The sequence below is a fragment of the Alosa alosa genome, chromosome 15 (assembly GCF_017589495.1).
Source record: "Alosa alosa isolate M-15738 ecotype Scorff River chromosome 15, AALO_Geno_1.1, whole genome shotgun sequence".
Lineage (NCBI taxonomy): Eukaryota > Metazoa > Chordata > Actinopteri > Clupeiformes > Clupeidae > Alosa > Alosa alosa.
The window spans coordinates 16,982,469-17,125,388 of record NC_063203.1 but is presented as its reverse complement, the minus strand read 5'-3'; the positions used below and the strand labels follow the sequence as shown (position 1 = coordinate 17,125,388).

Sequence of the window (142,920 nt, the reverse complement as noted above, 5' to 3'; positions counted from 1 at the left end):
AATTATTAAGGCAACAAATTAACCGTAGCTATCGACAGCTGATTGTGTAACAAATATTAGCATGCTAACATGATTGATACCAAGAGGTTATTATATTTGCATACATTTATGGATTTAGCAGACACTTTTATTCAGAGTGACTTACATTTGGCCATTGCAACCAGAGCAACTCGGGGTTTAAGTGCCTTGCTCAAGGGCACAACAGCGGGAATTGAACTGACAACTTTTCTGGCTACTACATGCTAGCCCACTAAGCCCAGGTCCTTAACCACTACGCTACCCTACCATCATCCCTATTAGCTTCCTGTACAAATCTCTGTGCATTTACCTCCAACTGGAGGGTAGCATCTTTGTCAATGCTGTTTGGTTCCCATGCTAGCAGGCTGACAGCATGCGGCACTGTCAGTAGAGAACTTCCTTGGGTGGGGGGTATATTTAGCTCAGTATACTGAATATTTTACACCATTCGCTATTGTTGCTATGGCAATGTGCATGTAGCGTGGGGAAAAGAAGCTTTTTGAAAGCCATTTCCCAGTGTCTGCATTATAGGATGGTGTTGATGATGCATGTATTCCTATGCACACCTATACCCCCCCCCACACACACACACACACACACACACACACATACACTCCTATCAGACAGACTCTGAGCTGTTGACTGTGCAAGGTGCTTCAATCATCATTGATAATTGCAGAGGACTAAGGAGAAAGGAGAGTAAGTCACACAAGACCAAATTTTAATGCACACGCATAATTGCATTATAGGTCTTCACTATGGTGTAATTGAGAATGAAATCAAATGGTGAAGGCTGAAAAATGAGTTGCACACAATGGCAAAACCTCCCCCAGAGGTGTTGGTCTGTGAGTGTGGCAGTGTAAGTGAATCATCCGTACAGCTTATCCATGTTCCTTCATGGGAGAACTCAGCCATGCTTCCTTTTGTCTAATATCAGAATATTTCTCTCTTTCTACCCCCTTCTCTCTTATATGTCTCACCTTTCTCTCTCTCTCTCTCTCTCCTCTCACACTGCTTTCCCGTATTCCTTTTTGTTCCTCTCAAGCATGCCTCTTCCTCTAAACAACACACACACCAAACAAAACAAACAAAACAAAAAAAAAGCACCACCACCCCCTTCTCAAGATCGCAGGGGTTGCCATGGTAATGGTAACAACGCTCTGGTTGGGGCTGACTGTGATGTGGCGTGGCGTGGTGTGATGTGGCGTGGGGTGGTGCGGTGGACTGAGAGGCTGGGTGCCTGTCTCCCTCGATGCGTTTAAAATCAGGAGGGCTGGAGGGGTGGTGAGGCAGACTCAGTCTTCTGGAGTCTGTTTAATATTCATTCTGCCTCTTTGCTTTGTGCAGCAAACCGGCATGATCTCTTGCTTGTGTACTTGGAGGACAGAACCTCTCCTTCTACCCTTTTCTCTCACGCTCACTTTTATCTCTGCATTTCTCTCTGCATTTCTCTCTCTCTCTCTCTCTCTCTATTTGTTTCTGTCTTTCCCTCCCTCCCCTTGTTTTTCTCTGTGAGTCCAGCATGTTCAGCATTCAGTCTGTGTCTGTTATTCTCCTACTTCCACTCTCTCTTTATCTTCCTCTCTGTGCTAATTCCTTATAATGAGTCTCTGGACAGTGTCTTATGTGCCTTACAAACAGTGTGTGTGTGTGTGTGTGTGTGTGTGTGTGTGTGTGTGTGTGTGTGTGTGTGTGTATGTGAGTGTGTGTGTGTGTGTGTGTGCGTTTGTGTTTATGTGTATGCGCGTGTACGTGCGTGTATGCCACTCTGAGTTGTGAGAATTTCAGACCTGTGACCTGTTCTCTCTGGAGTCCTCGTAGTTAGACCTATGACAGGCAGGTTAGGCCATTCACTGTTCAGCCTGGATCCTGCATGTGACATGAGAAATGATTTAACTCTGAGAGTGCTTAACTATGAATCAGAGGCCTTCTGACTAACTATAAATTGTGTTTGTGTGTGTGTGTGTGTGTGGGTGCATGTGTTTGTTTGACTGACTGTGTGTGTGTATGTGTGTGTGTGACTGTGTGTGTGTGTGTGTGTGTGTGCGTGTGTGTGTGTGTGTGTGTGTGTGTGTGTGTGTGTGTGTGTGTGCGTGTGTATTTTTGTGTGTACATGTGAACACACTCTCTGCTCTACTAGACCCCTTCCAGACAGTGATTCTGCTTGCGGAATACCAATGCACTCCACACCCTCCAGCATCCTAGCATGCACGTCGCTATTGGTTTCCTTCTCTTTTAACCAGACTGTTTATAGCTCTCCACAGGAAACTAACAAGGATACAAGGAAGTTTATTGTCACATGCATATAGTTACTGGATGTAAGAAATGCAGTGAAATTATGTCTGGTGTCAGCCTACTTGTGCATTTTAAAAAGTGCAGTAGAAGAGGGTTTAGTAGATTAAGTAGCAAGGGCTGCATAAGAAAGGTGGGGGAGGATTGGAATTGGGGGGGGGGGCACCAACAAGGAGCACCCAAGAGCAACAGGGGCAAGGAAAAACTCCCTTACTAAGGAAGAAACCTTGGGCAGATCCACGGCTCAAGGGGCTAACCCAACTGCCAGGGGTCTTGGTGTGTGTGTTGGGGGGATGACAAGGGAGATGGGATAGTGTGCTGTATATGTGGGGAGAGGGCAGTGTGTAATATGTGTGTTGGAGAAGCTTGTGTAGAAGTGACTGAAGTGGTGTGGATAGTGTGGAGTGTGGATAGATAGAAGTGGACTGAAGTACAGGTGCTGGATATTGGGAATACAATGAGAACCCAAAGAGATATCCTGTATCTAAAGCTCTGTATCTAAATACCCCAGTTTAATGACCACTCGGGTCTTTAATTGTGTATCATCATCCACCATTAAACTGGGAGCTTTAGATACAGTGTGCGGATATCTCTTCTTGTGTTCTGTGTTGGAGAAGCTTCCTCATGAGACAATGTGCTGTGTATTGGGGGCAGTGTGCTGTAAGTATGTTGGGGATGTGTGTTGGAGAAGCTTCCTGATGAAATAATGTGCTGTGTATGTAGGGGGGGGGCAGTGTACTGCAAGTATGGTGAAGGGACTTACTATTGCAAGCAGAGTATGTGAGTGATGACAGTGAAGATGTGTGTGTGGATGGGAGGGGAGTGGAGCAGTGACTGTATGTGTGTGTGTGTGTGTAGTGTGTGTGTGGGTAGGTGGAGGCAGTGTGCTGCAAGTATGTAGAGGATGTGTGTTGGAGAAGATCCTGAAGACAATGTGCTGTGTATGTAGGGGGGGGGGGGCAGTGTGCAGCAAGTATGTAGAGGAGGCTTACTGTAGCAAGCAAGATGATAACATAAATAACATGATCCCACTCTCACTGTTTATGCACCTTCTTTACATGTTCATTGTTACCAACTTATAATAGTCATTGGTTTTTCAGAGACAACTGCAAAATGTATTGATTGTTGTGGTTGGAACTTCGTTATTGCACCAACAGCCTACCATAGCCTACAGCTGTATTTGAAACAGTTCATATTATAATTCATATTATAACAGTTCATATTATAATTCAATTCATATTATAATTGTCTTATTACATTCTATTAATATAACTGAGTAAAATAGCTGCACACTTAGACTCTGGTCATATAATTGTGTTTACATTTGTAAGGCTACGACATTACATTTTCACTGAATATGCTAATTTCAAACCAGACCTTAAGCTATCTAGCATGCCCAGCCCCATTCATCTGCATTCAGTGTAGCTTCACAGAAGAAAATACTAGTAAACAACAGGCATACAAACCAGGTAACTGTCCACTTTACCTCGGGGGTTTATTGAGAAAGAAGGGCATGATGTTCACCCATTGTACACAAAGGCTTTTAAGATAATTGTATTCTTTTTCCTGCCACACATAATTTATGCAGGTGCACTTCATTGCCAGTGCCATCCCCAGGCATGGAGCTATGTCACTGCTCACCACTGTGTGTCAGGACAAACACGCATGTCTTGTTCCAAGGCCTGACTGACTCAGCCATCTTTAAGCAACAAAAGGCTGAGTCACTACACACTAGGACAAAAGTACTAGCCATGCTAGCTGGAAAGGTAATGCAATAGTGAGTGTGTCTATCCAAGGATCCAAATTCAAATCCAAATTAGGCTTGGGTTAGCATTAGCCGCTAACATATTATAGCACTGTCAGGCTTGTGTGAGCATTAGCTGCTAGCACAAGGCTTTATAAGGCTTGTGTTAGCATGATTATCATAAACCAGACTCATCACTGGCTAAGCAAACAGAGACTAGTGTGAATTGGCAAGGTGAGGGAAGTCTCTCATCCTCACCATTCCTCCTTTTGGTTGCATGTCTGCACTCACTGCCCCGGGCGTCATAAGCCTCCGATGAATAATTGGCTTAGAACAGTCCTCAGGGGAGTGCCATGAAAAACCTGTCAGGGTCCATCTGGAAGGTCTGTACGTCCTCCTCTCTCCCAGTGCTCTGGATGAGTAGTATACTTTCCATCCCCTAAGCCCCCAGCGCCCTCTCACTATTGACCCTGCTATCTCTGACTCAGTCAATGAAACCACTGGCTGTGTCAATGGCTACCGAACAGCTAATGCCTGTATCTTTTGCTCACTCTCTCCTTGCATGGGGTAGTGTTTCATGAAGCACTGTGAAGGGTAATAATCCCTCCTGGTCTTCCCTTGCTTGAGCAGTGCCTTGATCCTGAATCTGCTGTCTATATGTTTGTCCTTTCTGCACCTAAACCTCAGCATATTTATATCGACTAAGCAAGCACTGTAGGAGGCAGTCAAAGCTTGCACATTTTAGAGGTAGCGCATATTTTTCTGCTGCTTTGGTAATGTGTACTCACACTTTCTGTGAAGCAAATCTTCTCTATCAGAATCCTTCTAAGGTTTGAAAAATATTTGCCTCCAACAGCTAATTCCATAAGGTTCCATTGGTTCCATACTGGAACTTGTAAGAGGAACCTTCAAGCATTCCTTTAATGGGCACACAGCTAAATGCATGCCAACACATGCATGCTGTGTCCACAGGGGCCTGCTGTGACGGAGCCGTACACCTGAGACCCCGTCCAGTGGGTGGCAGTAGTCTGTGATTTAAGCATGAGACGTGTGTAGAAGGGCAACAGCGATGTAACTGTAGAGTGGCACAGTTGTGCCCGTCGGGAACGAGATGATTGGCTGCACATGATGTAAGCGCTTGTGTAATGGTGGATAATGTGACCAGGTCAGGCCTGCGCAAAAAGGCACCCCGCAGGATCATTTACAGCCTTTGTTCTCCAGAGACCAGGTCAATACGAGCAGTTAGGTTAGCGAGGTCTGGAGGGCTGGAAAGTGAGTGTGTGTGTGTGTGTGTGTGTGTGTGTGTGTGTGTGTGTGTGTGTGTGTGTGTGTGTGTGTGTGTGCTTTGAAGTGTGTATGTAAAGTGTGTGTGTGTGTGTGTGTGCAAACGCATGTTTGTGTGTCACCCACACATCAGAGGACACTCAGTCCAGAACGCTTGATAGCGCACATCTACTCTGTTCTAGGCCGTAGGCTCCTGTCTCTCAGAGTCCATGTTTAGTACAGCTGGGTATAGGACTAGGGTTGCCACCTGTCCAGGATTTTCCTGATTGTCCAGGATTTTCATGGTCTGTCCAGGAAAATAAAAATAAAAATCCTGGACACTGAATGTCCCGGATTTTTGTACATGATGTGCAAAATGTGTATTTCAGTTTAATTGAAGCGTGCCTACGTCCATAAACGTATGCATTGCCTTATTGGCTCTACAAAAATGACGTAGCATAACATGGGTGGTGGTGGTGGGGGAGACGACCGTGGAGGTTCATTAGAAATGGTAAGGTGGAGACGGAGAGTGTGTGGGACAAGGAGAGACAGAGAAAGGAAAGTTTATTCCACATAAGCAAAAAAGCAGAACTTAATTATGTATTCCCCCTTTTTTCTCTCAATACTGCCCCCAGGTGTCCACAACTAAAAACTGTTGAAAATATAACAAAATAATAAAGGTCTGCTATTAAATAAAGCAATTAACTAAACAAATAACTAGAAATTGTCATTCTTACTAATTTTAGCTATACAATTGTCGCTTAGAATGACCGGTTTTATCTTGGGTTAGATGTCTTGAAAAGGCCGTTGCTTACAAACAAAAAGGTCGATTGGATGGTCAAAATGTCCAGGATTTTTGTCAGACACAGGTGGCAACCCTATATAGGACAGCTTAGAGGGGGCAACAAAGAGGGAGGCAAATACTTGCTTTCAAAGGACCCAGGAAATAAATATTCATAGTAATGCAGAAAAATAACTGCCTGAGGTAATTGTGTAAAAGTGTTTTCTGTTGCTGACTACAGTATGGAAAGTGTGATCATCCCATACGTCTGCTGTACATGAACTGTATACATCCGCAGAGGGAAGTAAAAAGTGTGTGTGTGTGTGTGTGCATGTATGTATGTATGTGTGTGTGTGTGTGTGTGTGTGTGTGTGTTTGACTGTCCGTGGCACAGTAATCAGTGTCTCTCGGTGATTCCTGCAGGAGTGTGCAGTGTATTATTGGGTAGTGGGGGTAATTCTTCAAGCCTATTTGCAGTGACATAATGGGATTACCCACTGCTGTCATGTAAACACAGGGCGTGGCCAAGTAGACATTTTCAGGCTTGTGGGGCAAGTCCACATTAACACTCTAAGACACTGTGCCTCTCTCTCTCGCTCGCTCTCGTTTAGATAATGTGTTTGTCATGTTCCTACGTCTATCCCCTCCAAGAATCAACATGGCGCACGCATAGCTTTTAGTTCTCGAATCATGTGAGTTCACATCACAAGGGGGACTCCGAGCCGTCTGGTTGTCGATACGATTCGAATGCTGTCGCGTCAGGGTCTGTCACGTCTGTCCAAATGAGTGTCATCAAATCGCCGCGTCCCTCCCGACGGCCGGCGGCCATGGACCCCGAGTTCACAGAGCAGCGGCGGAGGCGGCGGAGGCGTTTGAGTGGGGGCATGCTGATGAGTGACCTGCTGGTCCTCCAGTCCATGGGAGAGCACCCTACGCAGCCTGCCCCGCACCCACACTTCATGGCCTGGGACTTGCTCTTTCGCCAGTCCAGTATGACGCACCTGTATTCGTAAGTACCAGATTAGCAGACAGCGGAAGGCCCCGGGAGTTGTGGTGTCGTGCCGTGTGGTTATTTGTTGGGGGGGGGGGGTTGTGCGTGCGTGCGTGCGTGGGTGTCATTTTTACCGCAGGCACACTGAACAGTTTGTTGTGTCCCTTGAGATTGACATGGACGCTGGTAAATGGTTGATCTGATTGTTGGGCGATAGGGGGATTATTTATCTGAGCTTGACCTGTTCAGTCCAGTGGACAAGATGCAGAGTAAAACACTTACAGCTGAGATGGAACATGGCTGGATAAAAACACTGCATTTTTTCAACATATGTTAGATCTGCTACAGCAAGGGTGTTTCGTGTGAGTGTGGGGACAATAACAATGTTTGCATGACTCCACATATTTGTCTAGAAGTCACTTAATCATATGTTGCATTTGGTGAGAAGCCCCAAATGATGGTTCCTCACAGGCTCGTGTGGTTGCCATGGTTTCTCTACGAATGCCATCGACCCTGAGCTGGCGCTGTGCTGTTTGACTTTCTGGCAACGTGCGGAAGTAGTTTCAGCCACCATTTTGACAGATGCCAGTCTGTTGTGGATCTAATGCGCATGATGTAGTAAGCCAAAGGTGTGTAGAACGTAGAGAAGCAGAGAACACCATGGAATAGCAGTCTTCTGTGTCTCATGGAGATGATCCAAAGCAGAGAAGCAAAAATAAAAACCTGTCCCCTATGAATTTAGCCCCCCCACACACATGCACACACACACACACACACACACACACACACACACACACACACACCTTGAGGTGTTAGTTGATCTGAGAGTACCATGTTATTAAAATGAAACCTGTTCATTAATAGCCATTTTTTTCTTTTTTTTCCTTTCTTACCTTCTCATCTGCCTTGATCTCTCTGCTCCCTTCTGCTCTCTTCTCTCCTTCACTCGCTCTCTTTCTTTCTCTCTCTCTCTCTCTCTCTCTCTCTCTCCAGCACTGCCAGTAACTCAAACCGGAGCACGCCCGCCTGCTCACCCGTCCTGCGCAAACGCTCCCGTTCGCCGACGCCCCAGGGCCTGGAGGTGGACGCCGCCATGGTGGAGAAGGGTTCGGACCAGTCTTCGGACAAATCTCCGTCCACCCCGGAGCAGCTGGTGCAGCGCACCTGCTCTGTGCAGACGGCTCGCAGCAGTGGCAAGAACTCCAAGGTGAGCCCTCGCCAAGCGGACTCTAGACCCCCCAGCACCCCATTCTCCAGACCATCAACATCACCCCCCCCCCCCCCACCCCCGTCTGATGCTGAACTTCAGTTTCTTCTCCCCCAAGTTACCCCTCCCACCACACCATACCCCTCCTCCTCCCCCTTACTATCCACTGGCTGCCTGGTTCCTCTCTCCTCCTACCCCCCTACCTCTTGCTGACCATACAACAGCAGGCACCCACACCCCCCTCCTTCTACCCCATACCAGTCACCCTATCAGAGTATGCATTGAGTTGTTGGGAGAACTCACTCAGACGAGCCAGGTAGCCCAGGACCTGTTCAAGCCAGACGGAGCACCACAGGTTTACTGCCTCAGGGTACCAGTAACTGATTGCTGGACTTATAGGGAAGTATGTTCATTCATAGGTGTGTATTATATTGAAACTTTAACTTTGTGACTTGTTAAATGATTGTATGCAGTGTGTCAGCATTAGTAATGGTGACTTCTTACACTATGCAGTACATTAACAGTAGGCTAGGCTAAGCTGCTACAAGGCTAGAGAATCCATTTTTGGACGTCTCATTTTTTGTTATAATAAATAATGTCCTTATTACATGCATGGCATACAGGCATGTACAATACCCAAACTATGTAGGGCATTGCTTTCAAAAGCTGAAAGGTGCAGTGTTGCTCTAATAGACCCTTTCAACAATAAAAACAAAAACAATGCTTGAACGTTCTATTTGGGCCCCAATCTACTTCCTCTGCATTAAGAGAACATATGGAATGTTAAAAAGGAAGTCTTGTGGGGCCAACTATGATGCTGATAATGGAACTCTCTTGAAGGGGTCCATAGCCCTTTCAGACAGTAACTCACATTTAGTGTGGATCTTCCTGCCAGCGGTCAGTTCGATTTTTATAGTGACCCTCACACCACCACACTCCATCCTCACAGGCACACACAGGGCTCACCAAGCCAAGAAATCCTCATCAACGACACGTTCGATTAGACAAGCCCGGAAAGAGAGAGAGGGATCGTGTGTCTGTTTGTGGGGGGGTCAGGCAGAGCAGGGGTGGACACTGGCCGACAGCTTTATTTAGCCAGTGATATGTGCTTGGCTGTAACAGCACCCTAACTGACGACTTTGTGTCCTAGTAATGAATAAATAACAAAAAACAAAACAGAAATAATACTTCTATTAGATACTTCTATTAGATTTAATACTACATTTTTGAAGAAAGTGATTTAGGAATCTTCCAGGGTAGTAGGTGTTTCACTATACATAAAATAATATTTTCCATGTTAATACAATATTGAACTTCTTTATTTCCAAGTATTCTATGATGGTCAGTCCTTTAATGAATAAGCCATTTTATGTTGTTACGGTAGTATACATGTATGCATACTTTCTTTCTTTAGCTCTTCAGATGGGTCCACCTATTGGGGAGAGCTTAGAAGGAGCTGAGCCAAAGCTAAATTAACGCTAATGTCTGTATAGCAATTAGGGACCAGTACAGGAGACTGACATTATGTTGACATTTACAGTATGTGTCTCGATGTGTATGTGTGTGTTTATTTGTGTCTGTGTGTGTGTGTGTGTGTGTGTGTGTGTGTGTGTGTGTGTGTGTGTGTGTGTGTGTACATGTGTTAATGTGCATCATGTTTATGTTTAAGGACCCCCACACAGTCTATGAAGTATTTTCCCTATAGACTCAAGGGTGCTCTCCAGGGAGTTAGAATTAAGGTCAAGAGCTTCTAATGAGGTTCCACGATCTGGACCGAGGCAGGCAGGGAGGGGGAAGAACAGTAGACCAATCACCACTGCTGAGACCAGCTATCACCTCTCTAGAAGTATAGCAGTCATGAACAGGGTTAACTTCATATTTCTATAACCTGTTTTTGTAGGAACAACACACACACTTTCTCTTTTTCTCTTGATCTCTCTCTCTCTCTCTCTCTCTTTCTTTTGCTGTCTTCCATTCATGGTTTTTCTTTCTTTTTTTTACCTTTTCTCTCTCCTTCATTCTCCTTCCTCCATGCCATTTATGTTCCCTTAAACTCTCCATTTGAAGTGCTTGTCCATCACCTGTTGCTTTGTGGTCATTGTCTCTCTCTATCTGTCTCTCTCTCTCTCCCTGTCTCTCTGCTAGTGCCTATACTGGCACACAGTGCTTTCGCTGATGTCATGTTTAAAATGTCTCTTGACCTGAAACTGACGTTTGGTTTTGTTCTTTTTAGCTGTTTCTCGTTTCTTGGCATTTTATGTTTTATTCTGGTTTTTTTTGTTTGTTTTATTTTTCTTTTCTTTCTTTGTTCTTCTCCTGGTGCATGCTAGTCTCACAAGCGACTTTCCAAAGTAAGCATTTCTCTTTTCTGTTTCTTCACGCACAGCACTCGCCCTCTCCCCCCCCCCCCTCCCCCCTTCCGTGACTTTTGTCTTGTGAGCTGTTACGTGACTCCTCCTTCTGCCCTGTGCCCTTTGCTATCCTTGACCCCTGACCTTTGACCTTGAAGCCCAGCATCCATTTCGTTGACGCCTTTTTTTGTGCCCTTGCACTGCCTGTTCCCTGATCCCAATCATCTACCTACAAACACAAACAAACACACCAACACAAGACTGATTGATTCATAGACCTGCGTATAGTGTAATCACATAAACATACATAAACACCCAAATAATCATAAACACACACACACACACAAACACACACGCACACACATACATACAAAACTTGTAATGTGCATATATATATATACATCTATCTCTGTGCTTGCTTCTTGAACTGTATGTCACTCTGGGTCTGCCTCTCCCCCTTCTAGTCTGTGTGCCTGTTGCCCCTACAGCCCTGCAGCCTGGAAACTAGCCTTCTACTGTGTCACAGATTCTTTGTGTGCGACAGCAGTGGTGGCAGACCTCCGTCTCTGAGGCCGTCTCACGCGCCAGGCCTGCGCCACACGCTGTCGTCCACAGCCCATGCCCAGAGCTGTGCCAGTGGCGCCCATGCTAGCTAAAGACACTGATAAAGCCCAGTTTCCACGGTTCAGGCCTCTGTGTCGCTGCCAGAATAAAGAAGTACCATAACAGTGTGTGCCGGAGGGCCCTGTATCCACATGAACTTGTCACACACACACACAAACATACACACACACACACACATACACACACACACACAAGTGTAGGGCGCAATGAGGAGCTGAGAGGAGAGTGTGTAGTTAGCCTGCTTGTCGCTCTCCTCCTCGTCTTCCTGCTCCTGCTCCTGCTCTGCCCCACGGTGCTAGCAGCTGTGACCGCAGGGGCCGGTGGAGCTTTAGCGGAGGGATTAGTGGAGCTAGCAAGGCAGGCCAGGCGGCCATGGCGAGGCCAGGGCGGGACAGCCTGCCCGGTGAGCGCCTGCCGGGGCCCTGGGTCACCACAGCGAGGAGCGGGCATGACATCACCGCTCCCTGCCCTGCCTGCCCCACAGCGCTTCTGCCAAGTACTCCTCAGGAGGACGCACAGGAAGTACAGGCAACTCGAGGGGACAAGAAGCTAACAACACATTGTGTGCTCCCTTTCACTGTTCCTCCCCTGTCTCTTTCTTCCTGCTTTATTTTACCCTCTCTCATTCTCTCTCAACTAACCTTGTTATTCACATTCAGTCCTGCTCCTGTGCACCTTTTCTCATCCTCCCTCTTTTTTCTCTCTCTATTTGTATTACTCATCTAGTCTCACCCATCTGGTCTCACCTATCTAGTCTCACCCATCTTGTCTTACTCATCTCTCACCCATCTTGTCTCACCTATCTAGTCTCATCCATCTTGTCTTACTCATCTAGTCTCACCCATCTTGTCTCACCTATCTAGTCTCACCCATCTTGTCTTACTCATCTCTCACCCATCTTGTCTCACCTATCTAGTCTCACCCATCTTGTCTTACTCATCTCTCACCCATCTTGTCTCACCTATCTAGTCTCATCCATCTTGTCTTACTCATCTAGTCTCACCCATTTGGTCTCACCTATCTAGTCTCACCCATCTTGTCTTACTCATCTCTCACCCATCTTGTCTCACCTATCTAGTCTCACCCATCTTGTCTTACTCATCTAGTCTCACCCATCTTGTCTCACCTATCTAGTCTCACCCATCTTGTCTCACCCATCTAGTCTCACCCATCTTGTCTCACTTATCTAGTCTCACCCATCTTGTCTCACTTATCTAGTCTCACCCATCTAGTCTTACCCATCTAGTCTCACCCACCTAATCTCACACATCTAGTCTCACCCATCTAATCTCACACATCTAGTCTTACCCATCTCCTTTGCAGCAGATTGATGTGCTACATCTTGACATGCCACTCTAAGCTTGGTATCCAGTTCTGCTGCAGTGCAGAGGTTGCCTAGTTGTGGTGAGGCCAACAGAGATGTTGTGGTCCCTGCACTAACTTCCTTCCTCTTGCCCTCCCTCTCCCTCTCAATGCTTTCCCAACCTGTTTGCATCTGGGCACAGAGAGACATCTACACAGACATGAACATTAAAAGAAACACAAAGGCTACACACACACACATCCATGCACTTCTATGAGCATCCTCACACATGCGTGCGCACACACGCACACACACACACACACACACACACACACAGAGAGAGAGAGAGAGACACACACGCAAACACACACACAGAAAAAATCTTTTCCAAACTCACTGCCCTTGAGAAAGGCTGGCTCCTAATAGAACACTATCCATGTGAGATTCCCATCTGCCGAAGCTGTTTGATGTACATCAGCTCATCTGTCTGTCTTCCTGTGTTCTTCCTCTGTGGCTTCTTGTCTGACTGGACTTGTAACACTCCATTATCTTTTGTTTTAATTTGTTTTCCAGTATGACAGGCTAAACCTCATCAAAGTAAGCACTTCATTTCATTTTTAGTTTCACCCCCTTGACCTCACACGCCCCCTCTGTTCCTGGTAGCCATAGCGGTGTCAGTACTGAGTGTGTTGTTGCTGTTGCTACAGTGGCCCTCTTTACTCTTTACTTGCTGTCCCCAGCCTTGTTGCCCACCCCCGCCCCTCTCCCCTTGTCAGAAAGTGATAGATTTCAGTCAGACACATTTGTCATGCAGCCTCTAGTATAGAAGTCTATACAGTCAAATGTCAATGAATCAATATGGTGACAGAGGATATGACGTCCAGAAGCATGTTTAATGTGTTGGAGTGACAGAGGTGTCAGTGGGGACTCAATCACATGTATGACACAGATGGCACACACACACACACACACACACACACATACACATACCGTTGTTTTGCTCAAGGGACAAACATGCAGTACTTTTGGTGACTGAAACTAGAACTCTTTTGCTTTCTATTAAAAATCTTTGTGGTAGCTGAAGTACCAATGATGATCCAGTTGTGTGGGTACCTACTCAAGTACCGTAAATGGCTCTTAGGGTGAGGCAGGGCAGGGCTGACAGAAATAGTGATGGTTGCATCATATGGAATATACGCAGACATACATATTTGCTGATGCTGCTGCACATGATAATATATAGAATTATTTTTTTTTGGTTATGCTATATATTTGTAACTTAATTAAGTTAATTAATTGTAACAGAATTTCTTTAAACGATGTAACTGCAAAAACATCACCACTTATTATGATGCTAACTAGCATCACTACCATTCTGAAAATGCATGTCTTTCAGTAACTCTGAGTGTATTACACTGCCAACAGTGAAATGGTTACATACTACACAGTGTAGCTACATTTAGCTCCAAGATAGTCATTTTAGGTCATAATTTCTACAGACGACCTTAAAACAGTTCTAGTTGTAAAGTGGGTTTAATGAACCAGAGCTCGTTCTCCAGTTAATGTTGGTTCCCCTGTGGTCCAGGTCATGTTTAAAATATCTACAGAAAGACTAGAGTTGCTGTGTGTGTGTGTGTGTGTGTGTGTGCTTGATCTTATTCAGAAGAGTAAGCCAGAGGGAATTCAGGACAGGACACATCTAATCTGTCAAAGAAATCCTACTTCTGTAGCTTCTCAGCTCTCTCTCTCTTTCTCAGTTCACTCTTTCTCCCTCCCTCTCTCTCTCTCTCTCTCCCCCCCTCAGTATGTATATATACTCCTGATCCTGTGAGGGAAATTTGGTCTCTGCATTTATCCCAATCCTTGAATTAGTGAAACACACTCAGCGAACACACAGTGAGGTGAAGCACACACTAATCCCAGCGCAGTGAGCTACCTGCAACAACAGCAGCGCTCGGGGAGCAGTGAGGGGTTAGGTGCCTTGCTCAAGGGCACTTCAGCCATGCCTACTGGTCGGGGTTCGAACCAGCAACCCTCCGGTTACAAGTCCGAAGCACTAACCAGTAGGCCACGGCTGCTATTTCTCTCCTTCTCTTCATCAATATATCTACCCGTCGCTCCATGTCAAAGTCTCATTTATTTTACCATCAAATAAGTGCACACATATCCTATTTCTCTCCTCTTGTTTCCACGGTCACTTACTCAGTCACACACACACATACACACACACACACTCACACATAGCCAGCCTGTTACAGCATTTCTTCTAGGTACTGTACACTTGAATAGTAAGCCCTGTCTCGCGCCCCTGTCAGCTCCAGATCAGATTAGCCTCCATTAAAGCTGTCACTCCCCCAAAGCCTTCCCAAAGACGGGGCCAGTGTGCCTGCACTCGCCTCCTCCACCACCTCCTCCATCACCTCCTCCTTCTCCTCCGCCTCCTCCTCCACCTCCTCCTCTGGCCCTAGCTCTCTCCGTCACTCACCACCAGTGCCATGTGGGACTTATCCCCCGCACTGCTAGCCTCCATGTTTTATGTGCAGGCTCAACAGGCGGGCCTGTGCCCTGTGGCTGTGGCTGATAATACCAACTCCTCAGTGAGAGTTGGTGGCTGGTGCTTGCCCTTTGTGTGCAGAGAGATATCAAGTCTGAAGGCGCCAGCAGGGGCAGTGAAGGATTCTGGTCTAATCACGTTGTGACATTAGATGGGAACTTGGGGTTTGGAAAATGTGAAGATTCACTCTCAGGTGAATGGAATGTGTAAATTAAGAGTGGTAGGGAAACCCTGGTGATAAGGAGACTGATTGTGTGGAATTTGTATTTAAGGGAAGGAGACAGTGTGATCAGTTGGATAGACATCAACACAGCCATCTGTGTTTTAAAAATAGCCGTGTCTTTTGAAACATGCTGGATATGGTGTCTCCATTGTAGAGCTTTATCATTGTGCTGCCCTCTGCTGTCAGCAAATGTAATTGTTTAAGTCATGGCGGCTGCAGGGATGACAGAGCAAAATCCATCATGAAGTCATCAGTGGCTCCACACGACTCTTTTTTGGGACATGATTGAAAAAGAAATAATAAAAAGCAGAAATTAGATCAAATGCAGAAATACACACTCATAAAACAACACACACATAATAGAAATAGCATACATACAAATGCATCACTTGTACTGACCTAGAAAAAGTGGGTATGGAGATATTTTAAATCCATCCTATCCTGGATTAAGGGGAATCACTTGTAGTGAAGGTAGAGTGAGTAGTGCTCTCCTTCTGGGCTGAAATTAGACACCCCATGTCAGAACCCACCCCCACCCCACCCCCACACACACACACACCCTCTAAAAATACTACTGCGGATTAGAGTGGTGTTCCAGCTAGCCATGTGGTGTGGGAAGCTGACGTGGAGATGTGTGGGGGGCTGTGCCTGGTTTCTCTGAAGTGAAGTAACTTACCTCTCTGCTCTCTCCTGTCTGTCTGTCTGTCTGTCTGTCCTCCTGCCTGCCTGCCTGCTGCACCCCGCAGAAGAGCCAGAGCTGGTACAACGTAAGTCACATATTCTTATATTCTTCTATCTGAGTGTGCTGAGTGTGTGTGTGTGTGTGTGTGTGTGTGTGTGTGTGTGTGTGTGTGTGTGTGTGTGTGTGTGTGTGTGTGTGTGTGTGTGTGTGTGTGATTGTGTGTGTTCATTTTCCATTAGTTACCACTGAGTGTCAGCACTGTGACATCCTCACAGATGCCTTGTGGCAGATGGACAGTCCTTGTGCTGTCCTGTTGTTTCAATGTCAAGGCCACTGTGGACATTCTCCAGTCTAGCTAGTGACTGATTAATAGTTCCTAAAAGAAGCGAGTTGACTTTGAGTGTGTTGCAGGACACACAGCTTAACACACACACACACATTGTTCCTTATATCGATTGAGTAGATGCAGCCCTGGAATTGGATAGGGCAAAGTACAGTACAGTATGTACACCTATATTCTAACTTGACCAATTTTAAATCCGACCGATTTTATTGTAATAATAATTATTATTGCTACTATACAGTATTGTAAAGTAGGCTTGGGAAAAATGTACTCCAAGTATCAAAGTTCTACCACAAGGGGGCATGCTGGCTGTTTTTTGGGCCATGAACATCAACATTTGCAGTTGATGAATTTCCATAGCATAATATTAAACAAGAAATATACTGTTTGTGCCGTGTTTGTGCGAAAAATGTTTGTGAATCATTATTAGCGGAGGACTGGGGGTTTAATTCCTTAGCATTAGTTAGCATACTAGTAGTGTGTGTGTGTGTGTGTGTGTGTGTGTGTGTGTGTGTGTGTGTGTGTGTGTGTGTGTGTGTGTGTGTGTGGTATGTCCACACATCTCAGAATACCTCTGTTAATGATCCCTGTGCCAAAGTCACACCCTACCTGGAACAACTCGGCTCCTATGGCAGTGTGTGTGTGTGTGTGTGTGTGTGGCTATGAAGTATCCTTATGTGCTTTTCCTTTATGTTATTGGGGTCTTCATCCTTTTCCTTTTCTTTATTGTTTTATATTTGTTTGTTTGTTTGTTTTTGTCTGTACTCCTTCTTTCTCTCCCCTTAGCATGAAAGACAGCACATCCTGAGAGTAAGCATGTCTTGTATTCTTGTAACTCCTTGATTATCCCCCTATTCTCTCTGATTTATCTCCTTCCTCTTAAGGCCCCAGTCTCTCCACGGGGTCTACTCATTTCTTCAGACGGCTCCTTGTTTCCACCTGATGGCAAGTTTTTTTGGGAGAGAAGCTGGCCTTGGATCAGTTACGTTTGGCAGCTATTATTTAAAAAATGGCAGATTTTACATGGTCCTATCGCCTCAGAATTGGCTAGCGTTTGATTAGCATTCTTAGCATCCAACATCACAGTTGCCTCAAAATTCTGCCTCTGTGGTGCGGCTCTCACAACCACAGACTCAATGCCAAAGCAGGTGACAACAAGTGGGTTCGGAACCAATGCATCGTTATGCAAACGTAACTTGACTAACTGTGGTACAAATCTCAGGAATCTAAGCTACTAGCATGTTAGCGTCAGTACTGTCACTCATCACTGCTCCAGACTACTGTGTGTGGTCTTCCATCCACATTCACTGTCAGTGGGGGAATTCTGCTGTGGTTGAAACCCATTTGCATGAAATGGAGGCATTTGCCTGCTGAAGGGAGTCTGCGCTACCACTATGCGGAGAAAGGCATGGCCCTGTGTCTATCCTGTGACTGAAAATACCACTGACACCATCCTGAGTCCTGAGTGAGCAAAATGTGGTTATATGTGCTCATGTGGTTCTAAGAGGAAGGACAGCCTGTTCATAGCTTTCAATGGGTCATTGTGTACAAAATAGGTTAAGATTGGTTTAGTTGCTAGGATGGTGTGTGTGTGTGTGTGTGTGTGTGTGTGTGTGTGTGTGTGTGTGTGTGTGTGTGTGTGTGTGTGTGTGTGTGTGTGTGTATGTGTGTGTGGCGATGATGACCTCCCATGGCCCTGAGTGCGCTATGATTAAAGCACATCCGTCCATAAGTGAGATCTGAGCCAAACCCCAGGAGAGAAATCAGTCACATCAGACACTGGGACCCCCACTAACACCTTAGCTAACTTAGCAAATGTTAACAGCTAATGCTAATACATATTTTTACCGAGCTATCAAGTGCTATCAAAGCTGATTCACTAACAATAGCTTCTGTGTTAGTTTGACGCAAACTGTAAAATGTGTTGTTATCACTATATGTGTGCTTCTTAATGCATGGAGCACAGAGCTGCAAAAAAAGGATGCAGTCTGTCACACAGAAACAATAGTGTGAAATGGAAAGGGACAGCGAGATGGAAAAAATAGGAGAAATGGTACAGAGAAGGACTAAAAACCAGAAAAGAGATAAACAGTGTTTGGGAGAGGTGCGGCTGTTGACTGTTGGAGGAGTGCTGCAGTACAAAAGAGCCACTGTGTGTGTGTGTGTGTGTGTGGCAGATGAAAGGCAGTGAGAAGCAGCCGGTCAGCGAGGGCCCAAGAGCAGTGGCCCCTCCATGCAAACTAACACACACACACACATAGAGAGAGAGAGAGACACACAAACACACACACACACACACACACACACACACATAAATTAAATCAGAGAGAGAGAGAGAGAGAGAAAGAGAGATAAACAAACACACACACATAGAGAGAGAGAGAGAAAGAGAGAGACACACACACACAAACACAAACACACACACACACGCACACACATACACACACACAGAAGAATAACCCTAGTGTGGGGACACTCATTCTCTATGAGGAGGCTGTTGTGATTTCACACCCCCACCTCCCTCATTCCCCTGTTAACCCTGAAGACAAGACACACTTGGTTAGATTGGAGAATCTCTCCACGCAGTCCAAATGCCACCGTACTGGACCTCCGTGACCTCACTGCTGAATGCATATTAAGATAAAAGTGCTATTAAATGCTGATGAGGAAGCTGATGAGGAAGCCTGTGGAAAGGAATCAGACTTCCTTAGTCACACACCTACTGTATATGCATACCATGACATCCAAACAAGCACCTCATTACACACACACATACTCAAACACACACACACTCACACATACGCACTCACACATACGCACACACACTTTGGTTGTCACTGTCACCATTTGCACAGGTGATGAGCAGCCCCACCCTTTGAGTGGCGGTGCCAGTCACCAGCGTCTCTCGGTGTTTGCTGAAGTGGTTAATGTATAACCCCTTCATCACGTCTCGTCCATGTCACAGTGAGACATGTTTCGACCGCACTGACACAGGCACCTATTGTACTGAGTTAAAGAGGCCCTTCCTGAGCATGTTGCAATAAAGCCTCCTTTAGTCCCCCTGAAGCCTTCCTCCAGTGATGAGGCAAGCATGTTGTTCCTTTGATCAAACAGGTTTTTCATGGAACATTAAAGCTGTGCAATTGCTGTGTTGAAAGTATGGTCTTTGCCATGTGCTTATTTGCCAGATGATAGATAGATAGAAAGATAGATAGATACTAGTGATTGCATTCACATTCCATGGACAATAACCTCCACCATCATCAAACATGTTCTGAATGCCTTTTTCAAAAATCCAATACCGCATGGCACAGTTCACCTTACCGCGTAATCACAGAATTCATAGTTTACCCACGTCTTATTTTACCACTACAACCCTGGTTGAAGGAGATAGTGGTAGAGAGATAGAAGAAAGGAAGTGCCTGGTAAGTGTATGCTATGGTGTATTGGGGTGTTAGATGTGTTAGGAGAAAACAGACTCTCAGAAGAGTTGGGTCTTCAAGAGCTTCTTGAGGATAGTAATGGACACCCCCCCCCCGGTAGTTGTTCCACCAATGGGGAACTACGAATGAAAATAGTCAGGATTGCCGTGTTCACCATGCTGGGCAGTAACATAAGCCTTTATGAAAGCATTTCATATCCAGGCATACAGACTTCCTGACTTTGTGTTGTTGTTACTTTTCCTGAAATGCAGTGACCTTTGCTTGACAGCGCTGTGGCCAAAAACTCTATTTGTTTGGTGTTATTGGTCTGCCATAATGGCATACAATAACTTAATTAGTTTATGTGATATGCTGGTCAGCTGGTCTGTGTAATAATCTGCCATTGGGCTTTTCTGATGGGTGTACCGTGTATGGTTAAGGGTGTGGAGAAAATAGATAAGGCTTAGACTTGAACATAGCATAAACATTCTCACTGAACAAGTGGGTGTGTGAATCTAAAATCAATGGCTAGATAAAGAGGAGTTAAGTGATATCTGGATTGCCAAACAACTTTCTGGGGAAACACCACAGATGTTATTTTTCCCTCACGAAGCTTTTCCCTCCTCCTGCCAAAGCGAGAATCATACAACCCTGACAAAAAGTCAGCCCACACAGAGTGGGGCGGAGAGAAGACCCCCAGGACTAAAGAACGTCAGGTCGTCCAAACTCTTCCCAGCGCTCTGCATTCCTGACCTGGGAAGCATGTGGAGAGCGAGCCATCTCAGGCACCGGAGGGTCGCACAGCGATTAAGGCACTTGTTTGTGTCGAGATGTGACTGAGGGTTTTTCCGCTACTCTCTCACCTCTGCGCTTGTAATTCATTCACCTCATCACCCTGTGGTGGGGGGGGCAGGCTGTGTGCTGAACTGAACTGAAGGGCTCTGTGGAGGATCATACAACTCCCCAGCAGAAAGGAGAGAAAGAGAGTGAGAGAGAGAGAGAGACTGAGAGAGAGGAGCAGGCAAGGAAAAACAGACGCCTCAATAATAAAGGATCTGTCAGGAGGGGTTACTAAAGGGCATTGGCCGGACAACTCCTCTCCAGTGAGGGTGTGTGTGTGTGTGGGGGGGGGGGGGTGGTGGTGAGAGAGAGAGAGAGAGGCAGGGATCATGAGGCTGTAGTCAGCAGGCTCCAACATTCAAACTGACAGTATCTGCTGTCTCAGACACACGCACAGCACAGAGCTCCGGGTCAGCAGTGGGAGGCTTCCACACATCCCTGTTCCGCAGCAGCAGCAGGAGCAGCTCAGCTCTTATCAGCCCCAGTGCAGTGGAGGAAGAAGAGGAAGAGGAGGAGAAGTGCTTCCTTGGGGCAATGGACCCACCACAGGACTCGCTATCGGACTGGGAGGCCCTGCTCGAGCTGGACGAAGCCCTGGCAGGGTGGCTTCCACAGGGTTCGGTGTGGGGCGAAGAGTGGCTCTGGACCACGTATCAAGTGGACCCTGCGGATCGGAACCAGCAGTTGTACGACGACGATGACGACATCCCAGCCGTGAGTTTGTTTGTGATGGGAGAAGGAGGAGGAAGAGGAGGGTAAACGGGAAGGAAGTGGGAAGAGTGCAGCTTCTATCTCCTTCAGTTACTTTTAGTTTAGGTTCAGTCATATCAGTTATCATATGCAAAGAAAACGTCCAAATCTTGGTGTTTGTCAGGGCTATTATCGACCACCATGAAGTCATTGTTTGTGTTGCATGGTTACAGCACTTTGGCAACAGACAGTTGCAGTGTTAGTCATCTGCCACTTACTTCCTCATCAGATGGATGTGTTTGGTTGAGGAAAATTTCAATGATTTTGATCTTCATTCTTGTTTACATATAACGTTACTATATATATGAATGTGGAGTATGGAATATGTATTTGCTGTTGTCTCTGGAATACATATTATGGCAACGTATCAAATACCCTTACAAAGCACATTGGGTAATACCCGGATATAAATGCAGTGGCACATACTCTATGGGGAGGCCAGATGAGGGCCAGATCTGGGCCGACTTCAGTCCATACTGGGCTGCCATGTGCGAGCCGTTTTTAAATGGCATGTGTGCTGAATGGGGCTTTGGAATGTGGAGAACTGCATTGCTGATGTCTAGCAACATGCCAGGCACCTCTACGAGACCACATTTGTAGGGATCAAATTTGACCCTTGGGGGATTTCCCCCCCATTTACCCTGGAGTTCATTTATTTATTCATTTGTTTGTTTGATTGTTTGTTTGTTCGCCTGCCTGTTGCCTGCCCTTGCTGTTTGCAGTCCACTCTGCCGTTTGCTGCATGTACTAACGTTACCCAAGCAAGCCAGTCCGTTCCTCCTGAGGGGCTCACCACAGGTGGACAGACACTACATCTCCATTAGAACGCTTACAGCGGTGACTGTGTGCATGTGCGTATGTGTGCCTGAGAGATTACGGCCGAAACGGTCAAAAGAGGGCAGTAGGGATGGTGTCCAGTGTGGACCAGGTCAGATATATATATATTTGCCTGTCCTGTTTCTCAGTACCTCTCTGTCCCTCTCTAACAGGTCTTGAGCCCTACGTATAAACAGCGTAATGAGGACTTCAGGAAGCTCTTCAAACAGCTGCCCGACACCGAGCGGCTCATCGTGGGTAAGGCACCAGAGGGGCAGGAGCAAAGGCTGGGGAGAGGCTGCCTGAATTAGTAAATTTCCACTCCTAAGAAAGATGTCTAAACTGTGCTGCTTGAGTTAACTTATCTATACACTCAATCTCTTACATTGTAGAAATGTGTTGATAATTATTCACAGGCAACGGTGAATTTAGTGAATTTATAATTCTCTCTCTCTCTCTCTCTCTCTCTCTCTTTCTATGTCTGGATGTGTGTGTGTGTCTTGTAGACTACTCCTGTGCTCTGCAGCGTGACATTCTGCTGCAGGGTCGACTCTACCTCTCGGAAAACTGGATCTGTTTCTATAGTAACATCTTTCGCTGGGAGACACTGGTACGGCTTCTCACGACCCTTATCCCCGTGTCTTAACCTTGTCTACTCTACAAGACATGTCTAATGTCAAATGTCAAACAACAGATGAACCACAGGTTTTATTTACTTTCCAAGTGTGTAGTATTGTGTGTAACCATGTGTGTGTGTGTGTGTGTGTGTGTGTGTGTGTGTGTGTGTGTTTGTGTGCGTGTGTAGCTGACAGTGCGTCTTAAGGACGTTTGCTCCATGACAAAGGAGAAGACGGCGCGTTTGATCCCCAATGCCGTTCAGGTGTGCACGGACACTGAGAAGGTAAGGCTCCTCTGTGCGTCCCTGTCGTGATGCCGACCATTTCTCCATTTCTCCACAGTGACATACCTGCCTTCAGTGCACTACGCACTTCTGTACTCTGGGTTCCCCCCTCCTCTCCCCGCCTGACCTCCATCTTTGTCGTCCGCAGCACTTTTTCACCTCGTTTGGGGCACGGGACAGGACCTACATGATGATGTTCAGGCTCTGGCAGAATGCCCTGCTGGAGAAGGTGAGAGAACAGCGACTCCCAAGAGCAGACTAAAGGAGTTTTATGAAGTCAGAGTTTTATTAAGTTTTGTCAGTTGAAATAAGTCATATTAATGTTAATAAAGACTTTGGTGGCTTGAAACTTCATTTTAATGGTCACTCTATGTCTCCTCCTTGTAGCCCCTCTGTCCCAAAGAGCTGTGGCACTTTGTCCATCAGTGCTATGGCAACGAGCTTGGCCTCACCAGTGATGATGAGGACTACGTTCCTCCTGACAACGACTTCAACACCATGGGGTGAGGACATCTACAGTAGCAACACAGCTGTGCTACAGTAATTTTATGACTGTGTAACAGGAAGTTCTCATGATGATAATAATAGTTTCCTCTTGCATTATAGAGAATCGCATCAGATAAAGTTCCTTGTATTCACACTTTCAGAAACATACCACCCAAACACACACACACACACACACACACACACACACACACGCACACACACACACACACACACACACACACACACACACACACACACACACACACACACACACACACACACACACACCCAAACACACACACACACACACACACACACACGCACACACACACACACACACACACGCACAAGACACACACACACACACACACACACACACACACACACACACACACACACACACACACACACACACACACACACACACACACACGACACCCAAACACACACACACACACACACACACACACACACACACACACACACACACACACACACACACACACACACACACACACACACACACACACACACACACACACAATCACGCTGATTTGAAGTTACCTATATAATAACTACCAGTGAGCCGCAGTCTCCGCAGCACTTCCCATTTTGACACTACAATAGACACAAAAAGTGCATCCAAATTCACCCATTCTTCTCTGTTGAACTACTGGAGAAGTACTCATAACACAGATATCACATGAAAGAGCCTTTTCTTAGCTTTTAAATGGTGCTAGTTAGCCGCTATTTGCTGTGATAAACTGTTCGTGATAAAAAATAACTTACAATTTTCAAGAAATGTAGCCTAATCATTATTCTCTGTGCCCATCTCCACACTCAATCATCTCGGTGGAATATCTCACAAACTCCTCACGCAACACATGACAAACCATATATCAGAATAAACAGCAGACCAATTTTTGGGCTTTAAACATTTCTTAAAACTGAGCTGTGCCTACATTGCCCAGATATCTATAAATATTAAAATCAGATAATATACAGCTCATGGTTAAGAGTCTGTCAATGTAGCCTTAATGATTTATTTTCACAAAATAAATTTTTTCTTAAGTTTCTTAAAAGTTTCTTAAAACTGAACTGTGCTTAAATTGGTCAATGCATGATTTCATAACCAGCCATATAGAAAATAAATCTTAAATATAGCCTAGATATCTGCAAATATTAAAATTAGATGATGTAGGCTACACAGTATAGTTAGATCAAGTTGGATAGCTCCAGAACTCAGGCCAAAGGATTATCTTAGAGGAGCCACACCACTTTTATGACACTATGGTATGTGCATGGAGGACAGGCCAGTTTTGAGTTCTGTCCAACATTGGTGGTAGGTTTAGAGAAAAATTCAGCACACATTAATCGTAGCGCAATAATGCTGATAACCGTAATCATTTATGTTATTATATACACAATATCACATTTTCATACTATATCTCTAGTGGCTGGTGAAAAAGTTGGGTGGCTGGTAGATTTTGGAATCCACCAGCCACAGTGGACAAAATATTTCCATCCCTGAAACACACACAGATGATTTATGCCCTTCTGTGATGGTCTACAGGTATTGTGAGGAGATCCCAGCCGAGGAGAACGAGATCAGCAATGACAACTCATCCAAGAGCAGCGGGGAGGCCAAGGCCGACGGCAGCCCCTTACCTACGCACAAGAAGTCCCTCTCCAACAGTGCCCTCCACCCTTCCAACACCAGCAGCAACGAGGCAGCCCTCTCAGTGAGTTCAGCCCTCAACCCACCAACACCTCAACAGTAGCAGCCATTTTAGAGGAAAAAAGATGGCAGTTAGTCAGACCTGTACTGCAGAGTGACAAAAGTACTTACTCTTCTGAATTCCAAAAATATTCAAATGGATTGAAGTATTGAAGCATTGTAGAAACCATATCTACTTAACTCAATGTAAAGTATCGATAACTAAGAGAAATCATTCTTAAAGTATACTATGAGTGTGTTTGGATTGCCTGTGCTCTATCCCTGCTTGTAAATGTGGTTATCTGGGCAGTGTTATAACTGCCGCCCCCTGTTGGCCTGTGTGCAGATCGACATGGCCCCCGAGGAGTACACGGACTGTCTGCCGGACGGAGAGCTGCTCGGAATCCCGGTGCTGGTCGACGATAGGAGCGGCGGGGAGATGGGGGCTGCCGTGCCCGTGCCGTCGCCCTCGCTGGACTTCAACGACAACGAGGACCTCCCCACTGAGCTCAGCGACTCCTCGGAGACGCACGATGAAGGTACGCCTCACACACTGTTGATTTACTATCAAATAACTACACATAGCTCTGCAGTCTTAGCCCATGTCCTACTACTTGTGTTCACATTCACTCACTCACACACACACACACACACACACACACACACACACACACACACACACACACACACAAACAACACACACACACACACACACACACACACACACACACACACACACATATACATATGCACTGATCATACACACATACACACAAGTCTGTCATCAGATTTCAGTAATACAAACGCCCTTTGTTGGTGAGAATAAAACACAATGAAAAATGATCTGTAATCATTTTTTTATGTGACAGCACTTTAATTGCAAGACAATAGAACTAAGTAAGACAATAGTGTGTGTGTGTGTGTGTGTGTCTCCAAGTATGTGATACATTTGCATGTTCTCAGCAGGAGAAGTGCAGGCGTTCCACGATGACCTGAACGGCCGGCAGTACATTAACGAGGTGTACAATTTCAGCGTGGACAAGATGTACGACATCCTCTTCGCCGAGTCGCAGTTCATGAGTGACTGGATGGACCAGCGGCGTTTCACCGGTCAGTCCCAGCAGCGTTTAGTTTTTTTGCCCTGGGGTTGTTTATGCGCCGACCCACTGATTAGATCAGAGAGATTAGGTCTCATGAGCTCACGGGGTTGATTCCCATGATGCACCAAAACTCTGGACAGCTGAGTGGCTTTGGGATAAAAGCTTGAATAAATTGAATAATTGTTAAATGAAAATATTTGACTCATGTTTTGTTCATTCTGTCTTTCCTAACACACACACACACACACACACTTGCAGACGTGGTGTATCACCCCTGGAGGAAAGAGGACGCTGGAAACCAGACAAGAGAGATCTTGTACACCATCTCCCTCTCCAACCCACTGGCCCCTAAGACAGCCACTGTTACAGAGACACAGGTAAAGGCCCTACACCCCCACACACAACCATCAACAGACAACATGGACGTACTCTCAAAAACACACACAGATATGGCACTCTGTGTTGCATCACTGCATGCATTCATATACATATTCATATGACCTTGTCTATGCATATTCATAGCATCACACATGAACATATACATGTACATGTATATAAGTTCAAGGATTAAAGTTCTCCGTCGTAGGACCTAATAGTGTCTCAATCAGTGACCGCTCAAGAAGATACGTCAGCCATGAGTTTCGCTTTGTTTATGTTGTAGCTACACGCTTGTCTCATTTGCTTAAAAAAAAGAACACGTCTGGAGGACTAACGGTCTAAAAGTTGTTAGTATAGTGTAAAAGTATAGTGACACAATCGAGTCAGCTGATGAGGTTGGCCAATCCGTTTAACTTTTTTGGATATGATACATTGTGAGCTCTATGTGCGAATTCGGAGAAGAGGCGTAGGCTGTGTTCTTTCCGTGCATCAATGTAGACAATTTCTTGCAAACTCTTGTCAGGGGAGGTCATTCATTTTGGGTGTCGCTATGACTTGAACAGATAGCCTGCTATGCCACCCGATGTGACCTATTATTATGACCGCCGTGCAGCGATTTTTTTCTTTCTTTTTCGCATGGCCAAATTTCCGTCTAAGATTCCTGGGACACTGAAAGACCGGGGTACACGAAACTTGGTGGGCATGTAACCCCACGTGGATAGCATGGAACCATCATTTTTTGTTTTGATCTGTAGCCCCCCCGCTGGACTGGACCCCCCGAAAGGAGGGTAGGGCAGACACATTTTTCTGTGAATATCTCGAGAACCGTAGGGTTTAGGAGGACCACCTTTTTTGTATGTTGATCTCAAGGGGCCATGTCAACCCATTCCATAACCACTCATTTCATGTATCGCCACCTAGTTAAAAACAAAAAAGTGTAGGATCATTATGACACCCTCCGAATGCATGCCAAGTTTCATGAACTTTCATTCATGGGGGGCCATACAATACAATAATTTATGTGTACATTTAGTGACCGTACACCAACAGAGTTTTCTGTGAATATCTTGAGAACCGTAACACTCTCACAAAAACACTCTCAATTCGCCTTATTCACATGGCGGCCATTGACGGCTAAAACGAGGCTACAGGGTACACAAACCATAGGATTGTTATGTTCTATGCATTCACCTGTAGGTGGCATTAATTATATAGTAAGTGTACCCTGTAGCCTCGTTTTGGTTTAAACAATGGCCGCCGTGTGAATAAGGTGAATACTCCCTTTACTTTGCTGTTTGCATCTTTTTGTAATTAAAAATCAATAGGTCGTGACCGCAAAGGGGGTGCTATCTATATAGATAGATGAACAACGTATGACTTATGGCCTGAAAAAAGTTCAAACAATTTTTGTTTTCACTTTAAACCCTGTAATATAAGCATATACATATACATTATGTACATATATACATCTTTGGAAAATGGCTGCTGAGTGGCTATCAAATGTGTTGACGGTCATATTCAAAATTAAAAGACCACTGCAAATTTGAATATGAGCGTCAACTCATTTGAATGTCACTCAGCAACCGTAGAATCACATCAGAAAAATGTGCAGTGGTCTCTTAGTTAGTTCCAGAGCTGTATATACAATACATGTATGTGATACAGCATCACATGTGGTACTCTGCATTTACATTTACAGTTAACAGGTCTAATCTGCTCTCCAGGTATAAGACACAAACACCTTAGCAACATCTAAGCAACTCTAGGAAGTGCAGTCGGAAACGTCCTCATTTCCTTCCTGTTCTTCTATTGTTTGCCCTGCCCTTGACCCGCCCTGCTCTCGCTCCTGGGGGTCTTTCCCCCCCCTCAGACTCTGTACAAGGCCAGTCATGAGAGCGAGTGCTACATCATCGACGCCGAGGTGATCACACACGACGTGCCGTACCACGACTACTTCTACACGCTCAACCGTTACATGCTAACACGAGTGGCCAAGAACAAGTGTCGTCTGAGGTAAGATTCATTAGTAGACGTTATCTGAGAGGGGGAGTTTGTTAAGCACTCTGTTACTGTAGTTTTAGATTTGTTGTAACCAAAACGATAAAAACATTGTTTATTCGCATCGTGACATAATTTCACTTTATGGAACCTGTCATTGACCATTAATAAACATTAATACATTTAAGGCAATGACAACCAAGCATCATTCTCTCTTACTGCATAAAGTTATCGTTTCAGCACTTTTTATCAGAACTGCATTAGGAAAATGTCATACTATTGACCGTCAAGTCTCTGCCATCTCCCCAGAGTGTCCACTGAGCTCCGCTATCGGAAGCAGCCCTGGGGTCTGGTGAAGGGCTTCATTGAGAAGAACTTCTGGAGTGGACTGGATGAGAACTTCCGCTCTCTCGGTAAACATCTCCACTGACCCTCTGTAACCTTTTCTATCTGTGTTGAAAGCAGAGGCACGAAAACAAATGTTGTTGACAGTGTGGCTATTCACAAGCCCTACAGACATCAAAGAGTATTCATCAGTATCAGTAATCTGTTCCATTTCAGATCACTGACTGTGGTTACAATGTGTGTGTGTGTGTGTGTGTGTGTGTGTGTGTGTGTGTGTGTGTGTGTGTGTATGCCTGTGTGCACATCACAGAGCTGGAGTTGGCCAAGCTGGAGGACGTCATGCTGACAGAGCAGCAGGCTGTCTCCCATCGTCCCTCGCCAAAAGCCAAGGCGGTCAAGAACTCCACGCTACGACGCAGGAAGAGGCCTTTACAGCACCTCCGAAACCAGCACATCGAGGAGGCCCTGAGCCCCGTCACAACGCCGACCGACGAGGAGGTCATCCACTGCATCAAACACGTGGCAGGTCAGGAGGGGCACACACACACACACACACACACACACACACACTCACACTCATAGCAGAATCTCGTTTATGAGTTTATGTTGTGTGGTGAATGTTTGTGTTGTTCTGCTATGCTGTGAGTGTTTGTGTTGTTAGAGTTTATGTTGTGTGGTGAATGTTTGTGTTGTTCTGCTATGCTGTGAGTGTTTGTGTTGTTAGAGTTTATGTTGTGTGGTGAATGTTTGTGTTGTTCTGCTATGCTGTGAGGGTTTGTGTTGTTAGAGTTTATGTTGTGTGGTGAATGTTTGTGTTTTTCTGCTATGCTGTGAGTGTTTGTGTTGTTAGAGTTTATGTTGTGTGGTGAATGTTTGTGTTGTTCTGCTATGCTGTGAGTGTTTGTGTTGTTAGAGTTTATGTTGTGTGGTGAATGTTTGTGTTGTTCTGCTATGCTGTGCTCTGCTGTGAGTCTTTGTGTTGCTCTGCTATGCTGCTGTGAGTGTTTGTGTTGAGAGAGTTTGTTCGTCCTCTCTGTGTCCAGGCTCCACCCAGACGAGGCAGCCCCCTGAACACCTCTCCAGCGGCTCGGCTCTCTGTAGCGTGTCCAAGCTTCTCCTTATCATCAGCTTTGTGTGAGTGCACATTCCAGCATGTACACACACACACACACACACACACACACACACACACACACACACACACACACATATACTCATGCAAACACACACATATCCCCAAAACAGATACACATACACAACTGTTAAGCAACCATGTATGCACAGACACCACACACACATACACACACACACACACACACACACACAAACACACAAACACACACACACACACACACAGCCTGTAGTCCTAAATGCTATAGTGGCTAAATAATGTAGCATGTGCACTTCAGCAAATGTAGATTTTAGATGTAGAAATGTAGAATTTGCTCAGGAAAACAACTTTTAATTTCTTGACTTAGTCAGTCAGTATCACCATTTCCTGTCTGTCATCTGTTCAGGACATCAGTTCAGGTTATAAATGTAACCCTTCTCTTTTTGTCTCTCTTGGCTCTCCGTAGGATCTGTATAAGGTACACATTTTTACTGATAACCCAAACTAGCTGAGCTGAAGTGCGTCATCCGCCTGTTTGGATCCCTCTAGTTGCCTTCTGTAATAACAGCAGCACAGTCTGCTTCATTACCACACATGCCATCCCCAGTTGCCTATGTGCAAACTGATACCCTGTCCAAGTGTAACCCTCTCGCTCTCTCTCTTGCTCTCTTTCTATCTCTCTCTCTCTCTTTCTCTCTTTCTCTCTCCTGTCTCTGCGCTCTCTCTGTCTTTTCTCCCCTCCCCTCCCTCTGTTTCTCTCCTGTTTCTTCTTACCCCATCTCTCTTTCTTCCTCTCTCTCTCTCCCTCTCTCTCTCTCTCTCTCTCCCTCTCTCTCCTCTCTTTCTCTATCTCTCTCCCTTCACCAGTCAGCTCATTCTGCTCCTCCCTCTCTGTCCTGTCCTTTCCTCTCTTGTCCAGTCCTCACTCCCCTGGTCTCATCAGTGCACTGTGTCCCTACAATCTCCCCCTGTGTCAGTGAGGTCTCACTGATCCCCCTGGTGGCTTTGCTCTGTCATTGCAGTCTGGTGCTTCTGGTGTTCCTGAACATGATGCTATTCTACAAGCTATGGATGCTGGAGTACTCAGCCCAGAGCCTTACCACCTGGCAGGGCTTGCGGCTGCAGGAAAGGTAGGCTGTAGTTGATCACCTTTCACAACACATTGTCTTATTTCACAACACATAACACATTATCTTTTTATTTATTTTCTTATTTTTGTGTTATTTTTTCTTAATTTTAATGCATTTTTAAATTAAATATATCTCTTATTATTTTCTCTCTCTGTCTGTCTGTGTGTGTGTCTGTGTGTGTGTGTGCGTGTGTATGCGTGCGTGCGTGTGCGTGTGTGTGTAGTAAACTCCCCCAGACTCAGATGGAGTGGGCCCAACTGTTGGAGTCGCAGCAGCGCTTCCATGATGCGGAGCTGCAGAAGTGGAGAGAGATCATCAAGTCCTCAGTGCTGCTCCTGGACCAGGTGACTCCCTAAACCCAACCAGCCACCTCTATCCAGCCCCCTTAGCACTCAGAGCCCGACACCAGCTCTCCCCACACTCTCCTAGTAATTAGACCTGAGGGGCTGATCCAGTGTCAGTGTGGTCCTGAGTGCTTTTCCCTAAAGAGCCTTTTCCCAACATCAATGACAGTTAGGCACACTGTCATAACGTGACCCTTTGATATTAGCAGTTAATTAATGAGTGACTCCAGCTTCACTCAGAGCACTTACACTTTAAATAGAGTGTCATTGCTATGGCAATAAGAACTCACAACCTTCACACTTTTAATGGATGTGTCTGGGTGATCTTTACAGGTCTTATGCGTAATATTTCTAACCATCTGTGTGTGTGTGTGTGTGTGTGTGTGTGTGTGTGTCATCAGATGAAGGACTCGTTGCTGAACCTTCAGAGGGGCATTAACCTACGGGACTACAGCTCGGAGGCTGAGGAGAAGCGCAGCCGATATCACTGACGCTGGCCTTTAGCCGGCCAGTCAGCCACCAGGGGCAGGGTGTGCAATGCAGAGCCGTGTGTGTGTGTGTGTGTGTGCTTGTACACTGATATGCATACCAAACCGAGGACGCGAGGAGGAGGTCAACCTCCCCAGCCCACGGGCGTATGATGACTATGCATACCAAACCAGCGAAAGGAGAGAAAAGGGATAGAAGAGAAAGAGGGAGGGAGGGAGAGAGAGCGAGAGAGAGCACATCACTGGGTTTTGTCCACGGAGCTGCCCAACCCCGCCAAGCCATGTGGGGAGGGGACGACTGGGGGTCGAATCAGGAAGCAGCCCCCCCGTTGTCAACAGGAAGTGGGGCTTCTTCTGCTCTTCGACGCTGTGGGGAAACGCTCTCCTCTCAGCACCCCCTCCGTGCTCGTCTCCAAGTCCCTTCTTTTTCTTTGTCTTTCACGTCGGAGGTGGACACGTCGGATGTCCAGGGCAGAGTCTCGCCCCAAGGAAAGGCAGAGAGACAAGAAGGGGTGTGGGAAGAGAACTTAGCATGCAATTCGTTTGTGTTCATTTTTTTTTTAATCCTGTTGCCTGCACTCCTGGCAACAAAGCTCCCCTTTGACCTTCTCTGACGGGTGTCTGGTGACATTGGTGATGCTCAGAGGAGGAGAGGATGGTCTCAGCAGGTCCAGCAGGTTTCCCCCCGGGCTCCCCAACACACAGTCTCTGCTCATGGTGGCAGCTGCAGAGATCCCCCAGAGGCATGCCTGACAGTACACACACACACACACACACGCATACACACACACACACTCACACACATTCTTGCACACACACAAACACACACACACACACACACATACACACACACACACACACTCATATGCAACATGCACATTTACACATACCACTCACCATGCACACGTAACAACAACATGTCACTCCTGAGAATCAGGTCGCCCTCAGCTCTCTCCCCTAGTGGCTGGAGTGTGTGTCTGTGTGTGTCCAGGCGGCCATTTTGCGGTGCCTGTCCGGGTTCTACGTCAGGGCTGGATTCCCTGACGCTTCTCTCCCGGTGCCAAGGTGCTGCATCCTCAGACAGTTAGTCATGGTAGAGGACCATAACCGGTAGATTAACTCTGCATCACAAGTGATTGTAACAGGCACTGGACTGGACCCTTGCCATTTTGAGAGTGGAGAGGTAACCAGCACCATCTGCATGTCCAGAGAAAGAGGTGACCAGACGCAGTAGTAGGAGACCCTCTTAAGAGCACTTGGCATGATGGTGGAGATCAAAATGGCTGCTTTGCAATAATGTTGGAAAGGAATGGTAGAGGAAATTTGGTCAAAATGGGTACAGATTTGAAAAAAAGGCACTGTAGATACTAACAGTGCCCTCTAGTGGCATGTCTCTCTCACTACGGACCAATAGAGAGAGAGAAGATCCGAGAGTCATTCATCAGTCTACTGACTAACAAATTGTTGTGAAATTAAGTTTATAATCTGTTCTATTAGAAGTTGTACAAAATAGATTGAGAGACTTATTGCAATGGACACCATCATGACCAAGTCAAGAATGTGTTACCTTCAAAAGGGGAACTGCAGCTGGACTGTTAGGGAGACTTGTGTCTTTTTGTGTTAGCGTTTGATGACAAAACTGTGATTATATCTCTTGAAAATGTTTAAAGATTGAAGGAATTATATTAATATATTTGAAATATATAGTATATTTCAGTATTTAATATATATTTCAAGGTATATGAATATACGCATTACAGATATTTATTGTTAATTTATGTATATAGGAAATTTATCAGAGTTATAGGCAAGGTGAAGAATTTATAAGGAGAAAAATAAGTGTTTTCTTCAACAGAGCACACAGACATGTCTGTGACGTGCCTGATGTGTTCGTGTATGTTTGTGCATGTGTACGTGTGTGTGTGTGTGTGTGTGTGTGTGTGTGTGTGTGTGTGTGTGTGTGTGTGTGTGTGTGCAGTGCAGGTGTGTGTGTGTTAATGCACATTCTAACATTTCTCAGATAGAGTTATGTTTACTGCATTTACATTCTGTATTTGTTAGTGTGTGTGTGTGTGTATGACACCGTCATTCCACATCTTGTGCACATGTATGTCTCATGGGTTTTTTTTTTCACGTCAGCCATGTGGAGCCAAACTGCCTTTCTCCTGCCCGCGCGTTTGGATTCAGCCTTGCTTCAGTCTACGCGGCGACAGTTTACAGACCTCTGCCCCCCAACCCCACCCCCCGCCCCCCTAGAGAGTGTGATTGGCCCCACTGACCTGTCACTCACCTCTAAGCCCAACCAGTGAGCTCAAAAGGGCCATACTGTCATTATTGCCCACAACAACTGAAACTGTAGGCCACCCTTTAAAGGCTCAGGGGTCCCTCTTCACTGCTGTATATCCTGACTAGTCAGCACGAGTCACTTCAGAGTAATTCAGAAGGAAAAGCAAGAGGGTTGTTACCCCTACTGTGGAATGTCTCAAAGTGCTCTGAGATTCAAACCAAAACCTTTGACATTTGGTTTTTATTGGTCATACTGGCTTCCATCTCTTACGCTGAAGTGCACCCTGCACTTTTTCTCAAAATGGAGTCATGAAAATGAGCACTTTATGCATCATCCAAATACTATGAGAGAGAGAGAGACAGAGAGAGAGAGATTCAGGGTGCAGGGTGAGTTCACTGTTCGTGTCAATGAGCCAGGTATCCATGAATGCAACATGGAAGCGTTTTTTCTTTCTTTCTTTCTTTAGTAAAGAAAAATGCAATGGCAACAGTGGCTGTGTGTGGTGTGATGTTTTCACCCTCACAGTTATGTAGTGCTGGTTACTGATGTGTCTGAAAACAATGTGAGAGACCATAATATTAGAGCGCACAGTTGCAACGCTAGATTGTCAATGGTTCACAGGAAATGCCGTTCGATGAAAAGAAAGCATCTGACACACTAACATACTAAGAATCCAGTTGTCTCTCCATAGACCATCAAAACTAAATATCCTTTCTGGGTTTCTAACGACCATGCTTGTTTTGTTTTTTTTTATTATTATTATTACGATTATGATATTATGATGTCATTGAGTACAAAAGGGTTTATTGACAAAAACAATCCATTCCGAGTGGTTGTTGTGACAGTATGTTGAGGATGATGAAGATGATGATTGTGACGATGATACTAAAACAATATTGTTGTGATCCATATTTTCTTTTCAAATCTGTGTTCTCACAAACTGGGTTTTCAAGGAGTTAGTTGCATCCTGACTGTAGTGCTTGTCCTATTTCCATTCCCAAGTAAGAAATACCACGGATTTGACCAAGAATCAAGCAAACATTTCAAATGCTTCTGCGCTTGTTCTGCTGTACACCCACTCTGAGTGAACTTGGACTGTTTTGACTTTGCTGTGTGATGATCAAGGTATTGGTTGATTGTCCTTTTAAAATATTGAAGTTCTGGTTGGAAATGTTTCTGTTTTATAGATTCAGTTTCACAATCATTTTTAGGTTTATTCCACTGAACGACGTGCTGACATGATACTCCGCGTGTGTCTGTGAATAATTCATAAACAGTACTGTATATGAAAGGGTGGTAGTCAACATTGTCGCTTATGTTTCTGTTTGTTTGTTTGTTTTTTCCTGAAATGTATGAACATTCTTCCTCTAGCTGAAAAACCAATAGGGACCATTGTCTTGTTATGCTACTGAGGGCTTTCATGTGGAGATGTCAAGGATTGATGATGAATGCAGTCGGGGAAAAAAGAAATCAAATGCTTGGAAATCACAATTAACTGTGGTCACGTTTACATTCAACTTTCCTTCTTGCTTTTCCCTGTCAAATCAAATAACTTATCAGAATGAAAGCATGGGTTCTATTTTGCCATGTTAATCCCCAATGTAAGTGCTTTTTTTTTCTCATAGAAACCAAGTTCTGACTCAAACTCTCAATCTGAATTCTGAAACAAATATTGACTCTTTTCCACTGATTCTGTCGAATAGAAGCTTTCAATTCTTTAAACCTCTCAAAATGAGTTCAGACTAATAAATCTCAAGTTTGTTCTTTAACCAAAAGGACCAACCCTCAACCACTCTAAAAAATGTCGAAAATCATGGGCCTTTTGATGTTTCTATGGTAACACACCCACTCTTCATTCCAGATTAGAATTCTTACTGCACTTGCTGAAACATCCCCATTCTCTCCCCCACATATATTTTTGATCACACTCTGATAATGCTTTTCAAGCAAGTTGAGGCATTACTCATTCCACTTTAGTCATGTCAGAAAAGGAGCCTGATAATATCTCTTTTTTATTTTGTTGTTTTTTTTTTTCCAGAGCTGTTTTGATCTCTAGAGAAGAATCAAATAGATTTATACATATTATATATATATATATATATATAATATGATACGTAATACATTATATCCGCACTGTTCATGTGCAGTGTGCACTGATGATGCGGAGGGTCAGGGCCGTGCTGTGCGTGGCTCTCGGCTCTGCCCATGACTTTGCCTAATAGAAAACTAAGCTAAAGTGGCTTCTGATTCAAGTGATGTAGGGAGGTCTGAATAAAGAAGTATTCAAGAAACTCACCCCTGTGTGCTGTATTCTACTTGCGTGACTCGATTTCAAAAAAAAAAAAAAACTCACAATGATGCATTGATGGTGTGGGAATTGGGGATGAAATATGGCCAGAGGATATGTTGCTAATATATTTGAAAGTTTAGGGAAAGCATGTTATGACACCTGTAGATAACCACTTTGATGTCTCATTTAGTAACAGAAACAGTGTATCATGCCAAAGCAAAAGCTAAGTCAAACATCTTATAACAGTGTAACAAATAATTAATTTAAATATCTATAACATTCCCCTCATGAGGCTGATGACTGGGGCTTTAGTGATTTATATTCACAATATTACACAATTCACAGCACTTTCCATTCTACTGGCATGTGCTGTTAAAATGGCTCACACTTAACTTGTATGAACGGTGTCTCTCACACCTGACCTTGGGGCTCCAGCTGCTCTGCAATTTCCAATTATTTTGTTTGTGACCCACTGATTGATTCACTATGCTGTGTAGAGTTAAATGTTATAGTTTAGTGCTTGGTGCATGTTTCATACAATAGTATACATATCTATTTCAAATGTTCATGTTTTTATTCATTTCTGAACATAACATCACAACAAAATCACACAACAGCATGACAAATGGAGTACATTTGGGACACTGAGGCAAAAAAAAAAGACAGAGTACAGAGAGTCAAACAATGCTGCAAAGCCTGCTGGGATGCTACTGTGGAACCACACAATAGCCACCTACAACTAGAGACTTAGAAATCTGAAATGCTACAATTATTTGTCTCCACCCCCACCCCCCACCCCTTTACAGTTCGTATAATCAGTTATTTTCTGTTGTAATGTAAATCTTTCAACCTTAACCACAAAGCATGCTAATTTATTCGTGGATGTCTTCGGAGTGAGGCATATTTATTTGTATGACTCGGTCTTTGTTTGTTTGTTTGTAGCCTACCTTTACCATTGCTAACCACATGGTGCACTCATAACCTTCCTATCTGGAAAAAGAAGGCCTAACAGCCTTGTACAAGGCCAGCTCTTGGTTTAATAAAAGGGTTGTATTGTGAAATACAGCCTCCTTTTTGTGTGGTGTCTAAATATAGCCAGGTTTAGAGAAATGCTAAGGTTTATTTTGAATATAAATGTATCTTAACTCTGATTCTATCTTGTCATTGGAATTTTTATTTATTTATGTATTTTGGAACTAAACTGAGTAGTGCATAACCACAAATATTAAATATGAATGAGGTTTACAGTGTTTTATCCAAATATGTGGTCTCTGCATCATTGTACATCTGCATTATGTATTACATTGGCTTAGTTGAGCATTCAAGTTCATACATAGATATGAAAAGTGTACGCCTGGATTATGTCTTGAGCACATACCCACTTAAAATAGATTTACAACACTAGATGAGATCCTTTTATTTACTTCAGTTAAAGCATTCACATAGTTGTTGTGAACTCTAAAATACACTGCCCTTTGTGTTATAACTGAATTATTATCGATGATATGGGGTGGTTACACGATTAAACTATTGATTTGCAACTATTGATGCGAAGGTGGGAGAGTAACTTTGACTCGAATCTCAATAACTCATGTAAAAAACACTCTAAAGATATGTCAGCTGCTGTCTAGAGTAGGTTGCACGTATGACTTGAGGCCTAACAAAGGACTAACAAACACGACTATAATACTAGATCCTTTCTTTTGCGAGACACTAGACAGGCAAAGTAATCTACAGCATCCATCAGATTGTTTCTCGTGGTCATATGTTGTTCATAACAGTCCTCTTACTGCAGTAGAGGGATTGTACCTTAAATGTTATTTGTCAAAATACTCTTCTTTCTGTTTTCCAATGATCCCATGACTTTTTCCTTCAGACAGTGGTATTAGCTGCAGAATTAAATGTCGTTATTGCCTGGGTGGACGCTGGCAATAACTACTTGTTATGAGTTTACCAGCAAGGCACTCGGTGGTCCTGGTGTTCCCAAGCCCTACATTAAGACATTTTAAAGCATTTTGTACTATCTTCCCAGCCTGTTTTGGCAATACAACAACAGAAGGCTTTGAGACCCTTGTAAATCACCAGAGTATTTGCCATTCATATTTGCTTCAACACAGTCTCTCGCGTAAACGGATCGATACAGCCTGTCTTGTTCATTCATGGCCATCCTTCTTTCACACCCCCTTTTCAACATGATGTCACGACGACGATGCTTCGATTTTCCTGCTCCTGTGGCAGTAGGCGGAACCATGGCGAGTTAACGGGATCTGGGCTCCGCTGCTCTGGCCCCAACCCAGTGGAATACGCCCAATGAAATGTATAGGAGCCTTTCAAGGGGCGGGTCATTCCAGCTATTTAATTATTACAGAGACACTCCGGGACCAATGAACCACGCGGAAGGCGGAATATATGAATACCTGACAAATTTAATGTATTGCTGGGCGAGGGGTGAAAAAGGGGGCGATGAAGACTGAAGCTCTCATGAAGTGAAATAAGCTATGATGGTCACCATCACGCATGGGCCGACGCAGCGAAGCAGTCAAAACTTGGGAACACAGCTGGGAAATGTGCAACGCTGAACACAAACTGTAAGAAATTTGAAGAGGCTGTGTAGTTTAGGCTAAACGACTTCGAGCTTTGCCAAAGCCGGAGGCAAAAAGGGGCTCTCCATGTATTGTGGATTCTCCTTACCGATGACGACGGAGCGCAGGCAAAATAAGGAGCGCCTGGAAGCTAGTCTTGCTTGGTTATGCGAACTGGAGCTTCTGAAACAGCGACAAGAAAGCCTGGTCTTGAACGCTCTGTCCCTCGGAGATATAGTTCCAGGACAGCCAGCATGGGGAGATCTTCAGCCTGCTCGTTCCACCCAATCGGACGTCCTTCGGGAGCAAGAGGACTTGACTTTGAGACGACAACTGGTAAGAGTTCGGAGACAGCGGCAGCTTGCGGAACATCTGTGGTTGTGCCCAGAGCAGCCGTTAATGAGTATTAAACACCACTGTAAGAAGATTAACTCGCTGTAAAAAGCATTGAATGTTGGGTTGTTCGGGGTCGGGTCTAGTACTCGTTGTTTGGCATCTGGAAATATGAGAAGGCACAATGGCAAAGCGCGTGACACCTCTGTGCAGCTGGCAGCTCGCAGATTTACACAGACACACACACATTCATACATGCAGACCTTCAGACTAGCACACACCGTCGGGTGGGCCAGACTCTGTCTTGGTGGATATGTTTGGAGGAGAGTTGTTAATCAAGTTACGCAGCTGACCCCTCATGCGTGACACAGAGGATATAACCAGATTGACATTCTCTGCTCAAATTAATTTGAATGTTTCCCTCTGACGCCGAGTAATTCATGTCCCTTTGAGGTGGGGGTGGAGCACCACTCGTCGCAGTCCCACGACTTAATGATCCATTGTTCCTCAGTCATGGAATCTCTTAACTTAAAACTGCATTTAAATGTAATACTTTTGTCAATCGGTTTAAATAGCGTTATCCATTTACAGCCAACTACCTCTAGCCTTTTACCATACAACAATATTGTTCAAGATGCTATACAAACAACTTTTCTTTGTAAATTAGTTAGAGAGAGCGTACTTAAAAGTGATTTAATGCTAAATACCCCTAGTTGACTTTGAATGTGGACGTGCACAATGTAAGAGGTCAATGTCTTTTTGTAGCATTGTTTGACTGTGTGTGGCCCAAAAGTGTAAATCTTTTCACATCACACAGAGGAGGTGAAGGCTGACAGGATGCCTGACTAGCTGGTTCACCTCAAAGCCGGGTCGTGTTCCCTCTGCAGTGCCCACTGTTTGTCAGATCCTTATCCACACACGGCCTGGGGTCGTGAGGAAAGGCCGTCTGAATGAGGGGTGAAAGAAATAAAATAAGCAGTCCCCCTGCTCTCCCCCGCGTTTCTACCCTCCGCGGATCAAACAAAAGGCGAGTATGGAGTAGAATACTAATAAGATCCCCAGCCTCCTTGGACAGCTAGCAGAGAACCACGCTTTGAAACCAACAAGAAGAAGCCTCCGCGTCACCCAAATGAGCTGTCAGCGCTGGTAATAGGGTAGGGGTGCCGCTTCAGTAGCCTCGGGAGGATGCGCCTCCAACTAAAACCAAATGGACACAATGCGCATTATACCAGTCAAATGGTATTAATTGCCATATCCAGCTCTAGATTGCAAATGCCATGAAGTGACTTTAAAATAAGGCACTTCGGTGTAACTTAAGTCTAGAAAACACTGCTGTGGTTAATTGACGCATGGGAAAGTATGCTAATCTTGATTTCATGCTGAAATGGTGGTTTATGCAAAGTTGGTGTTTAGTGTGCACTCTATGCCAGGCTTGGTTGACTCAAGCCAGCTAATTATGGATGATGTGAGATGAGGGGGAGAGCTCACAATTCCTTGCCTCGCAGTGGCACCCTGCTGTGTGTGTGTGTGTGTCTGTGTGTGTGTCTGTGTGTGTGTGTGAGAATACTAATGGAGAGAGGGGTGTGTGTGTCTAGGAGAGAGAGAAATGGATGCTGAGAGGGGCGTGTGTATGTGTGAAGGAGAGAGAGATGGATGGTGAGAGAGAGAGTGTGTGTGTGTGTGTGTGTGTGTGTGTGTGTGTGTGTGTGCAGGTCTGTGTATGGGGATGTTTAGTGGGGGTAGGGATCTTACCAATTTCCCATTAGAGTCTTTTATGGGGCAAATCACAACACTACGTAATGAGAGAGTATCAGTGTGGTAGTTCCCCTTGAGAGGCTCTCCCTCCCTGTGAGGAGAGCCCATTCAATTAGGGGAAGGACAACAAATGACAACAGGAATTGGTTTGTCCTCACGTTACACGCATAGTCAGTGTGTAAGGCTATTTCGATGTGTTGTGTGTGCCTGTGTGTGTTTGAGGGAGACATGGAAAAGCATGCACAGTGTATTGTTTCTCTTGAATGCTTAATGTGATTTGAAATATGCAGCCTATACTTAATGAAGGTTTGCAATGGAAACGTTTCTGAAGTGTGCACATTTTGAAGTGTGCCTTAATTGATATGGATTATCAATATTTAATTTAGTGTTTTTCTACGGTCTTTGTGTGTGTGTGTGTGAGTGTGTGTGTGTGTGTGTGTGTGTGTGTGTGTATGTTCGTGTTAGGGTGCTTGCTTGTTCGCAAGCATCTGCACGCATGCTTGCCTATTTGTGTGTGTGTGTACTGTATGTTTGGATGAGTAGTATTGGATGCTGGGGGCTTGTGGTTGCATGGGTCTATAGATCTGTCAGGGCTGAGCAGGCCCCTTGATACATTAACCATGTGAAAAGCGTGTCCCAATAGGATTGATTTCTGATACCGGTCCTCGTTCGTCCGTCCTCAGCATCTTCCGACTCTTTGTTCACCGTGGTCCCTCCTTTCCAGATAAATCCATTCTCGCCTCTTTTCCATGTGCAGTTGAGTCAGTGTTGCCATGGTTGCATATGAAAGTAAAGTTTGGTGAAGGAGCCCTGCGGTCGATGTCATTTCACAGTGGCCAGGCACAGCAAGCATATACAGCTGGGCCTGAAGTTAATGCATTACTGTGCATAAATAAACTAAAGAAGCTTAAATAATATGCTGTGCTCAAAACTGTTCTGCTTTAATGTGACAGTTGTTAATATCAGACAGAAAAACTAGATATATGTAAGGGGGATAGCATGCATTGAAATTAGACATCTATTTCTTTAAGTATGCATGTGTCAAGGTGCCTGCTCGGCCATTGTGCTGATATATCACTTGGTGAATGTGTAATGGACAGATGCATATTCACAGATGTCTCTTTTTGAGTTTCTAGAAAATCACATATCTTCATGTCCTGAGAACATTTTCAGGACAAAGATTATTGGCAATTAATGATAGTTCTGCATTAGGAGGTTTGTGTTCTGAGCCTCATCCCCTAGTTTCAAGCATCATAAGAATCATAATATGAGTCACACCGATTCTCACATACACCACCTGTCCCCACAGAGATCCTGCAACCACTCATTTAAATAAATCAAATTGAATGTGTTAGTATGCCATTCTAATTGAAATGTTTGGATACCGAGATGAGCTGGCAAGCAGCTGAAGCACATTTAAAACCAGTGTTTATCTGCTGAAAACATGCAGGATTTTCTCTGACACCTGATCCCAAATGTGGCACCACAAAGAGTAGTGCCTGTGTTTGTTTTGTTGTCAGAGATTAAAGCTTTTTTTTCCCATTTCTCTTGACGCCTTTCAGTTGACCTCACTGGATGTGAATGCTTGATAACAGAATCTGAGGGCATGTGTTTGATGATGTCTGTGTGTGTGTGCGTGTGTCTGTTTGTGTGTGTGAGTGCAGGGTCAGTCAAGGTTATGTTTTGTTAAATTGAACTAGCTTGCTTTTATTGTGTCACAACTGTCAACCAGAGTGTGTGGCTACATGGATGGATGTGCACGTGTGTGTGTGTGTGTGTGTGTGTGTGTGTGTGTGCGTGTGTGCATCTCGCATCCATGAAAAGAACATCCCAGCATTACCTTCCATAAATGCTGAGACTTCACTGAATTATTGATGTTCCAGCTGGGTGCGTTTGCTCACCACTTACGTAACTGTGTGTGCTTAGTGGTGCGCGTGGTGAAAACTCACAGACACGCACGTACACACACACACACACATACATCTCACTCCACTACACTTCATTGAACAGTTGTACATGCAAAGCAACTGCACCTTTGGGCCTATCCCGGGTACTGCTACAGGGATTTCTACGCTGGTTTAACATGGGGACACAGATGCATTGGCTGTTCAATGTTTAATGCAGTTTACTCATGTGAATGGAGGGAGTCTGATCCATCCACACAGTAGTTTAAAAAATTAAAGTGTCAGCAGCTAATAGACAACATTCAGTGGAATACAACAGGCCTTGTTTTATTTTTGGTGTTTACCAACAAACTACTAAACAAATACAGTACTGCTATGAAACTATAGATCATATTTTGATGTTTTTCTGTTGTCAAAACAAATGCAATGTCTCTGTGCAACTAATGTTACATGTACAGTAAAGCTGGAGCATCCATTCAAGTTGTGTGTGTGTGTGTGTGTGTGTGTGTGTGTGTGTTACAGAACAGTCTCCAGGGTGCCCCCTGGGGGTTAATGCTGGCGCTGGAGCAGCAGCTGAGGGAGCTGGGCTTGGAGCAGTCATCGCCATTGTCGTTGCCGCCGCCACCCCTCCTTCCCGCCACCGTCTGCGATGAGGCGTCTGAGGACGAGGACGAGGAGGACAGTCGACCCAGCTCAGGTGAGGACCCCAAATGTCAATTACACACAGTAATGAGCACACAGATCACCAGCAGCTTCATTAGAAATCACAATTTATTCCTATTCAGTGACTCAGTTTAATCACTGCCACCACATCAATACCTTAGTGGTACAGCAGCACCACTGGGAATTCATTTGTATCCATTCGTAAGCAGTAGGGATTGATATGATTATTTTATGGGTTCATTTGGAAATATCATACATGTAAGTTTTATGATGATCAGGGGCATATATCACTGTATATCATATCCATTAATAATTCCATAAGTGCACATATAGATTCATGAATGATTTGTTTAAAAAGTGGCCACATTATGATGTTGGGGGAATGCTTGTATACATCCTGGTTTATGGTATATAGTATATGGCCTAGTCACTTGGCTTTTACAGTATGATCTTTTACATTACATTACATTTAGCAGACACTTCTTGACCCAACACTGTAACATCCTGCCTTATGTCCCGCTATCAAATGGAATCCGTGAAGTGAAATCTGTTTTGTGTTTCTCTGCGGGTATCCTGGTGTGGAATGATAGCTAGCTGTGCTGTTTATTTGTCTCCCTCAGGCTTTTATGAGCAGAGTGAGAGTCTCTCCCCTCCTGGTGGCCCGCCAACAACCTGGGCCTCCAGTCACCACCGGCCCAAATCAGTGGGTAAGGAGGACACACACACACACACATACAAACACGCACGCACGCACACACACAGCATTATGTCACATATATATTACTCACATACAAACTCACACACACACAGCATTATGTCACATATATATTACTCACATACAAACACACACACACAGCATTATGTCACATATATATTACTCACATACAGTACAATCACATACAAACACATTCATACACGGACATACACACATTCATGAAAGTATGAAAATACATACACAAATCATACACAGATACAGTATGTATATACGAACAACACACATACAGTGTGAATGCAGACACACATACCGGTATATTAATACACAGAACACAGAAAAACACATCCACCTGAACATGCAATCACATACAGTACATGCACTAAGTGTTGTGTATTATCTGGCTGTGGGTGTGTCTGCAGATTGCTCTTTGCTGAATGGAGAGGAGGCCAGGGAGCCCAGTCCTCGGGCTATGCTGCCTCGTTCCCACTCTGCTCCCTTCTCCCCCCTGGAGGACATCGCAGAGGGCACAGGAGAGGAGGAGGAGGTGGAGGAGGACGAGCCGTGGCCGGAGGCGCCGGAGCTGGACACCACGGAGGAGGACATCCAGCAGGCGCTGCGTGTGGAGGCCTACATCCTGTCCCTTCTGCAGCGTCGGGCCCTGCGGCCCCGCCAGACGCAGTACCCGCCGGCCGCAACAGGCCGCGGCCTGACCACCTCCGCCTCCTTCCCGGTCCGCCCGCCGCACCCCATCACAGTCCCTGCCGCCCACGCCACCGAAGCGCCTCCGGACCCCGCCGCCGAGCCGCAGGAGTGGGTGGCCAGCGAGGAGGTCCAGTCTGATGCCGAGCTGGCCCAGGCTCTGGAGCAGTACTACCTGTCCCTGCTCTACCCCACGTCCAGACCTGCATCCCTGGCTGCGGCGGCCCCATTGGTGGCGCCCCCTCCTCAGCAGTATGCGGGGGCCATGGAGCCCAGCAGCTACAGCAGCACTGATCCAGAGTCCCTTCAGAGCAACCCGGACTACGGGGAGCCCTATCCCCTGGTCGCAGAGCAGCTGCTAACCGTCAACTACGTCCCTGTGGAACACCCCCACCCCCACCACTGCTCCCCCTTCCACGGCAAGCACAAGCCCAGCCGGGCGTCGTTCTCCGGAGGTCAGCTGCCGCCGCCACCGGCTCGGTCCTCCCCCTGCAGGGGCTCAGGTGGCGCCGAGGCCCGGAGCTCGCCCAGAGGGACGGGGAAGAAGAGGACGACAGCGACAGCGACGACGACGACCACGGCGGCGACCAGCCGCTCGCGGTCCGAGAACAGCCTGCAGGCAGGAGGCGGGGGGTGGGGCCGCTATTACACCGTCCAGAGGGACATGGCCAGGGCCAGGCGGCAGGTGCAGGGCCAGGACGAGCCCCCCCACCACCAGCAGCGCCGCTGGTGCTCCACCGCTGACCTCAGCCAGGAGGAGGAGGAGGCGGCGGGTGGTGGAGGGGGAGGAGGGGGTGGTTACGGAGGACGCCCCAACCACCACCACCCCCATCTGTACTCCCACCCCCACCCTCACCCCCACGCCCACCCGAGACAGGCCTGGCCCCCTCCCCCACCCTTGTGCGCTCAGTACGGAGGCCCGGAGCGAGGGGATGAGGTGGCTGCAGTGGCCATGGCGGCAGCAGCAGCAGTGGCTCCGGTCCCTGTCCAGGCAGCGGGCGGCGGCTCCGACTCCAGCCTGAGCGAGGCCTACTCGCCGGGCTCCAGCTCGTTCACCAGCGACTCGGACGAGAGCGGTGGGGGGCTCGTGTGGCCGCAGGAGGTGCCTCCACGGCTGGCCTCGTCCCCTCCCCCGGCCCTGTCCTCCGTGGTCAAGATCAAGGCATCGCACGCGCTCAAGAAGAAGATCATGCGATTCCGCTCCGGCTCGCTGAAGGTCATGACCACCGTTTGAGAGTGTCCATCCTCCCCCCTCCCCAGCCGGGCCATTCCCCCTCTGCCATCCCCATCCTCTGGGGGCTTCAGCTCTGCTCTACGGCCGCGATGCAGCGTACTTTCATGAGACATTGTTTTGTATGGATCTCTTTACGTAATTATTTTATTCGGTACAACCTTTTTTGTAAACATTAAATTATCCATTTCTAAAGAGGAAAGTGGGGCCAATGCAATACAGTGCTTAAAAGAACCTTAAAAAAAAGAACTCAAAAGACTTTGCATTGCATTAAGTCCACTGTCTAATAATGCCTGACTTTTGTAAATATACCTGAACTTTTACTAATATAATTTTTTTCTCCTTTAAAATGAAACAAGCCCACTGTAGCATGCAACAGTGGCGCAAAGTAAGGATGCAAGAGAGAGTGCCCACATGCCCACCAGTGCCATGCAGAGACGAACACACTGCCAATTCTTTTAGACATATGCCACCTACCTACCTCTCACACAGTGCCCCCCCACACACACACACACACCAAAAAAGGATGACTGTGCCTACAACTTTTACTCCCCCACTGCCACACCCCACCCCAACCCTTATCCCCATCTCTGCCCCACAAACAATACCCTCATGTGCCAATAGGGGGTGCAGTTCTGCCTGCCCTCCTGCTTACTCTAGTATTCATGGAATTTTGTAGATATTCTGCCCCTATAGAGACAGTAGCACATTAGTACTTTAGGACCGTAGCCATGAAGGTTATCATGAATGTAGATTAGTTTGAGAAGAACTGCCCCTTCTCTGCTCCTCTGTTGTGTACTTCAACCAACATTCGCACTGAATAAACATCTTTTTTGTAGCTCCAACGCCATGAGTAAATATTGTCTGGGTTTGTGAAATGCCTGTGTTTCATGCTCTGATTGGTACATTAGTGTGAAGTTAGAAGCAGATGTTTCACCAGCTGCTAGGACAGGTCGTTCAGGCTGGGAGGGTGTTAGGCCAAAGGTGACATCTTCTCCAGTCTGGCCCTCAGCCAGTCTGTGGTTTGCATGTTTGATTTCTCAATCTAAATTCATAGATCTTTGGTCTGAAAAAACACAACCCAAACACTTCCTGACAGCAACCACTGCATGGTTATGATAAGCTTAGTGCTGCTTCCAAAGTACCAGAATCAAATAGTGAACCAAGTTGATTTTTTCCCTGTTGAATTGTTTGTAGACAATTGATTAGTGCAGACTATTACTGATTACTATTAATAATTAATTAAGGCAAATTATTAGATTATCCACCACCCGTTATTGTTCACAATGAATTCTAGTACCCATAGCAGTATTTGAAGTATAATGGTACAAATAGTTTTCTTTTATTATAACTAACCATGGTACTGGGTGCTCATATACATTTACAATAGCCATGTTGTGGCCTAATGTAAAGCTACTGTACTGTTGAGACATAAATCACCTTAGTATTTGCACCCTTTAGACTGTCTAAAAACATTTAAAGATGGAACACATTCAACCTTCCAAAGGCCTCTTATGAAATCTTATTGCACTCCCCTCAAAGCTACAGAGTGTTAATTTAATTGGCTGAAGCATGATTAAAAATCTGTATGCGAGGGATCAGCAGTGCGTTGGCAGCAGGGAGTCTACCGCTCCAGAGGAGAGGAGCGGACCCCATGTGTGAGGAGAGGAGACGACACCATGTGTTTTGTTTTCCTCCTGAAGAGGTTCAGGCTCATTGCATCCTAGCAGCCCTCACTCACGCTCAGGAGGCAAGAGGTGCTCTCTGGTAAGAGGTCCAGGGGATGCCCGCATCCTTCTGGCACAGGTCATCTCAGTACTACCATGCCCAGCCGGGATCTTTTGGCCGGGTTACACTACTGTTCTCTCTCTCTTTCTCTCTCTATCTCTCTCTTTCTCTCTCTCTCTCTCTCTCTTGCTCTCCCTCTCATTATCACTCATCACAACTCTTTCACCTCGCTGCACTAATGAGCCAATTAAACACAGCTGGGACTGGGTAGGCATGGAAGGGTGGGAGTAACAAAGGCTCTCTCTCGCTCTCTTCACGGCCTTCTCTCACCATTGCTTCCTTCAACTCTTTTTCTCTCCCTCTCTCCCTTTACCTTTTCTCTCTGTCCATCTATCTATCTATCCACCTACTTTCCCCTCTCCTCCTCTGTGGCCTTTCAATCACACAGTTTTCACTTCTTTTCCTCTCTTGTAGAGAAGTGCTCATTACTGACATCAGTACACTAATGCGCTTTCACAGATGGTACATTGATGTATGACGGATGAAAACACACACACAGGTTAATGACTCAAGTGCAATGTTAGGCACACACACACACACACACACACACACACACACACAGTATATTAACTACATTGTGCATTCTGCATAAAATTTCATTCTGCTAACACTCTTCCAGTCAAGTCATTAGCCTTATTCACGTGGCGGCCATTGTAAACCAAAACGAGGTTACAGGGTACACAAACCATAGGACTATTGTGTTCTATGCATTCGCCAGTAGGTAGAGAAAATGCATTAATGATATAATTAGCGTATTTTGACATTTGTATTTTGCAGTATTGGAACAAATCTAATGTAGTTTGTAACAAAATACTTTGAGGGATTGTATTTAGAGTATTTCAAATCTAGTTTAAATCTGTAATTTTTTTCTCTAATAAGCCAAAAATTCATCTCTCAGTTATACTAACCATTACAATAAGATTTGCTTATCATAGTCCGGGAGCCAAAGGCCAGAATCTTGGTGAACCTGGTTTTGTTGGTTAAAGTTTTTTTTTTCTTTGCTGTTTCTTGTTGCCTAGGGGTTACTCCATAAGAATAGGGTGGGTGCCCGATGAAATCCCTTGGGCAATTCCCTATATTCAGCTCTAAAGTTGACCTGTGTAGTGATTTGTCCATAAAAATCCTTAACCTTTTGGAAGGACAGCATAAAATGTAAACCCATTTTTTCCTTTTTCTCTGCAGTAGTATGCCACATTGTGACCAACGTAAGTGTTAGATCCAACTTTTCTCTTTTACGATCCCCTCTGGACATGTCTGAAGTTTGAAGGGAGGGAGTCAAAATGGTCAACTTGGGTTGTAAACCCATATCTTGTTTGTGCCGCCAATTTTATGTCACCCTGTAGACAACTTAAAAGCATTATATCTGTTTTTCTGTTTCATCATCCCCTTAGAACATGGTGGGCATACTTGAGTACATTTACTCAATTACTGTACTTAAGTCGCTTTTTCATGTATCTGTACTTTACTTGAGTATTGCAATTTTGTTAAACTTTTTACTTTTACTCCAGTACATTTCGAGGCCAAATATCTTACTTTTACTCCACTACATTTTGTGACAGCTGAAGTACAGCTGAAGTTCCTTTTGAAAAAAAACGACTGTCCAAATACATGTGTACTTACATGTATATTTTCTATTAAGCGAGCTACAGTAGGCTTTAAATAATGGTGTTGCCTAACCTATGTTATTGTCATATCCACTATTTACTGTACCTTGTTGACCCCATTTCACAATATTGATGTTACCATAACTAGCCTCTTGACGCCATTGAGCAAATGATAGACAATGATAGACAATGATAGACAATCTGACACTATCAAACACAAAAGGGAAAATCTTGATTTGGTCCGAAAGTGTAAAGCATTCAACAAAGAAAAATGTGGTTACTTTGAAGTATCTAAGATATCACATTAGTTTGTTTTTAGTTCTTTCTACATACAACAATTATTAGCTGATTTTTCCTTGAATGGAGGAGAAAGGCTCAATGAATGTCCATGTCTGTGCCGAATCATTTCAACAATAGTATATGCAACTGTATTAGTCATAATACATTTCAGGACTTTTACTTTCGATACTTAAGTACATTTGAAGGCAAGTACTTTTGTACTTCCACTCAAGTGGAAATGTAAAAGGAGGACTTTTACTTCTACTGGAGTAACATTTGACCATGTGCATCTCTACTTTCACTCAAGTACAGGATTTGTGTACTCTCCGTCCACCACTGAAAAAATGAAATTAAAAAGTAACTAACTTCAGTGTCAAGTCTCCCAATACTGAGGGAGAACATTAGGACACGGATCCCATATGATGACCTTTGACCCCATGAGTACCTAATAGCTGATGTTCATTCTCACTACAGGACAGTATTAAAACCACTTAATGGATTTGACATGAGGATTTATGCCAGGGATAACATCCGCAGAGGTATGCAGAAATAATGAGACGGACAATGAGAAATAAAGACCTCCCCGATGCGAAAAGAGTTTTCTCCACCAAGCTAATTAATTCTGTATATCAGGACACCAGGATGTTATTCTGTTTGTCCCCTATGTTGCCAGTCATTTATGTAGGCAATAGGCATGCATTTATAGCACAAAAAGGGAAATGCAGTTCAGTTTAAAAAGAGGGCGACCTGTTAAATTTGTCGTTCTACATTTATTGGTTACGGAAATGATGGTGGGTAGTTTGCTATGTTACAGTTGATTCCACTGTTGCGAAGTCTGTGTCAATCACAGGTCACTCATCAATATGGGATGCTGATTACATTTTTTTATTAGATCTAGGTGTTAAGTTAACTGACTGTCGCGCAGGATTAACTTGACGTGGAGAAGAATAAGCGGAGTGTCTATTCAATGTCATTTATTAAATGAACTTTCACATAGAGTACGGCTCTGTTCACCCGTCACCTTCATCAACTACATACAAGTGAAACTGAAGTAGCATGGCATACACGCAGGTATGAAAAACCGTAATACCCCACATATAACAACCAACACTCTTAGGCTACCGTAATACAATATAAGAGCGCTTATACACAAATGATATTTAACACCCCCTTTCTCTCTTATCTCATTAGGTTGCATGAAAACAAAATCACAGAATGAGGCTTCCTCATTATCTTGAAGTATAAAACACTCTTTGCACTCCTAAGTGCCAAACATGTCTCCTGCAAACCTTTTCAACTTCAGCTTAGTAGCTGGCTTTGTCAGAACATCAGCAATCATTTTGATCAGTAGGACAATATTCCAAAAAAATAAACTTCCCATTATTCACATTCTCTCTGATGAAATGATATTTAATATCAATGTGTTTGCAACGTTGTCTGTTAACTGGATTTTTGGCTAGTGCTATGGCACCTTTGATTGTCTTCATACACCTTTTGTTTGTGCGTATTGGTAAGTGTCTATACCCTGAGCAGTTGTTCTAAGTAGATGCATTCCTGTATGGCTGAAGCTAAGGACATGTATTCAGCCTCACAAGTAGATAACGCTTACTGTTGGTTGTTTTCTTGTTTTCCAGGATATCAAAGAGCTTCCCTCATTTAGACTGACACAATACCCTGATGTACCGTCTATCCGCTGAATCTGGATCTACCCAGTCAGCATCACAGTAGACCCTTAGACCTAGTTTTTCTGTGTCATTTCTCCTGAAGAATAACCCCTGTTCTGTTGTACCCTTGAGGTACCTGAACACATGCTTTACTGTGTTCCAGTGTTCTACTGTTGGTTCAGCAAAGTGCTGAGAGAGTTTACTGACCACAAAACTTATATCTGGACGGGTGCATGTGGACAAGTAAATTAAACTACCTACTGCCTCCCTATACTTTCTTGGCTCTTTCATTTTCTCAGCATCTTCTATGTATTCAAGTTTTGGTTCACATGGTGTTTCTCTAGATTTGCAATCCTGCATTTCAAATCGATCTAGAATCTTTCTCACATATCTCTCCTGTGACATTTTGACTAAACCATCTGCTTGTTCAAAATCTATCCCCAAGAAATGTCTCAGCTTTCCCATGTCTTTCATTTTGAACCTTTCAGTAAGCATCATCTTTACATTTCCCAGAACACTCTCATTATTAGCTGCTATGATCAGATCATCAACCCAAATTATTAGGATTACTTTCTCATTGTGTTTTCTCTTGTATACACACAGGTATCAGCTGGGTTCTGTACAAAAATCATTCTCAACTAAACATGTATGCAACATAGCATTCCAATTCCTCCTGACTGTTTAAGACCATAGAGAGATTTGTGTAACTTGCACACTAGCTTTTCACCTGATTTTGACCTTTTCTCATAACCCTCAGGTTGCTCCATATAAATTTCACAGTCAATTGGGACATGCAAATAAGCGGTCTTAACGTCCATCTGGTGTAAGACTAGATCATCCTGCACTGCCTTTTGCATGACCACTCTCACACTTGTCATATCAGCTGTGGGTGAGAAAGTCTCATCATAATCAGTGCCTTGTTTCTGACTGTAGCCTTTTGCTACAAATCTTGCCTTGTATTTGTCAGACCCATCAATTTCTGTCTTAAGTGCAAAAACCCATCTGCCCCCCACTGTCTGTTTGCCTGGTGGCAACTGAGTTAGGCTGAAGGTCTCGTTCTCCTCCAGAGATCGCATCTCCTCTTTCATGGCATTTGTCCACTGCCTCGCTTTGGTTGATGCAATAGCGCCCTGGTAAGTTTGAGGTATATCACACACGCTCTGTAACAAGAGTCCATGCATGTGTGCAGTTTGTCCTCCTTATCCCCAGTCTCAAAATCCTGTAGATGAGCTGGTTTCTTTCTATTTCTCGGTGGGTACCTTTTGGTCACAGTCTCTGTGACTTCACCTGGCTGTGTGTACTCAGTCTTTTCAGGTGAAGTCTCGGTAATACCACTTTGATCACCCTGACCTGGTACATTTTCCACATTTTCATCAACAACACTCTCTTCACTGTTGTCAACCCTTGGATGTACACCCCCGTGTTCTATGTGTGACTCAGATGTTTGTGTTTCCCTTTCCTGGGTTGTTTTAATGGTGAATTTCACCAGTCTATGCTTTTGGACCCTCTCTGTGTCTGGATAGTATACTAGATAGGCTGGGCTGTTTTTATCGTAGCCTATGAAAACGCCTTGCTCACATCTAGAGTCCAATTTGCTTTTCTCTTGCTTGTAAGCAAAACACATTGATCCGAATTTTTGCAATTTGGATACATTTGGTACCTTGCCTGTGAATAACTCGTAGGGCGTTTTCTTTGTGCGTCTACTGTAGCACCTGTTTCTCACATAAGCGGAGGTCTGCACAGCATAGTTCCACAGCTCATCTGGCAGCCCGCTTTCTATCAGTAGGCATCTGCTCATATCGTAGAGTGTTCTCCAACCTCTCTCCGCAGTGCCATTTTGGTGGGGTGAGTAAGGAGCAGACGTCTCATGCCTAATCCTATTCTTTGTTAATATTGCCTGAAAGTCTCGACTTGTAAACTCAGTGCCGTTATCTGAACGGATACACTTGATTTCTCCATAAGGCGCTGTGTCTGCTAAGAATCTTTCTGTGGCCTGCACCGTATCACTCTTAGACTTTAGAAAGTACACAAGTATAGTGCCTGAGTAGTCATCTGTGAAGGACTGCACATATCTGTGTCCCTCTTTGCTTGGTGTGGACATAGGCCCGGCTAAATCAGTGTGAACTAGTTCTAGGGCTTCTTTGCTTTTCCTATCTGGCTCCCTATTTCTTGTCTGAGTGAACTTTCCTTGTGTACACACATCACATGACTGATCCAACCCAACTGCACCTCCCTTAATCTCCATGCCCTTCACAACACCTTGTAACCTTTTAACATCCTCAAAATTACAATGACCCAGTATTTGGTGCCATGTCTGTAGATCATGACATACCTTACACTGATCAACATCTTTTTCAACAGTTGGCAAGTAATACAAATTCCCAGTCTCATGAATGTCAAACCTGCTACCATCCTTGGTGACCATGCGGCTGTCCCCCTTTTTGAAAGTGATTGTAGCTCCTCCATTTGACGCTCTTGCCACTGAGAAGATGTCGTGTGGGTATGATGGCATGTAGAGTGTATCTCGTAGCTGCGCTGTGTGTTGTCGTCCAGCGTTGTCTAGAAGGTGGATCACCGCCGTTCCTCTCTGTTGGGCCATTCCACTGCACTTGCTTCCGTCGGCTAATTCCACACAGTGGGTCTCTGGCTGGAACGAGCTGTCGAAGTTCTGGAACTTGTTGATGTCGTTCACAATGTGGGAAGTTGCCCCCGCGTCCACCATGATGCCTTTTGTTTTCACGTTGAGTGGTGGTCTTTCACTTTTCACATGTTTAGCCATGAAGAGGTAATCTCCTTCATCGCCATCTTGTTCCTCAGCAACTTTTCTGGCGCCATCTTGTCCCCCCTTTTTCTTACATAGTGACTCAGCATGGGTATTGTTTCTACAGTAATTGCACCACACTTTCTTGTAACACTTTCTCGCCCTGTGTCCTTTTATTCCACATTTATAACAAGTCAAGTTGGCATCTTCTTTTCTGTTACCTTGTGCTTTTGCTGTGGCCTCCGCCCTGTCTTGTATGCGTCTTCATCGTTATCTGTAGTCTGTTCTGTCATTTTCATTTTCTCCGATTCTTCATAGACCAGTAGCCTTCTTTTAAAGTCTGAAAACGAACGTTATCCTCATTCTATGTTACATGGACTGCTAGCGGCTTGAACGAGTCTGGTAGCCAAAGATAGCATCATGGCTACGATTAATCCATCACTCATGGTTTCTCCCAGATCTCTTAACGCTGTAATGATGTTCTCTGCCCTTATTAAAAAAGTCTGTAACAGTTTCGTTTTCTGCCATTCGCAGCTTTGTTAATGACGTGTACATATTTATAATCCGTGGCTTGCTTTTTTTTCCTGAATAATGTTCTTTAAGTATGCTCAGGGCTTTCCTGCCATTATCAGCGGCTTGCCTGATTAGTGATAGGCTTTTATCGTCTATTAGCCTTACCAGTTCGGCATAGCAGTCTGCATTTTTTCCGGTTGTCCTCATATTTCGCCTGAGCGGTTCATGTAAAATGGTCTCCTTCAACTTGAGAATGTGTAGACTGCTTAGGAACCCGTTTCCCAAAGGTCATATTTTCTTCAGATCCGCCGAATAAAAGCTGCGGTGCTGGGACTCCTGTTGCTCGGTTTGCCATCTTCCAACCCGCCAATTTCTCAGCTTCTTGCTGGCTAGCTATCGCGTAATACGTCGCGTTAAACTTTTTTCACACCGCTTATCTTCTGCCCTGAGCCCATAACCTGTTAAGTTAACTGACTGTCGCGCAGGATTAACTTGGATCGGAGAAGAATAAGCGAGGTGTCTATTCAATGTCATTTATTAAATGAACTTTCACATAGAGTACGGCTCTGTTCACCCGTCACCTTCATCAACTACATACAAGTGAAACTGAAGTAGCATGGCATACACGCAGGTATGAAAACCGTAATACCCCACATATAACAACCAACACTCTTAGGCTACAGACACAATATAAGAGCCGCTATACACAAATGATATTTAACACTAGGCCTACTTCATAGGAGCCCCATGTACATAATGAATAGCCCTCTGCCAGAAAATAATATTTTCTTGTCTCTTGGGGATACGTTTTCAATAATACAGTAGACTACTCTCCAGAATTATTGGCACCTCTGCTAAAGTTAACTAAAAAGAGGAATATAAAATCATCTTTTGGAAATTGATTTTAATGTCTTAATTAAAATAAATGAGGAAATATCCGTGCAGTCAAAGTTGCTGTATTTATTGTTGTCTCCAGTATCTTACATGGTGTCAGAAGTGTAGCATGACTACCCCGCAGTTTGAGAACCCAAATTATTGACTGGGAAGCTGCTGATTCATATCAGGAATTCGACCGCTTTCGGAGCCACGTTAATTTAGTTTTTGATGGACCATTATCCGACCTGACTGCGAAGCAGCAAGCCGGCTGGCTGGGTACGTGGATAGGCGGACAAGGCAGAGAAATTTACAAAACGCTCACCTGGGCTGAAGGAGAGAAAAGGATCCCGAAAAAGTACTAGAAAAGTTTGAGAAATATATCAGGCCAAGGAAGAACAAGAGGATAGCTCGCCATCGTTTCAAGCAAAGGAAACAAGGCGTAAGTGAAAGCTTTGACCATTTCGTTAAAGATTTACGGCTACTGTTAATGGATTGTGTCTATGCCGATCCCGACGACATGTTGATTGACGCAATTATCGCGGGAGTGTGTGAAAAACGAGTGCAAGAAAGACTACTGGACAAAGGAGAGGAATTAACGCTAGCCAAGGCCATTGAGATCCCTCAGCAATATGAGATGTCTCAGAAACAATTGAAAATAGTTCGAGATGATGTTACATGCTCTCAAGTGTCCACTGTAGCAGAAAGTGTTCAACCTAAGCCTTCTGGCCAAAGTAGGTAAACTCGTTACCCAGATCGCAAGTTCACTCAGTGAAAGCCCTCAGCTTTCTGTGGTAGCTGCGGCAAGCATCCTGATCACAAATGGACCAAGGGCAAGTGCCCAGCCAAGGGCTCAACATGCTCTTACTGCCACAGACCCAACCACTGGATGGCAGTGTGCCGTAAACGTGCTGTTCACACACTGAATGTAGAGGCACTGGAGGAGACTGAACATTAGCCTAACGGATGTTGTGCTTCCGGCAGCTGCATTAACTGTGGATAAATGGTCGGTGCATTTGATGATTCTTTCACAAAGAGTCCAGTTCAAAATAGATACTGGTGCCAGGTGCAACACATTGACCCTTGACAGTTACCAAAAACTTGTGCACACTGGTGAATTGAAGCGTTCTAACAAGCTGTTGTGCTGTAGACTTATCAGTGCATTACAAACAGCATGCCACAGATGCTGAGTTTGAAATTGTGGATAGTGCACAGGAAAGTGTGCTCAGTGGATCCACGGCTGAAGCTTTAGGTTTGATAGCAAGGCTGAACTCCTTACAAAATACTGCTGAAGCTGAGGCGAAGAAACCTGTGGAGGGCATTAGCGGACAAGACGTTGTTCCTGAAGGCCTGCGTGACTTTCCTGAGCTAATACGCATCACAGGGACTCTACCAGGTGTAACGGATGCCAGCTAACTTAGCTGTGCTTGTGGAACGTTGGTAAACCTCACTCCCCGACGCCTCAAGAGTGCTGCTGGCATGCGAGCCAGTAGCCTGGGCTATTGGGTCAATTGTTAGCGCGCTCGCCTCCCAATCCGACGTGCTGCTGTTCGCGGGTTCGAGTCCGGGCGCGTGCAGGGCTGAACCGTGCAGGTTCAACACAACGCAGGTTACATTGGTGCCGTGACCTGGATCGGGAGTGAGGTTTAGGGGGGTGAGTGTAACGGATGCCAGCTAGCTTAGCTGTGCTTGTGGAACGTTGGTAAACCTCACTCCCCGACGCCTCAAGAGTGCTGCTGGCATGCAAGCCAGTAGCTTGGGCTATTGGCTCAATTGTTAGCGGGCTCGCCTCCCGATCCGAGGTGCTGCTGTTCGCGTCCGGGCGTGTGCAGGGCTGAATCGCGCAGGTTCAACACAACGCAGGTTACACAGGGAAGTACACAATTAAAATAGAGCCCAATGCTAAAGGTGTTGTCCACCCCATGCGCAGACAGCCCGCTGCACTCTAGGGACAGATTATCCAGAAATTGCATGAAATGGAAGAAAATGGCTATATCAAAAAGGTCGAGCAGCCCACTGAGTGGGTCAGTTCAATGGTGGCGGTTTCTCGGGGAGACAAGTTAAGAATTTGCATAGACCCCAGCGATCTAAATAAAGTAATCAAAAGAGAACATTACCCCATGCGCACCATTGTAGAGGTTGTGTCATCTATGGCTGGAGCACGAATATTCTCAGTCCTCAATGCCAAGTCGGGATACCTCCAGATTGAGTTAGATGAAGAATCATCATTCCTTACAACTTTCAACACGCCCATTGGTAGGTTCAGGTGGTTGAGGCTACCGTTTGGAATAAAATGTGCCCCCGTGATCTATCAGAGGATCATTGATGGTATGCTAGAGGGCATTACAGGAGCAGTGGCCATTATGGATGACATCTTGATTGCGGCCCCCACTGTTAAGATGCACGATGAAATCTTACACAAAGTAATCGAGAGAGCAACAGGCTACAACTTAAAGCTTAATTTCAATAAGTGTCGCATTCGGCAGAGCCAAGTCCCATATATTGGCCATTTACTGACTGCAGATGGCCTGAAGCCTGATCCAGCCAAGGTCCAAGCAGTAAGGGGCATGACGCTTTTTGGGGTTTGTGACTTATTTGTCAAAATTCATACCAAATCTCAGTGAGGAAGATGCACCACTGCATCAGCTTCTGAAAGGCAATGTGGAGTTTGCGTGGCAACCGGCTCAGAAAAGAGCCTTTGCGAGGCTCAAAGAACTGTGCTCACACCCCCCTGTACTTAAGTACTACGACCCATCAGAGCCAGTTGAGATTTTATGTGATGCAAGCAGCAGTGGATTAGGTGCTGTGCTCTTGCAGGACGATCACCCAGTTGCATTCTCCTCAAGGTCTCTGACCGATTAGGTGCTGTGCTCTTGCAGGACGATCACCCAGTTGCATTCTCCTCAAGGTCTCTGACCGATTAGGTGCTGTGCTCTTGCAGGACGATCACCCAGTTGCATTCTCCTCAAGGTCTCTGACCGATGCAGAAACCCGCTATGCACAGATAGAAAAGGAGATGCTTTCTATTGTCCATGCATGCACAAAATTTCATCACTATATCTTTGGAAAGTCAGTCACGGTGTATAATGACTATAAACCACTTGAGGACATTTTTAAGAAATCTCTGCTTTCCACCCCCATGCGCATACAGAGGATGCGCCTGCGAATCCAGTGGTATGATTTGACTGTGAGGTACAGGAAAGGAAAAGATATGGAGCTGCCTGACACACTGTCCAGAGCGCAACTGACACACAATACTCCAGAATTGGAACAGTTGGAATGTGTTTCCATGCTGAACTTTGTGGCTGTAAGTGAAGAAAAGTACGCTGAGCTACAAGAATACACAAAAAAAAGAACTGAGCTCCCTACAACATATCATCCAGCGAGGCTGGCCGGAGCACAGGAGAGAGGCCCCAATGACTGTTCAGCCATATTGGGACTCAAAAAGTCAACTGACCATATGTGATGGAGTAGTGTACAAAGGGCTGCGTATAGTAATACCACCCACTATGAGACAGCACATGTTAAAACTCATACACCAGTCTCATTTAGGAATTGTGAAAAGCAAGCAGAGAGCATGCGAAGTGCTCTACTGGCCGGGCATGAGTGCAGAGATAGAGGAAGTAGTGAAGAATTGCAGCAAATGTGCCGAGTTCCAAAACAAACTACCAAGGTTGCCTCTAAAGCCAACTGAAACCCCATTTGAGCTAGTGGCCTCATATATCTTTGAGTTTGAGGGCAAGCACTTCATTCTTCTAGTGGATTACTTTTCCAAATACATTGAAGTGGATGAGCTCAAAGATCAGCGAAGCCGCACCACCATCGAAATACTGAAATCACAGTTCAGTCGACATGGGATTCCTACTGTCTTACGAACAGACAAAGGCCCCCAGTATGTGTCAGAGGAGTTTAGAGACTTTTGTGAGAACTATGGCATATCACATCTCACATCATCACCTCACACACCTCACTCAAATGGAGAGGCCGAACGGGCAGTACAAACAGTGAAAAGACTGTGGAACAAAGCTTCAGACAAACATCTGGCATTGCTTGACTATAGAACAACCCCGCTAGAGACAGTGGAGTTGTCCTCAGCGCAGCTGCTCATGGGCAGAAGACCAGAAACAAACTCCCTGCAGCTCAACAACTGCTTGTCCCAAAGGCCTACAACTCTTTGAAAGTCAGACACCTACCTACTCAATAGGTCCAAAGCATCCCAGAAGTACTACTATGACAAAGGCAGGACAATGGGCGCTCACTCTGCGCTGGTACCAGGGGAAGAAGTCAGAATGCAGCCCTACCCCGGCCACTCCAAGTGGTCTCCAGCTGTTGTCATCCAACAACATAGCAGCACACCCAGGTCTTACATCGTCAATTCTGATGGCAAGGAGTTCCGCCGTCAAGAGAAGTCAAGGTAAAGTTGGCTAGTGGCAGGCTCAGGTTGTTTTTTTTCTTATTCTCTTTGTTTCATTAACAGGTCCATTTTATGTAGAATAATGTTCTGATGCAGCAAGGTTTGGGTTATGTGTCGTTATTGTAAGGTTTATCCCTGACGCAAAATGTAAAAAAAAAAAAAAGTCGTTGATCTCGACGTGTCGACTTTAAAGTTGCCATGTCGACATTAAACTCGACATTTCGAGAATAAAGTTGAAATATCATATCTAGGCCTACTTTAATCTCGACGTGTTGACTTTAAAGTCGACATGCTGACATTAAACTCGAAATAAAGTTTAAACATAGCCTACAGTTTAAGCTATGTAGCCTACACTAACACAATATGTGACATGAATAATAGGCCTACTTCAAATAGGTGTTATTTCAGATAGATTGCAGATATTCAGATAGATTGCGTCTTCTCATTGCCGTCATCGTGAAGCGCTGTATCTCGCGGTTATACCATGCACTATTATATAGCTAGAATAATACATGTTTCCAATGATATAATGTTTTTATAGTAGGCTACAAAATTTTATTTCACTCTGTTTTACGTGGGTAAGGCCACCGCACATCCAAATAACTACCCTTCATGACCCACAGGCCGTCACTCTCCTCCATAGGTTAACATGGCAAAACATTTTTTTCTAAAACTGCTTTTCCATGTCTCACCTGCAATACATATAGGAGGCTATAAACACAGATATGTATAAGTATATAGGCCTATACTCTTTTGATCCCGTGAGGGAATATGTGTGCATTTAGGCCTACTTAGAATACATGGGGTTGCCTGGTCGGGATGACAGCTTTATTCGTCCCTCCATAGACATTTAGCAGTTTGCATCCATTACAAACAAACATGCAATGTGAAAGTCTGGGATTGGAGAGCACTTAGTATACCTAGTCTAGTGCATAAGCATGAAGTTGAAACCTTTAGATGAAAAACACTATTTAATAATAGGCCTACAATAAATAAATAAACCGCAAATGACGTTTACTTTTGACCATCGCATTTATCGCCTGTAACTCCGTGATAACAGGAAAGCATTTGGCTGAGCAACGGAGGTTAATATGTTCCATGTTTTGTCCACATGATGTAGGCCTATGTCTAATCATTGTTGCACTCGAAGAAAAAAGAAAAATGTTTCATTCGTCCTCCCTTTCAATCGTCCCGAGCGGTCGTTCTCTCTCCAAACTAACTTTATTCTCAAAATGTTGAGTTTAATGTCGACACGTCGAGATTAAAGTGGACATGATATTTCAACTTTATTCTCTAAATGTCGAGTTTAATGTCGACATGGCAACTTTAAAGTCGACATGTCTAGTTTAATGTCGCCATGGCAAAAAATATTTTTTTCTTCATGTGTGGCCCTAATACTCCGTCGTATGGATGGTATGTTTTTGAAGAGAGAAACGTTAGAATAAAATTAATTTATAGTCTAGGCCTACTTTAAGTGATTGCTTTCTTTTATAATGATTGCTATTGATATCGCGATAATATCGTGATATATTTTGTCATGATAATTGTATTCTAAAATATTGATATCGTGACACCCCTAACACCAATTTTCTTTGTGAATAATGTATCATAAATAAATAAATGTTCTTCCTTAAAATACAGGGGTCATAAGTATTGGCACCCCTATGTTAAATTCCCATAGAGGCAGGCAGATTTTGATTTTAAAAGGCCAGTTATTTAATGGATCCAGGATACTATGCATCCTGATCAAGTTCCCTTGGCCTTTGGAATTAAAATAGCCCAACATAATCACATACCCTTCACCATACCTAGAGATTTGCATGGTTTTATTTCAGTTAGCCTATTAGCTGGTTTGATTTGCACTGAGCTCAATGAGCATCAAACCAGCTAATAGGCTAACTGAAATAAAACTATGACAATCTCGGTATGGTGAGGGGTATGTGATGATGTGGGGCTATTTTAATTCCAAAGGCCAATTAACAATTTTGTATTTTATTTTGTTACATTTTATGACCCAGTATTTGTAGTTTGTAACAAAATAGTTTTTTATGTATTAGTGCCAACCTCTGTTTGTGGTTTAGTAACTTTGACAACCTCTTGTATTTCGTTTTATATAACATATTTTAAATAAATGAACTCATGTGGGTCTGTAAAAATTCACATACAAAGACTTAAACATTCTTCGTAGGAAACCACTGAACCAGCGGAAGGGAATAGCCTGACGTAGCCATACTCAATTCTAGAACTTCCCGACCTCAAATGTTGTGGGCGGGACTAAGTTCAGCTGGCACCCAGGCTAGGAAGGGAGAGGAATTGCACAACACCACTACTGGTCTGTAATGCTTACACAATCTTGCACAATCAAAATGGTGGTTGTGGCATGTGTTATGTGCATATGTCACAGTTGTACACTTTTTAAGAGTAAACTTTGCTTATTCTCCATGGATGTATTCACTTGCAGAAATCACCATCTCCTTTGGTACACATTTTTTAATTATTTCCTTTATCCTATCACTTGTGCTGGGTTGCTAGAGTATGTTTGGCTATTGTGTGCTAGGTTACAGAGAGGCAATACATTGGATAGTGAAAGTGCACACACCTTTCATTTCAGACCTTCATTTATGGCAGTCAGAATGAATTCTCTTCTTTACAGAAGTTACACCCATAATAATCAGTGAAACAAGGACTTTGTGGTAAAGGAAAGGAAGGAAGTTGAAGAAATTTCTCAAACTGTATTTTTTTCACGTTCTATTTCTCATTGTTGCACAACTAGAAAAACTTACACAGTCTTCCATTTCCTGGTCAAATATCAACCAAACTGACCAAAAGCTCGTTGTTGCTAATATATTGCTTCATGATTTGAGGTGAGGTTTTGTTTAATTGATTTCTTTGGTGGTCAAACTGCTGTGACTTTTCCAGTGTTGTTATCTGTGTGAAATGTGATAAGGTGAAAGTGAAGAAGAGGCTGAGGTGATGAGATAACAAGAATTGTGTAATAGTGTAATTCGCCGAACGGATGCTATCTGCCACCTCTGTTTTTTATCTACACAGCAGATTGAAATGGTGTAAACATCAGTAGTAAAACTATGACGATTTGTGTGTGAGCCATGAACAACATGTTCTGTTACATTGAGGACCACATATAATAATAATAATAATAATGCTAATATTCATTTTCATCATTATAGTGCATTTTATTTATAGGCAGCTTTCAAGGCACTTGAGGACATCTTACAAAACATAAAAAAACAATCAGTAGCACACAGTAGCAAGCAGACTGGGAAAGCATAGAGGGCAAATATACAAGCATATATATAATCAGACAGAGCAGTGGTAGGAGAGTTGGAAAGGTCTCAGTAAACTATGTTATGTGTTCATGTTAATTTACTCTACGAATGTTCAGTCGGAGGAGTGATTCATTGGTGGACCAGGTCAGGTTAGGTCAGCTGTGGCCGCTGTTGGAGTCACACACTCCTGTCCAGTGTGTTCGCACTGGTGCTCTTTGAGTTTTGCGTCCCTCCCATGGAGTGAATGGGCGCCTCGGAGGCCAGGTGGAGCACGCTGCGGAGTGTGCGTGTGATTCCCTCCTTGAAGCCCCGGCCCATGCACACGTAGATGACGGGGTTAAGGCAGCTGTTGACGTAGGCCAGGCAGGTGGCCAGCACGTTGGCCAACGCCAGCTTGTGGCCGTGGTGGATGTGGTGGTCAGCTGGCAGGGCCAGGTGCACGATGTCCAGCACGTGCACCGGCGCCCAGCACAGGAAGAAGGTCAGCACCACGGCGATGATGACACGCGCGGCTCGTGCCGACCTCTCGCGCCCTCCGCGGCTTTGCCCGCGCCCCGACGCCCGTTGGTACACGCGCCAATGGCTCACACAGATCACCATGAACGGCAGGGCAAAGCCCATCATGAAGCGGAAGATGGTTATAGCCCAGGCGGCCGTCATGCTGTGCAACACAGACATACACCTGACCTTTTCCGACACCCCGCCAAAGATCAACTTCGGTTCCACGGCTTCCTGGATGGCGAACTGTGGGGCACTGCCCAGCAGCGCCAGAATCCAGATGCCCAGGCATGCCCAGTAGGCGTACCGTGGCCGGCGCCAGTTCTGGCACCAGACGGGCCAGCTGACCAGCATCCAGCGGTCCATGCTGATTAGCGCCAGCTGCAGCACACTACAGTACATGACCAGGAAGAAGGTGCCGTGCAGCAGCTTGCAGGCCAGTGGGCCCATGGACCAGTGCATGTCCTGGGCCAGCGGAATCATCAGCAGGGGCAGGGACAGGCAGCACAGCAGGTCGGTCAGGGCCAGGTTCAGGAACCAGAGGGCGTTGACGGAGTGCGGCATGCGGAATGCCGTGACGTAGGCCACCAAGGCGTTGCCAGGGACACCTATGATGAACACCAGGGCGTAGCACACCAGGGAAATGATGTGGTTTATACCAAGGACATCTGTGCCCGTGATGTCAGTCAAAACATCAGTGTAATTGTAGTCACTGGGGTCATAGTCAAGTAAACTTGTGTTCCAATGTTCCATTCTGCAGGCTCTCGCTGTCACGCTGTTCTGCAAATCATTTTAAATATTCAAGTCAAAAGAAGAAAAAAAACTCTCCAGAATAAGGCACTCCTTAAATCAAAATGTCTGTATTGAATTCACATGTAAGGACAGATTAGAAATGCCTCCACACAGCCTTTTTTTCTTTTGATTCCTTTCTCTTGATACCAAAGAGCACCCAACTAAAACAACCATTGAAGACCTTCATCTGAATGCTTTTGGTGTTGAAAAAACACCAAAAACCCTTCCATATTTTTCATCATACCACAGATTTCATTGACACCACAGATCTCAATGAAGCCACAGACATTACTCATAGAGAAAATTGTATGTCAATGAATCACATTAAATGGTTGACAACTCATGATTTTGTTATCCATGTCACCACTGCCCGTTTTTAATGAAGGCAACCCAAGAAAAGTGCATGTGGTCATTTGCACTAATATCCCAAGCTTCCCAAGTATTTGAAACTTGCAAAGGAATGAGAAATTGTGATAATATGAGCAACACTCTATGATGTGAAAACATTTTAACAGTATTTTGGGGCATGTTGATTGTCATTTAAGAACAGAACCTAAGCAACTATGAAAACGTTGAATGAGTTCAAGTGTAATTCTAAACAATTCACCCAGTGCAATTTTTTTTACCACAGACATATTATGTATGGGCGGTGGTAGCGTAGTGGTTAGGGAACTGGGCTAGCGTGAGGTAGCCTGAAAGCTGTGGGTTCCACCGTTGTGCCCTTGAGCAAGGCATTTAACCCCAAGTGGCTCCGGGGACAATGTAGTTTTCATTGGGTTCACACATTTCTTACACCCTTTTGCAAAACAATAATTCAAAGACCCCAAACTCTATTAGTTTCCCTGTGCTATACAAAAGGAAAAACATCTATTCACAGATGTTTGAGATTACAGATGGTAGAGATTCCTTTCATATAAGTCAGAATCTCTGATACACCTGTGTGAAACTCCTTTGCACAAATCTTCAATCTGCAATCATTCATTATCCACAAGAGATACCATGACTGTTCTGTGTTGCTATTTGCAAGTTGGATAAGACACATTTAGAGAGAGTACTGTATTGCCTATTTGGTGAAGAAAACAGTACAAAAGCTGACATGTGGCTGAACTCCTCATTTTGAGAACTATATTTTACATTTTGTTGCTTTCTGCATGTTTTAAATGTTTTGAGAGGGTAATCTTTGCAATCAAAATGTGGTCAAAATGCTTTTGTTTAGACCAGTGTGTTAACTGTTTTGAAAACGTGATGTCAGAGTTGACACAAGCATTAAAGCGATCAAGAAAAACTGTAATTTAAAAGCACCCTTAATTAAATAATTAATGTATTAAATTAAAGCACCCTTTATTAAAAAAAATCCTTAAACAGATTATTTTAAGGCCACCTGAAAGAGAACCAAATGATAATTTTCACATGTACTGCTGATCTAGAACATACCTTCTTTTAGCGAAGTCCTCACTCTAGTGATCAAGCTGGAGCACTCTGCTTCTGACCTGCTCTGTTGCAACTCTGTTGCTCTGTTCCAACAAAGGAAGTGAGAGATCTGACAACATACTGCTGTTTTTAGGCATTCTCTCATTTACAATATCCGCACTCTTTGAATACTTTTTTTTTTCCACCTATTAAGCAGAATATGAAGGATTCAGGGTACCATTGTTATATGGTAATAAAACTGCCACTAATGAAAAACTAGACCGCCTCCACTCTTATTAGTGAGTGTGCTTTTTTCTGTTATTGTAAGAATGTCACCAACATTACAGTCCCTTCAGGAGCGGTATTCTTTATGAGGGATAAAGAACTTGTTTACCAGATTGGTTTCCAAGACAATAAAATGAAAAGTCAAAACTCCAGTGAAGCACCATCATTGGCAAGCAAGCACATCATTGTCATTGTTCCAGAGTAAAAAAGTGGAAAAGTTTTTGCACCAGATTGATGAAATAATAACTTTTTTACACTAATTTACATGGGAATTCAGTGTCAGTATAATGTGTTGATGATTCATAGGCACCATTAGATTTGATCAGTTCAGTGAAGAGGGCTCGATGGTGTTTTATGCCCCCAACGTCGTGTTCCAGGCAGCGCTGCCACCGCTGACTTAATGGGACCTAATCCTAAACCTAACCCAGGCTGGACCTGTTTACAGAGGAAAAGAGCAGAGAGATTGTGGATTTTAAAACTTCAAACATCCCAAAGGTTTTAATGAAAAACTAAACTAAAGTTTTAAACCACTCTGTGTCTTTTTTATCTCTCCTTTTTAACTTTTATTCTATTTGACTTTTAGATGGGAATAGTGGGGCGAGAACAACTGGCCAGTGCATAATCGTTAAAACAACAACTAATCAAAATAAATTTTAATTCTAATTTCCTAACCTTAACCCATGCCTAACCCTAGTGCCCTCAGCGCTGCCTTGAAGACAATGTTGGGGGCATAAAACACCAAAAAACGTGAAAAGGGGAACTTTTTGTGTATCTCTCTATCTCTCTGTCATATGGGCAGCCGTGGCCCACTGGTTAGCACTCTGGACTTGTAACCGGAGGGTTGCTGGTTCGAGCCCCGACCAGTGGGCCGTGGCTGAAGTGCCCTTGAGCAAGGCACCTAACCCCTCACTGCTCCCTGAGCACCGCCGTCGTAGCTGCGCTGGGATTAGTGTGTGCTTCACCTCACTGTGTGTTCACTGTGTGCTGTTTGTGTTTCACTAATTCACCAATTGGGTTAAATGCAGAGACCAAATTTCCCTCACAGGGTCAAAAAAGTGCCTGATGAGCTGAAGGGCTTTTTAAGGCGCAGAGACACAGTTGGTGTTAGAGTGGGGTTTGGGAGACAAGCTTGTGAGACAAGCTCCAAGTTGTGCTCTCAGAGAAGCTACAGACTGTCAAAGTAGCACTTTCCACGTGAAGTACTGGAAGACTGGAATACTTAACTGAAGACTGGAACTTAACTGAAGACTGGAATACTTAACTGAAGACTGGAATACTTAACTGAAGACTGGAATACTTAACTGAAGACTGGAATACTTAACTGAAGACTGGAATACTTAACTGAAGACTGGAATACTTAACTGAAGACTGGAATACTTAACTGAAGACTGGAATACTTAACTGAAGACTGGAATACTTAACTGAAGACTGGAATACTTAACTGAAGACTGGAATACTTAACTGAAGACTGGAATACTTAACTGAAGACTGGAATACTTAACTGAAGACTGGAATACTTAACTGAAGACTGGAATACTTAACTGAAGACTGGAATACTTAACTGAAGACTGGAATACTTAACTGAAGACTGGAATACTTAACTGAAGACTGGAATACTTAACTGAAGACTGGAATACTTAACTGAAGACTGGAATACTTAACTGAAGACTGGAATACTTAACTGAAGACTGGAATACTTAACTGAAGACTGGAATACTTAACTGAAGACTGGAATGAACTGAAGACTGGAATACTTACCGCTGGATTGGCCACGGGCTGCGGCGCTGACTAAAGTAAGGCTGAAGACCGGTTTCCAAGAGGATATTTTCCTGAGGGAATGGGACTATGATTTCATGTTTGAACAGACATTAAGTTTTGACTGTTGAAAGATCAACCTTATCCTTAGTTACCCTTTTGAACTTGGCATACCTTTTTGTTAATTCCCAAGAACTTTATTAAAAACCTTCGTTGTATTATAACATTGTGTCCTTGCACTGCTGAACTGTCCCGCTGAGAGCCGTGTAGCCTCATGATATCACTGTGTGTGTGTGTGTGTGTGTGTGTCTTTCTTTCACTCTCACTCACCCTCACCCTTTTGCACACAAGCCTAACAAGTGTGTTGCACTTTCAGGAAATTTGATTCTCCATCTTTCCACATATAATTTATTTTCAGAAAAAGGAAACAACTATGCAGAATAGTCATAGCAACCATCAGCAAAACTGATGTTAAGCAACCCAACAAATGTATTTCAAAATCATCCAGATGCTTACACTCTCGCTCAGAGTAATCAGAAAATAATACATGACACTTTATGACTGCAATGACAAAATGCTGACATATGAAGATGTGTAAAAAAGGAAGTACAGAGGGAGTTTGAAGTTAACTTGGAATCACTTCCCAACATGTGTAATAAACAACATCTCCTTTGAGGTTACATGATTTCCTAAAAACTCTGACACAACAAACACTCTTGCACGCCTTCCTTTAATTTGTTAAAGGGATATGCCATCATTTGGGGAAATTCGCTCGTTTTCCACCTCCCCTTGAGTTAAACAAGTCAGTTTTACCTTCCCCCAGTTCATCCAGCCGTTCTCTGAGTCTGACAGTAACACTTTTAGCTCCAGCTCATTGAATCAGATTAGGCCATTAGCTTATAGGAGAGATGCCAACGGTCTAATCTGATTCAATGAGCTGGAGCTAAAAGTGCTACTGTGCATACAAGTGTATTTCCCCAAATGGTGGAATATTCCTTTATGATTAAATATACTGATAGCCACATGCATACAAGTGTGTTTCCCCAAATGGTGGAATATCCCTTTATGATTAAATATACTGATAGCCACATGCATACAAGTGTGTTTCCCCAAATGGTGGAATATCCCTTTAACTTGATGATTAAACATATTGATAGCCATTTAAAAATGCAGCATAAAAGTCCCTTTTGGTGTGTAATGATAAAGCTGTTCTCTCATACATGTTGACTGGTCAGTACATTTGTTGAAGCTATCATGAGACATTTTAACATTGAACACCTGGTGGGTAACATATTGTCACCCTGTTCAGTGGATGTAGAAGTAGACCCCTGTAGCCTCTGTCGCTACTAAAATAAATATTAAAAAATAAAACAAATGTTTTTGGAGTGTGACCGTTTTTCTATTATTTTTTTTTTTTTTTTTTTTTTACCCTATTCAGTGAAGGAATGCTCATCCTACAAAGAGAATGGATGTGTGAAGAGTAAAGTGTCCACAGAGTGTCTCCTCTGCCTCCTCATTTGGATGTGGGGTTCAGGATGGAGTGGGGACAGTTAAGAGGAGCCTCAGTTTAAAGCAGGGGCACTCTCCGGAGGTAAAGTAGGCGTTTCATCTCTGAACTCATCTGTCTGGAGATCTGAGAAAGAAAGAGATAGAGAGGGAGAACGAGAGAGAGAGAGAAGCAGAGTGGTCAGTGATAGTGCATGAATCAAAGTAACATAGAAGGAATCAAATATTGACACAAACAAACTAGCATCCGGCACATACAACCGCCACATGTTACAGAGTGGCCTTCCCAACAGCGAGATGTGCTGCTGGTGGTTGACCACTAGAGCGGCGGTCAATATTGTACTATATTGACGCAGATTGAAAAAAAAACTCTCTTTTCTCTCTCTCACACACACACACACACACAAACACACACACTGCTCCAAAATCATGTGACCCAGAGTGGCCTACCTAACAGCGAGGTGTGCTGGTGGTGGTTGACCACTAGAGCGGTGGTCTCCTCCTCCTCGTCTTCCCCCAGTCGGCGATGTTGGCGGGGGGGATGCACTGCTCCAGGAACAGGTCCTCGTCGTCCTCAAAGTCCATGTCCTCCGGGGGCCAACGCAGCTCTCCGCTCTCCACCTCAGACACGTCCGTGGGCTCCACCACGATGGACGGCAGGCGCTCCTTCTCATGGTCCACGCAGGTCAGTGTGCCCTCAGGGCCCAGGACCACCTCCACGGGGTCGGGGAAGATCTGGGGAGGGGGGGGACACAGGAGCAGGCATGCTCAGCTCCAAAAATAAAATCTCTCTCTTTGGGTGCGAGTTCAAAAAACACTATCAAAATAACGTTGAAAATTGCACTCACAAACGTTTGCTCTTAATAAATCTTTATTAGACCATGTCTTCAACAAATGTATGCGTTTCAGCCACAACACATTGATGATGGCCTAGGGCCTAAACACAGATATTTGTTGAAGACTTGGTCTAATAAAAGCATAAGAGCAAACCCTTGTGAGTGCAGTTTTCAACGTTATTTTCGAGATCTGGAGGAAAACATGGGCAAGAACAGATGTAGCCATGACAGGAAGGAAGTTATAGCTATCTAAACACAGTGCTCGAATATAGGTTGTATTTGTATGGGTTAACTTGTTAAGCACTTAATATACTCCTACACTTGATATGTGCTAAATAATTAAAATGATCATCATTACGGCATATACATCATTATATACATTATGGTTAGGCAGAAACACATAGTGAGTTAGTGAGACAGAGAAAGAGAGAGAGAGATGGATGAATGGATAGATGGGTACATACTTGAATGGGCAGCCTATTTTCTATTCTCTTGTCCAGAGGAATATCCTCCATGGTCATATCCTGGGATCCCATCAGATCCATCCCACTGCATAGACAAGAGGGACAGTATAAGTATTCACATCGCCTTCTCTGTTTAATCCAAACACCCACCAGCTTTGCTCGATCCACTTCTCAGTGCTGTGTTTTATGACACCTGATTTGATTTGATTGTATTATTGTACAGTGAATAAAGCCTCTCTCTCTCACACACACACACACACACACACACCCACACATACACATACAGTCGGGATGAGTACACCAAAAAAGTAGGCCGCACACTGTCTGAAGCCATACAGTACACTTTTAATCTGTGCATGTGTCCAGCTGGCTGGGGCTACTTTCACTGCTCTCCAAAGGCCTGGCTCTCATATGCAGGACGCCTTGTGCCACCGTGATCCGGCAGGACACATTGTAGGATTCTGAGCAGCTGCAGTTGACAGACGCTGTCTACCTCTCTCTCTCCCTCATCTCTACAACACACACATACACACACATTTATCCCCCTGATCCCCATAGTGTACACACAGACACAAACACACACATCTGTCCCAAAGAGACCCAAGCCTTCCTACATTAACCCAGCCTGTCACTCTTTCTGATAAACTGCATTATTGCATTGTTAACATCATGTCACTCAGATTTCTCTCTTTTCACCCACCTACTTTATACTGTATACTCCAGTGACCAGTTTATAGACTTACATCTAACATTATGCAAAACCAACACTACAAGAGCCCTGCTTGATGTTAACTTGGACTACAGGACTCCATAACTATGTTCTTATGAGGATATGAAGTACATAGGATTAAGAAGAGGATCACTCCGCCAGTAAGCACACAGTACACATAGGGTACTACACGAAAGTGTACTCATGTACTGAAGAGTGGGCGCACACTCCTTTTCTCATTTACACTATTTCTTAACAATAATTTCTGCAGAGGGCCTTCATCATGTCTTCTCTTACCATTGTCTTAAATGAAATTTCTGCACTCTCTGCAGGTCTGACTTCATATCTAGATCAAATGTTGAGTAAGGTATTTACACTACTTACTTACTTACCCTCCTCTGGTTTTTACCTCCCTACCTCTGCTGAATGAATTTCATCTTCGGGGGGACAACCCCGTCAATGATTAAATACAAATTGAAATAACAGACAGGTTGTGAGAGAGTTTTCTTACACGTAGGCCTATAGCCTATTGCTGGAATTAACTTTCACCTGACCCGAACTGTCGGCAGTCTCGGAACGTCCTTATGCACATAAATACATTGTATACAGGGATTTAGGGCCATGAATCACATCCTCACTGATAAGCGCAACAGAATGAACATGTCCACACTGAATAGTCTTCTCTTCATTGCTGTTAATGAGCCAGACGTGCGTTCATTCCCTGCTCAGAAGTCCGCAGAGATGTGAATAAAAGAAGGGCGAAACGCTGCAGATGATGTGCCAACAGGAAAGCCAAAAAGGCTGACATCAGAGCAAACTGTTTACCTAATGTAATTAGCTGAATTGTTTTTGACATGATGTGAAATCTTAATTGATTAGGTTTTATGTTGTTTTACAGTCTGATTGAGTTGCCCGTTCGCCTAAAATCCTCTGCCATGTTTGCGTGATCCATGGTCCTGAAACTTAATTAGGCCATCTCCCACATCGCAATTGTGGTCGTCACAGAAAATTAAATGTTTCATGTCTTTTTAGTTTACATTAAAGATGAATGTTCAACTGTTCGAAATGTAATAGGGCCTGCCGTTAACTTAAAAAAGAATTAGGCTTGTTGATTGCTTGATTAAAAAAAAAAGCATCCTCCCCTCTGTTTTTTTAACAATTCGCACCCTGGATATGGGCTACACCATTTCAATCACATGCTACACCTCAATTTAAGAAATTACTTAGTAGTAATACCACATAAGAACTATTGGTTCTTCAGAGTTATGCTATAGTAGTGCTTCAAATAACCATCAAGGTATTAGTTATTTTTTGAAGAACCATTTCCAATGGGAAGAACCTTTCACTTGATGTAAAGGTTCAACACAAACCTGGTTCTTTTTGAAACCATATAGTCATGAAAATGAGCATTTAAGCACCTTTATTTAGTAGTGCTACTGTGCACCTCTGATGAAGGCATAGTACACACATAGGTCATTGGATGAAGGTCCAGCATATAAGTGGGCAAAACTGACAAGTGTGACACGCACATGAATTTGCCCACATTGCCTAAGTACAACTTACGAAACCTTCCTGGGATCCTCTGTGTCAGGACCTATTTAAGAAGTGTCCTATTTTCAACACATAAAAATTGTTACGGCTGTATGTGTTCCCAGTGTTGTGTTTGTTCCCAGTGCAGTTTGTCCCTGTTCCCCTCCTGTTCTCTCTTCCTCTGCTCAGGTGCACTGCATGTGACAACCTTGAACACCTGGCCAGGTGATTGATCAGTAATTAAAGGCTCCAGGATCCTGTTCCTGTGGGAGGCTTCTGGTGTGGGGAATGCTGGCTGTCTCTCTGCGTATCATCCTGGGATTTTATCTGGTCATTTTTTTGTTTGGACTTTGTGTCTCTTCTCTTTATTTTGTGTTTTGATGTAATAAATCCCGCTGGTTGGAATATTTTTAAAGGTGTTATTTATTATTAATTTGGGTCAGTGGTGGGTTTTTGTGCGCCCCTAAAGGACCATCTAAGGGTGGGGCATAACAAAATGGGGGCTCGTCCGGGACTGAACCATCCATGAGGTGAAGCTATGTATGTGTGTAAGTTTGTGTAGCTGTGGTGAAGACTTTAGTGCAGTAACTTGTGATGTGTGACCTTTGTGTTGTGGTAACTGCACTCCACATTTGTTGGGTCACTGTTGGTTGCAGCTTAGGAGTAAGTTGGCAACATTTGTGTGTAGTGAATGACTACAGTGTGACCCTTTTTTTGTCGTGGTTATTGCAGTCCACTTTTGATTAGGTGACTTCTGTGTTGTGTTCGTATGTCTACTTACAGCTAATTGTTTTGTGACTTGTGTATGGGATGTACTCCCTCCACAGATCAGTGTATCTTTGTGTAGTGGGTGTGCCTTCCCATATTTGTAAAGTCACTTTGTGTGTTGCTGGTTTCCTACACACATCACAGGAACTTGTTTATGTGGTTGAAGACCACATGGTGTCTGTTTTTTGTGGTAGTGGCAGTTCCCTTTTGTTGGGTCTTTGTGTGTTGCTGTTGGTCTACTTGTGTTGACCCTTTTGTTTTGTGACTGTTGCACTGCACTTTTGTGTTTGTCACCTTGCTGTGTTTGTTGTAGGGATCCAGTAACTTTTGTTTTGTTTGGTCCTTTTCAGTTCACAGGGGTATTCCAAGTATGTGGTTCAGTGGCAAACCTGGGTAAGTTAACTCCGAGTAAGTGGTAAACCTCCTAGAGTTCATGGGCGTAGGTTTAGGGTGGGACGCTAGTGACTAGTACCAATCAAAATTTGAGATGACAAAATTGTCCCCACCAATATTTTAGCGAACTTCTTTGTGCTATTAGGACTATTCTGCTGAAGTGCCCTTGAGCAAGGCGCCTAACCCCTCACTGATCCCCGAGCGCCACTGTTGGTGCAGGCAGCTCACTGCGCCGGGATTAGTGTGTGCTTCACCTCACTACACAGTTCACTGTGTGCAGTGTTTCACTAATTCACGGATTGGGATAAATGTGGAGACCAAATTTTATCAGAAAAGTGTGTGTGTATATATATATATATATATATATATATATATATATATATATATATATATATATATATATATATATATATATATATATATATATATATATTCCGATGGCCAGGACAACAGTAAAAGAAACACTGTCATTTGATTTGCTGAAACCGAAGGGGGTTTATCTGACACACAACAGCGTCAAACCATAGCCTAGGCCTACTTTGTAGTGACACTGTCAGAAAAGTGTATGGTAAGTTATCGAGTGAGTGAGTGTGTGCTAAATTGTCAGGGATGTCTACCAACACATAACCTAAAAAAGGCCAGTGTAAAACATTGTAAAATTACCTTTGCCCTTCAGCATGCACATTTTGCCCCTTTTTGCGCTTTGTAGATCAGCTATACCACCAAAGAAGAAAAGGAACATTCGAAGCTTTTTCATTATGCAGAGTCTAAGTAGGCAAAGTAACTACAGACTGTGGCAACTGGTGACGAGGCTTTCAAATGTGGATTTTACTAAGGAAAATGGCATTAACTGTTAGGATATTACCCAGGATATTGTTACAGCTAAACCTAGCTTCTGTAATCGTTCAGCCAAGGTTAGGAGTCATGTTGAATAAGGGTAGCACAGAATAGAAGTCACCATGTCACTGACTGTTAATTGGGATACCTATCATTTATTTTATCTAATGACATAGCAAACATGCATGATGAATTGAATCACATCCTTCCACTATGCGAAACTATTTTCCACTAGCCTGTCTTTATTTTTTGTTTCGCTGTGGTATGTTATGTTGCACTGGTATGCTATTTTATGGCAAGCTCTAGAAACACATGGTAAACAGTACTGAATTTTGGCACCCTTTCTGGGGAAGGGCCCCATTGGTTCACCAAATATCATGTGTACACCTGCTCCAGCGCCACCATTTTGGATTTCACTAAAAGGTTTAAGTTTAAGCCTAAAATTAAGTTTAATGCCAGTTTGCCAGACAAGTGCATCCAGCGATGAGGCCAAGCAGCCCGGCAAGGCATAGTTGCCATGAAAATGTGATGCCAATAAGCACTTAGATCAAGTTTTATGATAAATGACAGAAGATTAGCCTATCCTGTGTGGCAGTTTAAATGGGTCTGGCAGCAATTAAATCAACATTATTCCATCTTATTCCAACACCTTCTGAAATATGATCTCACTTTCTGACACTGATTTTCAACATCTAAAATCCATCTATCAGGATTGGTTTGATATTCTGTAGTCAGTACTGGGATAACTGGTCAAAAAACTGGTCATGTGAAAACCTAAAACAAATTAAAAAATCTTCCATGTCAAAGTGAATATATGACACGATGACAGAAATCATGGCATTGTTCCTGATAGGTGTGCTAAATATCAGAACTTTTTTACCATGCTGTTAACTTCGGCTATTACAGACTCCAATGGCAGAGGAGGAAAGAATGTGCAAAATCAGCTAAAAGTAGGGTAAATATTATAAAGGGAAAAAACACAATGGGTTTCTACTTATCTTTGGGGCGGTAATAGTGCAGTGTTATAGTGTAGCTGGGCTAGCATGAAAGTTGTGGTTTCAATTCCGGGCTTCCACCGATGTGCCCTTGAGCAAGGCACTTAACCCCAAGTTGCTCCTGGGACAATGTAATCCCTTGTAATATAGTTGACATATGTAAGTCACTTTGGACAACAGTGTCTGCTAAATGAATACATGTAAATGTAAATATTTGCTGTTTAGCCCCCAAATACAGTCACAGTTACATGCCTGTATATAGCATCATGGCTTGTCTGCTAATAAAAAGAGGTAGAAACACAATTTGTTTTCTACGCAGTTTTGAAACATAGTATCCCTAACCATCTTTTTCTACCCAATAAGAAAAGGTAGAAACACAATGATTATCATCTTAGGTCTTTGCTTAGCCCCCAGTTATTGTGCAACATTGAAAAAGTTATTAAAATATCGGAAAGTTATTACATTTTATGACATTATTCTCATGGCTGTACTGAAGGCTAAACTCAAGTAAAGGCAGTTTATCCACCTGTTATTAGATTGTGTCCGCTATTTGACATTCAAAAATCACACTCTTTTATCAACATTCACAATATGTGCACTCATCAACACTCTAGGAACCATTTAATATCACTGATATTGTTACCGGTATAAACATTGGACAATAACCTCCACCATTATCAAACATGTCCTGAATGCCTTTCATAATTATCCGATACCGCACGGTGCAGTCCACCTAACCGTGATCACAGAATTTATAGTTTACCCACCTCTTATTTTACCACTACACCCCTGATTTATTCTCTCTTTTGGCATTTGATGATAGACAATGGAGGACAAGTTATTACATCATCAGGAAATTATTATTGGGTTCTACAACCCCTAACTGACTGATGCCTTGTTCATCACCCAGGCTCTCCATTATGTTGCATAATTCATGATGCATATCCTATATTGCACTGAAGGTCATCCCCGTGACGATGAGTGTTTTCCTGGTGTGACACGTGGAGGTAAGGGGTTCAGAGATTGTGTAAGGTAATCTCCACACTTCCACAAGGCTGACCCAACCACTCCATCTGCAAGGCCGTGACAGATTATTTTGCTTATAGCAGTCATAGAGGGCTGATCATATCAAAATGGATTATGTCCCCCCTTAACCCCAGTCACTTTTCATCAGTAAGAGATTGGTGTGTGTGGAGTGTGTGGTTTGCCAGGCGTCATGTCCCTATGGAATAAAGCCAGGGGGACTCAGTCGGTGTCAGTGGTCTTTAGCAGCAAACTAGAGCTTTCTTCTGCTAACCATCTGCCACCCATGTTATTCCTGGCATTACCTTGGGATTCTCTTTTTTATCCTTTGCCTAAAAGCCTAAAATAAAATTTTTAGCCAAGCTCTGGTCTCAACTAGCGACAACAGGGGAAGAAACTCCCTGTTAATTTGTCATGCCGGGTTTGTAATCCCAACCCCTCACGGAGGTAATTTTTTGAGTCTCTGCGATGTAAACTGGGAGTTTTTTCTCCCCTCCTCTCTGCCCTCAAAGCTTTCTGGTCCAGGACAGCTGAAGAGTGGAGTGGATTAAAGATGGCCTGAAGATCTGTCTGGAAACAGAATCCTCTTTTTTACCCTCCACTGAAACTGGTACTCATGGGAACAAATGCCAATCTTTTAAAAGCTTTTTGAGAGAGAGAGAGAGAAAAAGAGAGAGAGAGAGAATGAGAGAGAGAGAAAGAGAGAGAGATTAGTATGTTTGGCTCTTCTGTGTTCATTTAGTAAAAATGAACATCACAGGAAATGTAGAAACTGTTAAAAACTGTGACTGAATTTTCTGTGACAACTGCCAAGGAGTGCACCACAGTACACAGAATACTGGTGATTTGTTATTAGTCAGAGTCATTACCACACTTCTCTCAAATGTGAAAAAATCAACATGTTTGCATTAGCAACTGGAATTTCCTTAACATAAACTGCTTATATGATGTTTCTTTAATATCTCTGTGACAACCGTTGCTGATTACATTGATAATCCAGCTCCACCTCACCCCCACCCCTCCCCTTCCTACCTACAGTAAGTCAATAACAAGCTAACACCATGGCAGTGACAACCGCACGGTGCGCTTCAGACACGCAACCAGAGGGGTCAGTGCAGGATTTGGGACACATAGCAGGGCCAAAGGATGAGGCATGATGCTAACGATGCCACATGACTCTTAAAGGCAGGTGTTAGGACTTTACACCTCCAGTAGAATAGCTACCCAAACAATGACAAACAGTATCTACAATACACAGAACACACGCACATGTTTGTCCAAATACACACACTCTCTCACGCACTTTACCCTACATTCCAACCATGTCTACACGTCCCAGTAAAACCAATGCCAGTATTTAATTCAAGTCACTGAAACACTTGTGTGTGCGCTTTAAATTACAGTAAGACACAACCATATTTTTCCTGGGCACAAAACCAGTGCATTTTCCCAACCAGCTATAGATTGTACTTGTCCTATACCAGACAGACCTGTCACGTGTATATCAGTCCCACATGACAGTGTAGACAGTCTTAGTCATGACTTCAACACACTTGTTGCATAGATGCGGTAGGTCAGGTAGTCACTAGTAAAAAGTGCTCACTACATTAATAAAAGTGCTCTTACCTGTCGGTAGGCAGGCATCCGTCCTCTCCATCTTGGCACAACTCCACGCCGGTGATGGTAGGCATGATCATCTGAGGCACCGGGGCCGTCTGTGGAGGGGGGCAACTTCCACAGCATCCGTCCTCCGCCGGCCCCCCGGGGGGGCAGTTGGTCTCCAGGGCGAGGCCTGGAGCAGGTGTAAGGGGGCGGGGGGTAGTGGGTGGGTGTTGCAGGTCAGGAGGGGAGAGCTGGAGCCTGGGGGCTGCGGCAGCGGGTGTCGGTGGCTCAGTGACCCGGTGAGCTGGAGAGGCCTCTCGCTCTCGTCTGTGGGTCAGCTGAAGAAAGAGCCGAAGAGCCCAGACGGCAACACAGTAACTCAACCTCAGTGCACAGTTACCAGCTGCTCTCTTCCACTCTCCACTCTCCACATACCCTCCCCCTACCTCCCTCTCTCTCTCCCTCCCTCACTCTCTCTCTCTCTTTTTGTCTCTCTCTCTCCCTCTCCCTCTCGTTTTTCCCCATAGAGCAGCTTTGTAGAGGAGTGGGATTAGTGTCTCATTCGATTACAGCAGCGGGGCAGGTGACGTCAGAGGGACCTGGCTGTCCCGCTGCTAGTGTGGACAAAGGAGAGCATGGCACCGCCCGGCAGTCCACAGGCAGAGATGGGGAAGGCTGGGGGAAGGTACAGGTCAGCTCCTTCGAATAGCCCCGCATGGTCTCTCTCTCTCCCTACAGAGACACAGGACTGCACCACTGGAGTTGGTAGACCCCCCCCCCTTTAATAGTTCCAATCATTTCCCTCTTTGCGCTGCCACGGTGTGCAGTGTCACTCTCGTCAGAGTGGATTTGGACGATTCGGAGAATTAGCCCTGGGATCAAAGGCTCAGGGTGGGGTGGGGGCTATATATAGAGAACGGCAGGGCTGCTGCTTCCTCACGGGCACACACATACAGGAGCAGTCCCAGTGCTCTAATCCCCACCACACACACACACACACACACAGAAAGAGAGAGAGAGACAGAGAGAGATAGAGAGACATACAGTGCATACGGAAAGTATTCACAGCGCTTCACTTTTTCCACGTTTCGTTATGTTACAACCTTATTCCAAAATGGGTTCAATTATTTTTTTTTCCTCAAAATACACACACAATGCCCCATAATGACAAAATGGAAAAACAAATGTTTTAAAATGTTTGCAAATTTTTAGAAATAAAGAACGAAAATATAATATGTACATAAGTATTCACAGCCTTTGCTCAATATTTTGTCATGGCGCCTTCAAGTCTTTTGGAATATGGGCAAGACAACAGCTGACAAGCCATGCTATTGCGGGAAAACAGGGCACCAAGCATCAGAGTGCTGGTGTAGGGACTTAGATTGCCGAAACTGTGGCAAGAAGGGCCATATCGAGGGCCAGATAAACAACACAATGATACGAAGAAAGTGCATGTTTTCCACAGAACTGAAAAGACACACGTGAATAAGATGGAGCATGACCAGGATGAACAGAGTGGTGAGTCAGATGATGACATAGTGTGTGTCCTGTCAATCAAGGACAGTGATGATGGACACTGGGTTACACCACTGTTAGAGAACCAACCTGTGCGGATGCAAGTAGATACTGGTTCGCATGTATCCATGGTGTCAGAACAAGTCTACAAAGATAAGCTGCAACACCTTCCTCTTCGAGTGACTAAATTGAGATTAAAAAGCTACACAGGAGAGGCTGTTGGGAGGTGTGAATGTGATAGTGGAATACAATCAGCAGAAAATGGCTTTACCTCTGTTCATCATTAACGGAAACCCCCCAGCCCTGTTAAAGCTCAAACTTAACTGGCAAGAAGTGTTCCTCATTGATGATGGTGGCACAGGCCCCCTTACGGGAGATCTTGGAATGTTGATGGTGACCTCGGCAGCATGAAGGACATTACGGTCAAGTTAACCATCACACCGGGAAGTGTCCAAAAGTGCCTAAAAGCCCGGCCTGTTCCTTATGCCATTAAACCCTTAGTAAAGGTTGAATTAGACAGATTAGTTAATATTAGTGAGATTAGTGAGTATTGGAACCAGTGAGAACTAGTGAATAGGCTACACCTATTGTGCCAGTCATTAAAAAGGACGGGGCTGTACGAATTTGTGGCGATTTTAAAGTCACTGTGAACCCATTGTTGACTGCTGAACAGTATCCATTACCACTCATAAACAACATTTTATCTGGTCTGGCTGGAGGGCAGAAGTTTAGTAAGATATAGACTTAGGCAGAGGTGGAAAGTAATGAAATACATTTACTCACGTTACTGTATTGAGTAGTTTTTCTGTGTATTTTGTATTTTTTAAGTAGTTTATAAAATTGGTATTTAAAATTTTACTTGATTACATTTTGAGTGAAGTATTGTAATTTCGCTACATCAAAAATCCCATCCGCTACTTGAGTAAAAAAAAAAAAGTTAAGACTAACGAAAACAGAAAGGGAGAGAAAAAAATCAGCCAAAACCACTAGCCTAGTGAAAAATGATCAGCATGTAGCCTACAACAGAACATGAATCAAGCTGGCGCCATGCAGTCTTTCTGAAAGTGATGGAGATGGAGCTGGATCACGAGATGCCTCAGATTACATGTGTAGCCTAACCTATGAAAGTGTACAGTATTTTTCCGCTATTTCAATGGGTTGTCTCAGTTCGCTTTAGCACTAATGATTACGGAGATAGCCTATTCAAGCAAACACCATGGGATTTCGTGGTTTTGACGTTTTGTGCTCACCTTTCTTTGGAAAGAAGTTTATTAGTTGTTTCCCCTTATTTTGATGTCTATTTTTCCTGTTTCGCCTTTGTTTTGGTAACCTGACTTGGCTTTCTTGGAGAAAGACATTGCACCAGCAGCACAACAATTAGCGGTCCACTTCTAGCGATGCTCAACTAAATAAACAAAAGATAGACTATCGCAGGCGGACTAAACCATTTAGCTCTTTAGCAAGGGAGAGTGTGAGTGACCTTAGACAGTTTTCACTATGTTTTGTATACAAAATCCAGGCAGTCCTGTCATTTTTACATTTAATTTGGAAGTTAAAATATTCAGGTAAAAAATATATGGTGGAAATAAGTATTGAACACTTAATTTTTTTTTTTCAGTAATTAGCTTGAACTTCCTAGGGTTAGGGGTTAGTGAGTCTATTCAACTTTTTCACCACACATTATATTAACACACATAAAAAATCCAAACATAACAGTTATGTGTAATAAAGTGGAATGACACAGGAAAAAAGTATTGAACGTGCCTACTGAAATTTCTTCAATACTTTGTGGAAAAGCCTTTGTTTGTAATGACAGCTTCAAGACATTTCCTGTATGACAAAACTTATTAGTCGCAGTATCAGGTGTGATTTTGGTCCATTGTTCTAAACAGATTCCAGGGGTCCCTCTTGTGAATCCTGATCTTTAGTTACTTCCAGAACTGTTTAATTTAATTTAATTGAATTGGCTGCCTTCAAGTCTTTCTGGAGCTTTCTCAGAGTGGTCCTTGGCCCTTGAATTGACTATCCTTCTGACTTCCTGGTCAGAAATATTATGAGGAGATCCTGTGCATGGCCGGTTGATGATGCAGTGATGTTCCTTCCACTTGCAGATAATGGCTCCCATGCTGCTTACTGGAAGATTCTGAAGTTTTGAAATGCATCTGTAACCAGTTTCATTGATATGTTTTGCAACAATAAGGGTGCAAAGGTCTTGGGAGAGCTTTTTTGCTTTTATCCATCATGAAATGTTTCTTGTGTGACACCTTGGTAATGAAAAACCTTTTTATAGCCCATCAATATGTAAGCTACCAACAAGCTTATATTAATTTGCACAGATAGAAAGAATAACTACTCTCTAACTACTTACAGATTCCAGCTCGTTCCTTCCCTTTCCTTGCCTTAGTGCTTTTTCTCTTATAGCGTGTTCAATACTTTTTCCCTGTGTTATTCCACTTCATTACACATGACTCTACTTATGGAGTTGTTTGGATTTTTTTTTATGTGTGGATTACCTGAGTTATTACTAATTCCTGGTGAAAATGTTGTGCCCCCGTTTTCCACTTTTCAAGGGCCCTCTCCTCCATTGGGGCCCTATACTTACGCCCTTTAATGTGCTGAACCTTCTGCTCGTTTCCAAATCTAAAAACTGTCTGCAACTCAACATTGGCCTGCCTGCCTCAGCTGCCTGTGAGGGGCATTTCAGTTGTGCTGGATTACTGTTCACTGCAAAGCTTATCAAGGATGAGTGCAACTAACTTTGAAAATCAACTACTGCTCAAACTTAAAGGAGAACTCTTTCACATTTTTTCACATAGATCTCCATTTCTCAACGTCACTGAGTACTGTCGGTATGAACAAAACTGAAACAATCGGTTTTACCTATAGCTCGAGTTGCTGCAGCTACAGCGCTACACACTGGGAGCATGAACATTGCTGTCTTAGCTGCTGGCTGCAGCAATTCCAGCTAGGACCAAAGTCCTTTCAGGCAAGTCCCTCCACTCGGCAGGCCATATTGCAACGCTTTTTGGGCACTTATCGTGCATCTATTTCAGCAGAAATGCGTGTGCGTAAGGCTTCACGACACCAATCTTGCTCCAGCGGCAAGATCACAACAGATGATTGGCACGATGTCTTCACAGCACACCACATGATTGGCTCAATGTATTTTACAACACACCACATGATTGGCTCAATGTATTCACATGTCAACGTTTTGCCGTGGAAGGGTTGTGATATGTGGAGACAACTGCCATTATTGGCGTTACAAACTAACCCCATGCATTACAATGGGGGATTTTTTGAGTGCTGAGTCTCCTCATTAGAAAGTCTGGTTTCTGTAACCCCCCCCCCCCCCCAAAAAAAAAGGAACTAAGTAACTTTTACTTAAAGTACATTTTAAATTAACTACTTTTTACTTTTACTTTAGTACAGTTTCAGATCAGTATTTTAACTTGTACTTGAGTAATATTTAATCAAAGTATTGGTACTTTTACTTGAGTACAATATTTTCATACTTTTTCCACCTCTGGACTTAGGCTATGTCAGGCATATCGCCAGGTGCATGTGGACCCTGAATCTCAGGAACTGTTGACTGTAGTAACATAAAGGACTGTACAGGTTCCAGAGACTCCCTTTTGGGATCACATCAGCCCTTGCCCTTTTTCAAAGAGCAATGGACCAAATTCTGTGTGGGCTGCCTGGGGTTCTGTGCTATTTAAATGATCTGCTGATCAGGGGACCAGATGAGAAGTCACACTTGAGGAACCTGGATGCAACACTTCAAAGACTGGAAGACTATGGCCTAAGGGTCCGAAAAGACAAGTGTGAATTTTTTCAGACCCTCTGTCGAGTACCTGGGTCATGTATTTGACAACACGGGACTTCACAAAGTGCCGTCTAAGGTGAAGGCTATTGTGGAGGCGTAATCGCCGAAGAATGTGAGTCAGTTGAGGTCATTTCTTGGCCTGCTGTGCTGACACACTATGCAAAGTTTGTGCCTAACCTTGCCAATAAGCTGAAAGCACTACATGAACTGCTAAACAAAACAAAGGCATGTGAGTAGTCAGACAAATGTGAAACAGCTTTTAAAGATGTCAAGATGGCTCTCTCTAAATCTGAAGCCCTCACCCATTTTGACCCCACTCTGCCAATTCGGCTGGCATGTGATGCCTCACCTTATGGTGTGGGTGCAGTGGTGTCCCACATATTGCCATCAGGAGAGGAGAGACCAATCGTTCCATTATCAGCATCATAGTTGGCCCCACAAAGCTTCCGTTTTAACATTCCATATGTTATCTTAATGCAGAGGAAGTAGATTGGGAACCAAATAGAACGTTCAAGCATTGTTTTTGTTTTTATTGTTGAAAGGGTCTATAGCAGAAAATTCACACTACTGACAGACCACCAACCCCTCACCTCTAGTCACATGCAACGATGGGCTCTGCTATTATCCACCCACCACTATGACATTAAATATAGAAAAGCAAACCAGCACAGAAATGCAGACTGGCTCTCCAGACTCCCGATACCACACACACACCGAGCCAAATACCAGCGGAGATCCTTTACTTTAGAGAAGTGGCAGTTGCTCCAGTAACCTCAGGTCATGTGAAGAAAATACACTCGTGTTGATCAAATCCTGTCTGAGGTTGTAGACATTGTCACTAGGGGGAAGAGAGGACTGCTGACACCGAGCTTAAAACCATATGGTGAGAAGGAATGACCTTTCAGTCCAGTTTGGATGCTTATTGTGTGGGTCATTATTCCCCCGCCATTGAGAGAAAAAGTGATTGAGGAACTTCACTCTGGACATTGTGGTGTGATGAGAATGAATGAAATTGAATGCATCTCTCTGGTGACCAGGACTGGATGCAGCAATAGAGGAGAAGGCAAAGTCGTGGCCTGAAGAACCTTGGCAAAGGGTTCACATAGACTTTGCACACCACATGTTTTTAGTGGTAGTTGACGCTCATAGCAAATGGCCGGAGGTTGCCATCATGAAGAACACCTCTGCAGAGAGAACCATTGAAGAGCTAAGGTCTATTTTCAGTCGTTTTGGGTAACTACAACAGCTTGTTTGTGATAATGGCCCAAAATTAGTGTCTGAAGAATTCAAGACATTCATGGAAGAGAATGGTATTCTGCACATTAAATCCTCGCCATATCACCCAGCTACAAATGGTCTTGCTGAAAGATTTGTTCAGACCATGAAGCACGCTCTCAAGTCTTCACATGGCACAAAATCCCTCAACCAGCACCTTGGTGCTTTCCTGTTGTCATACCGGAATACACCTCACACTACCACAAAGATGTGTCCTGCCCATAGACCAGCCCAGGTGTTAGATTGTTCTCTCCTCTCCTTTCCATTTTACAGTCCAAAACATGTGTGCTTCTGATGCATCTCAAGTCAAGTCAAGTCAAGTCAAGTAGTGCTTTATTGTCACCTTAGCATACAGTATTTTGCAAAAGCGAAATGTCGTTACTCATCTACAAGAGAAGGGTGCAACATATACCACAACAGGAAGGGGACAGTCATACATACTAAACATACTAAAACATACTAAAAAATATATACAGCTCTGGAAAAAATTAAGAGACCACTGCACATTTTTCTGATGTCATCCTACAGTTGCTGAGTGACATTCGAATGAGTTGACGATCATATTCAAATTTGCAGTGGTGTCTTAATTTTCTAGAGCTGTATATCTGTATATACATACAGTAATCACACAGGGTGAAATATAAAGAGGAGTGCAAAAGTGTTTGTGTGGTATTTAAAAAGTTAAATAGGGTCCATTTTTAAAAGAGCACCAGTTACACCAGTGTACTGAAACAGCATACTAATATTATTGTATAGTGGCTGTGCATTTATGTCATTTATGTCCTTGTCACATCTGGAAATTGTTTACTGATTCTACGTTTGAGGTTGACAGCCCTGAAAAAATATCATCTGTGATGTTTTACGGATTGACGGATTTGGAAAATGTTTCAATAACAATTCATTGATTTCAATACAAACCTACAGAATAGCAGTAAAGTGATCTACCAAAAAGTACACTGTTTATTTCTTCTCTCTTCCAGACCTGATATGCCCTGAGGTTAATTCCTCACCCCACTGCATTCCACCTCAACAGACCAAGTTTCTGCTTTGTATATTGTAAATATAAACAATACATACACGTATTTAAACACTGTATCTTGATATGAAACAAATTAGGTTATTGCAACACCTCCCCAAAAGCAATATCTGAAAAACTGGTTGGCTGACAAACTTTACTTACTGATTTTTGAAAAATCATGGTAAGCCTGATACAAAAAGGGCACGGAATACCCACAACAGCATCCTACCCATGTGTTCAATGTGCTACTTAAAGAGCATGAAGCAGACTGAACGACAACTGAACAAGAGATATGTGCATCGGCAAACCGGTTGAAGCCACCTCAGTTGTTACTGTGTTAATAAAAAAGAATGTCTGTCTGTCACACGAAAGACCACGCCTTCTCAGCCATTAGGCCTTATATTCGTAAAGAGCCCTTTGCAAATAGTTTGCCCATAGAACTTAGACACATACATCAGGATGGACCAAACAGACAGAACAGGTATCAGTGTTTCCAATTTATTTACTATAAAGAATTCTAATGGCATGATGTGCTTTCTTGAGTTAACATATATTCCAGTACCCAGCTCTGGAACTAGCATTCAGATAAACTGTTAATTTAACAAGACCTGGGTTGTAGCATAACTTAAGTCTCTTGTTGACTGAATGCTTGCCTGGATTCCTTGTTACAGGAATATAACCAGGTTTGATTTGCAGCACCTCACCACATTTACATGCCCATTCACAAAATTTTCTATGGGTTAAACAAACACAAACAAAATCAGTCATATACTTTGCTACGTGTCTGTTGTATTTCTGCCTGAATGCTTTGTTTATGTGTCTGTCTTGCCTGTCTGTATGACAATTGACATCAAATAATAATAATAATAATAATAATCATAATAATAATCATAATAATAATAATAATAATGGGATTAATTGTTCAAATGTCACAGATGCAGATGGACGTGGAGATGGCCTGCCTAATGTTGGTCAGTGTATCAATAAGCTGATAACACTCTTCAGTGACTAGTATTTAGAGTATGGTTTGATTACATTACACATTAATTACACAAGTAAATTGAATCACCAAGCTTTCAATAGATGATTGTTATTGATCTGTTGTTACTGTTGCTGATTTGATAGACTAGTGATGGCTAACTAATGATTGCTACTGTTTCCATCTCATGTGCCCGTAGACCCAGAACCACAGCCCCAAAATCCTACAGATGGTCGTGGGGATGGCCCTGATGATATTGGTCAGTGTGGAAACTTAAATATTCTTGATGACATTCTTGATGATCTCAATTCATTTATAGTCATCTTCTCTAAAATCAATGTCTCTTTATGTCCACAATCTAGAGTAAATATATTATTGTTTGTTTCAGCATTGCTTTTTATTGTCCAAGTGTAGCCATAGTCTTAGGCTAGCCTACTGTTAACTAACACCTACTGATTTTCTTTGCACTTTCAGACAAGACGGTGGCCTTCACTGCAAAACTCATTCCTTGTGATAATTATCCAGCTCACAATGGTGTCCTTAAATTTCGCCACATTCTGGTCAATAAGCGAGAGGGCTACGACGCAACCACTGGTGTGTTCACATGCCCCATGGCTGGCTTCTATTACTTCACTGTCCACGCTTCTGTTTATGGCCGCGGGGAGGTCATCATTCAGAAGAATGGCGTTAAAGTGGTCTCTGCTTACCACACTACTCTGCCTAACAGGATGAGCCAGGTGGCCAGCATAAGCAGCGTCATTAAGCTGTCCCTAGGTGACAGAGTTTGGGTGGATCTGTGGGGCTGTGGCCGAAATGACATTTTCTGTTCTGCAGATAATGACACTGTGTTTGTAGGATTTCGACTAAGTTGAGGCTGATAAGATAGTCAAATCTGTCAACAATAAAAAGCTGTAGGCCAAGTCAAAAAAGCTTGAACACTATTTCTCTAAATTAAAATTTAATTAAATTAATAATAATAAAAAAAACATGTGTATTTGTTCACCTTATTTCTGCACAGTTCAAATTAAATATTATCGTAATTCTTTTAATATGTACAGTACCCTCCAGAATTATTGCCACCTCTGCTAAAGTTGATTAAAAACGGGTATAAAAAATAATCTGTTGGTGATTTATTGTAATCTCACAACGACAAAAAATAGGACAAATCTAACCTTGAAGAGAAGCAAATTTATTTTGAGAAAAAGGAAAATCTCATAAAGAAATTTATATTTTATATTTTTAACAAAAACACGTTTCTCACAATTATTGGCACCCCTGCTTATAATACCTTCTTAAGCCTCCCTTTGCCAATAAAACAGCTTGTAATATTCACCTGACACCCCATAAAGTTGGAGAATACAAGCAAAAGCAAAAGATTTAAGACCTTCCGTCTTTACAAAATCTCCCCAGATCGTCCAGATTCCTAGGTCCACACTTGGGCACTCTCCTCTTTGACTCACCCCACTATTTTTCTATGGAGCAGGGGATTGAGATGGCAATGGCCGAAGCTTGATTTTGTGTTCAGCAAACCATATTGATCTGGATGATTGTTTTGGTTCATTGACCTGATGAATGATTGATCAGATGAATGATCTGTCAATTGTCAGAGATTGACAGATTTCCTTTGAAAATGTTCAGGTTTTTCTTGTTGTTCAGGATACCATGCACCTTAATTAGATTCCCAAGGCCTTTGGAAATAAAAACAACCCCACAATAGCACAGTGCCTCCACCATAATTAGGTACAGGATTTTTTTCAGACTAGTCATTCTTCTATATATGCCAAACACACCTAATGTGTTTCTAGCCAAAGCGCAATTTTCATTTCATCTGACAATAGACCACACTTCCAGACAAAGTCACTGTATTTAGTAACTCCTGCCGTTTACCTTGGTAATTAAATGACTGGACAGGCTGTTACCTAGCATGCCCTCTAAATAAGCTATTAGCAATGAGGTCACTTTTGAAGATTTTTTGGGGGACTTAGTGACCCCAATATGACACCTTTGTCTGTAACTCTCCAATAGTGGTTCTTATTGAATTTGTTGCCTATCTTACCATCCTCCATACTGTACGTGGGGGCAAGATAACCTTGGGTCTTTGTCCAAGCATGTTTGTCACATTTCCAGTTGATTAGAACCATTTAATCATTGTTTTAATTTAGCCTGGCTAGCGCCACCACTTCTCAATGAGACGTGGTCTGGGAACCAAACGTTCATTTTCTCGTATTTGAAAAAAAATGCCCAGATCCGTTTATTGGGTGCCACGGATGTCTATCAAATGCGTCAAATGCTTTCCCACCTGTTCTGTGATTGGTTCCCTATCTCAGGCGAAAATTTGCTCCATGGTCTCCAGGCTGCCTTAGCAGCGTGAATCAAATCGCGCGCAAGGCAGCATGGGAACACCCAGGCTAGTTTTAATTGTAAATATAGGCATTTTCAACAGGACATTCCCTGACTTACAAATGTCAACACACTTTCTTTTTATTTAAATTTAGTGTATTCTTTTGTCTTTCTTATGTTGAAAAATGACTAAAGGATTTAGCCTCTGTGTCACTTTATTTTCATACCTTAGTGAAAAAGAAAGTCATTAACTACTTCTGAAAGTTCACAGACACTCTGATTAACCTAAATAAATTGAAATTAGATAGGAAAATGCTTCTGTTAGGTTTTGTATATAAGATTTTTCAGGGGTGCCAATAATTGTGAGCACCATGTTTTAGTTAAAAATATTTATTTCTTCATGAGATTTTCCTTCTTCTCAAAATAAATGTGCTTCCCTTTAAAATTGGATTTTTCCTTTTTTTTAAATTGTGAGATTACAATAAATCACCAACAGATTATTTTTCATACCAGTTTTTAGTCAACTTTAGCAGAGGTGCCAATAATTCTGGAGAGTACTGTATGAGTAATGAGTTTGTGTTTGCTGCTAATTAGAGGGAATAAAAGTGAACGATGCTATTTCGTCCTCCACATCATGGGGGCGCCACTCCACCAAACCAATCGTTCTGTACAAGCTATTCAAATGATACTGCGCATGCTTTGTTCAAATCTATGGTTGAAAGTAGCAGGCAAGAAGGCTGTGGGACTCCAGTGTTTATCTTTCAGAAAGATAACTTCAATAAATAGAATACTACTGACGTTATCTGGGTAGCTGTCTGAAGTATTCTATAAAAATGGATCTAGAAGGTGGCACGTATGAACCGGGGTTTGTCGGTATTCGTTTCTGTCAGGAATGGTAAGGATACTCAAGCATATGCGTTGTAAACTGCTACTTGCCTTGCCTCCTACTTAACGTTACCTAGACTTTTATTTGTGTTTTCCAGTCGTTCTAAAATGTTTCAATATAGGTAAAGGAGAGTCAGAATGCCGGTGGTCTGTAAATTAACTTTTAAATTGTATTTCTACCGATGATGGCTTGTCTGCAAAGTGGAAGCCACACACAGCAGACAAGACCTTCAGACGATGCCATGAAATGTTTGCTGGAGAGACAAGTACAGGATGTAGGCTAGTCTTGCTACTGTACCCTACTACTGAACTCTAGGTCTTACGCATTTAGCTTCAAACATCTGATCATATGACCTGTGTTTTTGTTGTATGTTTGTTTGTTTTACAGCAATAACATGTTATATCCAAAAGAGGACAAGGAGAATCGCATCCTGTTATATGCAGTAAGTCACCTGACACCTACTTTGTTGTTACTGATACGTACCACAGGTTTTTGGGTGTTAGACACCAGCCTATATCAATGTGCAGCCTCTATTTAAAATACCTGACTTTTGTTTTAGCATGTTAAACATGCATTTAGTAAACTATTCATTGCCTCCTTTTTGAAGAGGCATTTAAGAAAGAAAACAATGTAGGCTAGTTTAGATGCTCGAATAAAGACTTGGACAAGCAAATTGTGCATGTAATATTAACACACAGCCCGCACACACACAAACACTTGTGAATTAAATATCCGGTAGTCAACAAGGTATTGAGAACTTGTGACACCATGATGGTAACAGCAAGCCAAGTCCTGTACATTATGTGTATGTGTGTTTAGTCCATTCATCATTCCAGTGTCAGTGTTAAGATCTGATCTGTCTCAATTAATCCCAAATGTTGAGGGATATATTCTGTGTTCTGTACAGAAGGACATGTGTGTTGAGGGTTTTATACAATAACTAGAGTTCTTGACTGTAATACCTGAGCGTGTTATGTTGTGCACTGAAAATGTCTTCTGTCATTCATGTCCTCAGTGCAGGAACTGTGATTACCAGCAGGAGGCAGACAATAGCTGCATTTACGTCAACAAGATCACCCACGAGGTTGAGTAAGTGTGTGCTCATGTAGTCAGTCAATGCCAGCAATTTAGTTAGTCTGAGGGAGCAATAACAATGTATTCATTTGGTCATAAAAGTAATGAAAACGCCCACTTCCCCTTACAGTGTCACTGTGACCTTTTTACAATGTTGTAAGCAGACTTACTCGTGTAACATCTAAGGCAGGGGTATTCAATTAATCTTCAGCGAGGTCCAGTTACGGAAAATTTCCTCAAGCAAAGGTCCGGAGCATCATAATGTTTAACGTGCGTGTTTAGGCTATGTATATGTATGTATGTATGTATGTATATTAGGATGGATGGATGGATGGAGCCTAGTTGTAGATAGATAGATAGATAGATAGATACTTTATTGATCCCCAAGGGGAAATTCAAGAAATAGAAGATTGTAGGCCTAGGCCTAATGTTTAATGTGAAATAAAATAAGTAGCCTAAAAGGCAACATTCGAAATGAGGAGAAATAAGGCAAGATAAGAGTAGCCTAATTGGGGAGAAAAACTATCCGTGTATCCGTGGCTATTTTTAAGATCTTAACGTGAACTTAAAATAAAATTTGAGCTGAGACAAGGATGGATATTCCACAGCTGGTTCCTTGAACCCATTAATCAGCAAGTTTAATTTTTTTTTTTTTTTTTTTTTTTTTTTTATGTTGAACCGAAATCCTGGATACCCAGGAATATCACGTTGTTGGGCAGTGAATGCATGTAGGCTTAACTAGATTGTGGTGGATCAATCATATTGCCTTCTTAAATCGTAAAATATTCTGTGGTCTCAGTTCACTGTTGAATGGGCCTAGCCTACCCTATGCTTGCTCAAAATATATGCTTTGTCTAGTAGAGGTGCTTTAAATTGGCGCTTAAAATCGCCTGTCTCAGAATATATAGAAGAGGTCCAGGGCAATTCCGCGCAAAACTGTCACATCCATATTTAGTTACGTGCGTTACGGACGTGACAGTTTTGCGTGGTATTGCCCCCATATCGTTATATAAAGCTCTGTTCTTGCTGTCTAGCTTTCTCCTCTTTGAGCAATCGATAATTTGAAAATAACTTACTTATCGTTAACTTAGATATCCATCTGATTGTTTCTCGTCCCGTCTCCTCTCCTCGCTCGTTTCAAGCTATCAGTCTCTTCTCCATAGTAGGCTACTTTACTCACTGACTCGACTTTATCAGAATTCACAGATTTCACTGGCTGAGTAGCAGCAAGTGAAATGATGGTTCCTGAAGCTCCTGAAGTAAATGCTGTTATCCTAACCAACAAAACATTTAGTGCAGCTTTGACATCTTACGTGAAAATCTAAATTAGGCTATTATGGTCTGGGTCCGGATAGGATCACGTCACGGTCCAGACTCGGACCGCGGTCCGCCATTTGGTGATGGCTGATCTAAGGGATTGAATGTTTTCTTGTGTCTACTTTTCAGTGAGTTGACGCAGATCATTGCAGATGTATCCCAGGATCCAACACTGCCTCGGACAGAGGACCACCCATGTCCCAAGTGAGTGACCATCTCCTCGTCTGCCACCATCACAGTCTCTCCAGTGATGTGCTCTCATTGACCCTTTGTAGTACCCAGTACAAAGGGTTACTCTGAAGAAAAGTATTGCACCCTTTTATGCCTTGGTGCATTTGACTAAACGCTAAAGCAGATCAGCATTTGGAATTTCCCCTGTTCATGGTGGTGGTTTTCTGCTTTTGCCATTTAAGGCAGGTCTGAATTTCCTCCTAAACATGTGAGATGCTCTCATGCAAAACTGGGAGGTATTCCAGAAAGCAGGTGTACTGGCTTAACTGGGTATGTTAACCTAGAGTAAGCGGTTAACCTGGGATTTCAGTTCCAAAACGATCAGGCTATGTAAGTCACTATGGTAACATAGGCTCTGAATATAAACTGGTAGGGGGTAGGTTTTGTTCAGGTTATGTCGGTTATTTAAGTGCACCAGCCACTGTTTTGACACTTGTCACACCTTTTGAGGAAGGTCCGATTGACATAGAAGCACAAATCATCCGTGCTATTCACCGTGAGAGGGTGATAAGACCACAACATGATGTCCTTTCTTTTCCAAACGAGTTTTTGCGAGAGCGCTACCGTTTTTCAGTGGAATCCTTAATATACTTAAAAAACAGTCTTCATCCATACATTTCTAACGTTATCGTGGATCAATTAGAGTAGTATAGAATAAAATAAATCATTAATGTAGCCTACACCATGGTGGACAATTGTCCGTGGCTCACCAGACACCACACACACACTATTCCATGCTTTCCTAACATCATCGCCTCCATGGATGGAATGCAAGTGCCCATTAAAGCGTCATCCATAAACGAGGCAAATTATGTCAATAGGTTTCCACCGCATACATGTACAAGTAGGTCTAATGTATAGGCCACTTCTATTTTTGGATGCGACCCCTCCAATATTTTTGGCGACCCCCTTGGGGGTCCTTACCCCCAGTTTGAGAACCACTGGGCTACACGATGCCAGGATCTACCGGAAATCTAATTTGGGCAACACATTTCAACAGGGTGCGTTAGGCCTATACATTATGGGAATATTATCAGATCCACTACAGGCTAATTAATGTATAGGCTCTAACTTGTGCAACATGTGCAATTACAGGAGAACTTGATGGGTAACCTACCCTGAATGCAGCTTAACCTGATTCCTATGCTGGAGCGCAAAAAGGTTTAACTTGGCCCACAGCAGAACCCGCAAAATAGAAATGACATTTGGGCTGCACAAGGAGTCTATGACCCACTCAATCTGTGACAATAGGCTAGTTTAAGAAAGCATCATTCAAAGCAGTCAATACGTAATGTCCACTGAATTATTTAATATATTGTGCATTTGACATTAATAGGCTATCCTAAACTTACGCATTTACACTGTCAGTTGGGTTATTCTCTGTCAAGCAAGATCTCGTTCCTTGGCAGACGCTCAAGTATTGCTCTTTTTTGTTATTACAGTTTTCTCCTCCTCGTAAGCCTCGAGGAGAAATTGCTGCTCTGTTTTCACTCATGGTTTTGACTCTCTTTATAAGATTTGCCATGAACGCGCACAACTCTTGGATAACTAACACGGGGTTGATTGAACTAATTAGAAACCGGTGTTTTGGAACCGACAGCTCAGGTTTAGTCGCCACGGGTTCAGACAACCCAGAGGTTAAGTTTTATCTCAGTGTTTGTTAAACCTCCTTTCTGGAATACCCCCCTGGGCTTGTGTTTAATAATTTCCTTGTGTTTTCAGATGTGGCCACAAGGAGGCAGTGTTCTTCCAGTCACACAGCATGAAGGCTGAGGTAAAGATCACTGTCACTTCCTTACACAACTCTTAAATTCAGGAGATAACAGATGGGACCTATGCATATATCATGGTATAGGTAGATATATAAATAAAAGTTAATTGTCACTATTATTATTATAAGGACTGAGTGATGAGTATCATATTGGAGAGTTAATAATTATGGGGTTAAAAGTGGAGATTAAATGAGGGACAGGCAAGGACTGTATAAGGGATTTCCCACAGTGACTAATCAACAACCAAAGCTGCAAACACAAAAAATCACCAACAAAGCAGCCTTCATGCACAACAAGTACGCTTCACAAGCAAGTGCTTATGCACCGTTGATGCGGGCTCTAAGCAAATTTAGTAGCCTAATTGCCCAGAGAAAGAACCAAAGCAGGGGAACAAAAAATATCATCATCAGAGAAACCTTCATGAGCATTTAGCTGGGGTTTTCAAGCGGGCACCATTTTTCTTGGCCGTCTTGTTGAATTAGACCCTGAACACCCCCAGAAGGTGTCTGGTGTCCTGGATCCACCCTCCCTCCACTCCCATGATAGGTTCCCTTGCTTCTAAGAAGCCATTGCTTAACTTTGGTTGCCGTTGATTGATTCGATTAGCAAAATAACCAGACAACATGTAAGCCATTGATGCAGGCACCAACACATACTACTGCCCACTCCAGTCCAGAAACACTGCAACAAGATTTCACATGTTGTTCACATAATGTTCTTTTTCTGGCTTTGAATGCATACAATGTGTACAAAATAACTTAATGTGTGAAATAGCATATGTATTGGAAATTGTGAGGCCTCCCACCTATTTTTGTCACTTTGGAGAAAGAAATATATTCTATTTCTCAACAGCAAAAAATGCAACACATACATATAATGTCTATATGTGTTGTTTTTTTCCTATAGATTGCATTTTCAGGGGCTTTGTATAATCATATATTTAAAATAGTCTAATATTTTATTCCTTTTTTAAAATCTTGGTAATATTGACGTTACTGGCATAGAAGCTAGTTATTAATGCTAAAAAGGATGACATGGGCACGATGGTGTATTTCTGGGTGTATAGTGCATACTGTCTTGGACATTTCCAGAGTGTAACATGCTAAATCTTTATCTCAGGATGCCATGCGTCTGTACTACGTGTGCACGGCCCCCCACTGTGGACATCGCTGGACAGAATGAAAAAGGGAAGAGGAAGTTCCACTGCTACTGCCACATTTGGCATTTCGATCTCTCACCCTGCCGACATCAGTGACTTAACAGGACTTTTGTCATACTGTCCAAAAAGTGTGAGAACTGTTGCGCCTGAATCAGCCGCTTGTGAAGAACTGTTTATTCCAGCTTGTATCAGGGTGGATTTTTCTTTTTTACTATCGCTAGAAAATTCTCTGATGTCAGCAGCAGCCCAGGCTTTGTCCATATTTGTTGTAGGTATTTTTTAGCCTTTTTTTACAAACAGAAATTAAATCCAAATGGAAAAAACTGTTTTGCTCTCATTTTCATTTTTTTTTTTTTTTTTTTTTTCAAATGTTGTGAATATGTTGATTATTTTTTGTTTGTGATGTGCTTTATGATTAAGGGTATTATGTTTCTTCCCAACAATGCTCATGATATAAATAGGCCTTTTATGTGGATCAATATATGCAAACAAATTCTTGTTTTGAGATGTATGTGATTCATTTGATTTCTCATCACTTAATGAATCCAAACAAGCATCGACTGGTCACCACCATAATGGGTGTGAGTCTTCTTTTAAAAAAAAAAATACTTCCGTGTTTGTGTATATGGGAGTACAAAATTGTCCTAAATATAGTGAAGTCTTTTGCTGCTATATTGTTTCACTTTTATTGTGCAACGCACAGTTTTCCGTCCGTGCGATCAGTGGTATGGTGTGACATGGGAAAGTACGCGGAGAGATAGTCCGTATATGAGCATTGAGTAAACCCTTGTTCCGTAATCGCGTGACTGCAATGCCTAGTGACGAGATGGTGGCTTATTTACCAAACGATTAAAACACATTTGGAGAGGCGATGTTGCATGTAAACATGGACAAAGAAGATACAAGACGATCTGGATACTGTCCGTTCGAAAGGCAGGAAGGTAAGATTATAGCTAGATCTAAGTAGACCTTGGTCTTGCAGTTATAGGTAAACTCATACAGAGGACGTAAATAAAATTGCAGTTTCCTTCCTGCAGTGAATATAACCTCTCGATCTGACTGGGGAGCCATGGACCCCCGGAGAAAAAAAGAAATGAGTGAACCTGCCAAGAGAGTGGTCATCCACCACACGGCAATCCGGAATTGTGCTACTGCACAGGATTGTATGGAACAAGTAATCCGTATACAGAAGATGCACGTGAGGGATAGAGACTTTGATGACATCGGTTACAGGTTAGGTCGTAGCCTAGTAGCCTACTTTTTCTTCATCGAATCCCTGACTCGTCTTGCTTTAATTGTAACGAAATGTATTAGCCTACTAAAAGTTGCTTTTGTGGAACTTTTGCAGCTTCTTAGTCGGGCAAAATGGGATGCTATATGAGGGACGCGGATGGGGCATCGTTGGGGCGCACAGCAAAGGACATAACCTGGACTCTGTTGGGATCGCGTTCATGGGCAATTTTAACGGTAAGAAAAAAATAAATGAAAATGAGTCCGATTTTATATTGTAGCCTATCCCATTTAGAATATTATAGAAACCCCGATAATTGCGACGTCACCAAGATTACAAATGTCTGATGGGTTAAAAGCAAATATTTGCCATTAGGCTGTATTAACCCCTTATGTAAATTATGGCGAAATAGGACATTATCACAACAACAATTAATTAGCAAATAATTTCTCCCCATGCAGCCCCATTGCCTGAACCTAACCCAAAGACTGCCGTTGCAATGATTTGTTTATTTTGCCATCGGGCTCTCCTCCTGATCATGACAACATGAAGTTTGCTCTCTCTTTTCAGATGATGTTCCTACTTCTGCAGCTTTGTCATCCGTCAAACGCCTGCTACAGGATGGGGTGTTACAGGGCTTCTTGATCTCCAATTACACCATTTTGGGGCACAGGGACTTGGCGAGTACCGAGTGTCCCGGAAATAAACTTTATTCTGAAATACAACGCCTCGGGTCTGATAGGGAATAAGTCTACGGACATTCTCTAATGTTTGTTTATCTAAATATTTTCATTGACAAGACTGTGGGTGAGTGGTGGCGGGTTGAAACACTGCATTGTTCAGTGTTTCCATCAAGTCGATGTGGTGAGTAACTTTTGTTAGCTCTGCACATTTGATAATACATAAAGAACAGCTACCATTTGTATCTGTTTGAAGACCATTATACTGACATATTTTATTTATGCATTGCCGACACATGATCTGTTTTCTAAGAACGCCAACCTCTAAATTGTGCGATTTGTCAATGGGTGGGGGGTAAATGTTTGTAGGCCTACATGTAAATGTTTATAATGTGTATTTATTTCCAAACACTTTAAACGTTAGCTAAATGTTTTGACGTTGTTTTTATTATTATATTGTCATTATTTTAAAATGTATTTTAATATGGAATTTTCATGCATTAATAAATGTAAATAATTAGACTGAAGTGAATCTGAAACCTGCTTGTTTCCATTATTCATTAATGAAGGATATCGTGGTTGTGCACAACAACACAACCAGTAAAACCTGTATGACTGATTTGTGAAATGTGTACCCTTATATTTCAACACTGTAAGCCATGCGTGGATATACATTCCCAGCAAGTAAACACCTGCAACGTCTTAGGTATTAGGAACATAGCACCATCCGTATCAAACTGAGAACATATAGGGAAACGGTAAAAGTTAAACATTGCGCTGCGCTTTGTGCATAAAACGCCGCCTTGCCCGTCAAATTCAGTAAAGAAAAGTAAGTGCCTCTAGGCATATATGTCTGAGTTTAGATCAGGTCAACTTAGCACATGGCATTGGCTTGGTTTGTTTACCTACTCACCTTCTCGACTGTGTACTTTGGTGTACTACTTTGCACCTTCACACACATCTCTAACCGTTCATCTTTGACGGGCACTTCGCCAAACTGTTGTGTAAACAGAAGGGAAGGGCAGAGCCAGGGAGGCGTTCCCTTGGGCAAAGCGCAGGTGAGCTAGAGTTTCACGCTCCTCGGAAGTGTTATAATTGGGCCCCGGAGTTCATTGATCTGTCACAGAGATTGACAGCGCTGTATAGTCATTTACTGTCATTGGATGAGTCCTCGCGCTTATGAGGAGTTTCGTTCGTTCTCAACTTTAAGCACGGACGCGCGACTCTCTCCAACAACATCCTTCTGGACCACTCCATAAAACGACTTCCACCAATGAACAAGTGAGTGATTCTGACCATGAACGAACTGAAAACGCCAATGAAACTCCTCCACAAGTCGTCTTTCAGCATCAGCAGTTTGTTATTTCAAAGCGAGATGCTGATGAATGAGCGTGGTCCCCTCGTGGATACGTCGCGCTCTGGAGATATCAAGACTCTGTCCCGAGAACAGTTTTTCACGGATCAGAAAACGAGATGTGCACTTATTCGAGATGGGAAATATACTTTCAAGGATGACAAGAAAAACTGTAAGGCACGCTGCAGCTCAATGCGTGTTGATAAATTGTTACCCAGTGATAAGAAAAGAAAGGGGGTGAATAAATCGGTTGACAGAGTTGAGGTGAAAACAGAAAGAGAAGGAGACAGAGGGAAGAATGGTAAACCTGAGAAACCCCCTTTCAGTTATAATGCTTTGATCATGATGGCTATTCGGCAAAGCCCGGGAAGGCGGCTTACACTCAATGGTATTTATGAATTTATCATGGACAATTTCCCGTACTACAGGGACAATAGGCAAGGGTGGCAAAACTCCATTCGGCACAACCTGAGCCTCAACAAGTGCTTCGTAAAAGTGCCGCGCCACTATGATGACCCGGGAAAAGGCAACTACTGGATGCTGGACCCATCCAGTGAGGACGTATTCATCGGTGGCACGACGGGGAAGCTCCGACGGCGTTCAACGGCTGCGTCCAAAGCAAAACTGGCCATGAAGAGAGGACCTCGAATGGCGTCCGCCTCTGCTGCAGGTCTGGCATTCACGGGATCCTTCTACTGGCCAGTGCCTCCTCTCCTGGCCCTGCAACACTCTGCACACTCACACCCATGTTCGACGTCTTTTCTAGGGTCATCTCAGAGTAACTACGCAGCCTCGTTGCTCTCTCACAGCTCGCACTTAACTTCGGCTGTACCCCCCAGCTCGGACAGGCAGTTGCCAGCCACCCAAGAGAACACTTGCTTTGGAATAGGGGGAGAACAACACCGACATCACCAAATGACTGCAACTGCTTCCTTCGCGTCGTCTTCCTTGCCTTGTTCATTGCCGCTACCATGCTCTTTTAACCTGCTCTCTGGTCAAACCAGTTACTTTTATTCGCATCAGGTTCCAAACCTGGCCGATTTTACGTCTTGGTCTCAAGATGACCACTCACAACCTAAACCATCACCAGTCGGGCCTTTTCTGTCTGGAAGGAGTTCCTCTGATTACATAAGTGGCTTTTGCTCAGAGCTTCCCAACTATTTTTCTCCTTTCAGCTCCTCTCTCAACATGCAGTGAAATGTTGTCATCACCTAATACACTTTATAATCCAACATGGTAATTTTACTGCCTTGGAAAGTGACAATACCATAATACGTTTTTAAAAATTCTGTGTTTTAAAAAAGGTCATTTTATGGAACTGAAATATTTAATGTGTGGTATTATCATCTAAGCACAATTCATTATTAAACAGGATGCTATGATGCAGTGACTGTTGAGAGTAAGACCTGGCAGCTTACTCTCACTCAGTGTTATGGAGAAAATCAGTGTGTGTGTGTGTGTGTGTGTGTGTGTGTGTGTGTGTGTGTGTGTGTGTGTGTGTGTGTGTGTGTGCATGCATTCCACAAATTTTCAGGAGATAGGTTTGCATGCATCATAATCTTAGCCTATACCTGCTTGTTAATGGAGAGCCTGTGTATCTTCAACATCTTTGATTATGTTCATGGACTGTATAAAACTATGTAAATACTATGAGAGACATGTTTCAAATACCCAATTGGTCATTAAAGTATTAATTATGCAGTAATGGCCAGATGTACAGTGTTCTGCAATTGGGCATTGACTAAAACGTTGCGTAACCCAATGAACCTCATTCAGAGTATTGTGCAAAAAAATTGTTATAAGGTGACACCACAATAAAGTGCTCTGGAAAAACATGGAGTTTATTGTGCTGAACCTGGCTTGTATTCCAGTAGGATGAATGAAATGCAAAACATTTCAAAGGTCGCAGCCGTAGCCTACTGGTTAGCGCTTCGGACTTGTAACCGGAGGGTTGCTGGTTCGAACCCCGACCAGTAGGCACGGCTGAAGTGCCCTTGAGCAAGGCACCTAACCCCTCACTGCTCCCCGAGCACCGCCGTTGTTGCAGGCAGCTCACTGCGCTGGGATTAGTGCGTGCTTCACCTCACTGTGTGTTCACTGTGTGCTGAGTGTGTTTCACTAATTCACAGATTAGGGTAAATGCAGAGACCAAATTTCCCTCAGGGGATCAAAAGTTATATATACATTAATTTAACCAAAGTAAATGTTAAATAACTCATGAAAAATATATGTTAATGTAGAGGTATACGTGTATATAGCAACAATGAATGTCTGACAAAAATGACATGAAACAAATTTTGAGGAAAATCATGTTATATAAAATATGTTTTCATAACTCGGCAACCGCTCACATTACATTTTTCAGGGAAAACTTTGCTGAAAACTACATCAGGGAGGATCTGATTTTGTTTATTTCTGATTTAGTTTTTCTGATTCTTTTTTTCTTCTTGCTTGTGTTTAGGTTTTCATATTTCACTTTGCTTATTTTTTCCTCATGAAGAATTCATTATGACAATAAAAAAAACAAGTTCAAGGCACATTTCTGTAGGAAATCTATAGGGTGTTTTTAAATGTTAGTGACATGTTTTGAGTTGAAATTAGATAACATAATTTCCCTGACATGTCTTTCCATTTTTGACGTGATAAATATTAGAGATGATGAAGAGATATCTGATATGACGAGTCCAGACTCAAAAGAGTCCACAGGGCATGCAGCTGGTGGTGCTCTCTCTCTCCTCTCTTTCTCTCTCTCTCTCACTCCCCCTTTCCCTCTTGCAGTCCTTCACACATATTCCCACCAATTGCTACATGAACAATTATAGGTTAATGTGATGTACGAAGCAATTAATTGTCCGCAGTCATGACACTGATATGTCATTTCTGTGACCGTCCCCAGAGTACAATCATGGAGGTAATGCAGTAGAGTACAGTATACTCCAGTGGGATCAGACAGAAAGGCAGACTTTCACCACCAGATCCCCAAATGGAAACTCTATTACTAACCAAGTAAATGATACCTGCCAAATTAGTATCGTACAATTCAAAAATGATGGCAATGGCCATTAATGATTTCTATTTCTACAGCATGAGAGCGATCTATTCATCTGTTTACTTACTAAGTAGGACAAACAGTGTGCATGTGACACCTCGGCATGTTATCCTGTTCAATGTTTTCTTAGGCTCAATCTCGCACTTCAGTGAACATGAGCTCTCAGAAATGCATTTTTAAAGAAGCTCTAAAACACCCATAACAACCCTTCTCTAACTGGTTTCACTTGCATCAAATATCACTTACACAATTCAACCACACAAACACCATTTGGCCAAAGTAATAACAATTGTCTACCTTTTCCATTTTGAAATCTGGTTACTTGAAGTAAACAGTCAATAAAAGTTTCCCTATGGAGGGGCTGAACCAAGACTATGCAAAAGATGGTATGTGTCTGTTGGTGAGTGATCTCATTGATCTGCCTATACTGTTACAGTCACACATGACATCACTGCTTACTGAACTTTCCCTCACCTTCTGCTGGGCTCTTGTAAGACATCAACACCAAGAAGAAAGAACACAGATGTGCAAGTGTCTCTTTGAGGACATTGGAACAGGATTCTGGAGCCGTGTCTCACTGAAACAAAAGATTACTCTATTAGGGCATAATCTTGTCTTTTGCAGAATGTGGTCAGAACACGTATATCAAACATCAAGTATCCAATGCTTCTGGTAAACTGCAGAGTGTCACAAAACCTGTTCTGAGCACTTGGATTACACTGTTAGTCAGTGCACAAGATAAGAAGCTTGGAAAAGTAAAGGAAGAGTTAAAAAACTCATTCTGCCATGCAGCGGCGGCATATAATAGTTTTCTGTTAATTTATGTAATAAATAACATCCCGTCTCTGACAGATAATGTGAATAACCCACACCTCTGTCACTCACCCCCCAGACTTTATAACCCAAGGAAGAAAGATAAATCAAAGCTATTGACTCCGAAGTTTAACATGTGCCGCTTCACAGAGGTCCTGAGGCTGACAGTTGTGCTCTAAGGCCCTGTAGCCAGACCACACACATACACACACATGCACATGCCTAGCTGCAAGGTATTGGTGCATACTGCATATAGTGGTTACAATCATGCTCAGCTTTCCATGTCTATTTTCCATCCCTGGGGGGAATGTTCATAGGCATTCAAAAGGGCAGCGTCTGTAAAAGAAAAGGAGTCGTTTGAAAGGGGTCCAACTTGTGCTGTATCACTGGTCTAATCCGGAGAGGAGGAGGGGATCTTTCATTTCAGCCTGACAGTCCTCCTCAGCTTTGTAAAGTCATTCCAAAATTCGTGTTCCCCTCCCGAGCCAGCGCACGGTGGGCGCGATTATCCTCGGCAGAAACCGCCACCCTGTGAAATCACACGGGCGAGGCGGCACTCTCTCGGGCGCCTGCCTGGCGCTCGCCAGTAAGCCAATCCCTGGAGTCTTAAGCAGCACACAGATACACATCTTTGTCTCTCTGACACACACGCTTTGCCCCTCACTTGTCTGACCGCCTCTCCCATTCCCCAACACACCGAGTGCATAACAAAGAGCTACCTGTTTAGGCTTAGGCTTGGGCTTTCTCTTTACCCTAATGTGTCAGTATCCACTACTCTGGAAGGAAGTGTAGAAACCATCTTGCATGTTACTGAAGTCATTGTGCTCTGTACTTTAATCAAATGTCTTGGGACCAATGGAGTGTGGTTATATGAGATATAGGTTAGAATCAGGGTTTGGTTGCAGAGAGATTAATTGCATTATTGAGAATACTTTTTAATTATAAAAATCCTAACTGAGTAAACTTTAGCCACAAGTACACAGCTTTGCTTAATCAATCTAGAGCCCATTTTGTTGAGCTGTCCCACCACATCATAATATTGATGGCCGTGCTGGCATCATCTCATAGATCCTTTGGAGTATCTGTGAGAAGCATGCATTCAGTGGCGGTCCTACCTTGTATGACGCCCTGGGCGACCACCATAAGCCCCTCCCCACCCCCATTTTGAAATAGTATTCTTTTAATATCGGGTCAGATAAATCAAATACTTTTTGTTGTAACGTTTTTTTTAAATCAGAATAAAGATATTTTATTCTGGAAGGTCACAAATATCAAGTCACAAATATCAGGCATATGCATTTTTTAGGAGTCCTGCCCAAGTAGTAAGTTAGTAATGAGTTAATGGGCAAGTCTTATGTAATATAGATAATTTAATAGCCAGGCAAAATCAGTTTGATAATTCAACACCATGGAAACAAACACCGAGGACCTCACCTCACGTGGACTGTCAACATCCACACTCTAAGAAATACAAAGACTATACTTCCTTCGTCAGCTGCAGAAATTCAAGGTGCCAACATATATCTTGAAGGCCTTCTAGTCTTCAGCTATGGAGTGTGTTCTAACAGGTATCATCAAGCGTCATCACCTGGTATTTAAATTGTACAGTTTGGGATTGCATTGCCCTGCAGAGAGTGGGATGTTCTGATGAACGTCCCATTAGAGTGCCTCTCCCTGCCCTGCAAGACATTTACACTAAAAGAGTGTGAATAAGGGCCAAAACCATATTCAGGGTTCCCACACCTTGGTTAAGATCAAATTCAAGGACCTTTCAATATCCTTAAATTCAAAGACCTACTGTAATGTGTTGATAAATTTCAAGCGCGGGCATGGTTAAATCATGTTACCTCAACAGACCAAGGATACCTTGTCACAGTTTTCTTTTATTTTTGGTCATATGACAGGCCTATTCTATTTTTCATGTTTGTATTTTGCATAAAACTGAACTGAAATAAACTTGTCCTAAACAAGTTAAACTCGTTACCATGAACCTGTCGGTTTATTTATCAGAATGTTAAATTAAATATTTGGGCAACAAACACTACAGCGGGAAACACGCAGAAATCACGCTGGCCGTGTACATGTTAATAAGCGGAATTGTATGGATTTTTTTCCCTCAAAAGAAATTCAAGGACTTTCAAGGACCTCCATTTATTTATGTCTCTTCAAAAACTTTCAAGGGCCTTGAATTATTTTTTTCAGATTCACAAACTTTCAAGGATTTCAAGGACCCGTGGGAACCCTGCATATTAAAGGCACGCTATGCAGTTTTGGCCATTTCTTCGCTGTTATCTCGATTTTTGCTCAGTTTTCTCTACAGAGCTCCCCCCTACAGCTTCAGAGTATTTACGACACTCCTCCTTCGGTCAGTCTGCCGTTTCCTCTTTCCCTGTTCCTCCTAACAGTTTACTCGCTTTCTGCTTCTTTTCGCCGGCTCTGCCATGACGAATGTCTGAGAAACCCCATCGCTACCTTCATCTAGCTGATGTCTGGCGTCTATGTAGTGCCGTAAAGCAATTTGTTACATCGCGAGACCGCAAGACTTTCTGACTCTGAGGCTGCCGGCTTGATGAGTTGCCAGACCAAAGTTGCAAGGCTGTTTTTTTCTGCTCACAGACAATAAGGGGAAGCGAGATGGCCACCATTCAACCCAAAAAAAGTCAGATAAGTTACGATAAATTAAGATAAGTTACGATAAATTAAGCTAAAACTGCATAGTTCCCCTTTAAAAAAAATAAAAAAATAAAAAAATAAATTTTACAACCTTACAATGGACTGTTCAGCCTGCTGAGATTAGGTAGATGCATCCACATATAGCAAAGTCAGAAAGACTGGAGGAGTCTTCTTCCTCAGGCCATTCGGATCCTAAACACAAAACTTTTTAACACTACATGGACTTAGGCTACTTACACACATGGACATAGGCTAGGCCTACCAACAATATTCAGAAACTGCAAACTTAAGTTTCTGACAATTCATGCATGGCCTTGATTGATTTTTGGAAGTAGGCTACTTATCATTATTCTGATATGAAAAATGTTCCCTCGGTGGCTCTCAGCTGGCTCACGAAATAGGCACGCATTAATAGGCTATAATTCGATGTTTATTTGTTTATTTTTTCAAGTTGGTCGCAACCCGGAAAGATTTGTTTGGCGCAAATGTTAACCCGGAAGTATTCTTTGCTACACGGTGCTCAGTGCGTTGAATGAACGTGAAGGTGTGCAATCGACAGAAATTCAGAAGTCGCTAAAAGGAACGTGAAGTTGTGTTATTTTTCAGTCACTGAAGACAGTAACAACACAATGTAAGTTTTATACGTGACTTTGTTAAACAGCTATTCACTATGTAGCAGTAGTGAAGATGAAACGTGTTGACTGGCGAGTGCAGCTAAGTTAGCATTTAGCAAGCTAACGATGAACATTATTCTACCAGTCCCATATTAGGTTATGCCTCAACGATATCATGAACATGTGGGTTTCAAAACAGAATCGCATACTGTAGTTGCGTCGCTGTGGTATTCATGAATTCGTTATGGTCTTTGTTATTGCTGTTTCAACAGCGTGATTGCCTGCTAGTCAGTGTTACTGGAGATTGTTCAGCTAGTTTACGGTGTTGCCCATCAGCGTTACTCGTTAAACAAATGGTTAAGTTGTAGCTGGCCTACATAACCATGAAGTTGAAGTGGCGTTCAGTATGGTACTAAGACATAAGTAACGGTATCGTGTACATTGGTTAAACCCTAGGTTAGGCTAGGGTTGATAAACTGTTTAGACTCGTTGCAACAGATGAACACTTGATATGTTTACACAAGACTTCTATAACCACTTCAACCCTCTCTGACGTTACTTTAACCACTGTGTCTATGTCGCATTTCGTATTGCACAGGAGTCTGTTGAACAAGCCAAAGTCGGAGATGACTCCAGAGGAGCTCCAGAAACGCGAGGAGGAGGAATTCAACACTGGACCCTTGTCTGTGCTTACACAGTCAGTGAAGAACAACACCCAAGTCCTCATAAATTGCAGAAACAACAAGAAACTTCTTGGACGAGTTAAGGCTTTCGACAGGTATGATCATTACTAAAAAAATCAAAATCTCAGTGTCAGGCCTGTACATCCTTGTGAAATACAGTACATTCAGTGAAAGTTTTTAAAGTGAAATATGCTTTCATCATAGAGATGTAAGTAAATCTTTGATGTTATAGGCTGGTGTTCTACTATGGATAATCTTTAGTTGTTCACATGTGTAGGCTATTATAAAAGTATATTTACCACGACTGTTCGCGGACCACTTGGGATAGCTTGCAGACCACCAGTGGTCCCCAGACCACACTTTGAGAAACACTGGTTTACATGGACACTTAATCTGATTAGAATCAGAAAAATGGCTCAATCGGAATAAAAATGACATATATAAATACCTTGATCAGAATAAAACTGCAGATTCGTGTGTTCCTTTCTTGTTCTGTTTTTACTCCGATTGAACAGCCATTTATACGGTCAATCAGGCTGCTGCAGCTTCTCCAGTGAAAGTGCTGTAGCTATTCCGATCAAAGATCGTAGAGCGCTTTTAAGCATTTGGTCGGAATAGAATGTACCTTATGTAAATAGATGGCACAATTGTTTTTCTTTCGGAATAGTTAAATCAGAATGACAGAAAAAATGCCCATGTAAACATGGCTTATATTTCACAATAATAATACCCTGGTAACACAAAGTGATTTCTGCTCATGTTTGGACAGGCATTGTAATATGGTCCTGGAGAATGTAAAGGAGATGTGGACAGAGGTGCCTAAGAGCGGAAAAGGAAAGAAGAAGTCAAAGCCGGTCAATAAGGATCGCTACATCTCCAAAATGTTCCTGAGAGGTGATTCTGTTATCGTCGTGCTAAGGAACCCCCTCATCACAGGCAAATAGACTGTCAGAGTAACATGCCAGTTTGGCCAAACGAATGCAAGTCTTGGTGTGGACAACTGGTCCGACCAACCAGTCTCGAGAATCATTGTGTCTTTTGACTTATTTGATTAATGGAGTGAATTTCTTGATTTTTGTTTTTGTCCGTGTGGATTCTTCTTTGAAGCAACTTTAGTTTACTACTTTTATAAAATAAACATTGTGACGATAGACGTGACTGCTTTTTTTTCTAAGAATTGGTTACGTTCTCTTCCTCTTAGTATCCCTTTATAAAGTAGTTGAGCAGAACCATGTTCACTTGTCATTTTTACGGGTACCCTTTCACTCCCTTCCTCCCTCCCTCCCTGCCTAAGTTCTACAGGCTGTTTCCCCTGGCGTAGGCTAGGGTGTCAGTGTTGATTTCAGCCGGCGGTGCTCAATCTGTGACAAACTGCCGTTTAAAGGGCCCTGCATTATTGATGAGACCAGATGTGCTGACTGTCACTTCACACCCTCTGTTCTCCTATACATAAACACACACACATTCACTCACTCCCTGAATATTGTTTTTTTTTTTTTTTTAATCATAGATCAAATTATTTCTGCATTTTATTCCTCATGCCTGCTTCATCAGGTGGTGCAGGGGAGCCTGGTTATGCTTTTATGCTTGGCCATACCGAGATGTCTTCTTGCCTCCAACATTACGCTGAAGATTTAACTGAAGAACTTTGTTTTAATGAAGTGGATCATTGCAATGCCCCCCCCATTTCTTGCTCCCCCTCAAGATTGAGAAGTACAGCTCTTCCTGCCTCCAACAAGCATATTCATGTATGAAAGTGAAGGAGAGAGAACAAATGGTGATATGTACCAGGTGAAGCAGGCTGGGCCAGAGGAACTACATGCAAGGTCTGTGTGTGAGCTCACATTCAGAGATCACCGTCCTCTCCAACTTCCATCAGTTTTCTGCAGAGTTGTATCTGATTGGTTTGCTTACTGCTGGTCAGAGTTGGTCTGTGAAATGTGGCATAACTTAATGTCATCTCACCCTCCCTGTTGTAAATTTGAACCAGTGCTATTTGAGCTTTCAAGAAACCGGTTCCTTAATCCTACTGGTAAAATACAAAACACAAGCCTTTGTTGTTAGTAATCTCATATTTGCTTACTCTGTGTTGGCATAAAGCAGGATTAGCAATCGTCCTTTTCATTTCATTCCTCATCAGTAAAGGGACATATGAAAGCAGGCAAAAATAAGAACTTTTGGCACAGAATCTCAGAGGGAGTGATCAGAGGCAGGAAGAGGGTATATTTAATTCAAAAGGCAATCGGGCACGGTGGTGCGATAAGAGGGGAAGTGTGATTTTGATAGCGATCTGTCATGCGTCAATTCTCTGCTTTCCTCGCGCAACCAAACACCATCGCCCCTTGCGAGGCTGCACCCGCCATCGATCGTCCGAAGAAATCCGAGCTGCCGCAGTTTGTTTCCAAGCAGGTTCGCAATCGGGGTGTCAGCGCCGCTGGGATATGTGCGGGGAGTGACAGAGGGCATTGCTAACACCTCTGTACCGTACACACACACACACACACAGTCTCTCGTGCACACATGGAATCACCGTTTCGCTGCAGGGTGGCATTTCCACCAAAGAAAAGGCCAAGTGCAAGAGTAATTTTTACATGAAACATCAATGTAGAAGTTCTTACAAGAAATGATGTATCACCTGTTACACTATTCAGCATTTTATTCATATAGCCTACTCCAGCGTTTCTCAAACTGGGTCACGGAGACATGCCAGGTGGGGCGCGAACTGACGTGAAAAACAGGAGTTTTTTTTATTTATTTTTTATCTGTAGCCTGGGCCCAGGTAGCACCCGATGCGCAATGGACGCACTGTGTTATTCATAGGGAAGCGCTCGTGTCAAGGCAGCTTAGTTAGTCCCGACCTACATGAGATTTTGAACGTTGTTGTGAGAGTGGTGAATTTCATCAAAACCCGGCCCTTAAAAGCGCGTCTATTTTCCGCACTTTGCGAAGAGATGGTAGACCAAAAGGCTGTACGCAGGCCTTTGAGATTTGTGAGCGAAATCGCTGAAACGTCTGATTCGGGAGCCACTCTTGTGATCCCATGTATTAAACAGTAGGCCTACATCACATCCCTGCAAAGTTTATTTCAAAAATATTTCCCAACCAGCAGTGCTCAGTATGACTGGATTGTGGATCCATTTAATGCAGCATGTTTTCATTGAATATATTGTACAATGCTGTAAAATGGCCTATGCTTCCTAATATGTTGCTGGAAAACAGAAATATGTGTGTTATTATGTATTTATTTATTATTATATCTGCAGCACCAGCTGATTTTAACTCTGTTGAAGAGGATATATTTAGAACTTGTCATTATTTCAATAAATTTGACAATTTTAAGCTAGACCTACCACTTTCTTAGAGCGATGAGGGACAGGTGGGGCTCGAGAATGCCCCCTTGATCAAAGTGGGGAATGAAAGAAAAAGTTTGAGAACCACTGATCTAGTTTGTTAACTACCACAGTCACGAGTTGGGTCGCGATAGTCTGTCATTTTTAAAAAGTGGGTCCCCAGAAAAAAAGTTTGAGAAACACTGGCCTACTCCAACATATTAGTCATTAGGCAAGTTATGCGCCCGCTAGCCTATTAAAAGGCAAGATTCAAATCGTTCCATGCTTTTCTTTCATTTCTGAAAGTTCATGCATGAGCTAATTTATACAAGTCCATTTCCAAAAACTTGGGACACTGTATAAAATACAAAACAAACTCCTATTATTTGCAAATAATAGGCTCAACCCAAAATGTGTTTAAGAATAGGCTTAGTTGTACACAACACATCAACTGTTAAAAACAGAAATGTTATCGTCTTTTGAAAAATAGGCTATATGTTCATCTTGACATCATCATGTCAGTAACACCTTTCAAAAAAAGTTGTGAGGGGCATGTTTACTACTGTGCCTTTCTAGATGTGCAAGCTGCCCAGGCCATATAGTAATATACCCCCCATACATAAATGCTGGATTTGGTCTGTGCACTGATGACAAGTTAGAGAGTCTCTCCTTTTTAGCCCCAAGGAACTATTTTGACTGGTCTAACAACAGTTTTCCATTTCAAATGAGCTAAGATTAGAGTGGCATTTCTGGCATTTCTGAATTGGATCATGTTTAAATATGGAGGGAACTGTGTTCATAGACAATCATAGACCCAGCTCTTTAGAGAACATCTCCTCTCATAGCACTTACAAGTCTTGCTGATCCTAGCACTCACCAGCCGTCTTAATCTGACACGTAATTGTTAAAAACAGCACTCACTGATGCACTTATTCTTACTGTACTGTACCGTTTTTTAAATTGTCCTAAAATTGTTGACAATTGCTTTAAAAACTTTTTACCATGTTGTAAGTCGCGTTGGCTAAAAAAGCGTCAGCCAAATGTAATGTAATGTACAATGGTTAACCAAAAGATTTCCTGCACCCATGCAATGATTTTCATTACAGAATTAGGGTCTGATTGTAATGCAGTGCCATCTGAAACCCCGAAGATCATAGCCATCCAATAATGTTTTCCCCAACTTTCTTTTAGCTGTGCATCAAATTCATTTGATTTTCTATGTTCTTTTTGCAAATATATGCATATATATAGGTTAACATGAATCATGATTATATGTCATCAAAAGCTGTTATTTATTTGCATTTTACTTTCGTTTGAAAAGGGGGTTAAACATTTGAAAAGGTGAATGTGTTCTATTGACTAGGGGCATGGTGACAGTGACGAAGGAATGCTGTGATGTGGCATGTGGCATCTCTTTTCTCACTGGGCCTTGTCGCTCCCTCAGAAGATGACGCCCACAAATTTCCTATCAGACTTCTTTTATTTCAGTTAGACTCAATGATCAGAAAATGTGAAAGCACAAATGTATAATTCTCTCTTTTCACATGGTCACTATATTAATTTTTCAGGTCTTTTATTCAGGCCTATTGAAGTCCATTTGCCATATACCATTCTATGGTATTTGTTTTTTTTTATACCTTAAAAACGTTCTTCTAACAATTAAAGGATTAAAGATGATTAGATTTAAAAAGTGGTTGGGTAAGAAACATAGATATAATGTATGGACCCTTTTAACAATAAAAACAAAAACAATGCTTGAACATTCTATTTGGGCCCCAATCTACTTCCTCTGCATTAAGATAACATATGGAATGTTAAAACGGCAGTCTTGTGGGGCCAACTATGATGCTGATAATGGAACTCTCTTGAAAGGGTCTATAGTAGGCTATGGTTATAGTTCAGTTACTACTGGTACATCTAAAAAAAATTACAATATTGTTGAAAAATGACTTTTTCCCATTATTTTGTTAAAAAATGAAAGCCATGTCTTTGTTTTAATCTTTGATTACGACTTACAGCTCATTAAAATCAAAAATCAGTAGCCTATCTCAAAATACAATAAAGAGGTTACAGAAATGTCAGTTTCCTGATACTTTTATCTCTCAGCCTGGTTCAGTAAACAGAACTACAATCATGGGAAAGACTGCTGACTTGACAGTTGTCCAGAAGTTATCTATTGGGTGTGAGTTTGACAGCGTATTTTTCTGACAGTGCATGCGAACTGTGGCCAATGCGAAGTCAGACGCACAAAGTGGGCAGAGTCAGACTGAAGTTAATTAATAAAAGTTATTTTATTCTGAGAGGTCTTTCCCATTTCAGAGTCTCCACCTTGACGTAGCTACCTATATCGCTGCCAAACTCGGGCCCATTGACATCCCAAGGGGTCAAGCCACAGCAGGGCATTGCTGAAAAGGTAGGTTGTTCACAAAGTGCAGTATCAAAGCATATTAATGGAAAGTAGACTAGAAGGGAAAAATTGAAAAAGTCAGGCTGCAGTCAGTGCATCATAAGCCATTAATGGCTATAAGTTGCATTCCTAGTGCCAAGCTACTCTTGAACCAGAGACAACATTAGCAGCATCTTAGCTGGGCTAAAGATGAAAAGAACTGGATCATTGCTCAGTGGTCCGAAGTCCTCTTTTCAGGTGAAAATAATTTTTGCCTTTCAGTCATTACAGTGATGATTTAGGGTGCCATGTCATCTGCTGGTGTTGGTCCACTGAGTTCAGGGATGGATTGTGGTTGAAAAAAGGCCCACTACCATTCACACACACACACACACACATTAGCTGTCTATCATGATATAGTCTCACAATATCAAAAATATTGCATTATTCATTAAGGATCATTATTTTGCCTTGTGCCTTCATTCAAGTAGCCTAAACAAACATGGACACCATATAAATGGGGGTCTATCAGTATCTGTTTTTTATAAGACAAAAAGACATTGCACATACATATAAAGCAACTCATAGACCAACTTTGCATGTATGTACAAATTGCATTAGTTAGCACTGCTGTGGGTCAGCCAACCAAAATATCTTACCATTAGGGAACCAGCAGAGCTATTCCTTGTAAATATGTGGTAATTGTTACCTAACTATAAACATAAGCAAACATCTACACAAGTAGACAATGCGACTCCTTCTTCATCATTCAATAATGAGGCAGCAACATGTCTGTATTGTGCAAAGGCATCACAAATCTAAGCGCCATTACCACCAAACATGCATGTGCAGCCTGCTAGAGGCAGGGACGTTGGAACTATTTTCTGTTAGGGGTGCGCGTTGGAACCATACCTCCATGGTTGGAACAGATGGTGGGTGTGCATGGTACCTATTCATGGGTTTCATCGGGTCCCTTTCCACAGGTGTATAAAATCAAGCATCTTGATTATCAATGCAGACTGCATGGTGCTTGATTAATACACCTGTGGAAAGGGACCTGATGAAACCCATGAATAGCACACATGAGCGCACCCGGACCTAGACCCTTAAAATCATCAGGTCGGACTGAAAAAAATTCAAATTCTGGTGGCTAAATAAACCATCTTAATACACTTTGAGACAGACAGAAATATTAAAGACTAGGCCATTTTCTGTCTGCCTCACATCAACATTTAATTACCCCATTCAGACCTACCACATTTAACTGCTTAACTAAATGAAAAACATATACCAACCATGAACATCACCACATACTTAACTCATGTTGACAATGGAGAAAACATGTAGCATACAGAAACTACATTTTGTACCAACATGTTTGTAGAAGCAAGTGCATTTCCCTTTCTTTACTTAGTTATAGCCCATGTTCCACGTTAATGGTAGACAGCAATGGCATGCAAAAAGTGTGTTTTGGGGCAGATTTTGCCATCACGCACACACACACACACACACACACACACACACACACACACACACACAGCAGACACTGATACTGGTAACCCATTCTAACTGAATTAAGAATGCACTTACCACATGGATGTTTTCAACTGCGTTTTGTTTGTCCAGGTGAGCATTTAGTTTTTAATCTTATTTTTAGCTCTTAAAAACTTTGGTGACCTTATAGCTGACTACAGGCCTGCTTACCTGCATTTATGCACAGATCTCGTTGTCAAATCAAATATAGGCTAGAGCTACTTTGAAGAAACCAAAGGTGAAAGGTTGACGTGAAAAAAGGTATGTGTGGCATGAGGTAGTGAGATATTTTGTCAGTTGCGAGAGTTGGCAGCCATGGTGACACTGTAGCCTTTCCATTCTTCTTTGCATCCCTCATATTCTTCTTGCATCCTGCATATTCAAAATGCAATGGCACAAATGTTGCTAATTTTATGAATGACAATGATAGAATAGACATAGCCTACTGATAGGCCTAAGTGAACCATTTATTTGGATTGCTAGACACTAGCTACTTAGCTGGTGATGAAACATTGAGCCAGGCCGACAGCCATTGGATGGACTTTTCCAGAACGTCCAGATTGCCAGTCCGCCCCTGACTGTGTTTGGTCAAGTCCATGCAGTCAATGCAGCTGTTTACCAGGAGATTTGAGAGCAATTCATGCTTCCATCTGCTGACAAGCTTTATGAAGATGCTTTATGGAGATCCTGATTTCCTTTTCTAGCAGGGCTTGGGACCTGCCCATAGTGGCAAACTTAACTGGTTTGCTAATCATGGTGTGACTGATTGGCCAGTCAACTGACCTGACCTGAACCCCATACAGAATTTATGGGGTGCTGTCAAAGGAAAATGAGACACCAGACCCAACAATATAGCAGATAGAAGAAGGTCGCTATCAAAGCAACCTGGCTTCCATAACACCTCAACAAAAATGGCTTGAAATATTTAATTTTATGTATAATGAATCTAGAATATATGACAGCCTCACTTTTTGAAATAAATTACGGGAAAAAATGAACTATTCCATGATATTCAATTTTTTTGAGATGCACCTGTATAGCTTTAAACTCATATGTACAGGGGTCAGCGACCACATGAGGGAATGCGGATCTAGCCGCTTCTCTCAAAATCAGGGCGAGCTCCATATAATCAGCTTTGGTGACAGTCCTTGCTAGAGTTTGCATGACACTAATAATTAATGATTGTATATAAAATAAATAAAAGTAAAACATTATGTGAACATATTTTTCTCAGCTTGTTCCTAAATAGCTCTTTTTGGTTATTCTTATTTTAATTTTTACCCTTTTTAACAACCTAATTCAGTTCTATATATACACTGATATACTTTCATATAAATGCAACCGTAAAGAACTGGGATTTAAAGCAAAATTTGTCTGATTTGCCTGCTAAATATTTTTTAAACACAATATGTTGAAACGTGTTTAAAAAAATATTTAGCTGTCAAATTAGACTAATTCTGCAAGGGTAGTCTAAGGATAATGCAAATATTATTTGTGTCTACAAGGGACACAAATCCCATGCTTAATTCCTTGCAGAAGGAATTTGAATAAAATGAAAAGTGTTCAAATAAATTCAAAAAATAAGGAGATTTATTGTGATCATTGGTCGCCATCTTGTGGTGAGCAAAACGTGTGCATGCCCTTCAGAAGGCCAGTAGAGGGTGCACTTACATAATACTAAGCAGAGCCATACACAGGATTCATCCCCTTTGCACTGACAGTCAGAAAACGTAGTATTATTTTCAATAAACATGCACAAAACATAGTTCTGCATTGTTTGTTGAAGTGTTAATAAACTAACTTGTCTCAGTGTGCTCAAAACGTCTTGGCGTGAGATCACCTCTCTAGTTTTGCTTCGAAAGGTGTCAGCTTCTTTGGGCTCCATTCAAAATTCCTTGAAGATTCTCCAGTGTTGGCTACCAGCCCAGAACTATCCAAACTGCATCCTCTCTTTCTTTCTCCCAGTTTCATTCACCCATTCACCCCCTCTCTCTCTTTCTTTCTCTCTCTCTCTCTCTCTCTCAGTATTCCATGTTCATTCCCAATTCCATCTACCTCTCACCTCATTTTAACTCTTACACAAAAATATTCCCCAAACGTTCAGCCTACCTCAGTGAACCACAGATTGGTAGCCTAAATATGTACATATTCTAATGAATGAACAGAACTTCCCTGTTAACCTGATTCACAACAAAGCCTCACAAGTCATCCAGAGGTCTCTCCTCAGAATAACTCAATGCCCTCTCAACAGGTCTTGTCTGAGATAAGTGTGCCAAGCACACACAGACAGGACAGAAGGGAGGGCCACTGGAGGAGGGGAAACCTAAAATTACAGCTCACACTAATTTGCTTTTAGCACAGCCGATTTCTTTCCCAACTATTTATCGGAGAAGATTAAGCAGTGTGTTTAAACACACAGCACAAAGAAGCAGAAACAAATTGGTGCTCTTTGCATCTAATCCCGCCCACCCTCTAATTTGTCTTTTACAAACGATATGCTTGGTTGAGGGAAAATCTGATTATATAATTAACATTATATAATTGCAACAAAATGATTACCCTTGTTTTAACAGCTAAGTGCTACAGTGGCCTATCGATATCTGGTCAGCATGGTATTGTGTGTGGAACTTTGTTTAAAATTTATTTCAAACCCATCAACAAAGAAGTAAGATAGTAAACCTATGATTAATTTGCATTAGAGGATAGGCCACTATAACTTTAAAAAAACCTTTTTTAAATAAATAAATAAATATAGGCCTGATTTAAATCCCATGCATGGCCTAGCCTTGTTTGTATGAATATTCTATTTCAAACATTTTTCATCTGTGTTGCAAATAATATCAAACTGAGATGTAATATTATTCCTTACATAGCCAATGTGGAAATAAAATATCTGTCTGTAAGAAAAAGTTGCAAGCCAGAGGGCCTACATTACTTAACTTTAATAGGCCCAAATAGCAAAATGTTACTCATCTTCATTGACCAAATCAAACAAACAAAAAAGGTTAAACTAGTTAAACTTAACAATGTTAAGGAACGTTTTAGTAACCTAAGCTAAAAAGCTACAATCTGGTCGACAAGTAGGGTAACATTCCAAATGGCCCAGGCTTTCCTTCAAATGGTGCCCAATGAATTGTGCAATTCATTGCCGTTTTAAATACGTCCCCACCAGCATGGCGTTACCGTTTTAAAAAGGCTTGGAATTATGGCGTTCAGCCGCTAGGGAAAGGCGGAGTGGATTTTTTTTTTCTTCATTCACGGTGGGAGGGGGAGAGCTGGTAGGAATGAAAGCTTACTTCGAGTTGGAGGAGCAGGTTAGGCTACAGTCGCTACTCGCGAACGAAAATTAGACCGGCGGCCAACGGCAGTAGGCTACCGTTTTGAAATTTGTCGGGCATCAGCTGTTTAACAATGTTAATGTGAGGAAAAAAGATGAAGTAAGTAATCTAGCCGAGACGTTGTGTCGGCTTCTCTCTCGTTTGGGTGTTTAGAAAGGGGAGAGATGAGTCTGGGATACTGATTGGAGTTGACAAGCCCGCTCCACTACTAGATCCACTTTTCTTCCACTCCCCCCCACCTCTTTCCCAAACCAGGAAATCGCCGAGGTGTGCTTCGGTCCCTCTCCCTTGATAATAATTACCCCTTAGTGGGTAGATAGATGTGTATCTCCTCGATATCGTCGTTTTTATTTTCTTTTTTGCTTTGTAACTCCGTGCTCACATCTGAAGCCAAAACCCCAGCGGCCAAGAGGATCTCCATTCTCGCCTAACAATGAGGTAAAGCAGGTCAAATCTGATTTGTCTACGCTTTGTGTTCATTTTGTTTTTGGAACTGGATACTGTAGCACACGCTCACTCGCAGACTTTAGTTGTAACGTTAATATGGCAGAATAAACCAATTTGTTCACTGTTGTAGGCTAGCACAGTGAAAGTTCAGCCTATTCACGTTGTTTTTAGTTCAGCGCATGCTTTGTCTGGTTTTATTACGGCTAGAGATTCTTGATTAATTTGGCTACTGTATTTGAGGCTCTTAAGCTACTGGTTTTCAAAATCGGTCGGCCCTATCCTGCGGTTATGGTCTAACCAAAACTCTAATAAGTGTTTTAGCCACACTGAAAGCTCTTTTAGGGAACAGAAAAGAAGTTGGTATTCGCGCTATCTGGCTGTGGGCTGTTACTCACTGTCAGCCCTCAACTTTTCTCTCGCCCTACTGTTGCTCCTACTGCTCACATCACTAGTCGGCCTCTGCAGGGGAGGGGGTCGTCTGTCTCTTCGTTTGTTCTTTAATGGTAATGGTCGGCCTATGGGCGACTAACTTGGGAGACCAACTTTTCCTTGCGATTTATGGTTTGTTTGATATTAGGCTATAGAGGACCTAATTTAAGCCCCCACGAATTTACCCCCACGGGGCAATCAATGGCGTAAGGTAGCCTATATGTGTTTCATTGAAGTTGACGATAGCTATTGCGATTAGGCCTCCCTTTTGTGCGTAAAGAATCCGCGTTGGGACTTTGTTTGACCTGGTAGACTAGATACATATGAAAAGCCTTGTTTGTAACGTATTTCACGTTAGTCAAGCTGTCATTTGATGGCAGGTCTAGCCTACCTGGCGTTTTGCACCACGTAGCCATCCTCTTTTAGATCCCTCCTCTTTTCTTTCTTCTCTGGGAGTTGGCAGAGGCCGTTCCCGGAACCAAAATGCGCCCTTGTATGGAACTCTCGCCGTCGAATTCCACATCCTGTTGCAGCCTGTATTTGGCAATTACACGCTTTTGAAGCCACCGCTGTTCACACGTTTTTACTGGAATGTTATTTTTCTGATATTCTAACACAATGGCTGCGGTGGTTTCACATTTAAGGACACAGTCTACGGGCTGGGGTGAGGACTCTGTCCTCTTGGGTGACTTCTAAAACCAGTGCAACAAGTTTTCTTATCTGTTTATCTTTCGGTGTATTTCTGGACCAAAATCAAGTCAAATTGTCGCCATTCATAGTGTATGTCAGCACGGGATATATTGCCCTCATGCCTTTTTAGCTACAGTTGCTGTTAGTGTAACAAATTGGTTATTTCCTCAAATAGAAATGGATGAATAAATAGCAGACTATTCTCAAAGGTTTTTGATAAAGAAACGCTGTCAGTCAGTAGCCTAACTAACTCAGGAAAATGCTGCAACTCATGGCCCCCCTCCCTGCTCCCCAAGAGAGAGGGTTCACCCCATTCGTCCTGCCTACATAATGGGTGAGGGATGGAATGTTGTCACATTTACAAGTTCATTGTCCCAGGGTGTTTGTGAAATGTCAACGTGGGAGTGTGGTCAGTTGGTCAAAAGTTCAGTTTGATTTGTGCAAAAGTGACATACTGAACTAACCTGTTCACATAGGAAGCTAAGCTATTATGCTCTGCAATGCAAGAAACTTTAGTGGCATTGCATTAAATTGATCTCAAGTGCCATTACAGTTCAAAAATGGGGCTAAAGGAGGTCAAGATCCAGCGTGTGTCTGTGGAGTAGCACACATTTGCCCCATGACTCCAACTAGCTGCGTCTGTCCTGCTCATGTATTCTATGAAGGTCCGGCTCACAGGAAACACATCAGCTTATGAACTGTAGCCAGATCATGAATCAGTGATTTTTTTTTTTTCTAAGTGTCTATCAGCAGTGTCTGAGTCCAAGTTCACACTTGTGTAGTAGCATAAGAGGCACATAACACCACATGAGTAATTGCTTAACAAAAGACAAACTCAAGGTCTGTTGTATCCCTGAAGTTTAGATCAAAAGCAAAGACATGAGGAACATTTTATGTCCTGGACTACATGTTTGAAATGTAGAAACAATGTTCCTACAATGTAATCATTCTATTTATCTTTATCTGTCTTATTTCATTCATTCAAGCTTTTGGCCAGTTTTGATCGTGAGAAACCCTTCAGCAGTGGCTTATCTACTGAAATAAATACAGGAAGTGTGCTCGCTGGGTTGAAGTGAAGATTCTCTGGGCGGAAAACAGGCATCCCTCAGGCATCCCACCATGACGGTCGATTTGCCGGTGAATCACAGATTCTCTGTTTAGCCTTGAGGTCAGGACCAGCTGACTGGACACCCACAAACCCACAAGGCCTGTATGCTGGCCTCCCTACTCATTTGTCATACCTTAAGTCAGACTGAGGAGCCAAGTCGTAACTGACTAAGTTTCAGCTTGGAATCATGATAGTTTGATGTTTATTATGCAGTGTTTATTCACGGTGCTGTTGGTTAAGTAGGCTCATGAGTCATTCTTGATTACCGCTGGTGCATATGGCCACTGAATATGAATTTGGTTGTAGTAAGGTCGTTAGATTTCATGGCCTGGCTTAATGATTGCATTCTTGCTGTTAGTGGAAAAAGAACATGTAAAACAGGAAGAAGGAAAAATAATCACCCCCCAAAAAAAAAAAAAAAAAAAAAAAAAAAACAGAACAAAAATCCCCTTTTCTATTTTGGAAATAATTTGAACAATGAAGCTAGGGTTCTGGGTATCATCTGGAGAGGGAACCTGATTACTCAGGGAGGTGCAAAGTTTTCCAGTCATAGTATGAACAGAGTAGTTTTTGATGACACAGATTAAATCACACACATGGTGTGTTACTAAACATTAGTCCGCTTTTCCATATTCACAAAGGATCTTCCTTTATTTCACATAGGTCTACGTCTTCCATTCAGCCACTTAAACCCTGATCTAAGCACAAACAAAGAGGAGATCTAGAGCAGAGGTGTCGGACTCATATTATTAGGCAGTGGGTCGGATTTGTTGGAATGAGAGCTTGTGGGGGCAATCATTGTCATGGCCATTATCATTTTTCTGCATGGGTATCAGATTGTTGTTTAATCTACTCCTTTATTACACCCACTTATGAGCAAACAAGTGATATAGGTTTATCATGTACTACTGTCATATACTGCTATTTCTTTCTTGAAATAAGCCTTTACCTTCCATGTCAGGCTTCCATCATAGAGTAGGGCTACGCTAACATAATGTAATAATCGGCACAGCAAACCACATTTTTCCTTACTGGCATCTTCCTTCCTGAGGATGGTTTGTAGTGCTAGGTTTCGTTAATTTATCATACCATAGAGATTATTGTTTGTTGCTTATTACACATTGTCAATGACAACTGGACATGAATATCTAAATTTGTATTTTTATTTTCCCTTGAATCCCTTCCTACCCAAACATTGGGGCTTTGACACCCTTGATCTAAAATAAAAATATTAAAAATCTCTGAAATGCTGAACGCAGGTTACCATTTAAGTCGCTTTAAGTCTGCTAAGTACCATTTTGAACAATCAATGGCGTTATATTGCTTATTTTACATATTTGTTTACATTTGTGATATGGAAGGTTGTATAAGCATCAGTACCTGCACAAAAATCAAAGAATTGGGGTTTAAAGCAATACAATGTGTGTGCAACTCTAACATAACTGCAAACAAGGATACAAGGATACAAGGAAGTTTATTGTCACATGCATATAGTTACTGGAAGTAAGAAATGCAGTGAAAATATGTCTGGTGTCAGCCTATTTGTGCATTAATGGGGGGGGGGTAAAAAGTGCAGTAGAAGAGGGGTTTAGTAGATTAAGTGGCAAGGGCTGCATAAAAAGGTGGGGGAGGATTGGGATTGGGTGGGGGCACCAACAAGGAGCACCCAAGAGCAACAGGGGCAAGGAAAAACTCCCTTACCAAGGAAGAAACCTTGGGCAGATCCACGGCTCAAGGGGCTAACCCAACTGCCAGGGGTCTTGGGGGGATGACAGGGGAGATGGGATAGTGTGCTGTGTATGTGGGGAGAGGGCAGTGTGCAATATGTGTGTTGGAGAAGCTTCCTCATGAGACAATGTGCTGTGTATTGGGGGCAGTGTGCTGTAAGTATGTTGGGGATGTGTGTTGGAGCTCAGGCTGATCCACGTTTCATAATGATCAGATTGGTCATTGTCTGGTGGGCAGCGTTGCTTTCCAAAGGAAATTGAACAGCCGCAACATAAATTATATTTTGCACATAAGAAATGACTATCAAAACTCACCTTTTTAGATTTGATATTTTGACATTGTACAACTCTACCCTTGAGACAAAAATAATCAATCTAAGAATAATTGACATTTCTGTGTGCATACATTTACACATAGGATCCAACAGCAGCAAAGGATTCATTCATTCATACATTCATCCTTTTTCATTTCACGGCACAAGTTGCTTAATAACTGGCAGGTCATTACACATCAGTCAGTGATTCTTTCTCTTCACACATTTTAACCTTCGTGGTTGTTGTGCTCGTTAGCATGTAGCGGCTAGGTTGAATATGATGATGATTATGTCACTGTAAAGAAAACGTTTGCATGCATGTCCCTCTCTGCTGATTCTAGAGCAGATGGCATCTTAGGACTGGAGATATTAAGCACCAGCAGTGTCCGTCTTCATCCTGACCGGGGTGGAAGGGCTTGAACATCAAATCCCTCATCCCGTTTTTGTACCAAACCCAGTGCATCTGTGTAGTGGGGCCTGAAATGAGACCAGCTACAAATTTGACATCCATGATCACAGAAAAGCCATGCTTATCGGTTCAGTATATTCAGAGCCACGATCCCTTTCCAAATATGTCTACCATCTCTGCACTGCGAACAGACATTGAATTAAAGTGTCTGCTGCTTTTGTACTGTGTGAGGTCTGCAATGGGGGTCATGCTCAAAACTGCACAATAATTCTTTTATGTTTTCCATCATGCAGAACAAATGATCCATGCAGTCCTCTCTCACAGGTGAACCACCTCTTAATGAGTGTGACGGCATGTGTTTGTGAATGTTTGTTCGAATTAACCACACCCTGCTGTGTTGGTCTGTTACTCATGAATGGACAATACAGGCCTGTGGAGAGATTAGGAATGATGGTACTAAAGTTGCTTATTCTGCTTACCCCCCTATTTCATACGTCTGCATGGGGATATCCAGTTGGTTTTTTTTTTCTTGTTATCAAATATCTTTGGATTTGTTTAACATGATGTTTTGAGGCATGTGCATTATGCTACAGCTATATTGTTGGTCATAGTTGATCACGGATGGGTTTTCAGTCTGTGCAAAGTAAAGCTGTGTTTTTTACTGTGGTTTTGGAAGATTCCTATAGAATTGGTGCCTATAGTTGGCATTCTGGAATGTCATTGATGGGAAGCCACAAAAGCCTCTCGGGACAGTTTGCCCCAAGACACACCCATAACCGCTATGAAATACCTCCACCCTTTTCCAACTCAACAATCACAGACACACACATATAGGTACACACACTGGACATAGGAAGTGAATCCGTTAGAAACGCACACAAACACGCACTACATAGGAAGTTCAAAATACAAGTTAAAAACTTGTACTACTGAGTCCGTGTCTCCTCCAAATTGCTCAATCCTGCCTCGGAACAACATTAAGCACCTTGACTTTTCAGAAATTAGACATTATTAAGCAATTAGCTGCTGCCTCTATCAAATCAAATTCCCGCCAGTCTACTCTGTAAACACACTGGCAGCGAGTTGACAGCGAGAGATGTAGCAGGTATAGAGCTGAGCAGACAGTGACTCAGCCCATCCGCTGAGCTAATGGCAGCGAGACCAGCTCCTTCAAGGCGGCCGGTCAGCCGCCTGATGGACTCACACCACTGCCCAAGAGGAACAAGCCTCCCTTAATGGACACTGTAGACTGCCAAGTCGGCCCTGCGTAGAGCCATAACCCCCCCAAGGTTAATGGAGCCGTCGGTAAAGGACTATGATTAATGTGGTGGCGAAGAGAGGAGTTTCCCCGTGGAGCCCCTGCCCAGGCCGGGATAAAGAGCATTGATCTGCATCAACATGGAAGCAGGCGCCACATGACCACGCAGAGGCTTACTCAATACAGACAAGGGTCAAAGCTCAGTGTGTACGTCCAAACTCTGTCAAGACAAGACAAGTGATCTCTGGACTGGTTTCTATACATCCACCCCATAATTAGCCATGGTTGTGGTAGCCATCGTGTATCTCGGGTATTTCCCCTCTGGACCGGCTTCAGGGGAAGATCTTTCTTTACAAAAGGTCTGTGTTAAAGGAGTTAAAAGTGTTAATATTTCTTAGTTTTTGCAAGCCCCCACACTGACCTGCAGTCCCTAGAGTCAACTGCAATACCGGCACAGGTGTTATAGTCATCAGATGTCTGTTTTAACCATGTTTGTGTTATGGGGTTCGTGGCCTCAGACTAGAGTTGTAGAGTGAGCCTCTCTTTGCAGCATGTTCCGAAATTAAATCTCAGGTATGTGTTTTGTAGACCTTAATGCTGACACCAGAGTAAACAGATCTGCTCGTGATTGTCTCTGTGTGTGCATGCCAGGGGCTGTTCAGACAGAGACATAGGCCTCTCATAAAGAGAAGCATTAGACCAATTTAATGCTCCAGAGGAATTTTTAATATTTCGTTTTTTATTACACGCCCCTGCCTCAAACCCCAAATTGATGAAACCAAGCTGCCCCCAGTGAAAACTTGTGTTTCCCTCAGAGAGAGATGGAAAACGTAAAAGTAAAGCGAGAGAAAGAATTGGTGAATATGAAGGGGGGGAAAGAGGGAGCGAGAAAAGACAGAAAGAAAAGTAACATGTTAAGGCAACAGCAGATCCGCTGTGTCATCATTGCTATCCTATCCCACCTCCCCCCGCTCCTCCCCCACCCCAACCCCCCCCACCCTCCCCTAACCTCTATCCATCCAGGGGAGTTCTTCGCCAGCGCAGAGGCTCAGTCTGCGGGGATGTGCTCCAACCTGCAAAAGGAATTAAAACCAGAAAGAAGCGGTTGTGAATCCACCGGCCAAATAAGGCCCTGACGGCTACCGCTCCAGCCGATCCTGGATTCGCGAAAGAACGCAGAATGCCCTGGCTGTGCCCATGCCGCGCTACTGCACGGTCTTAAGCGATCAGGCCTGCTCTAAAGAAAGGTCATGCCTTCAAGCTTGGGGAGCCGCCAGCATGGTGGAGAATATTCATCGGGAATGATGTCACCTGAAAAATCTTGGGGACAGTTGGCCACGGCCGGCGGAGAATCTGGCTAAGAGCGAGTGGGGGGTGGAGGGAGAGCAAGGGAGAGAGAGAGAGTGTTGAAAATGGAGAAGGGATGCAGACTGGGAGCAGCTGACTGCCAGCATGCCTGGTGCTATCCCTCTGACAGCGCGAGATTGAAAGCAGTAGCCCCAAGCAGGACTCACTGCATGCCACGACTTGCATGTATGTTCTCTGTCTGTCTGAGAGGGGGGAGAGAGAGAGAGAGAGAGAGAATATGTGAGTGAGTACAGGAAAAGAAGGAAAGTTACCAGCACTAGAGACGAGATCAGGCTCACTGTGTCTCTTTTGTCTGTGACTCAAGCCAAACACCACTGGCTGCAGTACATACTTGAAATACTGGACTTGCTGATTATGGAAATTTCGGGGGAAAACGTTTTCCCCCCCGCTGAAAGCAATGATGTTATATGCTGACATGTTTATATTTAACATTCCTCCGTCACTCGGACATTGTGGTTGCATTTAACCTTGACAGCTGCTCGAGTGTGTGCCTGTTTTTGATATGTCTGTCCTTATTTAGGCTAATCTACATGGATGTTTTTTTTGTTGTCCCTCTGCTGTTGGCAGATTAAGTCAACTTTGTTACTATTCCCAGTGTGGATGACTGTTGTGACTTGCCCTCCCGCACATATCTCCACTCTGTAGCAAACCAAATTGAAGGCCTAGGATTTTTTTTGAAAGGCTAAAATAAAAGGACACACTCGTGCCTGCCTGTCCTTGGGGTGTGTGGTCACCATATAAGAAGCCAGGGTCTCCCTGGCAGCCTGGCTTCCTGGAGGGATGTCGGAGTGCTAGTTTTCGTTCCAGTGCCTTTCCATAATACCAGTTTGTTGTTCTCCGCAAAGCCACTCCGATCTGGAGCAGGGAGAGAAGGAGAGCATATGTGTAGCCCTCCAGGAATTTAGACTAAGCTTCACGCGGCTGATATAGCACGGCGGAATCTTCCCCATCCCTTTTTTTCTTCTTTTTTTACGTAACGACTGAGAGTGAGAGTGTTGGTTACATCACTTCCTTTATTACCCCTCACCATGCTGTTAACAGCCAACCAGAGTGCCATTGCAGATCCTCTCGTGTATTATGGAAGAGGAGCACCACACACACACACACACACACACACACACCCTGCCCCCAACCCCCATTTGTATTTTTTTTTTTTTTTTTTTATCTGTTGGGCATGAAGAATTAAAAAGGAAATGGAACTTTTATTTTCTGAAATGGCATTTCTGCAGTCAAGGGGCCTAGTGCCATAAAGCTGTACTGCAGCTCAGTGTAATTATGACACTGTGTGTAAACGTTGAGAACTGTCAGCCCTGGGGCATGGATGGTTTACACTAACAGAACCTGAGGCCCTTTTGTCTGAATCCTTGACTTTCCAAATGTTATCGTCATCGCCTGCGTTGCCTCACATCAGCACCCTTTGAGTAAACACCTGGATGACTAGAAACTCTCTAATAACTCAACCGAGACTCTGTTGACGTCATGAGGAAGAATGCTTCTCAGTGTGTGTGTGTAAGCATGTAAGTGTTCGATGACTGTGTTTTGGGCTGTCGCATTTTTACGCAAGGCGAGCTGGGCAAGGGGAGTTGGAGAAGAAGAAAAAGACAATTAGTGCGCATAAGAGGAGGAGATTACTGGGCCTGACTCTACTTGTCAGTGCATTCGAGGCAACTGTGTGCACACACAGCCTTATACAGACATTTCTTCAAGCCTGCCTCGGCCACGCACTGCAGTTTCCTGTTAACCCCTCCTTGGCTGTGAAACTGGACTACCATTCTCAAGGACTAGTCTCCAACATCACGTAATTAATATCCCTGCGTATAGCTGAACGCCGCCCTAAACTTTTTTTTTTTTTTTTTCTTTATTAGTTGTAATCAGAGTGCATTTGATTGCTGTGCATGTTTACTCTCTAGGGCGTTAACGGACCAGACTTTTATCAGGAGGTTATCAGCTACCATCACAAAAGTATCCATGGACGAGATTTGTCAGTGTTAGCATATTGTCTTATCAGTAAGCTGTGAATGTTTCATAGGTCACAAACAGAAACAAAAGCTCTGCAGTTCAGTCTCCAAAGCTGAGGGGCCTTCCAGGTAGAGCTTTAAATTGAGCTCTTAACATAGAGTGGTGGCCATGGCAGTGACCGTCATGGCTCAAATACTGTTTACTGCTGTAGTTTAAAACAAAAGAGAATGTCCGCACACTGGAGTAGCTCCCAAATTTGAATTTAAAAAAACAGCAACACTTTTACCTGACAGTGTCTAAACAGTTTGGGACCTACTCCGGTGAGCTACTCCAGACATTCTCTGTTTTACCTTATAGTGTATTTTGGTGTGCACCTGGCCTAATTATAGGTGAGATGTGCACGCAACCACTCTTATCAGACATTTAAAGCTGATGCCAGTGTATTGTCTGGCAACGCTACTTTGCACAGTCATCATTGTGTAGAGGGGAGTGAGAGTGATACTCATAACTGTTGGCCTAATGGGCATGTTGTCAAATCAGCTGTCAGTCTGATGAGACAGATGTCAGGTAGAGTTTCGGACATCTCAATCAGGCCGCGCTTGTTTTTCGATCGTGTATTTATGTGCGATCTATTGTGGTGTTGGCCCTGAGCTATCATCGATATGAGTTGAGTTGATGTTGTGTGTGTGTGTGTGTGTGTGTGTGTGTGTGGCCCGTGTTGGTGGGGTCATTAATTATTCATCTCTCACTCTCGGTTCCCCTCCCAGCCTGCGCTCTCAGTCTCACCATTAAAAATACATCTGAATTCCAGTAACATTCCCCTTGTCCCACTCTACAACACTCTTTGTCTCTCTCTCTCTCTCTCTCTCTCCCATACCTGTCTCCCTTTCTCCAGTTTTCCAACCTTCTCACCTCAGCATCCATCCTCTTCTTCCTGTTTTCCTTTATTGTCCATCAGAAATCTGCTTCTACTGCCCTATTTCCTCTTTCCAAAGTCTCAAACATGTGGGCCAGCGCACTTAACTAGTGTGTGTGTGTGTGTGTGTGTGTGTGTGTGTGTGTGTGTGTGTGTGTGTGTGTGTGTGTGTGTGTGTGTGTGTGTGTGTGTGTGTGTGTGTGTGTGTGTGTGTGTGCGCGTGCGCGCGCACTCATGGACAGAACCACAAGCATGCATACACAAAGACTCCTGTACACACACAGCGAATGGTACAGCCAGCCCTTATTAGGCATTGCTGAGAGCAGGAAGAAGGCTGCCTTCGCTATGCAGTGTCACAGGAAGTGGAAGATTGTATCACAGAACGGGCTGGGGAAGGGTGGGAGAGAGTGATGAGGAGGAGGAAGAGGAGAAAGAAAGGAGGAGGAGGCGAGAAGGATGAGTGCCACAGGAGGTGGAGGAGGAGACGATGGGACAGCCCAGGCAGTTTGAAACCTTCCTTTTCTCTTCCTTTTCTCTTCCTTTTTTCTCTTTCCTTTTTTCCCTTATTTGTCTTTCTCTGAACATTCCAACCCGCCTGCTCCTTCATACTTTTTGGCCACTTCGGGCTGCTTTTGTGACCGGCCGGCTTAGCGTTTGTGCGTTAAGAAACCATGAGCGCCATAAGTGGATATAAAACAAATCTTATCCTGTTTTCATGGGTCAGGAATGTAAACATTATCTGAGTGCAGGATGGATTTGCTGGTGGGTTATGTAAGGGCCTCTTGTTTCAAATGCCATTCTCCAGAGATGCCGAATGCCAATCTGGCCTAAAACTCTGAGACACATGGCACCTTATGATGCCAGGATGACATCTTTGTGTGTGTGTGTGTTTATGTGCAGCATAAGAGATGAAAAGTGTTTTGTGTCTGTTCATTGTTGTGGCCATTTATTACAGAATATTTAGGTTTTAATATTAGCGATTAAGATTTACCATGTGTGTGTTTGTGTGTTGTCTCTTTGATCTGAAAGAGATGTTGACAAGGTGTGTGTGTTTGTGTGATTGTGTCTGGGGACAGAGAAGGTGAACTAGTATTGTTTACATTTGCTTTGGTTTCGATGAGGAGATTATGCAGGTGGAAGCCTCTAGAAACTGCCATCTTGCCGGCTTGTTTGTTCCTCCATGCGATAGAACGCGTGAGCGCTTCCTGTCTTTGTGCAACTCCATTGTTCCTGCGCATTGACTTGGCATCACATTAGACTTCTTTCTTCTCCGATTCCACTTCTCGTTCTCTTTCACGCCAGAGAGCCATTCCTCTCGGTCAACAGCCTGCTACCTCTGCCCCCCCTGGAGACTCCCTTGATTTATTTCACCATTTGGTTGACAGGCGAAAGCTGACGTTGGTGTGACTCCAAACACCATTCTAGGTCATCTGGAAGTTGATGGTGATGGAAAAACAAGGTGATTGGTAATGAGGAAGGAATATTTAGCCCTGTGTTCACTCTTTGCATGTTGTTTGGAGAATCATAATGTGAACTCCAAGGGGGTAAACTTGAGAGCGCCCCTCACAAATGCATGAGGTAATGCTGGCGTGGACTCAGTCAGTGAGCCGGGGGCTGTGGAGGGCTTGGGGGGAGGGGGTCTGTAGGATCTAATGTGGCTGCTGGAAGCCATCCTGCCGGCATTACGCAGACTCTCAACTATGTCATGTTTATACTATGCCACTCATTTTTGTCTTTCTCCCTCCCCCCTTCTTTTGCTTTATCTTCCAATTCCATCTCTCTCTCTCTCTCTCTCTCTCTCTCTCTCTCTCTCTCTCTCTCTCCCTCCCTCTCCTCTCTCTCCCTCCCTCTGTCTCTCTATCAGTGAGTCGAGCATCTGTCAGGCGAGGGCCACGGTGATGATCTATGACGATGCCAATAAGAAGTGGATCCCGGCCGGCACAGGGGCCCAGGTCTTCAGCCGGGTCCAGATCTACCACAACCCCACCACCAACGCCTTCAGAGTGGTGGGCCGCAAGATGCAGACAGACCAGCAGGTAGTGTGTGTGTGTGTGTGTGTGAGAGAGAGAGACTGTATCCAGTTTGTGTGTGTGTGACAGAGACTGTATCCATAGTGTGTGCCTGTGTGCCCTACAGCTATGCACTGTAGTGTCTGTTTGTTTAGTTCTTTTGTGTGTGCATGCATGTGCGTACTTCACGTACTTGCCACGACTCTGCTGGTTGGTTCCTCTGATAGCCTACCTGAACTGCAAGGCAGCTCCTCCCTTTAACGCCATCAGTTGGTACCCTGGCCCATCTGTTCACACCAGCGGTGTCTTTCACATGTCATTGTGGTTCCTCTGCAGACAAAGGAGCATCACACCTCCCCAATCAACACCCTCTCACTTCCCACACACACACCGTCTCCTTTCACCTGTGTCTGAGTGGAAAGTGTAGCATATCTAGGGCTTTTTTTAATTCACGTCAGCTTTTTTCCCTACATACCAAGGTTCTTTATTTAGCCAGGCTCTCCATCCCCCCCTTTCTCTTCTCTGTATCTGTTTTTCCTTCTGTGTCCCTCCCCCTCCCCCACACCTCCCCTTTTTCCAAATTTGCGCACACACACACATACACACAGACCCACACTCTTGCAGACACAAGAAGTGTTCCTCGGAGACACACCCTAAAGTGGATGATATTTCCTATGAGATAGTTGGAAAGCTCAACCATTTCCTGTAACAATTAGAGGTGGCTTTCCCCTGCCCTGTCCATATCGTTCCTTCACCAGCTTCCTTCTGCTCCAGCTGACCCTCATCTTTTACTTCCATCTCTCTCTTTTTCTCTCTCTCTTTCACCATACCTTCTTTCATCTCTTTTCTTTTATCACCTCTTTTTGTTTCGCTCTATCCCTTCCATTCTCTCTCTCTGTCATTTTTCTATGCAGTCACTCTCTCCTGTAGTCCAGTCTGCTTTTTTAGTTCTGGTTTGTTGCTCTGTGCCCCAAGAGGGCCATTCTCTTGAGCTTTTACTGCGCCTCATCGATCTTTCTCTCACTCTCACTCTCTATGCCCCCCCTCTCACTTTCTCTCTTCCTCCCTGTCATTTTTTCTCTTTGTTATTTAGGTTTCCTGTATACCCCTCAACCCTAGTTCATTCTGTCTCTGTCTGCTTGTACTGTCTGTCTGTCTGTCTGTCTGTGTGTCTGTGTCTTTGGGCCGGTGGCAGGGTTGTGGCAGCATGGCTGGCCGCCTCAATTGAACTGTTGATCTGTTTTTGGCCGTGCCGCTTTAGACGTCGGGCCGGCGAGTCTCTCCACTGCCCTCTGGAATTCAGGGCTGTAAAACAAACACAAAAGTGAGGCGTCAGCACATTCAGCATGCTCGCTCGCTCGCCCTGCTCTGTCTATCGCTCACCCTCACACACACACACACACACACACTCACACTTACACACACACACACACACACACACACACAGACATACACACAACAGCAACAGCAGCTGGGTGTATGTGCGGGCCAGCTGCAGCAGGAGCACCACCTACTGGATGTTTCCTTGGGTGTCCTCTGTGAACTTGAGCCGGTGTCCTATTAGTGCCTGTCACCACTTCAGCCCGGAGGTCAAGTCAGCAGAAGGATTTAACCCTTCACACTGCCACTGCAATGACATGTACTGTGCTGCGCTGTACTGTACACTTCAGACAGCAGTTAAGTAATACTCGGATCAACTTCACTCTGCTGATAAAGCGATAAGGTCAACTTTGATGAGATGTTTTGTTATATGAACTCACTGTCAGTCTCACTTCCTATTTGGGCAGGCCAAGGTCAAATGAACTTGTGACCTTTCATTAAAGGGTGTCTGCAACTCATGTCTGCAACTCTGTGTGTGTGTGTGTGTGTATGTGTCCCCTCAGGTGGTGATAAACTGTCCGATTGTGAAGGGGCTGAAATACAATCAGGCTACGCCTAACTTTCACCAGTGGCGGGACAACAGGCAGGTGTGGGGGCTTAACTTCGGCAGCAAGGAGGATGCTGCCCTCTTCGCAAATGGCATGCTGCACGCACTAGAAGTGCTCAATGCAATGGCAGATGCAGGTATGACACACATGCACACGGTTACATACACATACACAGTTATAAACACACTTGTACCAGCCACCATAGATGCAAAGACACCATTATATAACATTTTTTAACAAACACAAATTGTCTGATGTGTTTCAGGTTACTCTACACTCCCCCGTCCAGTGTCAAATGGACCATCTCCAGAGGAGATTGAACAGCAGCGGAGGTACCAAAAGATCCTTTTGGGGGGCATGGGGTTATTTTGAAGGCTTAAAATGGGAAGATGATTACTTGTTTGTGTTCTGTTGGCTAGAGACTAGAGGGCAAGAGTTGGATTGGAGGGATTATTATAGGTGTCCAGACGTCCAAGACTTTTGCTGTTTTTGCAACACTTTAAATTTGCTTAGGCACCCTTTCACACACACAGAGACACAGAGAAAGAGCTGAACAAGCACACACACACACACACACACACACAAACCAAGAGTTACACAACCATACACATACACAAGCTCGCAGACACACTGCGTTGTGGCTGAACACACTCTTAAGGGATTTGGCAGCATTAGCTCAGCAGTCTTTAGCCCTCTGTCAGCCCCCAGGGTCAGGGGTCGAAAGCAGGAGTCACTGCTTACCCTTATCCCTCCTTCCTGATTTCCCCCCCCCTCCCTTCATCCCTCTCTTATTTAGTCCCACCCCTGGCCGGTCGTGTCCCTGTCTCGTCCAGCTTTACGGCTAATCCCATTCGCTTGGGGTCACTTAAAGTACTTCCAGGACAGCTCTTGGATTGGTTTACGCTGCTGACTGTCAAATGACAGTCACATAGCAGCCATGTACGTCCATTGGCTCTCGGAAGGGTTTGATTCTTACCACCCACGGTAGATGCCCTCATCTTCCTGTAGGTGGCATTGCCAGGGACGGAGAGTTGTGTGGGGTGTAGATGGGGCCACGGTCAACCGGGCTGGCATGGCAGTCGGGCGGGATTAACCCTCGGCGGCCAGATGTGTGATTGCATTCCACCCCAGGGCTAATCATGACCGTGAACTGCTCCCTTCGGGGCTGGGAGCTTGGGGTGGTGGGGGCCACTAATCGGCCCAAACACTGCCAGGGGGGGGGGACTGCCCGTGACCTCACAGTGAGCCGCACCGACACTGGCCTACATACACAGCGGCATATGCAGCACGGCCTCATGACCTGTTTGTGTGGAGCGCAGCGGCTCATGTGCCTTGCTCAATCACAGACAGTATGTGTGTGTGTACACACACGTCTGATTAGACAGGAAGTCACGAATGGTCTGAGTGCAGGAATGACTATGAAAAAGTGGTGTTTGAAAAGCGAGTGGCTTAGTGAAATTCTAGAGAACCAGCATGGCTGGGAACGGATGTGTCATTGCAGTCCTGTTCACTGGAAGTTTGATTTCATTGCAATCAAGTTTGAGTTAGTTTACAACCAATATAATACACTTTCACAGAATCTATACAGTACTCGGCTGTGCTTTTCAGTGTGTGTCTCAAAAGTAGTAGAGTCAAATGTTTGAAGACTAATGCAACTTTCATATATTTTTATTTTGCACATTCATATGCTAGATATTGTAATGTGTTTTATGTAATGTCAAGCAAAACAAATATTATTGTGTTTTAGATCATTGTTTGTTCCGTCATTCTTGTTGGCCTCTAGGTTGGAACAACAGAGGCTTGAGCAGCAGGAAAGAGAACGGCAAGAGAGGGAGAGGCAGGAGAGAGAGCGGCAGGAGAGAGAGCGGCAAGCAGCGGCAGGTACACCACATGAGACTGGTGAGGTGGTGCATCACCTTCCTGGCCTCTTCCTAGAAGCAGGGCTCCGAACCGGTTCAAGGAACGAAAACGAACGGAATTTTATGGAATTTTACGAGGAGCGGAAACGGAAACGAAAACAAAATGGTCTTCAACTGTTCCGGAACAGAAACGTTATTCTGAAATCCACAAAACCGGTTAATAACGTTTTTTTTCGTTCTCTATATATTTTATAAAATTTCGCAAAAGCATATCCTATGTCAGGGAGACTATTTCCGGTTGTGCGAAAAACAAGCCCGCATCTACACTGTTAATGTGAGATAACAAGCCGCTATGTAGCCAACTACTGTAGCCGAACAGCCTAATAATTTGATTTCTGCAGTTTGAAAAAAAAAAAAACCGAATAAATGGACCTTTGGTCCAAATGTGTATATTTTGTCTTTATGTTGTAATGTAACCTATCCGTCTGCCACTTCGGATCTTAGGCCAGCTCGTAGCGTAGGCTACTGAAACTGATTTGGAAATTGTTTGTAGCCTATGCTGTAATAGCCTATTTTGCCTGTCCACGCTTTGTCGCTTTTAAAGTCGGATTTGAAATGTTTTGCGCAATTATAGCCTATTCTATGTAGAAGAGTTAAACAGGAAATTTGAGATAGGCCTTGTCAGCAACAGACAGGTTCGTTTATAAACAGGGTTAAACAAGCCTTTGAAGATCTCCATATGGATAAAACTTAGGCTACAACCAGGTAAGGAGTTTATCACGTATCCAGAAATATTTTTGATAAGAAATTATTTATAGGCATAGGTTAGGCCTATAGTAAGTCTGTAGGCTATGGGATGGATAGCCCATCTGAATGTTTTTGGATGCCGCCTGTGATTTATTATTTTTGGGCATAGCTACGATATAGGCTAAATCAAGAGGAAATAATGAGTAGGTCTATTCTAAGGTAAAGTCCACAAAAATAGACTTAATAGGCCCGCCAAACACTGCCGGTACTTTAAGAACGAACGATATTTTGCGTTCCGAACCGGTTCAGGACCGATATGTTGGTGGCGGAACGCATGCAAGAACGAAAACGTTAAACATAGGCCTACCTGAACCGTTCGGAACGGAACGTTTGAAAAATAATTTCGTTGTATTAGTGTAGTGTATTAGTAATGGCAGTTCTTTTCATTATTGAAACGATTATTTTTTTACTTGGGTAATGTTGTCTGAAAATATGAGTGTTGAATAGTCAAATTGAATCGATAGTAACGACAATCACTGTAATCCACACCATTCATTAGTCATGCTTTTTTCACTGTTAGAAGAAACCTTTCATCACAGTCACTTGTATTCATTGCAACTCATCGTAGTTTTTAAGATGCCTGTTTGATCTCATTGGTGCGTTCTTCTGGTGATGTGATATCCGGTCTCTCCTCAGTTCCCCCTGCTCCTCCAATGGCTCCTGGAGGCCCGCCGGCACCTCCTCCTCCTCCGCCCCCTCCAGGGCCTCCTCCAGCCGGTCCACCACCTCCCCCGGGACCCCCACCATCAGGTGGACCCCCACCAGCCCCACCACTGCCATCCCCAGGAGGTGGGGGAGAAGGCGGCGGCGGTCTTGGAGGAGGAGGAGGCCTGGCAGCAGCCCTGGCTGGAGCCAAACTCCGCAAAGTGCCCAAGGTATGGACGAGAGTCGTACAACAGGGAAGATGGTGAAGGAGAGGGGGATGGAGATGGGACCAGGGGAGGAGGGAGGGAGATGAAGGAGTGGACAGGACCGGTAGATGGGGTGGTGGTAGATGGAGGGAAAAGGGAAACATGCTGTGAAGTGGAAGATGAAGTTGAAATATTTAACAACGGGAATCCAAGTCCAGAGAGTTGCAGGCAAAGGACATGAAAAATGACTTGCACCAGAAAAGAAAGAAAAAGGAGCAATGTTCAGGTGCTAAATTTAAACTGTTGCAGTGGCTACCGGGAGCTGTATACATTAAAATGTCAAAATGAAACCGATTTTGAGATTCAAATAAATATGAGGACACTTTTCTCTACTGTAAGTGGAAGATGAGGACACATGAAGTAGATGGGTGGGGAGGGAGGGGTGAGAAGAGATTTATGATGGAGAGGGAGATGGAAAGAGGATGATTTACATGCATGAGAGAGAGAGAGAGAGAGAGAGACAGAGAGACAGAGCAAATAGATCAGGGCCCAAGACTGTGCTAGGTGATGCTGCTGCTGCTCTGACATGCCAGTGTTTGCCTCTCTGCTGCCCCCTAAAGGATGACGGTGGTGGTGGTGGTGGTGGTGGAGCTGGAGCCGGTGCCAGTGCCGGTGCCGCAGCCGCTGCAAAGCCTGATGCCAGCCGTAGCAGTGCCTCCCTGCCAGCCGGGGGAGGTGGCCTGATGGGGGAGATGAGTGCCATATTGGCAAGAAGGTTAGAATCATGCATCACAATACCACTCTTCTCTACTGGCCTTTCACCCTTCACCCTGGCAGATGAGGACAAATTATTGGATCTGGCATGAGTCAGATAAATGTTCTGTTAAGAACTTCAAGTAGTTGACTGTCTACCCTCATGTCAAGCCCACCTACCATGTTCACTATCTCGTTAAAAATATATATTTTTGAGGACCTCCACATCTGCTATTTGGATCGAGGCATTCAGTGACGGTAGCCCAGTAAAATCTGGATTATCGGACGGCATAAAATAAAACGCTAATAGTATAATGGCGTCTGCCAGATGAATAAGCATGACCATAATGTAATCTCTAATACCTCGGTGAGTAGATGAGTAATTCTCAAATTTGTCTGCCGTTTTAGGCGAAAAGCAGCAGACAAGGGAGAGAAGGCCCCCGCAAAGCAAGATGAGCCCAACAATGTACGTATGAGAGACGTTTTGCCACCTTTTGGATTTGTACGATTTCAAATGGAGGAAGGGCACTGCCAGCAATTCAAATGGCCATTCCGTGTTCCTTTTGTACACTATTATGTGTTGTTACTCATTTTACTCATTTATTGTATTTTCTTCCTCTTTCATGCTCCCAATATCACGTCTAATCTCCTAGGATGACTCTGAATCGCAAGGCCAGAGTGGTGAGTGTTTGTGTTTTTCAAATTGAATAAAAAGGGAATTGTTAACATCTGCGTGAATCTGAACAGAGATCATATGATCTTGTACATGGTCATTAGTGACCTTCACTGGGTTTTTAATAGTTGGTCTTTTGTGTTTATGCAGAACCTGTGAGAAGGCCTTGGGAGAAATCTGCCACTATGCCCAGGTATGGCCGTCTGTTGTTGATGTGATCGTATTCTCTACCTCTACCACCAGAATCTGGAATAGATTTCTTTGTTAACCGTGTGTTTTAAAGTGAGAGAGAATGTAAAGCGTGTGTGAATAAAACGGTGTAATACGAGCCGCGCAGAATGTGCTTTTAGGACATGGCACAAGAGCACCATCCAAAATGTATGGCTGTTCTTTTGTTTGTTTGTTTTTTCTTCAAATGGTAAGCACTGTCTGGGTTACAGAGAGGCTACACATGTTTCCCTGCCCAAGCAGTGTTCCAAGCAGAGTATACTGTATGTGTCTTGAACAGGAATAGCGCCACACTCAGTTGGAATGCGGACACTGCCTTCTCCACTGCCAGTATGCCCAGGTATAGACTCCCACTGACCTCTCCCCTGGACTGGGTTAGACGTTTCCAATCTTGCACTGGCTTCTGGCACACACACACACACACACACACACACACACACAGAGCAATAAAAATGTAACCCTACCCTCAAAGCAGTCAACCCATTCATTGACCATCCTGGTGCTGCTTTGGGGCTTTGGAAAGGGCATACAATGAGGCTTTCTTTTTTCTTGACACTTACCTGATGTGGAAAGTGTGATGGAACTGACGTGTGTCTACAAGACTACTGTACAACCCGCATGGACTGATGTGAGGATTGCAAACCCCGTACAGAAGACATTTTTACATTAACAGTGTTTTATTTTCACCCAAAGAGCTTCACGTTTGTTCTAACCAGGTGGTGGTGGTGGTGGTGTGTGCTGACTTGGTGGTGCAGTGGCGTGTGGTTGAATAACACTCATTCTCCTGATTGTCTGAACAGTCTTTTGAACTCCCCACTTCTTCCTCAGAAAGGCTGCTGTTTACCACAAGGTTGTTGACATGCTGTTGAAACTTCTGTATTGCAGTTCACGAACAGTCGTGTGGATGGCGAAGCCACATCTCAACCCCCCACCCCACCATAACCATGAAAAATGTACATTGTGCAGAATGTAATGAGATGCTCAGTGCTAGAGGCAGAATCCTGAATAAAGACCCCCCCCCCTTCACTCTCTCTCTCGCTCTCTCTCGCTCTCACTCACTCACTCACTCACTCACTCACTCACACACACACACACACTGAAGCCCAAGAGAGGAGATTTGGTGGGTAGAGGGAGAGTGGTGGTGGTGGTGGTGAAATACTTGGTGCTCTTTGAATGCTTTTGGCATCACTATGGCAATGGGCTGGGCGGTTGTCATGGCGATGGATTTGCAGTGCCACGGCAGGAATTTCTGCCAGCTTTTGTTATGTTGTGCCAGATTTTTGGTGTTGGGGCATTTTTTCTTACACAACATCTTTTTTCTTTTTTTCATCAACTCCTCTTGCAGAATGAAGGCAACAAACAACACTAATGAGTCAGAGGGTGGTGAAGAGTCTGACATGGAAAAACTTAAACAGGTGATTTTGCGCTTTCATCACCGTAGTTTGTGTCTAATGAAGCTTATCCATAGATATGAATAGCTTGAATGATTAAACAGGTGATTTAAAGACCAGTTTAGATGGTAATCATGACATCATCGTCAGCGCTTACTTACATGTCTTGGTCTTCAGGCATGTGTGTGCACTAGGGTGCTAATGTGTGTGGGTGTGTGTGTGTGTGTGTGTGTGTGTGTGTGTGTGTGTTTGCAGGAGTTACTGGAAGAGGTGAGAAAGGAGCTGCAGAAAGTAAAGGATGAGATCATTGGCGGTAAGAGCTCATAAACAAAATTGTACAGTACTTTAGATAGATAGAAGTTTGGAAATTAAATTTATTTGAATGCAGTCACTATTAAAATAGCCATATTTTATTTGTCAGGGATGAGAGGGTAGATGCCCTGGGGTCTTATCAACCACATGATTTGATTCTCAATCGGCCAGTCAATGCTGTCTGTTTAAATGCAGCTAATTAAACTTGCTCATTCATATTTTTCTTTCCTTCACAGCATTCATTCAGGAGTTACAGAAGAGAGGGTCCACATAGTCTGATTGCACAGTCACTCTTGTCTGAATGAATAGGGGAGGACACTTCTCCCTCCTGTGTAGTCCAGGGATTATCTCTATCTCTTACTTACACATCTTCCAAGTCATACAGGCTTACAGACCACACTCAAACACATGCAAGTACACACACACACACACACACACACACACACACACACACACACACACACACACACACACACACACACACACACATACATACATAAATATGTTCAATACCCAGGGAACTTGCCCACAATAACGACACCTTAACCCGGGAATAGGTAATAAAATACCCAACTGATATGCTACCACCACTCGAGTGTCAACTTCTCCATCATTCTCCACCCAAACCCATTTGTTTTTTTCTCCTTCACTCTGCTCAACCTGTGCACCAATTGTAAAGAACCACTGCTTCACCCCACAGGGCTAAATCCTCAAACTCTTTCTCATTCCATAGTGTCATGTCCTTCCTCTTATGCAGACACAGGCCCTTTTCAATTGTATTATATTTACCCCCCCCATTCCATAATGTCCCTCCACCTCTTCCGACCAGGTCTCACGAGAGACCGAGGCGTTCAGGGAATCGTGCATATCAGTTCATCCCAGTTACTGTAATTACTCACGTGCTGGCATGTACATCTGTCCGAAGCTTCTCTGTCCCCAGGCGGCAGCGACCTCAGCACTCTGCCCTCTGAGAGACGTCTCACAGTCGGTCAGTCGGTGGGTCGGTCATTTCCTGACAGTACAGCACAGCGGGCGCCTCTGATAAGAGGCCTCTTTCTCTCAGGTTGACCCCCACATTAATGTGATGGTGTTCCCAGCACTGTGCAAAGGACACCAGGAGCTCTCATCTTCATCTGGGCAAGCAGTGGTGTGCTCTCTCTCTCTCTCTCTGTCTCTCTTTCTCTCTTGGTGTCCCTCACACCATGTCCGACGGAGAGGTGCTGCAGAGCACACCGGCTGAGGGGCAGGAGAGACTGAATTGAGAAAAGGGAATGGTGACTGACAGCTCTGGTCTGGAGCTTGCACAGTGACCACCCAGCCCACCTTCATACACACACACACACACACACACTTACTTACGCACCTTTCCTGCATGGCTTGCCAGCAGAAAGGCAGGACATTGGTGAGAGTACCTGTACACGTGTCTGCTCTGTGAGTGCCATTGCATTGTCACCTCACTCCCCGCAACATAAACACACACCTGTCCTATTCACTCAGTACACCTGTCCCTAACTGTCCTTCACATAGTTCCATACTTTTGAGGTATGTTTTCTTGACTATACATTAAGATATGAATACCATATTGGCCATGAACCTGTCTGTCTTGTGGCCATGACAAACTGCCTTGGAAATGCATATAAATAAATATATATATATGAGGTATATATATATATATATATATTTTTGTTTTGAGGGAAATTGTTAGATGATGAATTGAGATAATGTTTCTATTTTAATTGAACTGATTGGTGAATGGGGATATTTTTGGATTTTTTTTTTTTCTGTTTGTTTAATTTTCTTTTAAGAGATTGTTATTTTGGGTTTCCTGTTACCTTTTGTTTCTTTTTTTCATTAGAGTATAGGCTTTTTACACTGAAATATAAAGGAAATGGCGTAGAGACACTGGATTAGAATTGCCTTTATAGTCAAATACAGCTGCTTCTTTACTGCATTTGAATGAGTCTGGTGTCTTTATTTTAATGGAAAAAAATATTTGTTGTATAAAATGTTCTTTAATGTTCTTGTTTAATTGCTTACTTGGCCTACAATATAGGCTACAAAAATAAGAGCAGGCTATTTACTATTTTGACAGTGACAATATGATTTCCCTTTACTAAAATGTTTTTGGATGAGTGGTCGATGATTAGGATTGTTAGGAACAATTAGGATTCATTATTAGCATGCCTAATAATAATTATTGTAAAGTTTTAAATGTTGCCCTCATAGAAAGTTTAATTAAATAATTATTAGGACTATACGGTCATGATGCCTGAACTGAACAGTGTTTGTGCGCATGGTTCGTAAGGCTACTTTTGAAATGTAATTGGTTACAAATTACTAGCTATCCTTTCAAAAAATTAATAAATAATGAACATTACTTACTGAAAGTAATATAAGTTAATACATTCAATTTCTTTTTCATTGGCATATCAGAGGCAGTGCAAATTGTAAAGCTCTGGGTGACAGAAAGATGCCAAACAACATTGTTATATTCTACATAGCTTTACAGCTTTTTCCCGAAAAATGTTTTAATCTGGTTGTAATCACCACAATTTTCTTTATTAGAAATGAATGTTATTACACATTTACATATATCTGATCACATTTAGCTTGTCATTTAATTAAGCAAATTACATGTAAGCCTAATGTTACTCTCAAACCGTTTGTGTGTTGGCTGTGTCATAGTATTGATAGAGGGTTGATTCCATGGCAGGGAATGAAACTGTAAGCATCAAGAACACTTATTGACCTCTGAAGTTGGCCTACAAAAAGGACCCAAAGCTGCCATCTTTGCCCATATAAGGAAATCCGGATCTCCCTTAAATGGGCAAAGGTGATACACAGCTCTCCTTATGTTGGCAAAGATGACAGCTTTGGGTCCTCTTTTTAGGCAAACTGCAGAGGTCTAGGCCTATGGGCAACTGCTCAGGTAGGTCTGGTCAAATATGAGGCCCGAGGTACAGATCCAGCCCACCAGCAGGTTTCATACGGCCCCCAGGTGTTTTGGATATGAAGGGGAAGATAAAATAGTTATCACATCTAGTTGCCATGGACTATAATAAGCAATATTTCTATGATATGATCAATTAATGAAACCTAGCACTGCAAACCATCCTCAGGAAGGAAGATGCCAGTAAAGAAAATGTGGTTTGCTGCACTGAT

The 142,920-nt window shown here is 43.4% G+C and overlaps 10 protein-coding genes across 26 annotated transcripts in view; 8 read left to right on the top strand and 2 right to left on the bottom strand.

Moving 5' to 3' along the window:
- gramd1bb (GRAM domain containing 1Bb) overlaps positions 1-36,784 on the top strand; it is a 124,596-nt gene extending 87,812 nt beyond the window's left edge. For 6 of the 15 annotated variants that reach the window (XM_048265342.1, XM_048265341.1, XM_048265345.1 and 3 more), the window contains 22 exons: positions 8,083-8,296; positions 10,627-10,647; positions 13,148-13,171; positions 16,098-16,118; positions 17,163-17,186; positions 22,378-22,462; positions 22,711-22,814; positions 23,010-23,105; positions 23,254-23,334; positions 23,493-23,608; positions 25,165-25,333; positions 25,619-25,847; positions 26,272-26,418; positions 26,667-26,785; positions 28,657-28,799; positions 29,094-29,197; positions 29,440-29,655; positions 30,173-30,263; positions 30,707-30,718; positions 31,263-31,370; positions 31,594-31,714; positions 32,116-36,784. In XM_048265342.1, coding sequence (XP_048121299.1) covers positions 8,083-8,296; positions 10,627-10,647; positions 13,148-13,171; positions 16,098-16,118; positions 17,163-17,186; positions 22,378-22,462; positions 22,711-22,814; positions 23,010-23,105; positions 23,254-23,334; positions 23,493-23,608; positions 25,165-25,333; positions 25,619-25,847; positions 26,272-26,418; positions 26,667-26,785; positions 28,657-28,799; positions 29,094-29,197; positions 29,440-29,655; positions 30,173-30,263; positions 30,707-30,718; positions 31,263-31,370; positions 31,594-31,714; positions 32,116-32,205 — 2,335 coding nt within the window. In that variant the 3' untranslated portion in view covers positions 32,206-36,784. Of the gene's footprint in view, positions 1-6,139; positions 7,108-8,082; positions 8,297-10,626; positions 10,648-13,147; positions 13,172-16,097; positions 16,119-17,162; positions 17,187-18,760; positions 21,353-22,377; positions 22,463-22,710; positions 22,815-23,009; positions 23,106-23,253; positions 23,335-23,492; positions 23,609-25,164; positions 25,334-25,618; positions 25,848-26,271; positions 26,419-26,666; positions 26,786-28,656; positions 28,800-29,093; positions 29,198-29,439; positions 29,656-30,172; positions 30,264-30,706; positions 30,719-31,262; positions 31,371-31,593; positions 31,715-32,115 lie in introns of those variants that run through there. The other 9 variants (XM_048265340.1, XM_048265333.1, XM_048265334.1 and 6 more) reach the window with 9 other exon arrangements.
- A 2,447-nt stretch (positions 36,785-39,231) lies between these two features.
- Positions 39,232-47,511, top strand: LOC125308669 (dapper homolog 3). Its single transcript, XM_048265232.1, has 5 exons — positions 39,232-39,697; positions 43,876-44,050; positions 44,637-44,723; positions 45,151-46,239; positions 46,288-47,511. Exons 1-5 carry the CDS (start codon positions 39,449-39,451, stop codon positions 46,662-46,664), a joined length of 1,977 nt encoding a protein of 658 aa, XP_048121189.1. The 5' UTR covers positions 39,232-39,448; the 3' UTR covers positions 46,665-47,511.
- Positions 47,512-63,736: 16,225 nt separating this feature from the next.
- c5ar1 (complement C5a receptor 1) lies at positions 63,737-66,651 on the bottom strand. The gene is made up of 2 exons (XM_048265009.1): positions 66,569-66,651; positions 63,737-65,122 (listed from the first exon to the last, which is right to left on the bottom strand). Exon 2 carries the CDS (start codon positions 65,093-65,095, stop codon positions 64,022-64,024), a length of 1,074 nt encoding a protein of 357 aa, XP_048120966.1. The 5' UTR covers positions 65,096-65,122; positions 66,569-66,651; the 3' UTR covers positions 63,737-64,021.
- Positions 66,652-68,969: 2,318 nt separating this feature from the next.
- On the bottom strand, positions 68,970-84,976 carry lbhl (LBH regulator of WNT signaling pathway, like). The gene is given in 6 exon segments (XM_048265229.1): positions 68,970-70,217; positions 70,541-70,601; positions 70,604-70,825; positions 71,391-71,475; positions 79,272-79,585; positions 84,938-84,976. Coding segments are annotated over 6 exon segments (792 nt in total). The 3' UTR covers positions 68,970-70,146.
- Positions 84,977-87,340: 2,364 nt separating this feature from the next.
- Positions 87,341-89,351, top strand: LOC125308664 (complement C1q and tumor necrosis factor-related protein 9B-like). Its single transcript, XM_048265228.1, has 5 exons — positions 87,341-87,362; positions 87,817-87,852; positions 88,060-88,119; positions 88,335-88,634; positions 89,344-89,351. Exons 1-5 carry the CDS (start codon positions 87,341-87,343, stop codon positions 89,349-89,351), a joined length of 426 nt encoding a protein of 141 aa, XP_048121185.1.
- Positions 89,352-90,910: 1,559 nt separating this feature from the next.
- polr2i (RNA polymerase II subunit I) lies at positions 90,911-96,965 on the top strand. The gene is made up of 6 exons (XM_048264767.1): positions 90,911-91,095; positions 91,474-91,528; positions 92,102-92,175; positions 93,607-93,681; positions 95,431-95,482; positions 96,600-96,965. Exons 1-6 carry the CDS (start codon positions 91,034-91,036, stop codon positions 96,660-96,662), a joined length of 381 nt encoding a protein of 126 aa, XP_048120724.1. The 5' UTR covers positions 90,911-91,033; the 3' UTR covers positions 96,663-96,965.
- Positions 96,966-97,103: 138 nt separating this feature from the next.
- pglyrp5 (peptidoglycan recognition protein 5) lies at positions 97,104-98,987 on the top strand. The gene is made up of 4 exons (XM_048264766.1): positions 97,104-97,580; positions 97,677-97,872; positions 97,988-98,106; positions 98,441-98,987. Exons 1-4 carry the CDS (start codon positions 97,511-97,513, stop codon positions 98,617-98,619), a joined length of 564 nt encoding a protein of 187 aa, XP_048120723.1. The 5' UTR covers positions 97,104-97,510; the 3' UTR covers positions 98,620-98,987.
- Positions 98,988-99,670: 683 nt separating this feature from the next.
- On the top strand, positions 99,671-101,162 carry foxg1c (forkhead box G1c). Its single transcript, XM_048264764.1, has one exon. It carries the CDS (start codon positions 99,848-99,850, stop codon positions 101,099-101,101), a length of 1,254 nt encoding a protein of 417 aa, XP_048120721.1. The 5' UTR covers positions 99,671-99,847; the 3' UTR covers positions 101,102-101,162.
- Positions 101,163-106,913: 5,751 nt separating this feature from the next.
- Positions 106,914-108,887, top strand: snrpd2 (small nuclear ribonucleoprotein D2 polypeptide). Its single transcript, XM_048264768.1, has 3 exons — positions 106,914-107,070; positions 107,652-107,831; positions 108,506-108,887. Coding segments are annotated over exons 1-3 (357 nt in total). The 5' UTR covers positions 106,914-107,068; the 3' UTR covers positions 108,681-108,887.
- A 9,353-nt stretch (positions 108,888-118,240) lies between these two features.
- Positions 118,241-141,709, top strand: vaspb (vasodilator stimulated phosphoprotein b). Of its 3 annotated transcripts, none has more exons than XM_048264386.1 (14): positions 118,241-118,760; positions 130,812-130,983; positions 132,840-133,020; positions 133,150-133,216; positions 134,668-134,765; positions 136,187-136,425; positions 137,022-137,176; positions 137,563-137,620; positions 137,808-137,835; positions 137,978-138,020; positions 138,336-138,395; positions 139,401-139,470; positions 139,702-139,759; positions 139,995-141,709. In XM_048264386.1, exons 1-14 carry the CDS (start codon positions 118,756-118,758, stop codon positions 140,030-140,032), a joined length of 1,272 nt encoding a protein of 423 aa, XP_048120343.1. In that variant the 5' UTR covers positions 118,241-118,755; the 3' UTR covers positions 140,033-141,709. The 3 variants fall into 3 exon arrangements, with proteins under 3 accessions (XP_048120343.1, XP_048120342.1, XP_048120344.1); XM_048264385.1 differs by having other exon boundaries at positions 134,668-134,783; XM_048264387.1 differs by lacking the exon at positions 138,336-138,395 and having other exon boundaries at positions 134,668-134,783.
- Positions 141,710-142,920: the final 1,211 nt, after the last annotated feature.

Bases quoted from the DNA above. Each gene is read 5' to 3' on its own strand.
- LOC125308669 (XM_048265232.1), top strand. From the start codon at position 39,449: ATGTATTGTGGATTCTCCTTACCGATGACGACGGAGCGCAGGCAAAAT. The intron at 39,698-43,875 runs GTAAGAGTTCGG...TGTGTGTTACAG, and splicing joins TGACTTTGAGACGACAACTG to AACAGTCTCCAGGGTGCCCC. The intron at 44,724-45,150 runs GTAAGGAGGACA...GTGTGTCTGCAG, and splicing joins CCACCGGCCCAAATCAGTGG to ATTGCTCTTTGCTGAATGGA.
- c5ar1 (XM_048265009.1), bottom strand. From the start codon at position 65,095: ATGGAACATTGGAACACAAGTTTACTTGACTATGACCCCAGTGACTAC.
- LOC125308664 (XM_048265228.1), top strand. From the start codon at position 87,341: ATGGACCAAACAGACAGAACAG. The intron at 87,853-88,059 runs GTCAGTGTATCA...ATGTGCCCGTAG, and splicing joins AGATGGCCTGCCTAATGTTG to ACCCAGAACCACAGCCCCAA. The intron at 88,120-88,334 runs GTCAGTGTGGAA...TTGCACTTTCAG, and splicing joins GGATGGCCCTGATGATATTG to ACAAGACGGTGGCCTTCACT.
- polr2i (XM_048264767.1), top strand. From the start codon at position 91,034: ATGGATCTAGAAGGTGGCACGTATGAACCGGGGTTTGTCGGTATTCGT. The intron at 91,096-91,473 runs GTAAGGATACTC...TTTGTTTTACAG, and splicing joins ATTCGTTTCTGTCAGGAATG to CAATAACATGTTATATCCAA. The intron at 92,176-93,606 runs GTAAGTGTGTGC...TCTACTTTTCAG, and splicing joins AAGATCACCCACGAGGTTGA to TGAGTTGACGCAGATCATTG.
- pglyrp5 (XM_048264766.1), top strand. From the start codon at position 97,511: ATGTTGCATGTAAACATGGACAAAGAAGATACAAGACGATCTGGATAC. The intron at 97,581-97,676 runs GTAAGATTATAG...TCCTTCCTGCAG, and splicing joins TCCGTTCGAAAGGCAGGAAG to TGAATATAACCTCTCGATCT. The intron at 97,873-97,987 runs GTTAGGTCGTAG...GAACTTTTGCAG, and splicing joins TTTGATGACATCGGTTACAG to CTTCTTAGTCGGGCAAAATG.
- foxg1c (XM_048264764.1), top strand. From the start codon at position 99,848: ATGAACGAACTGAAAACGCCAATGAAACTCCTCCACAAGTCGTCTTTC.
- snrpd2 (XM_048264768.1), top strand. The intron at 107,832-108,505 runs GTATGATCATTA...ATGTTTGGACAG, and splicing joins CGAGTTAAGGCTTTCGACAG to GCATTGTAATATGGTCCTGG.
- vaspb (XM_048264385.1), top strand. The intron at 136,426-137,021 runs GTATGGACGAGA...TGCCCCCTAAAG, and splicing joins AACTCCGCAAAGTGCCCAAG to GATGACGGTGGTGGTGGTGG. The intron at 137,177-137,562 runs GTTAGAATCATG...CTGCCGTTTTAG, and splicing joins AGTGCCATATTGGCAAGAAG to GCGAAAAGCAGCAGACAAGG.